Source organism: Mesoplodon densirostris, assembly GCF_025265405.1.
Source record: "Mesoplodon densirostris isolate mMesDen1 chromosome Y unlocalized genomic scaffold, mMesDen1 primary haplotype SUPER_Y_unloc_2, whole genome shotgun sequence".
Lineage (NCBI taxonomy): Eukaryota > Metazoa > Chordata > Mammalia > Artiodactyla > Ziphiidae > Mesoplodon > Mesoplodon densirostris.
Genome location: NW_026778237.1, coordinates 52,775 through 196,953, shown reverse-complemented (window position 1 = coordinate 196,953; position 144,179 = coordinate 52,775). Strand labels below are relative to the sequence as shown.

At 41.0% G+C, this 144,179-nt stretch overlaps 1 protein-coding gene and 2 pseudogenes across 4 annotated transcripts; 2 read left to right on the top strand and 1 right to left on the bottom strand.

Moving 5' to 3' along the window:
* The first annotated feature begins 8,706 nt into the window (after positions 1-8,706).
* LOC132483003 (ras-related protein Rab-9A-like) lies at positions 8,707-9,312 on the top strand (annotated as a pseudogene).
* A 16,893-nt stretch (positions 9,313-26,205) lies between these two features.
* LOC132483002 (centriole and centriolar satellite protein OFD1-like) lies at positions 26,206-89,728 on the top strand. 4 transcript variants are annotated; one of them, XM_060088268.1, is made up of 22 exons: positions 26,206-26,438; positions 26,776-26,874; positions 31,139-31,339; positions 33,057-33,125; positions 33,213-33,243; positions 41,569-41,676; positions 43,532-43,668; positions 44,008-44,181; positions 46,637-46,743; positions 48,387-48,506; positions 50,610-50,683; positions 52,223-52,314; positions 53,350-53,539; positions 71,820-71,950; positions 72,489-72,600; positions 81,615-82,220; positions 82,706-82,826; positions 84,167-84,267; positions 87,578-87,735; positions 88,532-88,690; positions 89,227-89,297; positions 89,591-89,728. In XM_060088268.1, exons 2-22 carry the CDS (start codon positions 26,782-26,784, stop codon positions 89,634-89,636), a joined length of 2,901 nt encoding a protein of 966 aa, XP_059944251.1. In that variant the 5' UTR covers positions 26,206-26,438; positions 26,776-26,781; the 3' UTR covers positions 89,637-89,728. The 4 variants fall into 4 exon arrangements, with proteins under 4 accessions (XP_059944251.1, XP_059944249.1, XP_059944253.1 ...); XM_060088266.1 differs by having other exon boundaries at positions 26,206-26,619; XM_060088270.1 differs by lacking the exon at positions 44,008-44,181 and having other exon boundaries at positions 26,206-26,619.
* Positions 89,729-97,485: 7,757 nt separating this feature from the next.
* Positions 97,486-104,142, bottom strand: LOC132483032 (neuronal membrane glycoprotein M6-b-like; annotated as a pseudogene).
* Positions 104,143-144,179: the final 40,037 nt, after the last annotated feature.

Sequence of the window (144,179 nt, the reverse complement as noted above, 5' to 3'; positions counted from 1 at the left end):
TGGGGTCTTCCCGGACCAGGGCACGAACCCACGCACCCCGCATCGGCAGGTGGACTCTCAACCACTGCACCACCAGGGAAACCTGAAACGAGTTCTTTAAGTAGAGTGAGCTGCTCTGACATCGTGGTAGCTTGGTTTGATTTACACAGCGTTTTCTTTGTCTAGCTGTTGCTGAGGTAATGCTCAGTGGTCACCTAGATAATTTATTTCATCTGGCAAGTTGTGCCTCCAGTTTGGTCTGTTCTTGTAGTAGTTTGCTTAATTTTTCTTTTTGTTTTGCTTCACTTCTTGCTGTAAGAGATCACGCCCATTATTACACTTAGTGACTTCCTTGACTTGCCTCTCGTTCATCTGTTTCAGCAAAGATGACTGGGAAGACTGGAAGTAAAGAGTGGAGCTAATAGGCTGTTAAGCTTAACACACACCTGTATTAAGATATAAGGAAACAAATACAGCTCAGGTGAAAATAGAAATAATGTAGGGATTATCCGTGCTTTTGTTGCCTTGGTTAGCTTCTTCAAGCCTTGGTTTCTCAAGCTATGAAATGAAATGTAGTGGCATGCCTCGCACTAGGGTGTTCAGAGTGAGTGCACAAGGAATGTGTGATTTTGGAGGGAAAAAAATGTTCCTAAATTTAAACCAGGAGTGATTAATTCACTTTAAGTTTTTGGAAGTGAGAGTTAATCAAGGGGTTTCAGATTTCAAAATCTGAAATTTTGAGGAAGCAGTTTAACAAACCCAGCGTACTCTCCTTTTGGTTGCGTGTTATAGGAATGTCATTTTTCATCGTTTCCTGTTGCATTCACTACTTATTTTAAAGTGGTTTCCTCATGTGACTATCTCACCACTATCTAATTCCAGAGTATTTTTGTCATACCCCCCCCCACCCCCCCCAAAAAAAGAAAGAAACCCCATAGGCATTAGCAGTTACTCCTGATTCCCTGGAACCACCAATCTACTTTCTGTCTCTATGGATTTGCCTGTTCTGAACATTTCATATAAATGGGGTAATATAATATATGGCCTTTTGTGTGTGGCTTCTTTAGATTATAATGTTTCTGAGGTTCATCCACGTTGTTGTGTGCATCAGTACTTCATTCCTTTCTATGGCTGATTAATCTTCCATTTATGGATAGGCTACATTTTATTATCTATTCATCAGTTGATGGACATTGGATTGTTTCCATTTTTTTAGCTATGGTAAATAATGCTACTTTGAATATTCATGTACAGGTTTTTGTGTGGATGTGTTTTCATTTCTCTGAAGTATATGCCTAAGAGAGGAATTGCTGGGTCATACAGTAACTCTGTGTTTATACCTTTCCAGGGAACCTCAGATTGTTTTCCATTATCGTTGCACTATTTTACCTTCCTGCCAACAGTGTATGAGACTTGTAGTTTTCCCACATCCTCAACAACACTTGTTATTGTCTGCCTTTTTGATTTTAGTCATCCTAGTGGGTGTGAAGTGGTGTCTCATGTGGTGTTTTGATTTGCATTTCACTACTGGCTAATGATGTTGACCATTTTTGCCCATTTTTAAGTTGTTTTTTGAAAAATTATTATTGATTAATTTTAAGAGTTCTGGATACAGGTCCTTTACCAGATATAAGATTTGCAAACATTTTCCCTCATCCTGTGGGTTGTCTTTTCACTTTCTTGGCAGTGTCCTTTGAAGCACAAAAGTTTAAAATTTTGATGAAGTTCAGTTTACCTATTTTTTCTTATGTTGCTTGTGGTTTTGGCTTCATCTTGAGTTATTTTTAATATAATCTGAGTTACAAAAAATTTAAGAAGCAGTTGTCCTTAAGGTCTGGTGGATATCAGTGTTTGATGAAACTTAAAAAAAATCATTTCTATTTCATTTCAATTATGGCATTCAGTCAAACTAGGCTTTAAGTGAAAATGAAGCTTTAAAAAATACTTTTGAGTCTGCCAACCCCTGTCCAAATTGCAGATTCAAGAGCAAAATAAATTATTGTGGTTGCTTAAAAAAATACACATTTGATATTAAAAAAAGGAGTATGAATTTGCAACCAATTCAGGACTTTGAAGACAGAACTCGGTATTGATTATTCGAGGTTTTCTTGCAGACTTTCATGTTAACCTGTGAGCTTTTACATGGTGTCATCATGACGTGCATGTTCTTCAGGTTTATCACTTAACAGTGTACTTCTGCAGACCCGTGTCTCCATGTATCCTCAAGGGCGGCAGACTATCCCCAATTATGCATTTAGGTCATTTTCATTTACCCACTAGGAAAGTCATTCCTTCCTTTCCCTCCCCCCTCCCTCCCTCCCTCCCTTCCTTCGTTTTAGAATGGTATGGGGATGTATTTTTTGGTAGAGTCTAAAAAATTGACAACTCAGGGAAAAGTCTGGGCATTTTTGTCATGGTATAATATATTTCTACTAACTGAATCTTTTTAGAGAGCTTGTTTCATTATAAAAATGAAATTGCCATGGGACTTCCCTGGTGGTGCAGTGGATAGGACTCTGTGGTCCCAATCTCTCGTCAGGGAACTAGATCCCACATGCATGCCACAACTAAGAGTTCACATGCCACAACTAAGGAGCCTGCGTGCCGCAACCAAGACCCCATGCATCCAAATAAATAAATATTTTAAAAAATGAAATTGCCATGATAGGCATGCTGATTTCAGTATTGTCTCTGCACATAGAGGTGCTAGGAACGCAGGGGAAGGGTTTCACGGGCAGACGAGGTCTAGCTGCATCTCCAAGGGTGAGCAGGAGTTCGCTGACCACCAGAGAGCAGGAGGGTTTGTAGTGAATATCCTACTGCAGTCTCAAGTACGAGGCCCAACCACTGCAGTTTTCAACCCCAGAGCTCGCTGATACCATTGGTATTGACAGTTGAGAGGAATCATAAGGGATCCCTTGCAGCTCTCTACCCAAGGCCTCCCTCCCGCCCTCACCACAGTCTGCTCTTGATCGCAGCCAGCTACCTTTCTGGACTCCGCATCTGTTCAGGTTGTGGGGCTGTGGAAGCCATTTCAGGGCTCCGTTCACTCCGAGGGTGTCAGCAGAAATTCTTCCGTGGCTGCTGAGGCCCTGCCCCTCCAGTCCCGTCGTCACAGCTCGCTCCGCTCTCCGCAGCTGCAGGTGCTCAGCCTACCCTGGGCTTTCCCAGGACGTGCCGGGTGCCTTGGCAGGGCCTTAGCACCACTGGTCCTGCTTCCTGGTTCTGGCCCCTCCCCCTTCTCACAGGTTCCTCCTCCTGCTGCTGAGCTTTGCCGGTGGTCAGACCAAATCCCTCAGCAGTGGACTCAGCCTTTGGGGAGGCTGGTCCTAAGGACAGCGTGCGCCTGACATGGTCATGGAGACACTGCTTTAGAACAGCCCACGCTGGAGACTGGTGCATAGTTTCGCGCTGACGCAGGTGAACACTGCCGGTGGTCCTCTGGCCTTGGAAGTTACTGCAGCTTCTTTCTTTAACTGAGCGGCAGGTGAAGTAGCTCTCTGTGTTACAGGGTCATGTTGGATGAAAATGTAATTCCCTTGATAGCTGGAATCCCGCAGCTCCGTGAGATGCTCACACCTGGGGCCTGGTCTGACCTAGGGAGCCGCAGGGGCAGAATCCCTGCAGTGTTTAAGCTGTTCTTTGGGTTTTGGTTGGGTGTTGTACTCTACAGCACGTACCTCTCATCTGTAAGACTTGCATCAGTTGTAACGCAAGAGGGTTTGTGCCCGGAATGTCAGCTCCCCCAACTACCAGCCCCACCTGCCAGGGCCTGGGTGTGGCCTGCATCCTGAGTGCCTGGCCCGGGGAGGCACACACTGAGGACTCCTGCAGAACTGCTTTCCTGCCTGCTCCACGCGCTTCTGGGAGGCGCCACAGGGTTCTGCAGATGTGTGATTGCAATTGCATTTAAAACATGTTCAAACTGTGGAAACTCTAATAGAACTCAGGTAGACTCAGATGTGCTTTATCTCTGTGCCAGTGGATTGAATACTAGTAGTTCTGTCAGGTTAACTTGTTTTTGTGCAGGTCTCGTAATAAAGCAAAAGCAGGTGGAAGACGCTTGCCATTGCTACCCCTTTTCATTATACGTACGACAGTAACAGGAGAACCGTCTGAAATAAATGCAAAGGCAGCTGAGACTGCCGCGCCTGTGGGTTAACTACTGCGCTTTGGAGTTGGTCGCATTCCCATCTCACTCCCCCCCCCCACTAGCTGTGTGACCTCGAGCAAGGACCGTAATGTCTCTGAGTCAGTCTTCATCCATAGGGTAGGGATAATGAGAGGCTTGTGAGGAGTGAACACAGTGAAGCAGAGTCAGTGGCTTGCAGGGCTCAGTCAGTGTTAGCGTGGTGATGGTGGTGGTGATTTTATCCTTAACCCCCAAATATCAAGATTCTGAAGGGTAGCATTTTTTTCATCGATTGAATTTATAAGTTGAAGGCTGCTTTACGTAAGTCCCACAAAAACGCCCTTTGCTTTTAAAAAAGGGAGGGACAGGGGTTTGGAACTGTGGGTTTAGACCGAAAGAGGCTAGTACTTTAGCACAGCTCTGCCTACTCGGCACAGGAAACCTTCACCCTGAATTTGGTCTGTAGGACTGGGATCCTTTGGCTTCCTAATGTCTGCCTGCATTGCCCTCTCGTTTGTTCTGCCCATGACTCTTCTGAAATTTGACTGAAGAAATGGCCATAAAAGAAATCTACCTAGTTTCTATAAAACTCCCAGTAAAGACTTCTTCATGTGTCCATTCCACAGAAACTCCCTGCACTCTTATAATGAGCCTGGCACAGTGGTGAACCGCTTTCCCTGTTGTCCGTGTCCAAGTGGATCTTCCCGACAGCCCTAGAGGTAGGTATTGCTGTCACCAGAGTCCCCAGAGCTGCAGGATGTCAAATAGCTTGTCCATGAGTCTGTGCTCTTGGCCTTTGGCACAGTGAACCAGTTCTCCTTTCTGACAGTGGGCCTCCATTCTCTCACAAAGTTTCCTGTCTGCCTTGGCTGCCCAGAAAGAAGCTTCACGAAATTCTGCACTGCCTTAGTCTTTGCCTGACTTTTCCTGTGTCACATTGGGTGCCTCTCCCTTGAGTGGTCCTTCTTTTTTCCTTCTTTGTGTTAGCTTTATTCTGTGGAATATGATTGTTCTAAACCACTCAAAATTTGGGCAGATTTTGAATAATTTATATTTTACATTTCATCTTAGCCAAGTTTTACAACTGTCTAAATGGGATACTTAGAAAGGTAGGGTGGGTGGGGGCAGGTGAAAAACTTGTTGGAAAAAAACAATGGTTAAAGTGTAGTGTTTGATTCTAGGGCTATTTTTAGGCTGAGAAAGGTCATGGGCAGCTTTCAGGTGTAGTTTTCCTTTTAAATTAAGAATCTAGCTACTAATGGAAGTCATTTTGCATTTTAATTCTTGTGTTTACTCTTAAAGTTATGAAAACAGATTGAATGTACATTGCTAAGGTGTGCTTTCTGATTTTTTCTTTGCAGATGATGATGTTTGAACTGAACAATTAAGGTAAGATTATGGCTTATGTGACTTATTCAGATTTCTTTATAGGGTTTAGCTGATTGCTAAAGTCATGTTTTAGCTTGGGTGAAGATTATTGCCTTTGGGCAGTCCTTCTAAACTGGAGTATAAAAGGCCTTCATATTACATTTTAAGGTAAGTTTTGAAAAGAGCGTACCAGGCTACCTTTATTCATTCAACTTATACTAAAGAAATTTAAAAGCATTTTACTGTTTTTAGAGAAGAAAAACGGAACATTTTTAATGTTCATAAACTCATTGTCTTATGTTAATGTAGAGATTGCATGAAGCTAGCTTTTCTTAGATGTCAGTGGGAAATAAGATAGTTTGTATAATTATCTATATCACCATGCATGTTTATATTCAATGCTACAGTTACACTCAGAGAGCTGTTTGTGTCTGCATTAGTTGTTTGAGTAAATGCCAACATACCCCCAAATAGGATACCTGGGAAGCCCCAAATTATAGTTGAGAAATGTAAAAAATTGTACCCTATTTCTTGGTATGTGGGTGTAGCATATCCCAAATTTGATCAGAATAAGGGCACAAACTAGGAAATCCCACATTATTATGAAAAAAGAAAATAACTATGAAAGTGTGCTGATAGAGTTATGAATTACAAATCTCAAGGAATTTCTAAGACTTAATTTGGTAGATGTATGTAACCATGCATCTGGGTGGAGGTTGTCAGATTGCACAGTCTGGTTTATAATTTGATGTACAGATCCTAACAAGTTGATGCTGTACAGTGAAACTTTGTGTCCAGTTAGAGAGTTATTAAAATCCTGAGATATATGATAGACTAGAATTCAGCACATCTGTTATACCCTTGTAACACAACGTGGAACGTCTGTGTTTATGTATCTTCAAAATCACGAGAAGGGAACAATCTTGGGATGGGGGGCTGCTGGGGGAGGTTCCCAGTGTGGGGGATGACTGTGCTGAGCGGTTCTGAGGGCCCAGCGGTTAGTTCATGAAGCGGGGCTGGGTTCGCCAGCAGAGGGAGCGGCACGTGCCGGGAGGAAGGCAAGGGCGAGTGGGAGGACTGAGCCCGTTGATCTGAGTTTCACTTCCCTGTGACAGTGCGTTTCTGAATGGCTGATGCCAAGAATGGGGAGCAGGGCCAGGTGTCTTGCCTTAGAAGTTGGACTTAGAACTGGATCTTTGGAGAAGCACTGAAGAATGTTAAGGAGGGAGCATTAGATGCTTTCCTTATGTCAGAATAGTTGGTGTGCTTTTTTGGTTTTGCTACTCTTTTTTTCTAAGCTGAAGTCGTGTAATCAAGATTCCAAAGAATTAAACAAAGGAACAGATTTAGTGCACTGTTACTATGTTAGGAAATTAAAGGGCTTGAGATAGTTTCAGTTTCCTCCCTAACATCAATTTAGCCTGGGCATTAGGCAGAGCCATCCACTGAAGTCGAAAAGTCTCCAAGTAATATGCACTTTAATTGCCTCACACTTTCGTTGGCCAATTTAAATTGTATTAATTATAGTAGTAATTACTGTAGTAATTTAAAAGTGCCAATAAGAGTTAGGGACAAGTTGCCACATATTTATAAGAATAGTGTGAAGCATGTAGTAGGAAATGCAGAATTCTTGCATGTTATGGGAAGTGTTCAGTTACATTATACTGGGTCATACTTGCATTTAACTAGGCGATTGCCAGATAATGTTTGTTTACTCCAGTGATTTTGCAAATTCATCCTAGTCAATACAACAATTATTGTTCATGCCTTTATTACCTTCCCATTGAGGGATTCACAATATCTACTTTCATGTTAAAGTTAATTACCAATTTTGCTCTAGGGCTGTGCTGTCCAATACAGCTGTTGGCTCTTTAAACGTGACTATTCAAATTAGTGAAAATTATATAAAATTTAAAATTCATTTCCTTCCTCCCACTAGCCACTTGTGGGTAGTGGCTGACATATCAGACAGTCCAGATGGAGGACATCTCTATCGTTGCAGAAAATTCTGTTATTGCTACTCTAAAGGTTGTCTTCTTTTACAAATTTTAATGTCTTAAAAGCCATTTAATATTGAAACATTTACAGATTAAATGATATAATTTGATTCAAAATAATTGGGCAGAAAGGAGAATGGGACACTATGGAGGAAACAGGATTTGCTGTAAGTTGATAAATGGTGAAGCTAGGTTTAGGGTCTGTGAGGTGTCATAATATTATTCTCATTATTCAGAAGTTGTGTATGTTTGAAATTTTTCATAATAAAGAATTAAAACAGAAGCCTTAAATAGGAACAGTGCTCCCACCAACCTACAAAAGGGCATCTGAATCTCCATACTAGCCCCCCCACTACCCTGGGGGACTGGTGGCGGGGAGGGAGTTAGTCCTGCCCCAGGGCTTCTCCTAAAGGGTACGCATAGTACCACATTTTTGTTTAATATTCATTTCGTTCCCCCTCGAAACACATAGGTAACAGCCCAGGCTCGCATTTGTTCAGAAGAGTTGGAGCTGCCCAAATGAATCTCATGGGTAGAATGTGCTAGGTTATGATACTATATCAAAAATTCGAGTGGTGCTGACATTAATGTTAGCCAACTCAAAATAGTGTTCCTAATGAAAAGAATAGAGTCCTTTACTCGGTGGTTGGCTTCAGTCTGTTCACAGCCAGATCAGTCAGTTCTGTCTCTGGTTTCCTGCTTACCAGCTCTGATGGTGATGGTGCTGGGAGAGAGAAAGAGGGGGTTGTCTAGAAACCCCCTGGCCTGAGAGGAAAGCCATCAGTGAACACTGTCACCGTGCCACCAGAGGGCTGTTTGCAGTTGCTACAGAAACGTGCCCACTTCGGTCTCCTACTGCATCTCTAACAAATGGTGGCAGGGCTTATTGTGAGCCAAGAGGAACGGTTGAGAGGACAGTCTTTGGCGTCAGACTTGGCCTTGAGTGCTAGCCTCAGTCAACTGTGACCCGAGGAAGGGGAAGAATGAGCCCTCAGCAGCTGTCAGAGAGAGTGATGGTCGGGTGGTGCCTGGCACGAGGTGAAGGGCTCAGTAGGTGACATCTCTTGCCACCCGGTATTCCCTGCGCAGAAAGGAATTGGGGCTCTGTGTTTTATTTCTCTTAGACACTGACATTCATAGAGGCATGTAGAACCATGTACAGGTCTAAAGGAATGTAATGGTACCGTTTTATTTTTCAGGGTTCCGAAATCAGAGATCTTGAGATTAAAAATGGCAGGAAAATCATTGCTTTTTAAAGCAATTCTCCTTGGAGATGGTGGAGTTGGGAAGAGTTCTCTAATGAACAGATATGTGACTAGTAAGTTTGATGCCCAACTGTTCCATACAATAGGTGTGGAATTTTTAAGTAAATATTTGTAGGTGGATGGACATTTTGTTACCATGCAGATTTGGGACACGGCTGGTCAAGAGTGGTTCAGAAGCCTGAGGACGCCATTTTACAGAGGTTCTGACTGTTGCCTGCTTACTTTTAGCATCGATGATTCTCAAAGCTTCCAGAATTTGAGTAACTGGAAGAAAGAATTCATATATTATGCGGATGTGAAAGAGCCCGAAAGCTTTCCTTTTGTGATTTTGGGTAACAAGGTTGACATCAGCGAGCGGCACGTGTCTGCAGAAGAAGCTCAAGCCTGGTTCAGGGAAAATGGCAACTATCCTTACTTTGAAACAAGTGCAAAAGATGCCACGAATGTCGCAGCGGCCTTTGAGGAAGCAGTTCGAAGAGTGCTTGCTACCGAGGATAGGTCAGATCACTTGGTTCAGACAGACACAGTCAGTCTGCACTGAAAGCCCAAGCCCAGCTCATCTTGCTGTTGAAGTTCGAGAGGTTGCCCGTGCGATCTAATCAGCTCACACACATGCACAGGTAAGCACAGGGTGGAGACAAGAATTCGTGTTTGCAGCAATGGATCATGTACTCATAAAATTAAACTAACCATTGCTGCCTTGTTACTGGGTGGGAGAAGGGACACATCCACTCACAGGAGAATCTCTTTACTCAGTAATGGCACCTTACCTTTATAAGTTGTAACGGTTGTCTAATAATGTTTAGTTTAAATATGTATGTCACAGAGCTAATAGATGACCAAGACTTTATAATTAAAACAGAACACTTGAGTATTCTAGAAGTAACTGTTTTCTCCCCGGGAAAATGGAGAACTACTTTTTATGTGTTTTTTATTATTATTATTTTTTTGCGGTATGCGAGTCTCACTGTTGTGGCCTCACCCGTTGTGGAGCACAGGCTCCGGATGCGCAGGCTCAGCGGCCATGGCTCAAGGGCCCAGTTGCTCCGCGGCATGTGGGACCTTCCTGGACCGGGGCACGAACCTGTGTCCCCTGCATCGGCAGGCGGACTCTCAACCACTGCACCACCAGGGAAGCCCTATGTGTATATTTTTCTGTAATTAGCACTCTGTTCCTGGTTCAGGGAAAACATGTCCTAAAGCAATAATGTTAGATATTAAAGATTAAAATCCAGTGTATTTGCCATGTAGTCATGTGATTTGAGGACGTGTTCATTCGGTTTAGAAATTATGTGCATGTTCGCTTTTTCATTCTACGTATCAGGATTGATCTCACTCGTAATCACTTGTCGTTTGTGTGCCCTTCCCTACCTCCAACAGAAGCTGGCTTTATCACTCTTGGAGGAGGTACTGCTTCTGGATTGTACTGTGTGTGTGGGTAAATGAAGACATCTTTATTTGGTCATGTATTTATTCAGTGTCTTCTACATCACTGAGCTTTGTTTAGTGATTTTGTCTCAAGGAGATTTTTCGTCATCCTGCTGCAATGAGCAGCCTTATTGATAGAGCAAGTTGTGGTCTTTCGTGGGTAAAGTTCACGCACTGCGCTATTCATGCCGATCCCATCCTGCAGAGGCACACCAATGCCAGGCGCACGTGTTAGAGAGGACAGGACCCTTGGCTGTGGAGCGGTGGGTTATCAAGTGACATGCTTTTGGGGGGATGTTCTGTGCGGGGGAGTACATTTCGGAACAGCTAGGTTGAGAGATTTCTCTCCCTGGCCCCACTCCTTGGAACCACTTGACACAGAACCCCAATACAGTAAGCTCAGCTTTTGAAAATCTAATTTCCTAACACAACAGATTTGGCTCAAACAAGACAATTTCTCATTTTAAATTTGGGGAAATTAAATCTCTTTATAGTCTCAGGTTAGAGAGAGCTGTTGTTTTTATTATTTATAATCAGTTCCGCCCCCGCCCCACCAAACTGTAATTCTCCATTCAGAAAACAAAATAGGAATCCACCATTAACAAATGAGTGTATATTATATATTCCCTTTGTTTTATTCTCTAGGGGACTTGCTTTGTTATTTTAAATCAGTGTACCCATTGTTTAGTGACTTGCCCTTTTCTCTTAATCTGTCTGGATATATTTCCATTATATAGTAGACCTACTTCATTTATTTGCTGCATGGATATCTAACAGTTTATTCAAACTGTTCTCTGCTGATAGATAGCTAGCAGTAGTATGTTAAGTTTCCCACACCTTGCTCACCAGTGGATATTAGGAGTACATTTTTTGTTGTTTATTATTTGAATAGATGATAGAGTCACACGGTTGAACATTATAAGGCACAAGGGACAAATATCTACCCTTGTCACCGAGTTCCTGCGCATGGAAGCAGCCATGAGTCAGTTTCTTGGGCATCCATCTAGATTTTTAGTACGTAAAGAAAGCATATTGTCTTAGTTCTCTAGTGCTGCCATAATATGCAGGCTAAGCAGTTTAAACAATGAGGATTTCTTTTCTCACAGTTCAGGAGTCTAGAAGTCCAAGATCAAGGTGTTGATAGGTTTAGTTTTCCTCTGCATACAACACTCCCCCCCACCCCGACCCCGGTGTCCAGATTTCCTCCTCTTGTAAGAACACCAGTGAGATTGGATTAAGGGACCACCCTAATGGGCTCAGTTCAACTCATATTAACTCCTTAGAGGGCCTTTCTCCAAATATAGTTACGTTCTGAGGGACTGGGGGCTAGGCCTGTTGATTATGAATTTTGGGTGGGGGGGACACAGTTCAGCCCATTTTACATCTGTGTGTGTAGGTATTTACAAAATGTATAATTTTGATACTTGTATAGATTTAACTAATACCTTAGTGGTTTTTCTAAACTTCTAAGCATCTTTTCAGTAACCTCTTTTTCAGCTAAATATTCAGGGATTAGATTAGTTGGCATTCCAGAGGTCTAGAGCTGGGCAGCACAAAAGGATCAAAGGACCGAATCCTCGCGTGTGTAGACAGGCTGACGGAAGGGAGAGTAATGCAGCTTCACAGCGTGACTTAAAGGGACCCAGTGAACAGAGGCTGACCAAACCCAGTACTGAAATGGGAGGAGAGGAGGAGGAACAGGACCTGACTGACTAGCTTCCGCCTTCACAGCAAGGACAACTTGCTGACCTGACGGAGGAGCTCTTCAGACAGCAGCAGAAGGTAGCTGAAAATCTGAATCTTCTAAGAAAGTAACACGGGCTTTGCCTGGCTGGTGTTACTTACACAAAGATGAGAACTAGGGGAAAAGTGAGAGCTGGGGAGCAAAGCAGGCGACTGCGGTGGCGGCAAGAGGGGCGGAGCAGCTGCAGCTGCGGAGCCCGAGGGAGCAGGCGGGAGGGAAGGACTGCGGAGCGCGCTGTCCCGTTCAGGGCCGGGCCCCAGTGTTAGGAGCTGGCGGCTGCCGCTGTGATGACAGGTGCTTTGGTGCTGTCTGCGCATGTAAAGCCTTGGAGACAGAGTTCAGGGTTAAGAAAAAGGCAAACTACTGAACTTGGGAGGATGGACAGATGTACACTTGCCAATCGATGTAGCAATTACAATGTGCAGCGTGGAAAGATGGAAAAGTGCACGTACTTCCATGAATTACTGCTTTTGTCACCTTTTTCCCCCTTGGGGAAAACTCCCTAGTTGAAGTTAAAACATCCTAGGTGGTCCTCATGTTAAAACCTGGCGTTTTACATTTCTATAAAACCTTGTGTAAGCTTTCACTTCAGTAGCATGAGCCTGTGACGCCAGTTCCATCCACAGTGCCAGCGGCTTGTGGGGCAAAGGAAGCGTTAGGTAGCAAAGAGGATCTGTGTAGTCAGTGGATTCTGAGAAGCTACCACCGTGGACTGTCAACCAGGAAGCGCTGTCGTGACCATAAAGTGAAAGGACACGGGTGTACCAGGGTGGAGGAGAGACCAAAGGTCTCTACATACGTGGAGAATGTGGGCACCACCGAAGCATCCTGGGCAATGAAAGAGGACCGAACCCGATTTGTGCATTCTATTTGGATCACTTCGGGAGTGCTAACGTAGATTACATGTTTAATGCTGACTTGCGTGTGCTCAGTGGAGCCCGATGCCCTGGGTGCTACTGATGTCCCCCAATTGGTCTTGTGTTCCAGAGCTTTAAGTGACGGTCACCTACTACCAGATCTGACCAGATCTGAGTTTTGCCGGCTCTTTTGCCGTGTGTTTTTTTTTTTTTTTTGGTTTCTTTTGCTTTCTTAATGGTCAGCGCCTGGTTGTCCCCTTGTACTGGCCCTGGTTCCATCCTTTCAGCTGTCCTATCCGTGTACCCACAGGCTTTCCCAGCACGGCCCACCTTTGAGGTCCTACCCACTCCTACGCTCATCACTGAATCTGCCTTCATGCTCCATCGGAGGCAGTCATATGTGAAGTCTGACACCTAACTACAGTCATCTACTCCCACGGGGCCTGTGTTATTCGTTCCCATCTCACCGTCACAAGCTTGGCGACAAGGCTGTTTGCAGGGCACCGCTGTTGTGTGGCTGAGCTGGGATCCAAACCATCTCCACCCTACAGCCTCCTGCTGAAGCACCACACCGCTGCTCCTCACTGGAGCTTTGCCTGCCTCTGCGCTACACGCTCACTGAGGGCAGGCAAACTGTATACAATAAGTACACGTGTGGGTCTCTCCAATGAGCATGGCAGACATTACTCCTGGATTTCTAGCTGAGTATCTTTTTTCTGCTCTCAAAGCTCTGGCACCTAAGTTTGAGGCGATTTGAATCCTGTAAAATGAGTTGCGATATATATTAATATGCAGACTTTCATTAGGGGAAACAGGACTAAAATGGTAGTAGTAGTGGTGGGGTGAGCAGCACTTTAAAAATTCAATATTGGGACTCCCCTGGCGGTCCAGTGGTTAGGGCTCGGCGCTTTCGCTGCCCGGGCCCGTCTTTGATCCCTGGTCGGGGAACTAAGATCCCACGACCCGCGCAGGGTGGCCAAAAAAAAAAAAGAATTTAAAAAATCGATATTAAACTTCCACAATCTTGGACAAACATCTTTATTCAGGAAATCAAATAAATATGGTAAAAAATTATGCTAGCAACTTCACACAAAGATACAGGACCAAACTTAGAATTACTTGCTCAGGTTATTCAGAATGGAACAAAATTCTTCAAGTGCTCACAATTAGCACAGAAAATACGTGGTTATGTTACTTGCTTTTCATTGGACATTTACTGGTTTACTGTAAGATCCAGGCTGTTACAGTAGAAAAAAGAGGCCACTCCTGCCCCCTCCGGTATACAGCCTAAGTGGCCAAGATGGCCAAGAGCGCAAGTGTTAATGTGATGCAAGCTTTTCTTTGTTTACAATTCTAAAGCTGCCTTACAACTTTTTACTAGTACAGCTATCAGCGGGTTCACTTAATCTTTAGTTTACTGTCTAAGGGAAAGGCAACATAAGAACATAACCTGTCACTTTGGTCCTAGCCTCCCACTTTACAAACATGGATCCAGGATTCTAGGATTACAGGAGGATCACTGTTCCTAGTCTCCGACAGGGGCAGGCCCGTGGCATTTGGCACTGCAAACCTGTCTGCTCTGGCTTCTTGGCTTCTTAGTGTACATATACTACTTCTATGTATACTACCTATACATTTTCATAACATTTCTAGATGTATAGATAAGCCCATGTATGTGCTATCAACTTCATTCCCTACTGCAGAAACTTTTGGTTTTAAATCTGCCTACCAAATCTTCACCATGACATTTGGTTCTGGATTGTTACAACAAGATCAAGCTATCTGAATGAGGAAAGTCAAAAGCTTAGTCTCAATTTTTAAAATAAAAATATTTCAAGATTACCGATAAAGAACTCTTCATAAATAACACAGTTTACAAGCAAATATCAATCTGTTGATAATCATAAGAAACTGGATGTACTATTTTTAAATATAAAAGCAATTTCATTAGTTTTAGATAGATTGAGACTACAACTAAAACTTTTCCATGCCGTTTAATCAAGTTACTTACAACGTACACCTTCCTGAGTATATCCCATTGTAGTGACACTGTTTACGTCCGAATTTTTTGCATTCAGCTTAAAAGGTGTTTCTTCCCAAGAAACTGAACTTTTTTGTCAAATGTGCTTGATGGAATAGAATTGTGTTCATAAAATGTATTCATTACAAACTAGAAGGGAAGAAAGTATTAAGGTGAACTTGTCAAATAAAAAGGCTGACATCATAAGTCTAAAAGGAAAATCTTTTAAAGTTTTAAATTAAGTCATTAAAGACATTCAAAGCAAAAGTCTGAATAGCACATTTTTAAGTTTCAATGAAGATGTTCCACTGTTAAATATTAATGGCCCCTTAAGGAAATTTCTATCTTGGTGTTTAAGGGAAGTACCTGTGGCAAAACCCATGGTGGCACGTATGGTAAGTGCTGCCTGCGTGAGCAAAACCAACTCCCGGGATCCATCATGTGTGTGAAATACAGCTACACTCAACGTTCATTATCAAGATGTGGATTCATCCGGTAGGCCCTTTGGTTATATAAAACACACTAAAAATTTGATACGCTCAGAGTGAAGGAAAAGTTATACCACACTGCTTTTAAAAGTTACTCTTGTGCAGTCGTTTTTAACAATCAGGTTTTTAATACTCTCCTTTAACACAAGGTGAGTGATCAGTTTCTCAGACAATGTAATGAGTACATCATAATATGTGTGAGGGAAAATTAGTACTGGATGGAATGACAAATGAGGAAAGGAGTTACCAACTTTTATACTTTAATCACTTGATGTCCATCTTTATGAGGGCTAAATATGCTTATTTGCTAGTTCTGACTAGGAATATTGATTGTTAACTGTGCTGATATGCAAAAAATCTTGTTCAAATACAGAATGTTTAAATTATTAAGAATATACTGTTAGCACTGCAGTTTAACCACTCATAGCTTATTACTATTTCATTTTTTCCAAATGAGTATCAAGAAATGTTCATGGCCCCTTTCTCCTTTAGTGACTTTGATGATACATGAATCACTTCCTGTTTATGATCTACATTCATTGCACTGTAACTTACTTGTTAAGTAGATGGAAAACATTTTACATTAAAATTATGAAGCAACTTCCTTTATACAGACTGCTTCCGTCTCTTGCTTTAGGGGGTTCCCTCATAAAATCAACTGTATGTACCGAAAGGGGGAGAATGAAACCGATTTAAAAATAACTACAAGTTGTTGTCCTGCATATGTGTTAAGCTGGTAGAGACTTGCCTAGTCAGGGAGCTGCCAGGACCAGTCCTGCTGGGGGAGAGCTCTGCTGAGAGGAAAACTGCGGTCCAAGGTGGTCCAGTCTCTTTTATAATCAGATTTTACAAGGTACAGGACATTCCATATCTTTATATATAAATCATAGACATCAGTAAAGAAGTTCTTTATCCCATCTTCTTGCCTGATGTAATGCAGCATAATAAATCTCATGTGAAATAATTAAGGTATAATCTTTAGAAATGAAAACTGAAAAGCAATCAATTGATAACAGTAATCTTCAGATGAGTCACATGCAGTGTATTTGGCAATGGAAAAGGTGAATCCCTAAACTGGGTTCAAAGTTAGGTTAGTTTTATCTTGAAGAGAATATAATCTTTTTAAGTTAGAAAATAACTACAAAATAAAATCACCATTGATATGGTTCAGATAAACCTTAACTATATATATGAGACTTGGTTTTAAAATTACCTGTTAAACAAAAGGTGAGTGTTTTTTCCCCCTAAAAAAATAAAAGCCACGTAAGTGGCAATGTTTACCTAATATTTTGCAGTCCACAGACTCAGTACCTGACATCTAGGTCCCACGTTGGTCTATTCTGTTACCCCAACCCTTTGTTAGAGCTCTTTATTAAACAGGTAAGGATATGACCCGCAGTGATGAATGCTGAAACAAAACACTCATTGAACTTGTCCACCGTCTTCAAGTATATGTTGTTTGACAGCCACATGTTCTCATCTACGAGGTTGAGAGCCGCGTGAGCTATGAACTGGTTCAGATGGCGGTGATCGTCCTAGGTGGCAGTGAGCAGCACCAGATTAACATTTCCTTACAGCCTCAAGACAGCCACACTTCAGTCTGCAAACTCTAGACACAGCTTTCTGGGGTGCGGTGGGGGAAGCTTTCTGCTTTTACTTCGGTTATTGTCATGAGACTTACAGTGCTTTCACATTATTTTCTATTTTCTAATCTGGTATCGAAAATTCAATAAATAGAAACAGCCAATTACTTAGTAAATGAAATGTGTCCAAGAAACTATATTTTTAAAATTTTGCAAGAAGGAAGTTACCAAGTTCTGTAACCATTTAAGCATGTGAAAAAAGGATACATAAAAAAAAAAGTAGATCCTGCTTTTTTGTTTGTTTTTCTCCCCCTCCCCATTTCTCCCCTCCCCTCAGCTCAGATCCTGCTTTCAAGAAGCTCACATCTTTTTAGAGGAGGAAGACAGAAAAAAACAAGGTAGGCTGGGGCTAAACAGGTGGTGAGTACAGGCCTTGGGTGGGGCCGGGGGTAGGAGGCAGGGCTTCATGTGCGGTGACACCCGGTGAGCAGTGGAGACAGCCTGGCACAGGCCGTCTTGAGGTACAGGGAGCTCACATGGCAGGGGACCTGGGAGTGGCAGGCGGCCAGGCTCAGCCCCAGCTGCGTACAGTCCCCTGTGCCGACAGCGCCAGGTGGTCCTGTCAAAGCCGGGGGTGTCCTTTTCATGGACTGTAAAGGCCTAACTGAAGAAGGTGGGACTGTCCCAGCAGAATGTGCAGAAGGAATTCATAACCTGGAATGCAGTCTCCTGTGGAATTCTTGCTTTCAAAGTGCATTTTTCAAAGAACACCTCTGTTATAGGTTGAGTTTGTGCCCCCTCCCCCAATCCCTATGTTGCAGTCCTAACCCTAAGTACCTTAGAACGTGGCCGTATTTGGAAAGAGGGTCATTGCAGATGTAATTAGTTACCATGAGGTCATGCTACAGTTGAATGGGTCCCTAATCCAATGACTGATGTATTTAGAAAAGCGGGAAATCTGGAGACAGTCGCGCACCCAGGGAGATTGGCATGTGAGGACTGCAGTTCTGCTGCCACAAGCCGAGAACCGCCAGAAGCTGGGAGAAGGGCCTGGAACAGACCTTCCCTAGCGCCTCTGGATGGGCACGGCCCTGCTGACAGCTTGATCTCAGACTTCAGGCCTCCCCAACTGTGAGACAAGACATTTCTGTTCTAAGGCACGCCGTTTCTGGTACTCTGTGACACTGGCCCTAGGAAACGAACATAACTTCCTTGCTGAGGAGGCTGTTCCCATGACTGGGCAGCCAAGTTGCCCTGGAATCCCTCGCGTAGGTAAAGCGTGTTTATACTCCACTCACGGCACCGTGACGAAGCTAACTTAATCCTCAGGGAAATGGATGTGTTTTGTCTGGCTCACAGTAGTGTTTTCCTTTACACTGATGATCAATCTTGAGACATTAGAAGAAAATTGTAGAAATGGTTTATGAAGGTGAGCGGTAGCAGGAGAAAGATCAAGTCATGCGACGCTATTTTTACATGCACTGCTTTGCCTACTGCGAGGCTGCTGGAGTGAGAGAAACTGTCAGTAGCCGTATACCACACAAAGCAACTACTGCTGCAGGGATGCCTCACATCCAAGTTTTAATGAGCAGTGTGCTCATGTGAATGTGGGAAAATAATGTAGCAACACCTGCTAGGATAAAACCTTGGATTTCTATCATATCTTAGTGGCAAGATCTGAATAGTTGAAAAGCGTCTTACACTGGACATTACACGTCACAACTAATTTCAAACATCAGTTCCTGTCTTAAGGCACATTCAAGCCTATTTTTGGAGGTTGGGAGAAACAGCATAACCTGTTGTTAATTTATTTGGAATATGCACTTGTACCAGAGATGGAAGGGACCAGCTATGCTCATGCCAAGACTCTGTGGCTCTGTTTACTCTCAGTGGCAACATGTTCTTGAAGCTTTTCGGGAACCACTCTTGACAGCAAGAAGGTTTGGTGGCGTCACGGGAGAGGAGAGCACAAGGGCACCATGTGGCCAGTGGGTGCCATGTGGGGGTCGCTGAAAAAGGCCGCCGTCTCAGGGGCAGTAGGAAGACCTGTAAGTCGGGGTCTCTTTTGACCCTCCCGGGTTAAGTGGATCTAGCACGTATGTCCTGCTGAAAAAGGTGATTCACAGGGACAGAAGGGACTTCCCTGGCATTTCAGGGCAGCACCACCTGCTCCTGCAGAGCTACTGCAGGTGCGCTATATTCTATGTGCTCAAGGAGCTGCTTCACAGCGGGTGACACAGGGAACTGATGAGCAGGGAGAGGTGACCCAGGGCATCTGCCAGTGCATGCTAAGTGTGTGCTGAATTAGAGCACGAACAAACAATTCAGAGGATGCTCCTGGCTGGCTTCTATCAACCTGTGGGACTGCAGAGCGAGCCTCATTTATTTGTGCTGGGCTCATAGTTACCTCATCTGTCCAGATCTCTTGCAGTTCTAAAATCACATCACACCATTATCGTTAAAACAACAGAACAGTTATGGAATTTTTTAAGGTCCCATATGCACTTTGGATTCAGCTTTTCCAGCTGGCAAAAACTCTATTTCAAGAACTGGATTATCCTGGTGATAAACCATGGCAAAGTAGAGGCTTCCAGACACTGTCTTCAATATATAGCTCCTAATTAAATGAAAATAACACATTTTTAGTACTCAATAGTGAAAATCAAAAACCAGGAAGTGATGACCTCCATTTTTTAACTTAAACCTGAATTGTAGAATAGGTGACCCCTAAGCTCGGCATGCTTTCCAGTATGCCACCATAGATACATGGCTTTTGGATGATTCAAATTCTTTATCTGTGATATGTTCTGGAGAATCCACTACTACCTTTTTATAAGGAAACTGGAAGACCTCTAATATGAAATCATAAAAACAACATTCTCATGATCCGAAAGTGTGGAACATTTAGGGTAAGCTGGCTTAAACTTGGACTAGATCAGTCAGCATTGGCGCTAACACCTGGATGCTGATAAGGAAATGACTGACTTGCCTTGGAAATTTTCAGGAAGGCTGCTTCCAAGGAAGCTAAGGACCACTCTAGCATGTGTCCTTTACAGAAAGGAGAGCTCCTAGAGCGGTCAGCTACGGACTGTGTGGTACTTGTATTCCCACCTGAAGGGTGTATACTATGAATGTAACTCTGCACATAAAAAAGCCTGTTATATTCATTTTCAAATACCATTTATGAGAGATGAAGAAACAGTTTTGTACTCTAGAAGAGATGGAAGAAGTCATAATCCAAAAAGAAGACATTCTGAGTCATTAAGAGGTCTTGGAATGAGGGTTAATAAGTTTGCTACAGGAATAAAACAGAGAAAGTGGGGGGTAGGGGAGAAATCAGTGATTCTGGGGCATTTAGCACAATCAAAATCTGGATGGATGGACGGACAGACGGGCAGATGCATTTATGTATACATTTTTCATATGAGGTGTTTAGAATTAGACAATGCTAGGTTCACGTCTAGCTCTAGCGACATGAGCACAGGCACGTGGAGACATGGGGCCTAGGAAGGCCCCGTCATGGGGTGGGGATCTGCTTCACTGGGAGCATACAGTAAGGCGTGTCCGAACCCAGGGCCCATTGAGCTTCACTGGGACTTCCACGTGACGGCATCTTAAGACCTCGGAAATGTATTTCCTGATGAGTACAACATTTTGTAGAGGAAATCAGGGCACAGCTGGCCCCTTTCACTGTGGAATTGGAAGGCTGTGACAGGAAGAAAGGGAAGATAGGAGACCTGTGGCATGATGAAGTGAGTCAGATTTAAAAGGTTATTTGGGGCAGCGGTTGGCACACTACAGCCTGCGGGCCCTATCTGGCCTGGTCCTCTCATTACAGTCTAAGGCTGCTCTTGCCCTACGATGGCAGCGTGGGGTGGTCGCCACAGAGACCATCATGGCCCTTTACAGAAAAAGGGGAAAGATGAGAAAAAGATCTATACCTGCTCAATTTTTCCATCACCTAAAATAGGGGCCCTTCAGGTGTCTCCAAGGGCTCGAGGTTATGCAGGTGGTCACACAGAGCTTGGTAATGGATTAAACTGGGGAGCTGCGGGAAGAATCGAGCATGTTTCCAAAATGTCTGGCTGAGGTGATCAAGCAGAATATCAAGATGATGAACCTATTCACTGAGAACGGAAATAAGAAAGGGAAGGAAGAGGGATGAAAATGAACAGGTCAGTTTTGAACGTGTGGTGGTAGCCTGGACAGCTCCCCCAAGCCCCACCAAGATGTCCATATTCCTAATCTCGGGAACCTGTGAATGCTAATGTATTCAATACATGGCAATGGGCATTAAGGCTGCATATGGAACTAAGGCTACTCATCAGCTGATCTTCAGATAGGACGAGAATCCTAGGCTACTCAGGTGGGCCCAATGTAATTACAAGCGTCTTTAAAAGTGGAAGAGGGCAGCCCCACAGGAAAGTCAGAGGGAAGCGTGGCTGTGGAAGGATCACCACAGAGATACAACATTGCTGGCTTTGAAGATGGAGGAAGGCGTCATGCACCAAGGAATGCGGGCAGCCTCTAGAAGCTGGAAAGGACAAAGAAACAGATTTTTTATTTTTATTTTTTTGCGGTACGCGGGCCTTTCACTGTTGTGGTCTCTCCCGTTGCAGAGCACAGGCTAAGGATGCACAGGCTCAGCGGCCATGGCTCACGGGCCCAGCAGCTCTGCGGCATGTGGGATCCTCCCGGACCGGGGCACAAGCCCGTGTCCCCTGCATCGGCAGGCGGACTCTCAACCACTGCGTCACCGAGGAAGCCCAAGAAACAGATTATTCCCGAGAGCCTTCAGAGGGGATTTCAGCCCAGTGAGACCCGTGTTGGACGTGTATGCTACAGAACTGTAAGATGATAAATTTGTGTCGTTTTAAGCCAGTAAATTTGTGGTAATGTGTTATGGGCAAAGTAGGAAACTAACACATGTCAAAGCTGAAAAAAACTGGAGGTATAAGAAGAAAGGAAATACTCCAGGAAGTGTCAGCAATAAAGGTAGAAGGTGCATTCTATAGAGACTGGGGACAAAATGAGTTTATTTTCCATGGGATGCGGATTTCAGAGCCCTGTGGCAAGCGTGGGGAGGGTGGGCCATGGTGCGTCGAGGTGAAGCCCCTGGGAGCAGTAGGGGGATAAGAATATGGAAGAGAACAGTGGCTGGGGCTGCGTTTTTCCAGCAAGTATCCCCTACGGCTAACACAGGCCTTCCGCCTCCCTTGACGAAAGGACCTGTGAGGAGGGGGCTGTCGTTTGGGCAGTGTGTGTGTGGGGCGCGGGGGACGGTGCTGGAATATAGGAGAGGGAATGAAGGAAAGAGAGGCGTTGTGGGGATTAACTCTCCTCAACAAGGACGAGAACCTTCTGAAAGTTCCAGTGCCGAGGCCCTCGGGGCCTCAGGGGCCTGATTGATGAATGCTGTGTCTGGATGATGAACAGCACGTTTGTGAGAAGTTGCCATAGTTGTTAAAGTACCAATGAAGAAATCCTCCCTTATAAAGGCAGGACTTGTTGGCTGAAGGGAGGGGAGCCAGGACTCCCATCTGTGGTGAAAACAGCTGTCTGTGGTGGCTAGAGTGTCTTGAGCTGCTTTTGAGAGAGGTAACTAAAGAAATGAACAAGGAGCTCTGGATTTCCCTGAAAAGACCATGTACAGGATGTAAGAAGGAGGGCACAAACTAGTAATGAACGTAAAAATGGGACCAGAAACCTGTGAGGCTAGCATCAGAAGGGCAAAAGCCCAAAACAAACTGAAATGTGTGGAAGGCTTTCAGGCTACCACAGGGAAAAGCAAGGGAGAAAGGTCAATTAGTTGAGGCACCTGGTACATAAATAACACGGGACACAGGTGTGCTGAACTTGGGTTTTCTCAAAGAATGATTTTCACATGGCAAGTGTGGAAGCAGTTAGGTTAGGCAGGCTGTGAACCCCAAGACAGGTATGTTAAAGAAACAGTTGGGTTGACAACTGACGGTGTAACTACTGGTCAGTGACGTTTGAGAAATCACAGGAACAGAAAAGAGCCAGTAACTGTCATTCCAACTCTGAGAAACAAAGAGGCTTGCCTTCCAGTCTGAGTACTTCCGAAGAGATTAAAACACCAACAGAAATAGGTATTAAACGTCTGTCTTCAGTCAGACACCATGCTGGGGGCTTTTATGACAAACTAAGTCATTTAATGTGAATCCCTAGACAAAAAGAGGGGGTTACGACTCACTTGTTCTAGGAGAACAAGTTATGTCAGACCTACACTCGCTGTTGAGGAAGGGAAATACGGAGACGGTGAGTCACTTTCTGAAGTCCTGTGGTTCTCTACCTAAGAACCCAGGGGAGACCTGTAGCCTGCATGACAGCCTGTGGTACCCCCAGACCCACAGCAGTGCCGGGGTGCTCGTTCTCTGCAGAAGGAGGGACGGTACAGGGCTGACTGGAATGTTAAAGTGCTCCATGTCAGTCGACAGCATGGGGTCTCTAGGGAGCCTTTGAGGTTGACCTTAACCTAGTCCAGCCCAAGGTTTGCATCAGTAACTGAGATGAAGCCAATTTACCACACTCAAAGATAACATGCTAAGGGCACCTAATTTATTAGAAGGCTAAAGTTAGGATTCAAAAGATCTCCACGGCTAGGAGAAATAGGTGACATGAACAGGATAGAATGTTAAAGGGTTTGAAATAAAGTCCTGTACTTGGGCTTCAATCAACCACACAACAGGATGCAGGAAACCTAGTGTAAGAGCATCTCATCTATGAGAACCGGTTTTCATTTATTGCCAGCTAAATCGGAGGCGGCAGTCTGATACAGTGGCCGAAAAAGCGAATGCAATTCTAGGCTGCATTAAGAGAAGATGATGTCCTCATCACTAATAATACCATCTCTGGGGGACATGCTCAGTTCTGGGAATCACATTTTAAAATCATTAACTCTGAACTGTGTGTGCTGGGAGGAGGGAGGCATCTAGGCTAGGGAATGCTCTGGAAACAAAAGACAAAAGCTACTGAAGGAACTGAGGATGTTTAAACCGGGGGCGGGGGAGACTTTTTTTGCGGGGGCGGTGGGCTATGGTGCGGTCTTTAAATACGATGCTGTCTAATGGGAAGGGATTTGACTAGGGATGGCAAATGGGTTTTTTCCCATGAGCCCATTCTAATCAACTAGCAGTGAAGGCCAGGAACTGGTGCTGAGAAAGCTTCTGAGACTAAGGGTGGACAGGGGGAAAGACTGCTGTGACCAGTTACCTGCATCTGCTATGGGTTTGGGAGAGGGCAGTGCCTATGGGAGCACCAAGTATTTGCTAGCTCTGAGCTAGACAAACTTAATCCAAACTGTTCCAGAGGCCAAGTCTAGGGCTGCTCCTTTGAGATTACATGGAAAGACATTGGGTCAATATAATTAAGAACTTTGTAACAATTAAAGAAATATCAGGGTGCCTTGTGAAGTGACAACCCCCCGATCACTAGAAGTGTGATAAGGGGAGGCTGGAAGACCACTAGTAGTGCCAGAGTGGGAGGATGAACCCAATGAACTTAGAAGGCCCCTCCGAGACAACTCATGGATGCCAGTTCCAAAACCACCCATTTTTACAGCAGACCTCTTTACAGCCTCTATAGAGAAACTTCTGGAAAACTTCCCTGTGTTCCCCACAGCAGTGGCTTCAGTTGTTCTCCAGACCTGGGGCTGGAAGACTAACCTAGTGTGGCACAAGACATGTCCACTGCAATAAGCAGGATGAATCCTGCTGATAGTCCTCTAATAGGATATTTTTCCTATTAATATTAAAAGCAATTCCTCTACCTCACCATAAGTGAGGTTATGCTGGCTTTTGGACATTTCATCTAAATCTTCAATTTGGGCACCAAAGATTGGGGGTAAGAGGGTCTTAAGGCACAGATGTGTTTTTATTTAACAGTACTTGCAACATATAAACATCGTCGTAGAACATTTTTCATCATCTCACTATTCTGCTCAAAAGCCTTAATGTTTCTCATCTACAGGGATCAAGTACCAGTATCAAAAATGTAGTCCCATGTTGCTCTGTACAGCTTTTCTCCACCTCATTGCTCTACCCTGGCTACAGTGGACTGGTATACTTTTCTTTTCCCCAACTGATTGGGTCCACTCCAGATTTATTTCTCTCTTCATGCCTGGAATACTCTCCCTGATGCCATGTGTAAACCTCACCCATCTTTCAAAGCCCACCCAAATTCCTCCTTCTCCAGGTATTTTCCAACACCAACCTACATGCTCTCTACCTCTTACGGAAGCCCTGTCACTCTTGATGCCTCTTAAATTCTCTAAGCCTTTCACCGTCAGGGGTGAAAATTCATTGTACTCATCAGTGCTGTTCAGAAAACCATCACTGGCCCAATTTTGTCCTCATGGGGCTTAGATACCTTATACCCACAGCATGGGGCTCCGGAGCCAGGCCAGATGCCTCACTGCTCTTGAAAGGGTACTGATTTTTTTTTTTTATTATTCCTTTCAGAATGTTCCCCCTTCCTCCCATGCTTTTTGCCCATCCTCCAAATTCAACCCACCAAGGCCCTGATGAAGTCACACTTTTCAGGGATGTGCCCATTCATGTCCATCTCCAACTACTTTTTCTAAAATCTTTACCCAGTCTACAGTGCATCTTAGTTCTTAGTCAATTCTCTGGCTGTAATGTTTTCATTATTGCTTCTCGAGAGACTGGTTCCTTTTCTTTCTAATTAGATTTAAGTATCTGGGGGGCCCGGCTCACCTATCGTCACAGCACGTACAACGATGGGTACTCAAAGTTTAGCTCACTGGTTTTCAACCACGGGTAATTTTGCCTCCCAGAGGACACGTGGCAATGTCCGGAGACATTCACGGTTCTCAGAACCGGGGGAGGGGGAGAGCAGGTGCTACTGGCATCTATTGGGTAGAAACCAGGGATGCTTGCTCAACATCCTGCAGTACATAGGACAGCCCCACAATGGAGCATTTTCCGGCTCCAAACGGCAATAATGCCGCGGTTAAGAAACCCGGGATGAGCTGAACGACCCAGTGAAAGGTACAAGAAGCAAAGCCCCCGAGCAGGTGGACGTTTGCAGGTTGAATCGCGGTGTGGGTTGTGAAGAGCTCAGCCGGCCCCGGGGCAGAGGGGAGAGACAGGGCCAACACTCGGGTCCCGTGGGGCCGGGGACATCCCCCGAGTCCCGGAGCGCCAGCCGCCCACTCGCTCCATTCCCTGCCTGCGGCGAGACGCCGGGAACGGAAACACCCAGTCACTTCCCGCGGCCGAGACCCGCGTTCCGCAGCTTCCGTAGGGACTCCTCAAGCAGCCCTCGCGAGACTGTGCCGTTGCGCTCTCGCGATAGTGGGCGGAGCTTCCAGCCGCAGTGCGGCAGCGGAGCTCCGGGCTTTCGCTGTAATGCCCCAGACTAGGGCGGTTGGGCTCGGAGGATCTCGGGGAGGCGTGGAATCAGGTGTGAGCCGTTCGAATTCCGGCTTGCCGCACCTTCTCTGGCCTTCTGTCTCCGGTCTCAGCCCTCCAGCCGCCAGTGAGAGTCCCGCGTGGGCCACAACCACGCCCACCTATCAGAACCGCGGAAAAAGGAAGTGCGTGTCTCTGCCTGAGTTCTTAGTTTGGAGTTCAGCTTGTTCCTCCCGTTTTTCTGGGACAGCGGCGGGGCTCTCTGGCCAGGAATTCCCTTAGGCTTGGGCTTGCACCCCGGTCTCGGGCTCCAACTCCGGGCACGGTGTGGAGGGCTCGGGAGGAACCTGACACCTGATACCTCAGGTAGATACATCTGCCCCCTCCTCGGGGCGGGCGGAAGTGGAGCCTTTGTTTGTTTCCGTTAAACCGCCTTTGGCTTCCTTGGAGGCCACCGATCCGTCTTCAGAGATTCACGTCTCTTGTGCCCGCCAGGTAACCCGTAACCGTTTTCTCTTCTAGTGCACCATGCTCCCCAAATCTGATGTGTTGAGTCAAGATGAACTGCGCAAAAAGCTGTACCAGACGTTTAAGGATCGGGGTATACTGGATTCACTGAAGGTATCACTTTAAGGATCGGGGTATACTGGATTCACTGAAGGTATCACTTTTAGGCATATCTCTTACATAAATTTTACAAGTGTAACCTGTAACAGGTAGTCCACATGTAAAGACATCTATGTCTTGGGTTTTAAAAATAGCATGATACAGAGATTGTATTGGTGAATTACACTGCTCTGTTCCTGTGTAACTCTTAAATCGTAAAACACACATTTTAGTAAGGTTAGGTTTGTTTTCAAGATTTGGCGTACAGGTTCCTGAGTTAATAAGTGGTTTTGTAACAGAGGATATTGTCACCATGTAGAAAACATTAAGGGACTGCTTACTGTAGAAAAGTTGGGGGAATGAGGAATTTCTTCTTTAAAATATATTGAAATGTATAAATACTTGAGCAGCAAATATTTCCTAGTACACTTTAAGGTATGAATAACAGCAAGGAGTAGGATTAGCTGAAATGTGTTTTCATTACTATATACATTTCAAAAGACCATTTTACACTTAAAATGGGAAATTAAGGACAGCTTTTTCTTGTCTCCTCCATTGTTTTTGTAACTTAAAAATACTTCACATTCATCTGAAACATACTTCAAACTCATCTGAAATATAGAAAAGTATACAAAAGAAGTCATCTCTAATACAAGTACTAATTGGCATAATGTTGCGTGTATTTGTGTATCCTCTTTACTGTTACATGGTGAGCATTTTCCTGTGTCCTTAAATGTGTCTTGAAATCCTCATTTTCATTGGCACCGGGCTCATCTTTTGGATCTTTGGACATATGGGTAATTTATGCAGCATTCTCCTGTTATTGAATATTTAGGTTATACCCAGGTTTACACTTTCCTTCAATTGCATCTCTCACTTTTTGCCTAGAATAGATGAAGTGGTGTTAATGAATCAAAGGGCGTGAACATTTGTAAGGTTCTTGGTGTACATGTCTTGTTTCAGAAAGGTAGTAATACAACTGACCCTTGAACAACACGGGTTTGAACTGCTCAGGTCCACTTATATGTGGACTTTTTTCAATAAATACCTACTACAATACTACACTGTCTCTGGTTGGTTGAATCTGCTGATGCAAAACTGGGGATATGGAGGGGACTCCTAACCCCCAGTGGTTCGAGGGTCAACTTCAGTTTATATTCCACCAGCAGTTTGAGAATGCACGTCTCTCTCCAATAGTATGATCATGACATGTTTTAAAGCAATCTAAGACTGAGAAACTCTATTTTAACATTCTTTTGTTTATCAGTGAGGTGGCATATATTTTCTGGCCATTTGTATGTTTTCCATGGATTGGTGCTTCATGTTCCCCTTGCCCGTTTTTTTTCCCTAGGGTGCTAGTGTTTTCTTATTGATACGAGTCTTTTTAATGGAAACTTAATCTTTTTTTCCTTTTTTGTGACAATACTATCTGTCTTCAATTTTAATTTGGCTCTAAATATACTGAAGTTACATTTTTATGTGGTCAAGTCTATTGTTTACTTTTTTTGTGCTGATTATTCTCAGTCATTTTCCACTGAGAATGAATATTCACTTCTTTTAAGTTTTTAAAAAGGCTGTTTTTTTTTTTTTACAGTTAATTCCTTAACCCACCTGAAATTAGTTGTAGTATATCACACATTAGTCCAGTTTCTTAGGAGGAATGGTTTTTGCGTCTGGGCATGGTGTTTGTTCTCTTACTGTCCTTTGGGTTTGGTTTGGTAGGGTTTTACTTCATGTCTATAGTCTAGTTGATAATGACCTATCATTATCCATTTTGAGCTCTCCTTGTTAGGCTTTGGTATCAGGATTATGCTAGCCGTGTTCACTTTACAGCTGCAGCCTATCCTAAGGAGAAATACTGTTTCTTGTTTGCAGCTGGCCATTCAGTTTGTTATTCTAGCGTGATCAATGGCAGGGGGGAATTTGGCAAGGGAGATTTTTACTTTCTCAGTCTGAGCTAATTTACTTTCTCAGTTTAATGTCCTGAGTGAGTTCTAATGTTTACAATTGAAGCTTTGAGTGGCTTAATTCACTTTCTCTTTGGGTATTTGGAAAGAATTTGTATTTATGATTAAGTACAGAGTCATATGGGTATCTGGTAAATGAAGTTTATGAAAAATCTTCTTTTTCCTTATTTCGAGTCTACTCTGTCAGTTGCTGAGAGATGTGCTGAGGGTTCCGGGTCACTAAGTCTTGTCTCTCCTACTTCCCCTCCCCCCACAATAATTGGCCTTCTTTCTTTCTTTTTCTTTTCTTTCTTTTTTTTTTTTTTTTTTTTTTTTGAGCAGAGAAAGGTTTATTGCAGGGCCAAGCAAGGAAAACAGGTGGTTCATGCTCAAACCCGAACTCCCCTATGGGTTTTTGGGGAGAAGTTTTCATAGGCACAATTTGGGGTGAGGGCTCTGTCCTTACTTTTGTCTTAGGGACGTTGCAAGCTTTAATTCTGAATAGATTTCCCTCTTGGCACTGGCTGCTGGAAAGCCCCCCCGGCCAGTTTTTGGATTCCTTCCAGCAAGTGCTAGATGTCATGCTTTTTGGGTGTGTCAAGATGGAAATTCATCTGTAATGTCATTCCACTGTTTGCTACTCTTCCTTTTACCCTGCTTAAATCCCTCATTTAATTCTTAGCCATTTCAGTACTTGTTTGCAGGACACCCTAAATCCTTTTGTTAATTAAGCTGAATCTAAGTATATTTCTTCATTACTATGTTACAAATTGAATTAAACCACTAAATTTTACTGGTGGAGGAGGCTTTAATTTTCTCTTTCCAGTTACTTAACTGTATCAGATGAGGCAAAGCATATATATTTTGTTTAGTGTAAATGTGTTTTTTACTATAGGATTTTATTTTATTTTTGAATTTTTGAATCTTAGTTTTTTATACAGCAGGTTCTTATTAGTCACCTATTTTATACATATTAGTGTATCCATGTCAATCCCAATCTCCCAATTCATTCCACCACCACCCCACCCCCTGGCCACTTTCCCACTTTGGTGTCCATATGTTCTTTCTCTACACCTGTGTCTATTTCTGCCTTGCAAACCAGTTCATCTGTATCATTTTTCTAGGTTCCACATATATGCGTTAATATACTATATTTGTTTTTCTCTTTCTGACTTGCTTCACGCTGTATGACAGTCTCTGGATACATCCACATCTCTACAAATGACCCAATTTCGTTCCTTTTTATGGCTGAGTAATATTCCATTGTATATATGTGCCACATCTTCTTTATCCATTCATCTGTTGATGGGCATTTAGGTTGCTTCCATGACCTGGCTGTTGTAAATAGTGCTGCAGTGAACATTGGGGTGCATGTGTCTTTTTTGAATTATGGTTTTCTGTGGTTATATGCCCAGTACTATAGGATTTTAGATACACATAAGTTTTGTTCTATACTACTAATATAGAATTATATATAGAACTAATATATTCTCTTTAGCTAAAGGATAGAAGAAAGAGATGTAACAAGAACTTCATTTGTTTCTTGTTTGTATTCTATTAATAACAATTCCTTAGGTGTTATTTACTGCTGAACCCCATGAATCTAGGCAGTGTACTCTTAAGCTCCGCTCAATTGTATATTTCAGATTATGTGCAAAATAAATTAGAACAAATATCCAGCAGTCTGATTAGGGGATTTTTTTAAAACCAAAATGAATAATAACAGTGGTATTATAACTTTGAGAAAATTAGCCACCTTGAGCCTAAATTTCCTCATTTATAAAATAGGGGAAAATTATTATATTTCATAACGTCTAGAATTGTAAATAGTCCATGTGAAAGTGAATCTTAATAAGCCTTTTTTGTGTTTACTGATTTTTCTCTTGTGTATACTATTTCCCTTTTGGGAACCTAATTTTATTTTGATCAATATACTTGAATATATTGAACCCAGTATTATTTTCGTATCCTCCAACAATTTGCAGAGAGGTGAGGAAGTAGCAGAGTTTTCTCCTGTATTTGGTGCCCCAATGAAAAGTTGCTGAACTGGGCTCGTAGGGAAGCGAAGTTAGTCTCACCATGTTCTGGCTCACCACCAGCTCACTTGGAAGCTGGTGAAAGCAAGCTACTCTTTCTAGAACCCACTGGGCTGCTTGTCTCACAGGGTAAGACAGAGTGTCCAGGGGAAGGTTCCTAACTTGTGGCCATGGATTTAGAACCATTCTGGAAACAAAAGGAAGGATTCTAATTCATGTGACAAGTCTGTTCCGCCAGTGGAAAAAATCCTGCTGAAATTTTTTTCCCCCTCTTGTTTCATTTTGTATTTGATCTAGACGCAACTCCGAAACCAGCTTATTCACGAACTGACGCACCCTGTGCTGAGTGGCGAAGTGCAGTCCCTGTCCATCTCCGTGGAAGGGAGCTCCCTGTTAATAGGAGCTTCCAACTGTCTAGTGGCAGATCACTTACAGAGATGTGGCTATGAATGTTCACTTTCTGTCTTCTTTCCGGAAAGTGGTTTGGCAAAAGAAAAGGTAACATCTTTGCTTTTCTGTCTCTGAATTTTCTGTTAACAGCTTCTCCCTCAGATAATAGCTAAGTGCTCCTTGGCTAGCTGGGTCCCTTTCTTGTTTATCTTTGAAATTACATCATGTATTTGTTATAATGTGACAAAGGAGTATGAAATCTAACATTGTTACCGATTCCTTGGTATCTTAATTCGTCTTTATAAAATTGTGATGTTTTGGAGCTAGAAGTGCTCTGACACTCCATGTAGTCTGAGGACACGAAACTGCCGTTTATGTTGAATGTCTGTTGTGAGGCTGGCCCTGCTGGTCACTCTGCAGGTGGTACTTGGATTACAGATGAGGATCCAGACACTGGAGAGGTGGGGTGATTTGCTCACGGTCACATGATTTGTAAGTGGCGATGCAGGGCAGTAAATCTAGATCTACAGTTTGCTGTCTTCAGTATGCTACAGTCTCTTCAGATATTTGTCATCTTTGTGAGGACATAAGAGAAGTGAGGGAAAAGTAACCTTTGAAAACCTGTGGAGTTCTTAAATATTAGAACACCTTTTACCACTTGCCTAATTATTGTAACTATCTTTCCACCAACCACTGAACATACTAGTCACACTTGGTTATCTTAAAGGCAGATATAGCAAACTTTCCCTATTTTTTTTTTAATGGACGTAATTTTTTAGAGCAGTTTAGGTTCACAGCGAAAATGCGCAGAAAGGGAGATTGCCCATCTGTTCCCTAACCCCACACGTTCAGGCCTCCCCTGCTATCAACATTTTTTACTCTGTACATTTTTACGTTCAGTGAACCTACATTTGCACATCATTATCACCTGAAGTCCATAGTTTACATTAGGGTTGAGTCTTGGGGTTATCCGTATGTTTTTACTCTTTATCTTGGCCATAATTGTCCAGAAATGTGGTATTCAGTGGTTTCAAGAGAACAACAGTGTTATTATTGGGAAAACTTAAAATTTAAATTTAAAAATTTAAATAATATTTATTCATTAACACTCAGATTTTACCAGCATTAGGGATTCTTTGTTGATCCTTCTATCTAACTTTCTAATTACATTTCACAGTTTTGCTTCTAGAATGAATAATGTGTCAATTATATGGTTATAGCAGTGATTATGTAGTTCACACACTTAAAGGTTTCTATACTCTAAAATACTGTGCAGAATATTCTTTAATGGAAAACTAATTGTAGATGGTATCAGTGTTCTCAGGGTAGACACAGCATGTATTTCTATAGTATGTATTGTTTACTAAGAATACTCAAACTCTTTGACCACATGTATATGTAAAATAGTTTTAAACATTTTGTAGTTGTAAAGATAGTACAAACTTAGTTTATTTACATTTTGAAGCAATAGTAATTTAAAAATGTCATTGCAATTGAAAGACCCTGGAATGCACTCATATATTCATTGGTGCCTCAGATGTTTGAGTGTTTCTTATCTGTAAGACTTTAACCATTCCTTTTATTTCTGTTAGGCACATCATTGTTGATGTGAATTATTTGGAGGTTAATTATGTGATCAGGAGAAAAATTTTATCCTTTTGACTGCATTGTTTATTGTAACTTAATATAAGAAAGCTTACATGTTACACTATTAGCATAGTTATAATCTTTAGTCTGAACCATGATTTTTAGTCTTAAATTGGGATGTTTCTGAATATGTCACTTACAGATTGATGTTAAAATCTGTGTACTTTTTTTTTTTAAGGTATTTACTATGCAGGATCTATTACAACTCATTAAAATCAACCCTGAATCCAGTCTCTATAAATCACTGGTAGGATTGTTTCGTTTTTATAACTTGCTTTGGTTTGTTAATAATAACTGAATAGTTGAATAAAGGTAAAATATTTTCTTTTCACAGGTTTCGGGATTTGATAAAGAAAACCAAAAAGGTAGGAGCCTTCATCTTTGTAGAGAATAGGAACATTTTTGTTATGTATTGTTTTGTATAAAAGTATGAAACTAATAATTTTCAGGTGGAAGAATAGGGAATTTGAATGAATCATTTGACTTTTTTCCTTGCTGACAGTACCTTTTTAGATAGAACGATTCATCTGTTTTACAAATGTGGATCCTTTCCCCTAAATTTTAACCTTTTAAAATCGCTGTTACTCAAATGAGAACACTAGAGGCAGCATCAAGAGCCCTACAAACGGACTGAAAGCTGGTCTTTGTGGAGATACCCACCGTTTGGAACATTTCCAAAACAAAAACAAACAACGTTTAGGCCACTACCTTTGTATCCTAGATAGGCCCCTAAGTACAGTATATAGAGTATTGTATTAATATTGGCTTAAAGAGTGAAATATCTGTTCAGGAATGTGCTATTTTTTATTGTTTATATAGGCCTGATAAATTGCTTTAATTTTGGCCTTGATAATAACCTTCAAAGAGTCCATAACTACTCTGAGCTAATAGAAAATGTATATATTGGTCTCTGCCCCCAGTTCCTGGCACACAGCTCCCAAAACCCTTGTAATCTCCTGGGTGATAGGAGTCTCTTGTGTTCGAATGAGCCAACACTATGTGGGTCCCTGGATGGCTCCTGGATGAGGGCTGGAAAGACCAAGCCATGATTAGAAGCTTGAGGTTTTCAGCTTTGCTCCCCATTCTGTTGAAGGGAGGAGGACTGAAAATGAATAATCGATCATTTTTGTGAATAATCGATCATGAATGTGTAATGAAGCCTCCATAAATCCCAAAAGTATGGGGTACGGAGAGCTTCCAGGTTGGTGAACACATGGAGGTACTAGGAGATTGGCATACCTGGAGAGGGCATAGAAGCTCCGGGCTCCCTCCCACATGTACCCCGCCCTGTGTATCTCTTCTATTTAGCCGTTCAACTGTATCCTTTATCATATCCCTTTTTTTATATATAAGTTTATTTATTTTATTTATTTTTGGCTGCGTTGGGTCTTCCCTGCTGCGCGTGGGCTTTCTCTAGTTGCGGTGATCGGGGGCTACTCTTTGTTGCAGTGTACGGGCTTCTCGTTGTGATGGCTTCTCATTGCGGAGCACGGACTCTAGGCACACGGGCTTCAAGTTGTGGCACACGGACTCAGTAGTTGTGGCTCATGGGCTCTAGAGCACAGGCTCAGTAGTTGTGGCACACAGGCTTAGTTGCTCCACGGCATGTGGGATCTTCCTGGACCAGGGCTTGAACCCATGTCCCCTGCATTGGCAGACGGATTCTCAACCACAGTGCCACCAGGGAAGCCCCCTATCATATCCTTTAATAAACTAGTAAACATAAGAAAGTGTTTCCCTGAGTTTTGTGAGCTATTCTGATACGTTAATGAAGCCCAAGGAGGAGGTTGTGGGAACCTCCTATGTATAGCCAGTTGCTCAGAAGCACAGGTGACAACCTGGGCATGTGACGCACCTGAAGAATGTATAGGTATGGTGGCAGGGGGTGGTCAGTGTGGGACCGAAGCCCTTAACCCATGGGATCGGATGCTGCCTTCAGGTGGACAGTGTCAGAATTGAGTTCAAGTGTAGGCCACCCATCTGGTGTCGCAGAGAATGGCTTGGTGTGAGGAAAAGCCCCACACACTGGGTGACCAGGAGAGTCGGAAGTAAGTGTTGTGAAGTGTTCTGTGTAAAAGTCAAGGGGCTTACAGGGAGGGGAGAGATGGGAGGGAAGAGGTGGGTTTCTCCCTGCACAGAAGGAGGGAAGCTGAGGGTTTTTTCCTTTACAACTGCTGTGGGTGACAGGCCACAGGCTGGACTTGATGATGGCCTTGGTAGTATGAACATATGCATTACAGGCAAGTTACCAGCTTAGTTGTTACTTAAATCTTTTCCAAAAAATCCATAACACCATGTAATGGCCTTTTTGTGTTAGTGTGCTCCTTGATTTTGTCTGTTGCCAGCATTGCTACCATCCCTGCTTTGACATTAATTCAGGACTTGCCATTTGGCAGACACTTGAGTACCTACTTTCTGCCAGTCATTATTCTGTGACTTAACTGCCTGGTCTCCCGGGAGTAATGTTAGCAGAGGATAAGTAAATTGGATCAAAAGTCATTCTGTTTTTATTTTACTGTATTATTGAAGTATAGTTGACCTACAATGTTGTTAATTTCTGCAGTACAGCTAAGTGATTCCGTTATACATACATATACATTCTTTTTCATATTCTTTTCCGTTATGGTTTATCACAGGATATTGGATATAGTTCCCTGTGCTCTATAGTAGGACCTTATTGTTGATCCATCCTATGTATAATATTTGGATCACAAGACATTCTAGATCACCTGCAAAGTAGGTCATCCTTACTGAAGTTGAGGATGGTAGGTGATCCTAGGTTGTAGATTCTATGGCCGTGCTGTTTAGTGTAACTCTGAGATGGGAATGTCTGTATGTGTGTTGCCTGATATGGTAGCCATTAGCCACATGGGGCTATTGAGCTTTCGAAATGTGGCTAGTGTGACTGAGGAACTGAGATTTTAATTTAAGTAGCTACACGTGACTAGTGGCTGTCACGTTGGACAGCACAGTTCTAAGTAAATAGCTGCTGTCTGTAGTGTAACTATTTCAGAAAGAAATTTAGGGCTTGAAGGTATATTAAGAAATAATCCATTTATTTATAGGTATTTATACTATTAAAAATAGCTTTTCACCTTTAAGCACTCTTTAAATCTTTCTAGTTCAGAAAGACATCTGGCTAACATTTCTTACCAGCTTTACCCAGCATCCTAGTAAAATTTCTGAAACTCAGAAAAACTGAGTTGCAGACATGTCATGCATCCTAATGACATAATTTGGATAGAATTCTTGGCTAACAGTGAAGCAGCTACTTTTAAAATGAAATGATTTAAAAATTGGTGGCTCCCCATTAAGAGACTGAGACCATCAGAAAACATGTAAGAAGATATTTTATACCTAACTTTTGTGTATTCCCTGACAGAGATCTTTGGTCTTACCTTACTGTGTCTGTACTTTGAGGGTGCTGATCTGTTACATGGTTACAGTACTTTTCCACTAGATTCCACTCAAACATCCTTCCTACCCCTAATTTTTCCTTTCAAAGATTATAATTCCCAGAAAATAGCTGGCCAGAGAATTTGGACACTGGCTCTTTTCTTTCGGGAAGTTAAAATCCTTTCCTGTGATTGGCAAAAGAATAGATAGATAGATAGATAAATACGTAGATAGATACATAGATAGGTAGATATGGATAGATCAGTGGGACAGAATAGAGAGCCCAGAAATAGGTCTACACAAACATAGTCAACTAGCCTTTAACACAGGCAATTCAATGGAGGAAATACAGTCTTTTCAGCAAGTGGTGCTGGAACAGTTGGACATTCATATGCACAGATATGAACCTGGATGCAGACCTTACACAAAAATTAACTGAAAATGAATCATATATCTAAACGTAAAACACAAAACTATAAAACTTCTGGAAGAAAACATAGAAAATCTTTGTGACCTGCTGTTTGGCGATGAGATATAATACCAAAAGCATGATACATGAAAGAAAAAATAGACCCGTTAGACTTTATTAAAATTTAAAAATGTCTGCTCTATGAAAGAGTGAAAAGACAAATTACAGACTGGGAGAGGGTATTGGCAAAAGACATCCAATAAAGGACTTGCATCAAAAATACACAAAGAACTCTGAAAACTCAACACTAAAGAGACAAGTCAGTTAAAAAATGGGCAAAGGATCTGAACAGATAGCCCTCCAAAGAAGATACACAGGTGGCAAATAAGCATATGAAAAGATGCTGCACTTTATTTGTTAGAGACATGCAAATTAAAACAAAAATGAGATAACATGGCCAAAATCCAGAACACCTTCAGCACTAAATGCTGGTAAGGATGTGAAGCAATAGGAACTGTCACTCATTGCTGGTGGGAATACAAAATGGTACAGCCACATGGGGAGCTAGCTTGGTGGTTTCTTTTTTTTTAAATTTATTTATTTTTGGCTGCACTGGGTCTTCGTTGCTGTTCACGGGCTTTCTCTAGTTGTGGCGAGCGGGGGCCACTCTTCGTTGAGGTGCACGGGCTTCTCACTTCAGTGGCTTCTCTTGTTGCGGAGCACGGGCTCTAGGCGCGCAGGCTTCAGCAGTTGCGACATGGAGGCTCAGTAGTTGTGGCTTGCGGGCTTAGTTGCTCCACGGCATGTGGGATCCTCCCAGACCAGGGCTCGAACCCATGTCCCCTGCATTGGCGGGCAGATTCTTAACCACTACGCCACCAGGGACACCCAGTTTGGTGGTTTCTTACAAAACTAAACATAGTCTTATCCTACAATCCAGTAGTCATTGTCTTAGGTATTTACCCAAGTGACTTGACAACTTAAGTCCACAGAGACACCTGCACGTGAATGTTTGTAGCAACTTAATTCATAATTGCCAGAAATTGGGAACAACCAAGATGTTATTTGGTAGCTGAATGGATAAACAAGCTGTGGTACTTCCAGACAGGGAAATACTATTCAGCTAAGAGGAATGAGCTACCAAGCCATGCAAAGAGATAAATGAATCACAAATGTGTATTGTTAATGTAAGAAGCCTGTCTGAAAAGGCTACGTGCTATATGATTCCATTTATGCGACATTCTGGAAGAGGCAAAGCTATAGTGATAGTAAACACATCAGTGGCTGCTAGGGATTTGGAGGGAAGTGGTAGGAGGTTGAAGAGGTGAAGCACAGGATTTTTTTTGGGGTGGTGAAAGTATTCTTACGATACCTGTAATGGTATGATACATGGCATTAGACATTTGCCTAAAACCTGTAGAACTTTACAAAGAACAAGCCTTCATGTATGCAAATTTAGGAGGTCAGGTGATCTCAGGATGGAATGCGGACTGTGACAAAACAATCTAACTGTAGTAACCTCACTGAAGGGGGTGGGGAAAAATATGCTGAGCTATCTAACTTTGGAAAGGAATGAAGACTAAGACGAAAGACAGAAGCAACTGTACATAGGCTGTGTATTCAAGGTGAGAGTTATTTGTCATGGGAGTGCTGGTTAACAATTCTGAAACCATGATACACGTATGCTGGAATTGAACAAGTTAGTGGATAGAAGATGGCGGGAGCCAGGTGTTCACTGCTGGAGTGGGACTTTACAGATAAACAAGGGGAGGAGGCTAGGATGATCCATATGGTAATGACTTAGTTGGAGACATTAGCATGAACTCATGTTTAGCTTAATATAGATACAGATGATACATAGAGATATTTATAGGTATGTTTGTGTACACAGGTTAGTGTATGTTCGTATTTCCTTGCTGTCTAGGCTGAGGGGCTGGAAGCAGTGGCACCCCAGTTGCAGTGAGCACACCTCGAGCCCAGTTTGCAGTACTAAGATTCGGTTTCTAATACCATTCCATAATAATAGGAACCAGGGCTCCTTGGAGCAGCGGTTGATTGCAGGAGTGGAACAGAGACTATACAAGATGAGCCTGGAGCCCCTTACAGTGCTAGAACCTAAGGAAGTGCTTAAGACAAAAACCCACGATGAAAGTGCTCCCAGAGGCCAAAGCTGGAATAATTGGAGCAACAAAATAAAAGAGTGGGTTTTATCAGTGAGTAGTAGAATTACATGTGAATTATAATTACCAAGGTATAAAACAGGAGTCCATACTGATATAAATAAATGACTGGATAAAGGAGGAGACTAGACGTATCCTTCTTGGGTGGGGGTGTGGAAGAGAGAAAGGGGAAGTGGAACTAATTAGGGGCCTGTGGAAAGCACTACAGAACTGGGAAAAGGCACCAGCGTTAGAAATGCTTGAGGTGGAAGAGCTCACTGCCAAATATGACCTCCTGCAGGATCTTGAAGATTTCTGCCAAATGTTGACCTTTGTCCTTAGAGGGAGCTGAGATCTGGCCTCAGCATGACAGCAGGAAGGGGTGAGGTGAGAACAGGCTGATAGGAAATGGTCAGAAGAAGAGGGTGGATAAGACAGAAGAGTTGCAAGGCAATGAATATGAAAGAACAGAGTTTATATCTACAGTAGGGGAAGTAAAAGAGAGTATATTGTATGATATCACTTATAGGTTCATTTGTGTCATATTTTAGATTCCACATATCTATGAAACAGACTCAGACATAGGGAACAGACTTGTGGTGGCCAAGGGGGAGAGGGGATGGGAGAGGGATGGAGTGGGAGGCTGGGGTGAGCAGATGTGAGCTATTATATATGGAGTGGATAAATAACAAGGCCCTACTGTACAGCACAGGGAACTATATTCAGTATCCTATGATAAACCATAATGGAAAAGAATATGAAAAAAGTGTATATATGTATAACTGAATCACTTTGTTGTACAGCAGAAATTAACACAACATTATCAATCAACTATACTTCAATTTAAGAAAACAGTATATTGTAGTATCTTCAGTAGAAAATAAAAATAAGCCCTTAACTTGGCTGATGCAGAAGTCCATTCATCTGTTCCAAGAAAGTGAAAACTTCTAAAATTTATACTCATGACTTAAAAAAGTTTCAGTGAATTCCCTGGCGGTCCAGTGGTTAGGACTCTGTGCTTCCACTCCCAGGGGCCTGGGTTTGATCCCTGGTCGGGGAACTGAGATCTCACAAGCTGCACGGCATGGCCAAAAAGAAAAAAAAAATTTTTTGAACTATTCAGAAGTGTATGAAGTGAAAGAAGAGTAAGAATTTCTGTTCATATTCTCTAATTTCACTTTCTGCTGATAACTAGAACGAAGAGTGTCTTGTTTATCCTACCAGAACTTAGTTCACAGGTGTCAAAGTCTATATGTAATCAAAACATATACTCATACATGGGATCATATCATAGATACTGTTGTGCAATTTGCCTTCTTTATCCACCAGTATATCTTTCTCTAGCCATGTACTTGGACTAATTATTTTTTAGAATGTATTTAATTAACCCTCTGTTGATAGAGATTTTATTGTTTCATTGCTTGGTTTTTGCCACTAGAACCATGCGGCGTGCGGTGCTACACCCTTTTGGGAAAGAATAGCTGTGTAAATTCAGAGAGGTGGAATAACTAGGTGAAAGGACACTTGCATTTTGAATATCACGGGCAAATTTCCCTCCCAAGTGAAAAGAGCACGCCTGCTTCCCTGCTCCCTTGCTGACACTTAGAGTGCTAAGATTAAAACTTCGGTAATATGCTTATCGGGAAAATACAGTCTTTCTGTTGTAGTGTTAATTTGCATTTATTTATAATTTTGTTCATGTTTATTCAACATTGAAAATTTTTTCTGTGAACTTTGTCCATGTCTTGCCATATTTTTCTGTTTTCTTACTGATTTGTAAAAACTCTTTGATGTTTATGAAGATTAGATCTCCTTCTCTGTATTATGCCAAATAGCTGTTTCCAGTGTATCATTTGTCTTTTTTTTTTTTTTTTTTTAATTTTATTTATTTATTTATTTATTTATTTATTTATGGCTGTGTTGGGTCTTCATTTCTATGCGAGGGCTTTCTCTAGTTGTGTCAAGTGGGGGCCACTCTTCATTGCAGTGTGCGGGGCCTCTCACTATAACGGCCTCTCTTGTCGCAGAGCACAGGCTCCAGACGCGCAGGCTCAGTAATTGTGGCTCACGGGCCTAGTTGCTCCGCGGCATGTGGGATCTTCCCAGACCAGGGCTCGAACCCATGTCCCCTGCATTGGCAGGCAGATTCTCAACCACTGCGCCACCAGGGAAGCCCTCATTTGTCTTTTGACTTTGCTGTTTCACGCCACATATAAGTTCTTAATTTATACGTTTGATGAATATTTCTCCTTATTGCTTGTAGGTTTCTGTATCATGCTTGGAAACGCCTTTCCTCAGAAATTATTCTTAAAAGATACATGATGTAAAAAAGATAATGTGGGGCTTCCCTGGTGGCGCAGTGGTTGAGAGTCTGCCTGCCGATGCAGGGGACACGGGTTTGTGCCCTGGTCCAGGAAGATCTCACATGCTGTGGCGCAGTGGTTGAGAGTCTGCCTGCCGATGCAGGGGACACGGGTTTGTGCCCTGGTCCAGGAAGATCTCACATGCCGTGGAGCTGCTGGGCCCGTGAGCCATGGCCGCTGAGCCTGCGCGTCTGGAGCCTGTGCTCTGCAACGGGAGAGGCCACAACAGTGAGAGGCCCGTGTACCGCAAAAAAAAAAAAAAAAAAGATAATGTTATAAAACCAAGATTGCATAAACAGTGGTTGAGCAACCGTTGAATGAAAGAAAGTTGTGAAATGAAACTATACACATTGTGTCTTTTAGGTTTTCTCATGCAGTTTCTGAAAGAATTGGCAGAATGTCATCAGGCTAAAGAGAGTTGCAGTATGGGAACTCAGACAAGTTCAACATTTCCCGTCAAAGACTCCCTTGGTAATTTTGGTCTTCCATAATTTCACTTCTTCCGTTTTCTCTTTTGAATGAAGGAGATGACCTGATGTACCGTATTATGTATTTGTTGCTTGACTGGGAGGGATGCAGGCTGCTGGCGGTAGGGGCGCTTATTTTTTTCTGGGATCACTGCTGGGAGGGACCAGGAACTGCTCTCCAGGGCTGCTTCTCCCTTCATGGCCGCCAAGGCTATGCTTTCCAAATCTCGTGGGGATCCAGAGGCCCACTTCCTTGCCTGTTGGGTTGAACCTCTCTTGACTGGGAGGTTCTTCCCTGTGTCTCATCTAACTTTATAGCCACTAAAGTGAGAAGATCTTAGATTATTTGCATTGCAGAGAACTAGAGAAGTGAGTGGGCCATCCCTTCATTTTATAAGTTGAGAAAACTCAGGTCACCAGAGGAAGAGCAACTTGGCAATGCCGAGTCTGGATCAGAACTGATATGAGTCCAAGTTTTGTGGTCAGTAATCCAGAGCCTTTTCTGCTCTGCAGGCTTTCTGTAATACCATCCTGCCCTTGAGTTGTGTGCTCAGGAGAGAGGGGAAACAGCTGGCTGATAGGATGTGGTTAATCGGTTTCTTGGCCCTTCCTTACTCTTAAACTGCATTAGTACCTTTAACTTGTAGAAAGATAAGTTCATAACTTGTAAAGACCGTATAGTATGACTGTGCCTTTCATTTATTTAGGTGTAGATTTTATTCCATTAGAAACATAGAACATGCTTATTCTACAGTGGTTCTGTTCAATAATATGAGCCACATGTGTAATAAAAATTTTCTAGTAACCAAAGTAGAAAAGGTAAGAAGAAACAGGTGAAATTTGTTTTGGTAATATATTTTATATAACTTACTATGTCTAAAATATTATTCCATCATGAAATCAATATGAAAAATATTAAGGAGGTATTTTATGTTTATTTTTTTGTACTCAGTCCTTGATATCTGGTGTGTCTTTTTACACTTTGAGTACATCTCATTTTGAACTGGTCACGTTCCAAGTACTCAGTATGGCCAAATGTGGCTAGCGGCCTGCATTCGACAGTCCAGAGCATTTGGAAAATCCAGAAAAGTAGATGGAAAGTTTTGCCGACCAGAGACATACCTGCCAATATTTTAATCTGCTTTTGCCAGCCTTTTCTTCCTGTGCCTGCTTTTTGGTGGTATTGGTGTTACACATGATTGAGTTTGTAAGCGAGGGTCAGGTTTGCAGTGTGCTACGTGGTTGGTTTCAAATCCACAGTTGGTTTGAGGGCTGCAGGTCTGCTGGAAAGAGTGCTGGAATGCGAGGCAATCATAGACCTGGCTTTAGCCCCACTGTTGCCGCTATAGAGTTGCTTAGCCCTCTGGACGTCACTTCAACTGTGTGGGCATCTGTTTCCTCTTCTGTGGAGAGGAGGAGTTCCAACACATGATCTTTGATTCATCTTAAGGTCAGTGTTTTGAAAGTGAGTCAGCTTTAACCAAAGTCCAATGAAGAGCTCTCTCCCATGGCATTTAGACACTAGAAAGAGATGCCAGTGTTTTCTGACTTGAACTGTACTTTTTGTTTTCTTTTCCCCTGATATTTTATGATGAGGATTCTCAGACATTCAGAAAAGTTGACACAGTTTTACAGCACACACTTGTATACCTCAAGTCTGCCATGAAATTTGCATTATACTTGCTTGATCACTTACCTGTCCATCCATTAAGCTCTCTCACTTTTCTGATGCATTACCAAGTAAATTGCAGACATCCTTACACTTTCACTTAAGTACACTCTTTGTGTTTGATCAGAGCTCTGGCCTCTTGCTCACCTGCCCATGTTTCTCTAACCTTTCCTGTGTTGTTTTTTGATAGCTGAGAAGCTTCAGCTTATTGACGATGAATTTGCAGGTGCTTACCTTCAGCATCCAAAGTTAGAATCTTTAGAAATCAAGTTAAATGAATATAAGAGAGAAATTGAACAGCAGTTATGGGCAGAAATGAGTCAAAAGGTAAGATTGATCTTGTTATTACCAAGAGTGATGTTTTCACTTGTCTTTTAATGTCTTCATCTTAGGTATGTGGGGAAATAACTAGAATCTTTACTAATGAATGTGATACTGTACTGTTGTGCATGTTATTTCTCTTTCCAGATGATGTCATTTCTTTATGACTTTTGAACGCACCCTATAAGTACAGTGAATGAGATGAAACATAAACACGAATTAAAACTGAATATATTTAGACAGTATTTAGACAGCATTAACGTTAAACATAACAGTGAAGAGAGAATGTTACTGTTTCTTTAGTATAGTTATTGGCATTTACAATTATTTGTCATCAATTGGCAGTTGAAGTATTTTAAATATATTGAAATAGCGAAAATTAAAATGGAAGAGAAAAGAAAGTGTGAGAAGGAATTAGCTGAGTTGCGGAATGAATTTGAGAGAGCTTGTCAAGCAAAATCTGAAGCCCTGATTTCTCGGGAAAAGATGACCCTTAAGAGAATTCAAAAGCACCAGGAGGTAATATTCTAAAATCATTTACTGGGTGGCTATTTCCAGGCCGTTTCCCAAGTAGGGACTGGGGTCAAGAACACAAGTAGAAGCATTAGGTTTGGAAAGGATGTGCAGACACCCTTCCTCTGAGATGGCTGGAGGGAAAGGACCGGGGACGGGACCATCCATGCTGGGAGTGGGAGAAACTCGTACCAAAGAGGCAGCAGATTTGAGGCTTCGGTAGCAGCTTGGGGGAGAGGATCAGAGGTGTGGAATGGCTGCTTGCAGTAAAGGAAGAGCAGCCCAGGGAAGCAGACGGGGCTGCCTGAGCTATGTTGAGACCGCAGCTGAGGTGGGCAGCCTGGAATGGCAGTAGACCAAATCCAGTGCTTACAGGCGATGGCTCTGGCGCAGCTCTCGGGACGACGTGTAGTGTCGGTGAGGGCGGAAGGATAGAGGTGCTCGGGGAGAGGAGCTTGAGAGCACCGAATTTCTTTGGCTTTGGAAAGGCAGCCCATTTCGTGGAAGACATTGGGGTTGGGTGGGGTGAGGAAGGCAGCCCAAGAGGAGGCTAATATAGGGCAGCAGGGAGGGTGACGGGGCCGTCTGGAAGACATCGAGAAGCAGGTCTGGGGATTCTGACAGGTGGAAGAAAAAGGACGGGCCAAGAGGACAGAGTTGCAGGTGGATGTTTCAGGTCAAGACTGGAAATAAAGTGCAGCGTGCTGCCATGGGGGCAGAGGTGAGGTCCCTGGAGTGGAGGCATCCAGGACTGCCGGGGTCATCCATGTGGCCGTTTGATCTTGTCCTCCAGGAAGGTGGCTGGACGGGAGGTGGAGAGGTTGCCAACTGGCGGGAGGGCATGTCGGGAGGGATTGGATCCATTGCTTTGGGAAAAACAGGTTCCTTTGCAAAGGGCATGTCTTAGACCAGGCTGGATCTGAGGTCTTGTTTCCTATGGACAGTGGGAGCTTCTATCAGGAAGTTCTGTTAAAAGTAGAAGGCTTCCTCCCAGCGTCCACCCTTGCTTAGAGCTTCTCAATAAGACCCAGTTATTTAATGGTAGTTGTACGCCCTCTACAAGTTTTATATAGCAGTTCTGGGAATTGGGCTTGCTTAGCTATAAAATAAATGTTGGAGGCACAGGTGTTTGAGAAGCTTGGATTATGTTTATACTAACAGTGTCATCTTCAAGATAGGTGATTGACTAAGTCAGAAAGAAAGACAAATAGCATATGATATCACTCATATGAGGAATCTAAAATATGACACACATGAACCTATCTATGAAACAGAAACAAAATCAGGGACGTAGAGAATAGATTGGTGGTCCCCGAGGGGGAGGGGGGAGGGGGGATGGATTGGGAGTTTGGGATTAGCAGAAGCAAACTGTTACATACAGAATGGATAAACAACAGGGTCCTGCTCTAGAGCACAGGGAACTATATTCATTATCCCTGTGATAAACCATAATGGAAAAGAATATGAAAAAGAATATGTATTTGTATGACTGAGTAACTTTGCTGTACAGCAGAAATTACAGCATTGTAAATGGACTATACATCAATAAAATTAAAAGATAGATGACTGACTAGATCAGATCAACCAGTTAACAGACTCGAACCCTCGTTTAGTCACCTGATTCTCTGAAGGCACTAGAGAGGGTTGCTATCCTTGTGAAGAGCACCGTGCCTTTATTCCACCACCTGGAATGCCCCTCCCCTTCTCTGCCTGATAAAACCATCCAGTCCTTCAAAATCCAGCCAGAATGTCACGTCCTCGTGACGCCTCTCCTGACCCCCACTGATGGAGTCCTTTGGGCTTGGTTCGTGCTGTCGAGGCTTGATGTACTTTGGTTGTGAAATCATCACACCGTAGTGTGACTGTTGGTTTGTCTCTCTCTCCCTGACTAAACTGTGAGTCTTTTAAAGGTGGGGACTGTCCTATATCTGTCAATCGTGTATCCAGCTCCCAGTGTGCCCTTGGACATGTGACAGGTGTTCAGGAAACCCTTGCTCAGGGAACACTTAGATGGAAGTGTGGCCATTCATTTGGGACATCAGGCGAGCTTGCTGACTGAGCCAGAATGACCTCTGAATTGAAACTTTCAGACAGCGATGGAACTATGGGGATTCTTTTAAGTTTTATTGCTGAATGCACATTTTGTTTCATTTTGTCTTGTTGAAGAACTTAGTGAAATTTTGTAAGTGTCTGAGAGATGTTATTTAAGTCATAAAATAACAAGACAAGGGATGTTAGGAATATAGGGTAACGTGGCTTAACAGTCATTGGCGGAGGAGGGAGTAAATTTTTGTGGAAGAAAAGGCAAAGCATATACCTCGCATTAGAACCTCTTGAAAGTGAAATTGTTCCCTCTAAGTATCCGTACTTTGCTTTCTGGAATTTAGGAAGCAGGGTATTAGTTCAGATCTCTTTTGTTTTCTTTAGCTTGCTTGCTAAAAATTAATACTTTCCTCTACAGAATGAAACAAAAGAAATGTATACTCAAAGGCAACTTCTCCTAAAAGATATAGATGTGCTGAGAGACAGAGAAGCTGAGCTGAAGCAAAGAATTGAAGCTTTTGAATTGTAAGTAATGTGTATTCATTTGTGACATTCAGAATGAATGAGATGCAAAAAAGAACTACTAGAAATGTCTACATAGTCTAATATTAGCTGCAAAATAGAGTTCTTGGTTGTAAAGGTGATAGCACCTAACTTTCAGAAGGCACAAGTTAAGAGAAACAGGGACGAGGGTTTCACTTTTGAAATATTAGACACTGGGATGAAAGCAGGAGGAGACACCATCGTAAGGCTTCAGTGAGACCAGACAGATGATTTGCAGAAGCAAATAACGCTTTAACAGATCATACGTTTCACATTTATGTTCAGCCATTCAAATCTCAGTTTCATGTGCGTGTAGTAACTGAATTCCGGAGAGTCAGACCTGCCACACTCACCTGCTCTGCTGGCGAAAAAGGGAAGTGCGGTGGCTCTGAGTTGACTTTTACTGGGTGAAAGTATTTCTTGTGATACGTGTGTGTTGGCTTTTTCCGAGTGCTCACCAACGTTTCATTCTTCACTTCTTACCTGGGATTCATAGCAAGCTCAGCAGTTTTATGGTTTATGGAATAAGCCTTCTTTCCCATTTGGTATGTGCCATTAATTGGCACTCACAGATCCAGGAACCTTCTTTCATTAAAGGATTTGTCTTCATCTTCACTGATGTTGTTTTCTCATTCATATAGGCTCAGTTTGTTTGGTTTTTTCTCTCTGCCAACCTTACTCTCTTTCTGGCAATACCGAAAAGGTAAATTGATCATAAGAGGGAGAAGGAACACAATTTGGGTAGAGATAGTTAATGATTATGTAATCACTTATTTACCTCCTCTTCCCCTCCTCCCTCCCTCCTCCCTCCTCCCTTCTAAGCATAATATGTAAGCTAAATAAACGTACTAGTTTACCACACTTTGTGTACAGATTAACCAGCAGAGGGTGCTAACACACAGAGCTTTTATCCTTTGCTTGGAATAGTCTGGGTTCTCTAGCACTTCTCATTATGGCTTGATCTAAGTCCCTATGAACCCAGTTCCCCGGCTCTGGAATTGATCTTGTGCTTGATTTAAGGTCTCACCAGGAAGACCATTCCTTTCTTCCGTGTTGGGACTGTCTGATTGATCCATCGATCTTTTTGTCTCTTTTCAGTATTTACTTTTCCGTATTGAATTAGTAGACTATGAAATGCCAGAACGAATCTTCTGTCTTTAATAGCTATGGGCTAATCAATTAAATCTTATAGTTAGAAACACTGTTATAGAAGAAACAAGTACTTAAGGGCACTAGCTGAAGTTTGGTTTGTAGCTTTGTAACAAAAAACATCATTCTTTCACCCCTGAATTGATAATGGCTACTTTCCACTTATGATCTTTTTTTTTTTTTTTAAGTGCGAACCATCTCCTGTGAGAAACCACTTTGGTTTTGGCACTTTCCCACTCCCGCCAACCAGATGCCACTGTAGAGCTCCATTTGCTAGTTCAGATCCATCGTCACTAGGTCAGCTCATAAAGAGGTGGGAGACTTCTGGCTCTTCGCATTTACTCGCCTCAGCTGTGACAGGCACATAACAGTTTGAGTCTGTGGAGCTGAAAACACATGGTATCTTTTCCCCCTAAATTCTTTACTTCAAGTATTATAGTTTTCTAATTTGCCTTATCTCTTTTTGCTAATTTCAGGGCCCAGAGGCTACAAGAAGAAAAAAACAAAAGCATGACTGACAGGCTTAGGAGGTGGGAGCTGAATATAAAGCGTATTGAGGAGGCCTATGACCAAAAGCTCAAGAAGGAACTTCTAAAGTAATTGTTTGGCGTCTTTAAAAAAAGTATCATGGTTGAATTAAGTTGATGGAAACACAGCAACACTAATGAAGTAGATAAGACTAGTATTTTATGGCAAAATCCAGTATTTAAAAAAAATACGTGTTTTCATTGACAGTCAAGCCTTTCCCATGAGTATTTGAGTTAAGATGGTTTTAAAAAGATACAGTACAGGGCCTCCCTGGTGGCGCAGTGGTTGAGAGTCCGCCTGCCGATGCAGGGGACACGGGTTCGTGCCCCGATCCCGGAGGATCCCACATGCCGCGGAGCGGCTGGGCCCGCGAGCCATGGCCGCGGGGCCTGTGTGTCCGGAGCCTGTGCTCCGCAACGGGAGAGGCCACAGTGAGAGGCCCGCGTACAGCAAAAAAAAAAAAAAAAAAAAAAGATACAGTACAGAGAATAGCATCCTCTGTTCACTCTTGTCTCTCCTCTAGTATTTATTGAGGGCCTGTGATTTGCTTGAATTTCTTAGGGCACCTTGTAACTTGCTGAAAAGCTATAAAATGGGAATTATAGTCACTTTTATCTTTTCCTGTACCCCACTCATACTGCCATTAAGATGGGGATGTCTAATGATTGAATTATTCTGCTTATTGGTTAAAGTATTTGTCGGTCTGTATTCCTTCAAGATTCTGCAAAGCCGGAATCAAAAGAAAGAAACTATAATTAACTATATAAAGCAAAAAATGATATAGGAAAAGGAAAATATGGACAACTCTACTATGGCTTTGCTCTAGTCTGAGTTTTGCTGTGTTCTGGTGAATAGTATCTTAGTGCAGAGCCATTAAGCCCATATATGGTAACTTTTCTCGCCAGTGCTCAGTGTAACGTCTGGCACAAAATAAGTGTTCAGTTAATTGTTTATTGAGTCAGTGAATTCATAGCAGAGAGATGACTCAACTCAGCAGCTCTGGGTATTTCTTAATCATTGGCCTCTCTACTGCTTTGTCCATAATTTGGCATTGATAGTCCATTACGTAGTACCTTCAAAGGTTTTTTGAGGTTATTCTTTAAAATAATTCTAATAAAAAATATAGTTGGGCCTCCCTGGTGGCGCAGTGGTTGAGAGTCCGCCTGCCGATGCAGGGGATACGGGTTCGTGCCCCGATCTGGGAGGATCCCATATGCCGCGGAGCGGCTGGGCCCGTGAGCCATGGCCGCTGGGCCTGCGCGTCCGGAGCCTGTGCTCCACAGCGGGAGAGGCCACAACAGTGAGAGGCCCGCATACCGCAAAAAGAAAAAAATAAATAAATAAAATAAAAATATAGCACTTTCCTGTGTATCAGGCTTGACATGATATAGATTTTATCCTCATATTTTATGTCCGCTCCTCTAATACAGCAGTAAACTCTGAAGAATCTGTAGTTGTTAAACTTCTAGGAGTAAATGAATAAAAGTGTGTATGTTAGCTTGACACAGCCATGGAGTAGGGAACTGTTATGTATTGATGTCTTTGTTTGGCCATGGGTGTCCTCAGTATGACTTTGGCAATTGTTGGGTTTCGGAGGATATTTACCACAGGAGTGCTGCTTTCCTTTCTCTCATCTCTGAACCAGAAAGTCAGCTGGTAATAGCTGGTGGAGATAGTAAAATTCCATGAAAACGTGCCTTTCGGTATCGCCAATACGTGTATAATTCTGTTGCCAGTGGCTCTCAGTACTGTGCTCAGTTCTTGAGGGGGAAAGTTCTTATCCTGCTTGGGGGTGGGGAGGCAGGATAGGTGGATTGGAAGCGACTGACTTGTTATCTTTTGGGATTTAGAGTCTGTTGTGTACAGTGTAAAAGTAACTGAATTTACTTTCTTGCATCAGCGGACACCAACTGAGAACCAGTGCCCTCTGTAACCTCGATAACACGACCCTTCATTTTGTGCTTGAGTTTACAGGATTGCAGCAGGATCTTACTGGACCTTTTATAGCCAGGATTCGGATCCCTGGCCTTAGTACTGAGTGACCTTGAAGTTCATGCATTGTCCTGTTCAGTGCCCTTTGGTGCCCTGGTGCCATAGATAAGCTCAGGCACTGATAACAGTCTGTTTAGGAAGGTGACCAGGAACTAATTTTCCATCCTTCTGGTTCTCAGGTATCAACTTGAACTGGAGGAGGACTGTGTCGCTAGAACTAATAGATTGATTGAAGATAAGAGGAAGAATAAAGGTGACCCTTGGGGGAAAAAAAGCTGTACTTCTCAGTTTCGATGCAGGTTATCAGCTTCCTAAGTTGGGTCTGTTCTGTAATCCAAAAAATATGTACTTTCCACTTCATTGTTACTATAAACTGACACATTTTTTGTCGTTTTAATTTTACAAAATGAAAAAAGTAATCACCGTCTTTCACTGTGTTTTTGCAAACCTTCATGTTTAACCTTTTGTATATTCTCAAAGATCAGTAATTTATCGGTAGAATTTTATTCAATTTCATTTCAGTATATTTTGATGAATAAGTCTGTGATGGCAGGAAGGCGGCAGCAACTTATTGCCATCGGTTGGTAATTACTCTAAGCCACGAGAGATTTCATTTTTTACTTAGGGGAAATTTTAACTTCTCTGTCCTCTGTGACCTGGTTTCTTATTTCTCTTACTTCTAATATATATTTATGCTTCATGATATTTAAACTTGAGATATAACCTCCTAAACTCTTACATGTATTACCCCAAGACTAGGAAAGTTGGGTAATTTTTCGGTCTTTCAGACATTTTACATTTCAGGATATTTCTAGGAACCAACCTGTGACAAGGACTTTTGGTGGGCATTTCAAATGGATTCTTGGGATTGAACCAGGGCTGGGTGCTTGATACCCATCAGAAGGTCGCCCAGTGTGTATGGCTGCTCCTTTGCCACTATCTTGCTGAGACTAATACCTCTTGACGAATTAGTACCGTCCTGTAGTCAGCATGTGATTTTTTTTTTTTTTTTTGCGGAACGCGGGCCTCTCACTGTTGTGGCCTCTCCCATTGCAGAGCACAGGCTCCGGATGCGCAGGCTCAGCGGCCATGGCTCACGGGCCCAGCCGCTCCGCGGCATGTGGGATCCTCCGGGATCGGGGCACGAACCCGTGTCCCCTGCATCGGCAGGCGGACTCTCAACCACTGCGCCACCAGGGAAGCCCAGCATGTGATTTTTTTGATGATATATCTATAGAGACTTGTGTTAGATGAAGTGAAAATGACAAAATAATAACTACAAATAACTACAGTCTTACAGAGAAGTCTTTGTCTTTTAAGGAAGTTCAGAGTCGTTGGCACAAGGGCTCCGCACTCTGTGCAGATGGTGTAACTCTGGTGACTTGTGTAGCAGGAAGTTCACCACACGTATGACCATTACAGCCAACTTCCCATCACCTATTGAGTAATGGGGCTTATTTACTCGCTCACTGATTTTTTCTTTTTTTTTTGACCCAAATACCTGCTATTTTACACACACACACACACGTGTGTGTGTGTGTGTGTGTGTGTGTGTGTTTTACCGTGCCACACAGCTTGCAGGATCTTAGTTCCCCAACCAAGGATCAAACCCGCACCCTCGGCAGTAAAAATGTGGAATCCTGACCTCTGGGCTGCCAAGGGATTCCCTCTGCTATTTTAGATGATGAAATAATGGTCCTTAGATCTGACATACTGGCTATAAATGATTAAATGATTTTTGTATTCACTGGGAAAACTTGATGATGTTTAGTTGGTTGGCTCTGTCTTTCAGAAAAAGCTATACATTTCCAAGAGAAATTTGCGACTCTTAAGTTTAAAAAGGAAGAACTGGATCGTTCTGTAAATCGTGTGAAAGAACTTGAGGTAATTGTTAAGCCTATTGGTTTTTTTGAAATAGTTGTTAGACAACACAGGAAATTTTAGCTTCAGTCATACATAATTTATCTCGAGTTATCCTCTTGGTATGTTTGGACTGTTTATTATATGACTCAGAGGGTGACGGCTGAACTTAATTCAGTAGTTCTTATTTCAATCTTAGTCTCCTAGAGAAGCATAGAAAGAGCATGTCGTTTGGGGCCCAGAGTCGTCCTTGAATCCTTTGTGTCTCCCTCACTGCTTGTGTGCCTCTGGGCAAGATCTGTGACCTCAGATCCTTTCTCCGAAAACTCTGGGATATTGCCCACATCCCATGGTTGTTGAGGGACTTCAATGAGCTGGTTTACTGTGCCTGGCCCATAGCAGGTGGCTGGTGTATACTATTATCTACTCAGCCTCTTCTCCCTTCGCCTCAGCAGCACGTAAAAATTCTTATCACTACATCAGGCTCTCACAGATTAAAGCAAAATGAGAGGCATTTTTCACATGATACTGTTACTTTTTTTCTGTCCATTTGTGTGCTTGCTATCCAAAAGACAGGACTGGAACTTTAGGAACTTAAAATATGTTCTGTATATAAAATTTGTTTTTGCAACTGTGATGACTTGTTTGAGAACTTTATGGGCTCCTGTCTCCAAACATGAGATATATTAGACTAAGAAAAGGAAAGCACCTCACAGCATGTTATTGGTATCTATCTTACCTTTTCATATTAAAAAATAGACATATTACTAACTCTGTGATGGCTTTTGGGTCCTTAGTTGCATCTGGAAAATTGGGTGATAATCTGAAGGACTTGCTTTGTAGGACAGGGTTCTGCATAAATCGAGTTGGATAAACTTGCTCCATCCCCAGCTCCAGGGCAGAAGTTGTAGTTAGGGTTGTCTTGTTGCAGAGAACCACACTTCAGTCAAGTGACCGTAATTAAATTATGCTGCCCAGCTGAGAGCAGCCCACCAGCATTTACCTATGCAGTCCTGTAAAGTCACTGTTCAAGTACAAGTTATCCGTTTCCAATTCCAGCTTCAGTTGGAGTCTGTCAAAGCTCAGTGTTTGGCATTAACAAAGCAAAACCATGTGCTGAGCAAGAAGGTTAAAGAGATGAGCAACTATTCACTACTGAAAGAAGGGAAACTGGAGCTTGAGGTGCAAAATAAATTACTTAAACAACAACTGGAAGACATGAAAAGTGAAAACTTGAATCTCCTAAACCGTAAGTCTTTTTTTTTTTTTTTCTGATTTGCCTGATTTTGTAATTCATGTTAGGTTCATATTAGGAAACTCCTCTAAGGGAGGCTTCAATTGGGAAGATTTTATAAAGTTAAGATTCTCAGATTGAAATTCCTTTCTTTTTGCTTGCTAGTCCATAATTCGTAGTGTAAGAAGAGACATTTTTTTAATTTAATTTTTATTTTATATTAGAATATAGTTGATTTACAGTGTTGTGTTAGTTTCACGTATACAGCAAAGGGATTCAGTTATATGTATACACATACCCATTCTTTTTCAGATTTTTTTTCCATATAGGTTATTATAGATCATTGAGTAGAGGTCCCTATGCTATACAGTGTGTCCTTGTTGATTGTCTATTTTACATATGGTAGTGTGCGTATGTTAATCCCAAACTCCTAATTTTATCCCTCCCCCCGCCTTTCCCCTTTCATAAGTTTATTTTCGAACTCTGTGAGTCTGTTTCTGTTTTGTGAATAAGTTCATTTGTATCCTTTTTAGATTCCACATATAAGTGACATCATAAGATATTTGTCTTTTTCTGTCTGACTTATTTCACTTAGTTATGATATTCCCTAGTTGCATCCATGTTGTTGCAAATGACATTATTTTGTTCCTTTTTATGGCTGAGTAATATTCCATTGTATATATGTAACACATCTTCTTTATCCATTCGTCTGTTGATGGACATTTCAGTCACCTCCATGTCCTGGCTATTGTAAATAGTGCTGCAATGAACACTGAGGTGCATATATCTTTTCAAATTATGGTTTTCTCTGGATATATGCCCAGGAGTGTGGTTGCTGGATCATATGGTAGTTCTATTTTTGTTTTTTTAAGGAACCTCCACACTGTTCTCCATAGTGGTTGAACTAATTTACATTCCCACCAACAGTGTAGGATGGTTCCCTTTTCTCCACACACTCTCTAGCATTTATTGTTTATAGACAGGTTTTTTTTAAAGGAATTTTTTTCTTTTTTTATTTTTAACTTATTATTTATTGTATTTTTGGCTGACTTGGGTCTTTCTTGCTGCACGTGGGCTTTCTCTAGTTGCAGAGAGTGGGGGCTACTCTTCATTGTGGTGCACAGGCTTCTCATTGCAGTGGCTTCTCTTGTTGCGGATCATGGCCTCTAGGTGTGCGGGCTTCAGTAGTTGTGGCTTGCGGGTTCTAGAGCACAGGCTCAGCAGTTGTGGCGCACGGGCTTAGTTGCTCCGCAGCATGTGGGATCTTCCCAGACCAGGGCTCAAACCCGCAACCCCTGCATTGGCAGGTGGATTCTTAACCACTGCACCACCAGGGAAGCCCTGTATATAGACATTTTGATGATGGCCATTCTGACTGGTGTGAGGTGATATCTCATTGTAGTTTTGATTTGCATTTCCCTAAAAACTAGCAAAGTTGAGCATCTTTTCATGTGCCTGTTGGCCATCTGTATGTCTTTGGAGAAGTGTCTATTTAAATATTTTTCCCATTTTTTGATTGGGTTGTTTGAGCTGCACGAGCTGTTTGTATATTTTGGAGATTAATCCCTTGTTGGTTGCTTCATTCGCAAACGTTTTCTCCCATTCTGTGGGTTGTCTTTTCATTTTGTTTATGGTTTCCTTTGCTGTGCAAAAGGTTTTAAGTTTAATTAGGTCCCATTTGTTTTTTTTTAACTTTTTAAATTTTCATTACTGTAGGAGGTGGATCCAAAAAAGATACTACTGCAATTTATGTCAGTGTTCTGCCCATGTTTTTCTCTAAGAGTTTTATAAAATCTAGCCTTATATTTAGGTCTTTAATCCATTTTGAGTTTATTTTTGTGTACGGTGTTAGAGAATGTTTTAATCTCATTCGTTTACATGTAACTGTCCACTTTTCCCAGCACCACTTGGTGAAGAGACTGTCTTTTCTCCATTGTATATTCTTGCTCCTTTGTTGTAGATTAATTGACCATAGGGTCATGGGTTTATTTCTGGGCTTTCCTGTTCGTTGAACTATATTTCTGTTTTTGTGCCAGTAACATACTGTTATTTGTTTTTTTTTTTTTTTTTTTTTTTTGCGGTACGTGGGCCTCTCACTGCTGCGGCCTCTCCCCGCTGCGGAGCACAGGCTCCGGACGTGCAGGCTCAACAGCCATGGCTCACGGGCCCAGCCGCTCCGCGGCATGTGAGATCCTCCCAGACCGGGGCACGAAGCCGTGTCCCCTGCACCGGCAGGTGGACTCTCAACCACTGCGCCACCAAGGAAGCCCAACATACTGTTTTGATTATTGTAGCTTTGTAGTATAGTCTGAAGTCGGAGTCTGACGGCTCCAGTTCCGTTTTTCTTTTTCTTTCTTTTTAAAAAAATTTTTTTTTTCTTTCTTTTTTTTTTTATTAGTTTCTGCTTTATAACAAAGTGAATCAGTCATACATATACATCTGTTCCCACATCCCTTCCCTCATGCATCTCCCTCCCTCCCACCCTCCCCATCCCACCCCTCCAGGTGGTCACAAAGCACCGAGCTGATCTCCCTGTGCTCTGCGGCTGCTTCCCACTATCTATCTACCTTACGTTTGGTAGTGTATATATGTCCATGCCTCTCTTTCGCTTTGTCACAGCTTACCCTTCCCCCTCCCCATATCCTCAAGTCCATTCTCAAGTAGGTCTGTGTCTTTATTCCCGTTTTACCCCTAGGTTCTTCATGACATTTTTTTTTTAATTCCGTATGTATGTGTTAACATATGGTATTTGTCTTTCTCTTTCTGACTTATTTCACTCTGTATGACAGACTCTAGGTCTATCCACCTCATTACAAATAGCTCAGTTTCGTTTCTTTTTATGGCTGAGTAATATTCCATTGTATATATGTGCCACATCTTCTTTATCCATTCATCCGATGATGGACACTTAGGTTGTTTCCAGCTCCGGGCTATTGTGAATAGACCTGCAATGAACATTTTGGTACATGTCTCTTTTTGAATTATGGTTTTCTCAGGGTATATGCCTAGTAGTGGGATTACTGGGTCATATGCTAGTTCTATTTTTAGTTTTTTAAGGAACCTCCATACTGTTCTCCATAGTGGCTGTACCAATTCACATTCCCACCAGCAGTGCAAGAGTGTTCCCTTTTCTCCACACCCTCTCCAGCATTTATTCTTTTTGATTTCTTGATGATGGCCATTCTGACTGGTGTGAGATGATATCTCATTGTAGTTTTGATTTGCATTTCTCTAATGATTAATGATGTTGAGCATTCTTTCATGTGTTTGTTGGCAGTCTGTATATCCTCTTTGGAGAAATGCCTATTTAAGTCTTCTGCCCATTTTTGGATTGGGTTGTTTGTTTTTTTGCTATTGAGCTGCATGAGCTGTTTATGAATTTTGGAGATTAATCCTTTGTCAGTTGCTTCATTTGCAAATATTTTCTCCCATTCTGAGGGTTGTCTTTTGGTCTTGTTTATGGTTTCCTTTGCGGTGCAAAAGCTTTGAAGTTTCATTAGGTCCCATTTGTTTATCTTTGTTTTTATTTCCATTTCTCTAGGAGGTGGGTCCAAAAGGATCTTGCTGTGATTTATGTCATAGAGTGTTCTACCTATGTTTTCCTCTAAGAGTTTGATAGTTTCTGGCCTTACATTTAAGTCTTTAATCCATTTTGAGCTTATTTTTGTGTATGGTGTTAGGGAATGATCTAATCTCAAACTTTTACATGTCCCTGTCCATTTTTCCCAGCACCACTTATTGAAGAGGCTGTCCTTTCTCCACTGTACATTCCTGCCTCCTTTATCAAAGATAAGTTGGCCATATGTGCGTGGGTTTATCTCTGGGCTTTCTATCCTGATCCACTGATCTATCTTTCTGTTTTTGTGCCAGTACCACACTGTCTTAATTACTGTAGCTTTGTAGTATAGTCTGAAGTCAGGGAGCCTGATTCCTCCAGCTCCTTTTTTCGTTCTCAAGATTGCTTTGGCTATTTGGGGTCTTTTTTTTTTTTTTTTCCAAACAAATTGTGAAATATTTTGTTCTAGTTCTGTGAAAAATGCCAGTGGTGGGCCTCCCTGGTGGTGCAGTGGTTGAGAGTCCGCCTGCCGATGCAGGGGATACGGGTTCGTGCCCCGGTCTGGGAGGATCCCATATGCCGTGGAGCGGCTGGGCCCGTGAGGCATGGCCGCTGGGCCTGCGCGTCCGGAGCCTGTGCTCCGCAACGGGAGAGGCCACAACAGTGAGAGGCCCGCATACCGCAAAAAAAAAAAAAAAAAAAAAATGCCAGTGGTAGCTTGATAGGGATTGCATTGAATCTGTAGATTGCTTTGGGTAGTAGAGTCATTTTCACACTATTGATTCTTCCAATCCAGGAGCATGGTATATCTCTCCATCTATTTGTATCATCTTTAATTTCTTTCATCAGTGTCTTATAATTTTCTGCATACAGGTCTTTTGTCTCCTTAGGTAGGTTTATTCCTAGATATTTTATTCTTTTTGTTGCAATGGTAAATGGGAGTGTTTTCTTGATTACATTTTCAGATTTTTCATCATTAGTGTACAGGAATGCCAGAGATTTCTGTGTATTAATTTTGTATCCTGCTACTTTACCAAATTCATTGATTAACTCTAGTAGTTTTTTGGTAGCATCTTTAGGATTCTCTATGTATAGTATCATGTCATCTGCACACAGTGACAGCTTTACTTCTTCTTTTCCAATTTGGATTCCTTTTATTTCCTTTTCTTCTCTGATTGCTGTGGCTAAAACTTCCAAAACTATGTTGAATAAGAGTGGTGAGAGTGGGCAGCCTTGTCTTGTTCCTGATCTTAGTGGAAATGGTTTCAGTTTTTCACCGTTGAGGACAATGTTGGCTGTGGGTTTGTCATAGATGGCCTTTATTATGTTGAGGAAAGTTCCCTCTATGCCTACTTTCTGCAGGGTTTTTATCATAAATGCGTGTTGAATTTTGTCGAAAGCTTTCTCTCCATCTATTGAGATGATCATATGGTTTTTCTCCTTCAACTTGTTAATATGGTGTATCACATTGATTGATTTGCGTATGTTGAAGAATCCTTGCATCCCTGGAATAAACCCCACTTGATCATGGTGTATGATCCTTTTAATGTGCTGTTGGATTCTGTTTGCTAGTATTTTGTTGAGGATTTTTGCATCTATGTTCATCAGTGATATTGGCCTGTAGTTTTCTTTCTTTGTGACATCCTTGCCTTGTTTTGGTATCAAGGTGATGGTGGCCTCGTAGAATGAGTTTGGGAGTGTTCCTTCCTCTGATATTGTTTGGAAGAGTTTGAGAAGGATGGGTGTTAGCTCTTCTCTAAATGTTTGATAGAATTCGCCTGTGAAGCCATCTGGTCCTGGGCTTTTGTTTGATGGAAGATTTTTAATCACAGTTTCAATTTCAGTGCTTGTGATTGGTCTATTCATATTTTCTATTTCTTCCTGAGTCTGTCTTAGCAGGTTGTGCATTTCTAAGAATTTGTCCATTTCTTCCAGGTTGTCCATTTTATTGGCATAGAGTTGCTTATAGTAATCTCTCATGATCTTTTGTATTTCTGCAGTGTCAGTTGTTACTTCTCCTTTTTCATCTCTATTTCTATTGATTTGAGTCTTCTCCCTTCTTTTCTTGATGAGTCTAGCTAATGGTTTGTCAATTTTGTTTATCTTCTCAAAGAACCAGCTTTTAGTGTGGTTGATCTTTGCTATCATTTCCTTCATTTCTTTTTCATTTATTTCTCATCTGATCTTTATGATTTCTTTCCTTCTGCTGACTTTGGGGGTTTTTGGTTCTTCTTTCTCTAATTGCTTTAGGTGCAGGGTCAGGTTGTTTACTTGAAATGTTTCCTGTTTCTTAAGGTGGGATTGTATTGCTATAAACTTCCCCCTTAGAACTGCTTTTGCTGTGTCCCATAGGTTTTGGGTCGTCGTGTCTCCATTGTCATTTGTTTCTATGTATTTTTTAATTTCCTCTTTGATTTCTTCAGTGATCACTTTGTTATTGAGTAGTGTATTGTTTAGCCTCCATGTGTTTGTATTTTTTACAGATCTTTTCCTGTAATTGATGTCTAGTCTCATAGCATTGTGGTCGGAAAAGATACTTGATACAATTTCAATTTTCTTAAATTTACCAAGGCTTGATTTGTGACCCAAGATATGATCTATCCTGGAGAATGTTCCATGAGCACTTGAGAAAAATGTGTATTCTGTTGTTTTTGGAGAGAATGTCCTATAAATATCAATTAAGTCCATCTTGTTTAATGTATCATTTAAAGCTTGTGCTTCCTTATTAATTTTCATTTTGGATGATGTGTTCATTGGTGAAAGTGGTGTGTTAAAGTCCCCTACTATGATTGTGTTACTGTCGATTTCCCCTTTTATGGCTGTTAGTATTTGCCTTATGTATTGAGGTGCTCCTATGTTGGGTGCATAAATATTTACAATTGTTATATCTTCTTCTTGGATTGATCCCTTTATCGTTATGTAGTGTCCTTCTTTGTCTCTTCTAATAGTCTTTATTTTAAAGTGCATTTTGTCTGATATAAGAATTGCTACTCCAGCTTTCTTTTGATTTCCATTTGCATGGAATATCTTTTTCCATCCCCTTACTTTCAATCTGTGTGTGTCTCTAGGTCTGAAGTGGGTCTCTTGTAGACAGCATATATATGGGTCTTGTTTTTGTATCCATTCAGCCACTCTGTGTCTTTTGGTGGGAGCATTTAGTCCATTTACATTTAAGGTAATTATTGATATGTATGTTCCTATTCCCATTTCCTTAATTGCTTTGGGTTCATTATTGTAGGTATATTCCTTCTGTTGTGTTTCTTGCCTAGAGAAGTTCCATTAGCATTTGTTGTAAAGCTGGTTTGGTGGTGCTGAACTCTCTCAGCTTTTGCTTGTCTGTAAAGGTTTTAATTTCTCCATCAAATCTGAATGAGATCCTTGCTGGGTAGAGTAATCTTGGTTGTAGGTTGTTCTCCTTCATCAGTCTAAATATGTCCTGCCACTCCCTTCTGGCTTGCAGAGTTTCTGCTGAAAGATCAGCTGTTAACCTTATGGGGATTCCCTTGTGTGTTATTTGTTGTTTTTCCCTTGCTGCTTTTAACATGTTTTCTTTGCATTTAATTTTTGACAGTTTGATTAATATGTGTCTTGGCGTATTTCTCCTTGGATTTATTCTGTATGGGACTCTCTGTGCCTCCTGGACTTGATTAACTATTTCCTTTCCCATATTAGGGAAGTTTTCAACTATAATCTCTTCAAATATTTTCTCAGTCCCTTTCTTTTTCTCTTCTTCTTCTGCAACCCCTATAATTCGAATGTTGGTGCGTTTAATGTTGTCCCAGAGGTCTCTGAGACTGTCCTCTGTTCTTTTCATTCTTTTTTCTTTATTTTGCTCTGCATCAGTTATTTCCACTATTTTATCTTCCACCTCACTTATCCGTTCTTCTGCCTCAGTTATTCTGCTATTGATCCCATCTAGAGTATTTTTCATTTCATTTATTGTCATTTTAATCGATGCTTGATTCATCTTTAGTTCTTCTAGGTCCTTGTTAACTGTTTCTTGCATTTTGCCTATTCTATTTTCAAGATTATGGATCTTGGAAATAGAATCTTGGATCAGCTTTACTATCATTATTCTGAATTCTTTTTCAGGTAGACTGCCTATTACCTCTTCATTTGTTAGGTCTGGTAGGTTTTTATCTTGCTCCTTCACCTGCTCTGTGTTTTTCTCTCTTCTCATTTTGCTTATGTTACTGTGTTTGGGGTCTCCTTTTTGCAGGCTGCAGATTCGTCGTTCCAGTTGTTTTTGGTGTCTGTCCCAAGTGCCTAAGGTTGTTTCAGTAGGTTGTGTAGGCTTCCTGGTGGGGGGGGGGACTAATGCCTGTGTTCTGGTGGTTGAGGCTCGATCTTGTCTTTCTGGTGGACAGGTCCACATCTGGTGGTGTGTTTTGGGGTGCCTATGGCCTTATTATGTTTTTAGGTAGCCTCTCTGCTAATGGGTGGGGTTGTGTTCCTGCCTTGCTAGTTGCTTGGCATAGCGTGACCAGCACTGTAGCTTGCTGGTCGTTGACTGAAGCTGGGTGCTGTTGTTGAGATGGAGATCTCTGGGAGATTTTCGCTGCTTGATATTATATGGAGCTGGGAGGTCTCTTGTGGACCCGTGTCCTGAAGTTGGCTCTCCCACTTCAGAGGCACAGCACTGACTCCTGGCTGCAGCACCAAGAGCCTTTCATCCACCCAGCTCAGAATAACAGGGAGAAAAAGTAGAAAGAAAGAATTAGTAGAAGAAAGAAAGAGAGAGGGAAAGAAAGGAAGAAGGGAAGAAAGGAAGGAAGAAAGAAAGAAAGGGAGGGAGGGAGGAAGGATGGAAAGAAGGAAAGGAGGGAGGGAGGGAGGAATGAAAGCAAAAGGAAGCGTGAATGGAAGAAGGCAGGGAGGGAGGAAGGAAAGAAAGAAAAGACAGGAGGGAGGGAGGAAGGAAAGAAAAAGTAGGAAGAAGAAGGGTGGGAGGGAGGGAGGAAAGAGAAAGAAGGAAAGGAGCGGAGGGAGGGAGGGAGGAAGGGAAGGTAGGAAAAAAAGAAAGAGCAGGTAAAGTAAAATAGAATAAAGTATGAAATATAGTAGCGTTATTAAAATTAAAAAGTAATTATTGAAAAAAAAACGGACCGATAGAACCCTGGGACATATGGTGGAAGCAAAGCTATACAGAGAGAATCTTACACAGAAGATGACACATACACATTCACAAAAAGAGAGCGGGGGGAAAATCAAAAATCTTGCTCTCCAAATCCACCTCCTAAATTTGGGATAACTCGTTGTAAAAAAAAGAAAAGGGCGAGAAGTCTGAAATCTTGCTCTCTAAGTCCACCTCCTTAATTTGGGATAATTCGTTGTAAAAAGAGGAAAAGGGGGGAAAGTCTTAAATCTTGTCCTCAAAGTCCACTTCCTCAATTTGGGATGATTCGCTGTCCATTCATGCACTCCACAGACGCAGGGCACATCAAATGGACCGTGGAGCTTTAATCCGCTGCCTCCGAGGCTGCACAGAGAGAGTACCCTGTCTCTGCTCTCACAGCTCCCGGGTCTCAGCCTTGGACCTGGCCCCGCCTCTGCACGTAGGTTGCCAGAGGGCGTCCGTTCTTCGCTCAGACAGGATGGGTTTAAAGGAGCCGCTGATTCGGGGGCTCTGGCTCACTCAGGCAGAGGGGAGGGAGGGGCGAGCAATGTGGGGCGGGCCTGTGGCGGCAGAGGCCGGCGTGACGTTGCAGCAGCCCGTGGCGCTCCGTGCGCTTTCCCGGGAAAGCCGTCCCCGGGTTCCGGGACCCCGCCAGTGGCGGGGTGCACAGGCCCCCCGGAAGGCGGGGCGGACAGTGACCCGCGCTCGCACACAGGCCCCGCGGCGGCGGCGGCGGCAGCCCCAGCGTCCCACGCCCGTCTCCGAGGTCCGCACCTTACCTGCGGCTCGCGCCTGTCTCCGGCGCTTCCCCAAGCAGCCCTCTTAATGCCCTCTCCTCGCGCACCAGGAAACAAAAGGGAACAAAGTCTCTTGCCCCTTCGGCAGCTCCATACCCTTTCCCCGGACTCCCTCCGGGCTAGCTGTGGTGCACTAACCCCTTCAGGCTCTCTTCCTGCCGCCAACCCCAGTCCTCTCCCTGCGCTCCGACTGAAAGCCGATACCCGAGCCTCAGCTCCCAGCCCCGCCCGCCTCGGTGGCCGAGCAGACAAGCCTCTCGGGCTGGTGTGTGCCTGAGGGCACCCGTCCTCTGTGCCGGAATCTCTCTGCTTTGCCCTCCGCACCCCTGTTGCTGTGCTCTCCTCCGCTACTCCGAAGCTTTTCCCCTCCGCCACCTGCAGTCTCCGCCCGCGAAGGGGCTTGTAGTGTGTAGAAACCTTCCCTCCTTCACGGCTCCCTCCCACTGGTGCAGGTCCCGTCCCTATCCTATTGTCTCTGTTTATTCTTTTTTTCTTTTGCCCTACCCAGGTATGTGGGGAGTTTCTTGCCTTTTGGGGGGTCTGAGGTCTTCTGTAAGCGTTCAGTAGGTGTTCTGTAAGGGTTGTTCCACGTGTAGATGAATTTCTGATGTATCTGTGGGGAGGAAGGTGATCTCCACGTCTTACTCTTCCGCCATCTTTCTCCGGGCCCCCTAAAAATTTTTTTAATTAAATTTATTTATTTGGCTGTGTTGGGTCTTCGTTGCAGTGAGTGGTCTTTCTCTAATTGTGGCGAGTGGGGGCTACTCTTTGTTGTCGTGCATGAGCTTCTCATTACGGTGGCTTCTCTTGTTGCAGAGCAGGGACTCACGCAGGCTTCGGTAGTTGTGGCTCGTGGGCTCTAGAGTGCAGGCTCAGTAGTTGTGGCACATGGGCTTAGTTGCTCCGTGGCATGTGGGATTTTCCTGGAGCAGGTCTCGAACCTGTGTCCCCTGCATTGGCAGGCAGATTCTTAACCACTGCGCCACCAGGGAAGTCCCTTCAGTTGCGTTTTTCTTTCTCAGGTTTGCTTTGGCTATTCAGGGTCTTTTGTGTTTCTGTACAAATTAAAATTTTTTTCTTCTAGTTCTGTGAAAAATGCCATTGGTAATTTGATAGGGATTGCATTGAATCTGTAGATTTCCTTGGGTAGTATAGTCATTTTGACAATATTGATTCTTCCAATCCCAAAACATGGTATATCTTTCCATCTGTTTGTGTCACCTTCAGTTTCTTTTATCAGCATCTTAAAGTTTTCAGAGTACACGTCCTTTGCCTCCTTAGGTTGGTTTATTCCTAGGTATTTTCTTTTTGATGTAATGGTAAATGGGATTGTTTCCTTAATTTCTCTTTCTGATCTTTCATTGTTTGTGTATAGGAATGCAAGAGATTTCTGTGTATTAATTTTGTATCCTGCACCTTTACTGAATTCATGGATGAGCTCTAGTTCTGGAAGCTAATAAGGATTTTCTACGTATAGTATCATGTCATCTGCGAACAGTGACAGTTTTACTTCTTTTCCAGTTTGGATTCCTTTCATATCTTTCTCTTCTCTGATAGTTTTGGAAGTCCTGTCCACAGCAATGTTGTGTCAAAGTGGTGAGAGTGCACATCCTTGTCTTGTTCCTGATCTAAGAGGTAATGCTTTCAGCTTTTCACTGTTCAGTATGATGTTGTTAGCTGTGGGTTTGTCATAGATGGCCTTTATTATGTTGAGGTTGGTTCCCTCTATACCCAATTTCTGTAGAGTTTTTAACATAAATGTTGAATTTTGTCAAAAGCTTTTTCTACATTTGTTGAGATGATCATGTAGTGTTTGTTTGTCACTGATCAATTTGTGGATATTGAAAAATCCTTGCAACCCTGGGATAAATCCCACTTGATCATGGTGTATGGTCCATTTAATGTATTGTTGGATTGATTCAGTTTGCTAGTATTTTGTTAAGGATTTTTGCGTCTATGCTCATGAGTGATATTGGCCTGTACTTTTCTTGTGGTATCATCTTTGTCTGGTTTTGGTATGAGAGTGATCATGGCCTCATGGAATGAGTTTGCGAGTGTTCCTTCTTCTGAAGTTTTTTGGAATAATTTCAGAATGATAAGTGTTAACTCTTCTTTAAATGTTTCATAGAATTTACCTGTGAAGCCATCTAGTCCTGGATTTTGTTTGTTGATAGTTTTTGTGTGTGTGTGTGTGTCTTATTTTTTATTGAAGTATAGTTGAATTACAATGTTGCATTACTTACTTCTGTACAGCAAAGTGACTCAGTTATAGATATATATATATACGTTCTTTTTAGTATTCCTTTCCGTTATGGTTTATCACAGGATATTGAATATAGTTCCCTGTGCTATACAGTAGGATCTTGTTGTTCATCCATTCTATATATACCAGTTTGCATCTGCTAATCCCAAACTCCCACTCCTACCCTCTCCCACCCCCCCACCCCCTTGGCAACCACCAGTCTATTCTGTATGTCCCTGATTTTGTTTTTCTTTCATAGATAGGTGTCATATTTTATTTTATTTTTTACTTCTTTCAAGTCACTTAATCTTTTATTTTACTTTTTTAAAATTAATTTTTATTGGAGTATAGTTGCTTTACATGTCATATTTTAGATTGCACATATAAGTGATATCATATGGTATTTGCTTTTCTCTTTCCGACTTACTTCACTTAGTATGATAATCTCTAGTTGCATCTGTGTTGTTGCAAATGGCATTATTTCGTTCTTTTTCATGGCTGAGTAATATTCCATTGTATATGTGTACCACATCATCTTTTATCCATTCATCTCTTGATGGATATTTAGGTTGTTTCCATGTCTTGGCTATTGTGAATAGTGCTGCTGTGAACATAAGGCTGCATGTATCTTTTTAAATTAGAGTTTTCTCCAGATATATGCCCAGGAGTGGGATTGTTGTATCATATGGTAATTCTATTTTTAGTTTTCTGAGAAACCTCCATACTGTCTTCCACAGTGGCTGCACCAACTTACATTCCCACCAACAGTGTAGGAGGGTTCCCTTTTCTCCACATCCTCTCCAGCAGTTTGTCATTTGTAGACTTTTTAATAATGGCCATTCTGACCACTGTGTGATAGTACCTCATTGTAGTTTTGATTTGCCTTTCTCTAATAGTTAGCCATATTGAGCATCTTTTCATGTGCCTATTGTTCCCCTGTATTTATTTTTTTGAGAAATGTCTACTTCAGTCTTCTGCCAATATTTCGATTCCATTGTTTGTTCTTTTGTTGTCGAGCTGTGTGAGCTGTTTGTATATTTTGGAAATTAAGCCCTTGACAGTCGCATCATTTGCAAATATTTTCTCCCACTCTGTAGGTTGTCTTTTCGTTTCGTTTACAGTTTCCTTTGCTGTGCAGAAGCTTGTAAGTTTGACTAGGTCCCATTTGTTTATTTTTGCTTTTATTTCTGTTGCCTTGGGAGACTGACCTAAGAGAATGTTGGTATGATTTATGTCAGAATGTTTTGCCCCTGTTGTGTTCTAGACATTTTATGGTGTCATAGCCTATGTTTAAGTCTTTAAGCCATTTTGAGTTTATTTTTGTTTATGGTAAGAGGTCGTGTTGTAACTTCATTGATTTACATGCAGCTGTCCAACTTTCCCAACACCAGTTGCTGAAGAGTCTGTCTTTTTTCCGTTGTATATTCTTGCCTCCTCTGTCAAAGATTAATTGGCCATAAGTGTGTGGGTTTATTTTTGGGCTCTCTGTTCTGTTCCATTGATCCATGTCTGTTTTTGTGCCAATGCCATGTTGTTTTGATTACTGTAGCTTTGTAGTATTGTCTGAAGTTTGGGATGGTTATGCTCTTGGAAGTCTTTTAATCACAGTTTCAATTTCAATACTTGTGATTGGTCTGTTCTTATTTTCTATTTCTTCCTGGTTCAGTCTTGGAAGATTTCACCTTTCTAAGAATTTGTCCATTTCTTCTAGGTTGTCCATTTTATTGGTAGATAGTTGCTTGTAGTAGTCTCTTATGATCCTTTGTATTTCTGTGGTGTCAGTTGTAACTTCTTTTTTGTTTCTAATTTTATTGATTTGAGCTCTCCCTTTTTTTCTTGATGAGCCTGGCTAAAAGTTTATCAATTTTCTTATCTTTTCAAAGAACCGTCCTTTAGTTTCATTGATCTTTTCTGTTGTTTCCTTCAACTCTCTTTCATTTATTTCTGCTCTGATCTTTATGATTTCTTTCCTTCTACTAACTTTGGGTTTTGTTTATTCTTCTTTCTCTATTGGCTTTAGGTGTAACCTTATGTTGTTTGAGATTTTTCTTGTTTCTTGAGGTAAGGTTGTATTGCTATAAACTTCCCTCTTAGAACTCCTTTTGTTGCATCTCATAGGTTTTGGATTGCTGTGTTTTCATTTTCATTTGTTTCTAGGTATTTTTAAATTTCCTCTTTGATTTCTTCAGTGATCCATTGGTTGTTTACTAACATATTGTTTAGTCTCCATATGTTTGTGTTTTTTCGTTGTTTTGTTGTAGTTGATTTTTAATCTCATAGCGTTGTGTTAGGAGAAGATGCTTGATACGATTTCACTTTTCTTAAATTTACTGAGGCTTGCTTTGTGACGAAGCATGTGGTCTATCCTGGAGAATGTTCCATGTGCACTTGAGAAAAAAGTGTACTGTGCTGCTTTCATATGGAACGTTCTATAAATATCAATTAAATCCATCTGGTCTAATGTGTCACATAAGGCCTGTGTTTCCTTATTGATCTTCTGCCTGTATGATCCGTCCATTGATGAAAGTGAGGTATTAAAGTCCCCCACTCTTATTGTGTTACAGTCGAGTTCTTCTTTTATGGCTGTGAGCATTTGCCTTCTATATTGCTCATATGTTGGGTGCATAAGTACTTAAAATTGTTATATCTTCTTTTTGGATTGATCCCTTGATCGTTATGTACTGTCCCTTTTTGTCTCTTGTAATAATCTTTATTTTAAAGTCTATATTTTCTAATAGGATTATTGCTACTCCAGCTTTCTTTTGATTTCCATCTGCATGGAATACGTTTTGCCATCCCCTCACTTTCAGTCTGTATGTGTCCCTATATCTGAAGTGGGTTTCTTGTAGACAGCATATATACGGGTCTTGTGTTTGTATCCATTCAGCCAGTCTGTCTTTTGGTTGGAGCATTTAATCCGTTTACATTTAAGGTAATTACTGATATGTACTTACTGACGTTTTGTTAATTTACGTTTTGGCTTTGTTTTTGAAGGTCTTTTTTCTTCCCTTCCTCTTTTGTTCTCTTGTGACTTGATGTCTGTCTTTAGTGTTGTGGTTGGGTTGCTTTTTCTTTTTTGTGTGTGTATCTATTGTACATTTTTGATTTGTGGTTCCCATGAGGTTTTGATATAGCAGTCTGTATATGTACAAGATTGCTTTAAGTTGCTGGTCTCTTAATTTGAAGTGCATTTCCAATATCCTGCATTCGTACTCTCCTCTTCCCATGATTGCTGGTTTTGATATCATATTTGTGTGTGGGTGATTTCCTACCTTTGTTTTATGTTTGCCTTTACCGGTGAGCTTTCCCATTCATAATTTTCTTGATTCTATTTGTGGCCTTTTCTGCCTAGAGAAGTTCCTTTAGGATTTGTTGTAAAGCTGGTTTGGTGATGCTGAATTCTCTTAGCTTTTGCTTGTCTGTAAAGCTTTTGATTTCTCCACTGAATCTGAATGAGAGCCTTGCTGGGTAGGGTATTCTTGGTTGTAGGTTTTTCTCTTTCATCACTTTAAATATATCTTGCCATTCCCTTCTGGTCTGCAGAGTTTCTGCTGAAAAATCAGCTGATAACCTTATGGGGATTCCCTTGTGTGTTATTTGTTGCTTTTCTCTGTTGCTTTTAATATTTTCTCTTTGTCTTAATTTTTTGGTCAGTTTGATTAATATGTGTCTCGGTGTGTTCCTTCTTGGGTTTATCCTGTATGGCACTCTCTGTGCCTCCTGGACTTGAGTGAGTGTTTCCTTTCCCATGTTAGGGAAGTTTTCAGCTGTTAGCTCTTCAAATATTTTCTCAACCCCTTTCTCTCTCTCTTCTCCTTCTGGGACCCCTTTAATGCCAATGTTGTGGATTTAATGTTGTCCTAGAAGTCTCTTAGACTGGCCTCATTTCTTTTCATTGTTTGTCTTTATTCTGTTCCTCAGCAGTGATTTCCACCAGTTTGTTTTCCAGCTCACTTATTCGTTCTTCTGCCTCATTTATTCTGCTATTGATTCCTTCTAGTGTATTTTTCATTTCAGTTATTGTATTGTTCATCTCTGTTCATTAAAGCTTCTAACTGTTTATTAAATATTTCTTGTATCCTCTTGGTGTGTGTCTCCATTGTTTTTCCTCTTGGTCTTGGATCATCTTTACTATCATTACTCTGAATTATTTTTCAGGTAGGTTGCCTATCTTTGCTTCACTTAGTTGTTCTTCTGGGGTTTTATCTTGTTCCTTAGTCTGAAAGATATTTCTCCACTGTCTGGTATTGTCTCACTTGCTGTGTTTTTGTGGTCTCCATTCCTCAGGCTGTAGGATTGTAATTCTTCTTGGTTCTGATGTGTGTCCCCTGGTGGGTGAGCTTGGTCCAGAGGCTTGTGCAGGCTTTCTGGTGGGAGGAACAGGTGCCTGCACACCAGTGGGTGGAGCTGTGTCATGTCCCCCTGCTGGGCAGGGCCATGTCAAGGGGTGTGTTTATAGGTGGCTCTTGGCTCAGGACAACTTTAGACAGCCTGTCTCCTGATGGGTGGGGCTGTGTTCCCACCCTGTTCATTGTTTGGCCTGAGGTGTCCCAGGACTGGGCCTGCAGGCTGTTGGGTGGGGCTGATCATTGGTGCCAAAATGGAGACCTCCCCCCCCGCCCCCCCCCCCACCGGGAGAGCTCACTCCCAAGAGTTTTCCTTTGGGCCCCACAGTGAGCCACAGCCGACCCCCCACTCTCCCAGAGACCCTACAGTACCTGCAGGTAGGTCTGGCCCAGGCTCTTATGGAGTCACTGCTTTGCCCTGGGTCCCAGTGCACATGAAACCTTGTGTGTGGCCTCCAAGAGGGCCGTCTGTTTCCCTCAGTCCTGAGGAGCTCCTGCACTCAAGCCCCACTGGCCTTCAAAGCCAAATGCTCTGGGGGCTCCTCCTCCTGATGCCAGGCCCCCAGGCTGGGGCGCCTGAGGTGGGGCTCCAGACTCTCACTCATATGGGAGAACCTCTGTGATAGAATTATTTTCCAGTTTGTGGATCGCCCACCTGGAAGGTAGGGATTTGATTATAATGCAAAAGTGGACTTCCTACTGTCCCACTGTGGCTTCTTCTTTGTCTTTGGATGTAGAATATCTTTTTTGGAAGGTTCAAGTCTTTTTTGTCCGTGGTTGTTTAGCAGTTAGTTGTGATTTTGGTGTTTTCACGAGGGGAGGTGAGCTGAAGTCCTTTTACTCCACCATCTTGTCTCTCCCGCCAGTCCTGAAGAAACATTTTTAAACTGTCCAAATTTGCCCCTCCAGATGGTACCGGGCTTCCCTTGCCCTCTGACTGCTGGTCAGGTGTGCCGAGTGCACGCAAGCACTGGGAGGGAGGGAGGAGAGAGGTCAAGGTTGTTTGCCCTCCTGCCGCTTCCATGTACAGCGTCCCTGGGCTGGCCCTGCGCCTTTCAGCCATGCAAGATCTGAGTGCTTGTGGGATGGCCTGTCTAGCATTCTGCAGCAGCTCGCTCTCTCCACTTCTGGGAGTTCCTGCCTCCCCGGCCCTCTAGGCCCGAGGGCTACAAACAGCATGGCACCGCTAGTAGTGTAGGGAACTGTGCCATCCTTTGTGGCTACGGACCCAGCCTAAGTCAGTCTTTATTGAAGGGTTCTCCGATGACCTGAATTAGGCATTCCGTCTGTTTTCTGCCTGGACCCTGAGAGCTGCTGACAGATGCACAGATTGAATTGGACCTCAGGGCAGTCATTGACAGGTTTTGCTAGAGCACTCCTTATCTGCCTCTGTAGGGAGAAGAGGTGGGCTTTCAAGTTAATGTGAGGATTTGAAAGAATTGTATTACATGGAGAAGGACATGAGAAGAGTAAAATTTGCATTTATGTGCATTAAATTATTTTGTTTTGAAATTTGTGAGTCAGAATTGCTTGTGGTCCATTTGATAGAATTAATACAATATTGTATGCATACAAAAAAAGGAAGAACAATTTGAAACTTGTTTGGCTGCTTTTAAAAGTCAAGCAACAGAAATCAGAAAGAGAAAGACAAATATAATATGGCTGATGTGAAATCTAGAAAAATGGTACAGATGTGACCTTGTTTTCAAAGCAGAAATAGAGACACAGATGTAGAAAACAAACTTACGGTTACCAAGGGGGAAAGGGGGTGTGAGATGAATTGGGAGATTGGGATTGACATATATACACTACTATGTATAAAATAGGTAACTAATGAGAACTGACTGTATAGCACAGGGAACTCAGTGCTCTGTGGTGACCTAAATGGGAAGGAAATCTAAAAGAGTGGGTTATATGCATAACTGACTCACTTTGCTGTACAGCAGAAGCTAACACAACATTGTAAAGCAGCTGTACCCCAATTTAAAAAAAAATAGGTAAACAATAAGGACCTACTGTATACCACAGGAAAGAATACTCAATATCTTGTGATAACCTATAATGGAAAAGAATCTGAAAAAGAATATATATTATGTATATGTATAACTTAGGCACTTTGCTGTACACTTGGAACTAGCACAACATTGTAAATTAACTAAACTTCAATTAAAAAAAAAAAAGTCAAGTGAAATGAGAACACTTCCCGTTGGTAACGACCAGGCTCTTCTACCTTCTTAGGCATAGCTCAGTCATCTCCTAAACTGCTGATTTTTCAGAAAGAATTAAAGAAAGCAGAAAATGCTATCACCTTGGAGCATAAGGAGTTTGAAACCCAGAAACAAGCTCTGCAAAAACAGCTGCAAAGTGAAGTGAGTATTTCTCCTTGAGCACCCAGCGGTCAGGCCAGTCCACTGTGTAGACGTGTGAACTTGGCACACACCACACTGGTGTAAGTCGGATTTATTTTAACATCAGGTATCCCCTAAGGTGCTAAAGGGTGTCCTTTCTCATCTGAGAGAACTGTCCAGTGGTCATGTGACTTTATATTCATAATAGTCACAAAATCCAGAGGCAAGCAAACTCCCTTAAACACAAAATTTTCCAAGTCCTGATGGTGCCTACAGTGGAAGTGTCTCAATTCTCACCCTATGACTTGGAAATACTGCTGCCCTCTCTCTGGTGTCTTGCCATGTCCTGGAGTAGCTGCTCTGACGTGCGTGTAAGAAGAAATGGAAACTTGCGTTATCGGTCATCATTTTAAAGGGACCCTGTGGGTTACGGGTATAAAGCTGCTCAGAATTGGCAAAACAAGAAAAAGAGAATAAGCCCAATGAGCGAATTGTTCCCTTTGAAGTGAGCTGTGGTTTGTTTTATGTTGATTTCTTTTTCTTTTCTAATTCTCTGCAGATTGAGCACTCCGCCCAGCTGAAGGCCCAGATATTAGAATACGATGCTTCTGTCAAGAGGTTAACTATGCAGGTTACCGATTTAAAATTGCAACTGAAACAAACTCAGATAGGTTAGAGACATTTTTAACCTGTGTGTGTGTATGTGTGTGTGTGTAAAACTTCTGACATTTGTGCAAATGTAATAATTGTTACTCATTGAATTTTTAGTAATTCTCATAGTAGGGGTAAAGCCATAGAGCCAGGGGCCATCTTAGAAGTCAAACTCCCTGTCCGTTTCACGGATACCAGCCAGGTCGTCAGCTGAAATGACTTGCTTTCACAGGTGCCCCATGCTTGGGGAAGCATCATACCCCAGATAGGAAAGGTGTGGTAGTGATGCAGAGGCCCCCAAATCCATCCTGGACCTAGGCTTTCCTGTTTTATTTGCTACCCTGATAATAAGAGCGGTCTGCTCTTCAGTGGTTTTATATACTCCTTGACCAGGTGTATATACCTGTGGGAGAAGCAGAGTGCCCTGGCAAAAAAGAGCACTGCTGCTGGAATCAGAAAATGGGTTTTGTACCCCAATTTTGAAGTTAGTTGTTTGGCCTTGGACATGTTGCTTTTAACTTCCTTGGGCCTCAGTTGCCCCCTTTGTGATGAGGATAATAATACCTTCTGTGCCATGGAGGACGAAGGGGAAAGGTGACTGGCTCCAGTACAGTGCCTGGGGCATGTGAAACACTGGGGAGATGGCCACTGCTGCCATCTTATTACTACGTCTTCCTGTGGCTGCGTGACATCTGCCCCTCGTCCTTCATAACAAGTGTTCCGAGGCTTACACACTTCCTTCAGCTGCTTTCAAGCTCAGGGGAAGTTCCTGAGTGTTCGTGATTTTGAGCCTTCCTCAGTTCCTTCTTCCCACTCAGGCCCTTGGCCCCTTCTCCCCACGCCACTTTTATTGTGGTCTCTTCACTCATCTCCACTCTTTCCCGTTCCTTATTTTCTCTCCACAATTCTGCCTTTGCCAAACTGCCCACAGCTGAAACCTGTACCAAGCTCCTATCATTAGAAATAGTTTAATGAGGTTGGAAGGTTCTGGAACATGGGCATCACAAGCACCTGTCCCATGGCATCATCAAGGTGGCCTTGCAGGAGAGGAGTGGTCACATTTGCTGGCTTTGCATTAGGCCAGCGCAGTGGCTCAATGCCTCGCTAACTGGGGGATTCAGCTGCAGTCCCCCATCCGTGACGTGGGAGCCGTGAGAGTTCTGGGCCCACAGTGGTGGCCTGACCACATGTCTTCCTTATCTGAGACTCAGGCCATATGCGGTGGATTTTGCCGCAGCCCTGGGAGTTCAGGGGCAGCATCCTGTAGTGCGACGCGTTCATTATTTTGAAGTCAAATGTGTGAACATTCATGCTGGGTGAAATAATTAAAGATTATAAAAGGGTTTATATCAGCTCAGGTCAGGTTTTTCAACCACATGAGTTCAAGCCTGGTTAGGCTTTGTCCCCTAATACATTGTAAATACTTTTTCAGTTCTCAAAGCTTTTAGATTTCCAGGTCGTGCATAATGCATTGTGAAATAATAACATGCGTTACGAATGAAGGCATATGAAGCAGTAGCTGGTACACATGAGCTCTCAAGTAAATGTTAATAATTACCGTATGACCGTGCTTTCACAGACTTTTATTTTTTTATTTTTATTTATTGAAGTATAGTTGATTAACAATGTTAATTTCTGCTCTACAGCGGAGTGATTCAGTTACACATATATATATATTCTTTTTGATATTATTTTCCATTATGGTTTATCATAGGATACTGAATATAGTCCCTGTGCTATACAGTAGGACCTTGTTGTTTGTTGTTTATCCATTCTATATATAATAGCTTACATCTGCTAACCCCAACCTTGCATTCCATCCCTCCCCCAAACCCCTCCCTCTTGGCAACCGCAAGTCTGTTCTCTTTGTCCATGAGGCTGTTTCTCTTTCATAAATATGACATAGTTGAACACATCTTAGATTCCATATGTGTTATCACATGATATTTGTTTTCTCTTTCTGACTTACTTCACTTGGTAATGTATGATATTCTCTAGTTGCATCCATGTTGCTGCAAGTGGCGTTATTTTGTTTTGTTTTGTTTTTTACAGCTGAGTGATATTCCATTGTGACTGTGTGTGTATGTGTGTATATATACCACCTCTTCTTTATCCATCCGTTGATGGACATTTAGGTTTCCATGTCTTAGTTCTTGTAAATAGTGCTGCTATGAACATATGGGTGCATATATCTTTTTGGATTAGAGTTTTGTCTGTATACATGCCCAGGAGTGGGATTGCTGGATCATATGGTAATTCTATTTTTACTTTACTGAGGAACCTCCAGACTGTTTTCCATAATGGTTGTACCAACCTACATTCCCACCAACAGTGTAGGAGGGTTCCCTTTTCTCCACACCCTCTCCAGCTTTTTGTTGTTGTTGTTTTTTGCAGTACGTGGGCCTCTCACTGTTGTGGCCTCTCCCGTTGCGGAGCACAGGCTCCAGACGCGCAGGCTCAGCAGCCATGGCTCATGGGCCCAGCCGCTCTGCGGCATGTGGGATTTTCCCGGATCGGGGCACGAACCCATGTCCCCTGCCTCGGCAGGCGGACTCTCAACCACTGCACCACCAGGGAAGCCCCCAGCATTTTTTATTTGTAGACTTTTTAATGATGGCTATTCTGACTGGTGTGTGGTGGTACCTCATCGTAGGTTTTTTTTGTTTTGTTTTCTGCGGTACGCGGGCCTCTCACTGCTGTGGCCTCTCCCGTTGCGGAGCATAGGCTCCGGACGTGCAGGCCCAGTGGCCATGGCTCACGGGCCCAGCTGCTGTGCAGCATATGGGATCTTCCCTGACCGGGGCACGAACCCACGTCCCCTGCATTGGCAGGCAGATTCTTAACCATTGCGCCACCAGGGAAGCCCCTCTCATTGAGTTTTGATTTGCATTTCTCTAATGATTAGCGATGTTGAGTGTCTTTTCATGTGCCTATTGGCCATTTGTATTTCTTTTTCGGAGAACTGTCTACATAGGTCTTCTGCCAATTTTTCGATTGGCTTGTTTGTTTTTTTGTTGTTGAACTGTATGAGCTCTGTGTATATTTTGGAAATTAAGCCCTTGTTGGTTGCATGGATATCAAATATTTTCTCCCATTCTGTGGGTTGGCTTTTGTTTTATGGTTTCCTTTGCTGTGCAGAAGCTTGTAAGTTTGATTAGGTCCTGTTCGTTTATTTTTGCTTTTATTTCTATTGCCTTGGGAGACTGACCTAAGAAAACATTGGTACGATTTATGTCAGGGAATGTTTTGCCTGTGTTCTCTGCTAGACATTTTATGGTGTCATGTCTTATGTTTAAGTCTTTAAGCCATTTTGAGTTTATTTTTGTGCATGGTGAGAGGGTGTGTTCTGACTTTATTGATTTATATGCAGCTGTCCAACCTTCCCAACACTACTTGCTGAAGTGTCTGTCCTTTTTCCGTTGTATAAGTATATTCTTGCCTCTTTTGTCGAAGATTAATTGACCATAGGTGTGTGAGTTTATTTCTGGGCTCTTTATTCTATTCCATTGATCCATATGTCTGTTTTTGTCCCAATACCATGCCGTCTTGATTACTGTAGCTTTGTAGTATTGTCTGAAGTCTGGGAGGGTAATGCCTCCTGCTTTGTGTTTTTGCCTTAGGATTGCTTTGGCAATTCTGGGTCTTTTATGGTTCTATATAAATTTTAGGATTATTTGTTCTAGTTCTGTGAAAAATGTCATGGGTCATTTGATAGGGATTGCATTAAATCTGTAGATTACTTTGGGTAGTATGGCCATTTTAACAACATTCTTCGAATCCAAGAGCATGGGATATCTTTCCATTTCTTTGAGTCATCTTCAGTTTCCTTTATTAATGTTTTATAGTTCTCAGAGTATAAGTCTTTCACCTTCTTTGTCAGGTTCATTCCTAAGTATTTTATTTTTTGAGGTGTGATTTTGAAAGGTATTGTTTTTTTACATTCTCTTCTGATACTTCATCATTAGTGTAAAGAAATGCAACAGATTTCTGTATGTGAATCTTGTATCCTGCTACCTTGCTGAATTCGTTTATCAGTTCTGGTAGTTTTTGTGTGACGTCTTTAGGGTTTTCTGTATACAGTATCATGTCACCTGCATATAGTGACAATTTTACCTCTTCCCTTTCAATTTGGATACCTTTTATTTCTTTGTCTTGTCTGATTGCTGTGCCTAGAAGGGGTGAGAGTGGGCATCCTTGAGTTGTTCCAGATTTTATCAGGAAGGCTTTCAGCTTTTCACTGTTGAGTATTACATTGGCTGTGGGTTTGTCATAGATAGCTTTTATTATGTTGAGGCATGCTCCCTCTATACCCACTTTGGTGAGAGTTTTTGTTTGTTTGTTTGTTTTTGCGGTATGTGGACCTCTGACTGCTGTGGCCTCTCCTGTTGTGGAGCACAGACTCCGGACGCGCAGGCCCAGCAGCCATGGCCCACGGGCCCAGCCGCTCCGCAGCATGCGGGATCCTCCCGGACCGGGGCACGAACCCGTGTCCCCCGCATCGGCAGGCAGACCCCCAACCACTGCGCCACCAGGGAAGCCCTTGCTGAGAGTTTTTATCATAAATGGATGTTGAATTTTGTCAGTTGCTTTTTCTGCATCTATTGAGATGACCATGTGGTTTTTGTCTTTTGTTGATGTGGTATATCATATTGATTGATTTGCGTATGTTGAACCATCCTTGTGAAGTTGGGATGAATCCCACTTGGTCGTGGTGTATGATCTTTTTTATGTGGTGTTGGATTTGGTTTGCTAATAGTTTGTTGAGGATTTTTGCATCTATATTCATCAGAGATATTGGCCTGAAGTTTTCTTTTTTGGTGGTGTCTTTGTCTGGTTTTGGTATCAGGGTGATGGTGGCTTCATAGAATGTCTCTGGGAGTATTCCCTCCTCCTCAGATTTTTGGAAGAGTCTGAGAAGAATCAGTATAAGTTCTTTGTATGTTTGGTAGAATTTGCCTGTGAAGCCATCTGGTCCTGGACTTTTATTTGTAGGGAGTTAGTTGACTACAGATTCTGTTTCACTTCTAGTATCCGTCTGTTGAAATTATTTATTCTTGATTCCATTTTGGAAGGCTATATGTTTCTAGAAAGTTGTCCAGTTCTTCTAGGTTGTCAAATTTGTTAGCATATAATTGTTCATAGTATTCCCTTAGGGTTTTCTGTATTTCTGTGATATTGGTTGTTATATCTCCTTTTTCCTTTCTTTATTTTGTTTCTTTGGGTTCTCTGTCTTCTTAGCGAGCCTGGCCAGAGGTTTGTCAATCTTGTTTACCCTTTCATAGAACCAGTTCTTGGTTTTATTGGCTTTTTCTATTTTTTTAATCTCTATTTTATTTATTTTCTCTCTCATCTTTATTATTCCTTCCTTCTGGTGACTTCAGGTTTTGTTCTTCTTTTTCTGATTTTTTTAAGTGGTAAGGTTTTTTGACACTTTTCTCATTTTTTTTCTTTTTTTTCGATTTTTATTGAGGAAGACTTGTATCACTATGAACTTCCCTCTAAGAACTGCTTTTGCTATGTCCCATAGATTTTTTATGGTTCTGTTTTCATTGTCATTTGTCTTGAGGTATTTTTTAATTTCCTCTTTGATTTCATCATTGATCCATTGCTTTTTTAGTAGCATGTTGTTTAGTCTCCGTATAATCATTTTTTCTCATTTCTTTTTCTGTGGTTGATTTCTACTTTCATGCCATTGTAGTCAGAAAAGATGCTTGAGATAATCTCTGTACTCTTAAGTTCGTTGAGGCTTTTTTTGTGTGCCCTAGTATGTGGTCAATCCTAGAGAATGTTCCATGTGCCCTTGCGAAGAATGTGTATTCTGTTTTTCTTTCTGTTTTGTTTTGGATGTAGTGTTCTGAAACTATCAGTTAAATCTAACTGTTGTGTTGTTTAGTATCTCTGTTGCCTTACTGATTTTTTTTTTTTTTTGTCTACAAGATCCGTCCATTGATGTGAGTGGGATGTTAAAGTCTCCTACTATTACTATTGTCAGTTTCTCCCTTTATGTCTGTTAGTATTTTTTTTATGTATTTGGGTCCTCCTGTATTAGGTGCATATATGTTGATGTCTGTAAAATCTTCTTGTATTGATACTTTTTTCATTGTATAGTGTCCTCCTTTATCTTTCTTTATGGCCTTTGTTTTAAAGTTTATTTTGTCTGATGTGAGTATTGCAACCCCTACTTTCTTGTCATTTCCGTTTGAATGAAATACCTTTTTACATACCCTCACTTTCAATCTATGTGTGTCCTTTGCCCTAAAGTGGGTCTCTTGTAGTTAGCCTATTGTAGGCTCTTGTTTTCTTTTTAATCCAATCTGCCACTTTGTCTCTTTTGATTGGAGCAGTCTGCTTACACTTAAGATGATTATTGCTAGGTATATATTTATTGCAGTTTTAAGCCTTGTTTTCCCATTGATTTTATATTTGTCCATTTGTTTTTGTTTTTCCTTGTGTGGTTTGATGATTTTCTTTTCTATTTTGTTACGTTCTCTTGTTTTTGTTTTTTGTGAATCTCTTACATGTTTTTTATTTGTGGTTACCCTGTTTTCAAGTATGTTAACCCCATTCTGTATCTACTTGCCTTAGACTGGTAGCCATATAGGCTGAAATGCATTCTAGGAAATGAAAAAATAATCTACACTTTCTTAATCTCCTCCCCCACATTTTAAGATTTTGATGTGCTTTTTTACATCTTTATATTCATTCTTTTGCTGTTCATTGTGGTTATCGTCATTTCACAGAAATTTTTTGATGCTTTTTTAATCTGTGTACTGGCTTATTCAGTTGATTTGCTTTTTCCTCTTTTCTATTTAGAGAAGACCTTTCAATGTTTCCTTTCGGGTAGGTTTAGTGTTTCTGTATGCTTTTAGTTTTCACTTGTCTGAGAAATTCTTAATCTCTCCTTTTATTCTAAATGATAATTTTGCTGGGTAGAGTATCCTAGGTTGCAGATTTTTCCCTTTCAGGACTTTGAATCACTCCCTCGCCACTCCCTTCTGGCCTGCAGTGTTTGTGTAGAGAGTCAGCTGATAGCTTTATGGGGGTTCCCTTGTAATTAACTCCTTGTTTTTCTCTTGCTGCTGTTAGCATCTTCTCTTTAACTTTTACCATTTTTATTATAATATGTCTTGCTGTAGGTCTCTTTGGGTTTACGTTGTTTGGGACCCTCTGTGCCTCCTGCACCTAGTTATCTGTTTACTTCTTGAGGTTTGAGAAGTTTTCAGCCATAGTTTCTTGAAATACATTTTCGATCCCATTTTCTTTCTTCCACTTCTGGAATCCCTATTATGCATAGATTGGCACACTTTATATTGTCCCATAGTTCTCTTATATTGGTTTCATGTTTTTTTTTTCATTTTGCTTTCTGTCTGCTGTCCTGATGGGGTGATTTCCATTAGTCTATCTTCCAGATCACTTATTCATTCTTCTGCATTATTTGTTCTATTGTGGCTATGCTGCACAGCTTGCGGGATCTTAGTTTCCTGACCAGGGATTGAACCTGCACCCTTGGCAGTGAAAGCGCAGAGTCCTAACCACTGGACCACCAGGTAATTGCCTGTTCTTTTGCATTATTCATTCTACTATTCATTGCCTTTAGTTCAGTTTTCGCCTCGGCAAATGAGTTTTCTAATTTTTCTTGGTTACTCTTTATAGTTTCTAGTTCCTTTTTACAGTACTCTGCATTTTTGTCGATATCCTGTCTTAATTCCTTCAGTATTTTCCTTATCTCCTTTTTGAAATTGGTGTCTATTAAACTGAAGAGATCTGTTTCTTCTTTTAGGGGAATTTTCTTTTTCTTTTAACTGGGAGCGGTTCCTTTGCTTCTTCATTTTACTTATATTTCTCTTATTCTGTGAGTTTAGGAAAATCAGTTATCTACTGTGATCTTAGAGGGCTATTTATATGTAGCATCATCCTGTGTAGCGTCTGTGTATTTCATAGTTTTTTGGCATGAGAGCCATTTTTAGTATGGATGCCTGTCGCCTGTTTCCTCAATGTGTGCTGGTCATTATCCCCTTGATTGAGGGGGTGTGCAGATGCGGCAGCTGCTGCCCAGTCCTGGAGTTCTCGGCAGCAGTGGGGTTTCGTGCACCCCTGGAGCACACAGTGGGAGGAGGGGCAGCTTGCAACTGCTCCTGGGGCCTGGGAAGGCAGCTGTGGTGGCTTGGACCACTCCTGGAGTCTGGGAGGGCAGCGGTGGTGGCAGCTGGAGACTGCTCCTGTAGCTCGTGTAGGTGGTGTCCTGCTGCCTTAGAGCATGCACAGCAAAAAAGGCTGCAGTGGTGGGTCCCACCCCTCCCCTCTCTCGTGCCCCAAACAGTGGCACCTGGCTTCCTCTGCCTACACCCTCAGGGGTGGTTGCATCAGACTTCAGCTCTTTCAGGCTGTTTCCACGCAGCCCACCCCAGCCCTCTCCCTGGGTCTGATCTCCGAAGCGTGAGCTTCAGCACCCAGCCCCGGCCCACACTGGTGGACGCGCATCTCAGGCTGGGGAGTACAGGGCGGTGGCACAGACCTTTTGTGCAAGGTCTCTCTCCATCCTAGCTGCTGCAGACTGGTTGCTGCGTTCTCCTCCGAAGCTCTCTGTCTGTCCCGGCTGATCTCCACGCTGGCGAAGGGACTTCCTGGGGTGCAGGAACCTGGCCTCTTTCACAGCTCCCTCCCAGGGTACAGGTCCTGTCCCGATTCCTTTCTCACTTTCTTTTTGTTTTTTTTTTCTTTTTTCTCTTGTCCTACCTGGTTGCATGGAGATCTTCTTGCTCTTTCAGATGTCTGAGGTCTTCTGCTAGCGTTCCATAGATATTCTGTGAGAATCGTTACACATGTAGATATATTTTTTATGTATTTGTGGGAGGAGGTGAGCTCCATGTCCTGCTCTTCCACCATCTTGATTGCTCCCTCCACAAACTGTTTAATGTCCCAGTTTGCCCTTATTACTTTGATTTTTCAGAAAAGAAATTCTCAATATATTTTAATTTGATTCTCCACCTTTTCCCTTCCTGTCTCACACTGTCTGTCTGTTTGTAACCCGTAGCTCTGGAGAACGAAGTGTACCGCAACACGAAGCACTCTTTGTTAAATCACTCCATCAGTGGGTTAATGAGTGGCAAGGAGGGACCTCGTGATGACGACATAAGCGGGGATTTCTTGAAAAATCCTCTGAGACAAGAGGAACTGATGGCACGCCCAGTTATACCACAGATCCCCAGTTACCCAAATGCCAGCGCAGAGAGTAGTTCCCCCGATTCCGACCTTGAGTTTGTAGCCAATACCATGGCAAGGGTGAGAGAGCTGGAGCAAGAGGCCGAGCACTTGGAAAAAGCTTTCCAAAACTACCATCGAAGGGTCAGTCGCTGCCCCGCCAAGAGCCCATCGGCAACCAGGAGCCTGCCCGCCCTGAACCTGCTGAGAGCTCTCAAGAACATGCCTGCAGGTGCTCCTGAGAGGTGTGTTTTTGCAGAGGACAGAGTTGCCTCTCAGCAGCCTCTGTTGAATGCACATAGAGGGGACGAGAGTGAGGTATCTGAGGTGCCAGGCAGCACAGCCTCAAGGTCACACAAGGACATGGCCTCCAGACGCCTCTCCTCCACTTCGCTCCCCAAAGCAAGGAGAAGCCTTGATAGTGAGATGTACCTGGAAGGTAAGCTACTGCCACATGGGTTGCAGGATGCTCTGGATGTGGGTGGGTTGGTCCTCATCGGCCCAGGATGAGGACCGCAGGAGCGCAGCCAGCACAGCAGCAGGTCGTGGGAGCCGGGCCCAGGAGAGCCCTGCCTTTGAACCGCAGGCTCCTGGGGAACCACAGCATCTCCCCCGAGTCACAGTTGGTGTGGGAGGCCATGGGATAGAGCATCAAGTGCCAGTGTATTGCTTGGCACAGAAAGGTGTTCAGAGGATGACAGTGGCTTTTCCTTGGCTGCCGGTTAGTTTCATGTGTTTTCTTGTTACTGCTGCAGTTTCATTCAGGTGCCTGAATTGTCAGTTCTGTGGATCATTTACACATACTCCACTGTTTGCAAGGATGATAGAATTCATTTTCAAAGTAATAGAACTCTTTAGAAACCACACTGCTGTCTTCTCCACACAGTCTGTAACATGCTCACCCTGGTTCCTCCTGCCTTGTAGGTCTGGGCGAGTTCCCGGCCGCTGTCTCCTGTCCTGACAGAACGCTGCAGCCTTCACCTGCCGAGTCCAGGCACAGCCTTTCCGTGCACTCGCTCTCCAGCCCTGCGGAGCAGAAGGCCGGGTATGTACCACCTTTGCCCAGCCTCTGCCAAGGCTGGTTGCTGCCTATGATCTCGGTCATGGCATGTTTGGGTCTTTTAGGTGTTATTAAAGACTATGTGGCCGTATAGAACTTGCAGTCAGTTTGTGAGATGTGTGATCTTTGGGAATCATCTGAATTACCTGGGGGAAAAAGACTTCTTTTAGCAAATGAGTAATTTTTACTCGTTTGCTAAACTTGATGTATAGAATATGTACTATGGATGGGCTTCCCTGGTGACGCAGTGGTTGAGAGTCTGCCTGCCGATGCAGGGGACGTGGGTTCGTGCCCTGGTCCGGGAAGATCCCACATGCCGCGGAGCAGCTGGGCCCGTGAGCCATGGCCACTGAGCCTGCGCGTCCGGAGCCTGTGCTCCGCGACGGGAGGGGCCACAACAGTGAGAGGCCCGCGTACTGCAAAAAAAAAAGAATATGTACTATGGTATTAATAAGCATTTGCATAGTTCCATGAATAGACTTGGTTTATAAAGATAAAACAGATGTACAGACTCTGCAAAAGTAAATAAATTCAGTGTAAACTTAAAATAGTTTCATACATCATTAAAAAGTCACAAATATTTAGGTCTTTAAATATAAGCAAATAAGATTCCACTTTGTAAATCATTGAAATAAATTTGAAAGTGGTATTGGGTCCTAGGATATGATGGCTGAAGCAGGACACAGTGGGTGTGTTGAGATCTCAGCTCAGGGGAGGGAGGGGCAGGCTGGGATTTGAGTCACTTCGGGGCCTCTTGCGTGTCCCCAGTCCCCATGGCAGGAGATTCTGACTCCTTCATTCTGTGCTCAGGCCTAGGCATCTATGTGTTGATGCAGTTCTGTACAGAGTTGAAAACTGCCACATGTGCCTGTCCTGGTCCTAAAGTATGTAATATTTTTTATATCACTCCTTCTGTGCTAAAGCCAAGAGGAGAGGCAGGACACATATGGGCTGAGGTAGGGTACTGTGGTGTATTGCATCTTCAGGTGGCTCATGCTGAAGGTATGCAGAGCTTTTCAAAAACTTGTTTTCAAAAATTTTTTGTAGTTCTTTAAAAAAAAAAAATTCCTCCTAGGAACAGCCTTGTTATTCTCTGTTAACAGTCGTAGTACTTACCTCACATAATGAGGTGGTCTGGAGGAGTGACTCAGTTAAAGTGTATTAACTGTTTGGAATGATGCCTAGCTCTTATTCTCTATGAGTCCATGAAAAATTAATTTTCTAAAGCATTTTCTTGAGTCACAAAAGGCTTTTTCATCACCCTGTGCTCTTGTGTCTTACATTATTAAAGTTTCACATTCTTGAATTTTTTTCTTCCCATCCAGTCTTTATCAAAGACAGACAGAACTTCAAGACACAAGTGAATATTCAAATCTGGACAAGCTAGCTTTTAAGGATCATGAGGAATTTGAACCATCTTTTGAATGTAAGTTTAAATATTAATACTTGTTTTTGTGAGTTCAAAATGTAGAAAGTTAGTTTTGGCAAAACATACCCATTGTTATAAAAAACAAAGAAGTTACGAATTAAGACATTTTTATTTTGCGATAAAACCACACATACAGATATAGTGCCTCATTTTTGTATCAGAAAGATTTTCAGGTTATGAGTTCCATTTATTAAAAATTTCAGGATAACTAATTGCAAAGTTGGAGCTAAGCCCATAAATGAATCCTTAATTTATGAAGTTTAGGATTGCTTCAGATTTAAAATAAATGACTTCTTAATTTTGCTTTTTTTCCCTCTTTTATGGAATGTGAAAAAGTTATTTTTTTTTAAATTATACTGATTCCATCAATTGCCTCAGATTTAGAAAACCCTTTCTTAATTAGAGAGTGGAGGTAAAAGAGTATTAGCTTAAGAGTCTAGAAACTGGTATCCTGACTTTGTCCCTGCCTTATACTGAAGCAGGAGGCTCCGAGGTAAAAGAGTCTAAAATAAGGATGTAGAGTCATCCAGCTTTGAGGTTCTTTCTGGCTTCGCAAGTCTTTTTTTTTTTTGGTTTTAGAAGCTTTATTCATGATAGCCAGAAACTTGAAACAACCCAGGTATCCTTCAATTAGTGAATGGTTAAACAGATGATGGCAAATCTATACCATGAACTACCACTCAGCAATTATGTGAAACAGAGTATTGATACATGCAACAGTTTGCGTGGATCTCCACGGAATTAGCTTAGTGAGAAAAATCAATCCCAAGATTACATACTGTAATAGTTTATATAACATTCTTTTTTTATTGAAGTACAGTTGATGTACAATATTATATGTTACCACGTACAATATAGTGGTTCACAATATTTAGAGGTTATACTCCATTTACAGTTATTATGGAGTATTGGCTCTGTTCTCTCTGTTATGTTGGGAAGTCTTTTTTTTTTTCTTATTGGAGTATAGTTGATTTGCAGTGTGGTGCTAATTTCTGCTGTACAGCAAACTGACTCAAAAGTTATACGCCTATATACATTTTTTATATGCTTTTCCATTATGGTTTATCCCAGAAGATTGGATATAGTTCCCTGTGTGTATAGTAGGACCTTGTTGTTTATTCATTTTAAATGTAATAGTTTGCATCTACTAACCCCAAACTCCTAGTCCTTCCCTCTCTCTCCTCCCCTCTCCCTTGGCAACCACAAGTCTGTTCTCTATGTCTGTGAGTCTGTTTCCGTTTCATAGATAGGTTCATTTGTGCCATATTTTAGACTACATTCAAGTGATACCCTATGGAATTTGTCTTTCTCTTTCTGACGTACTTCAATTAGTTTCATAATCTCTAGGTCCATCTGTGTTGCTGCAAATGGCATTATTTTGTTCTTTTTTATGGCTGAGTAGTATTCCATTGTATATGTGCACCACATCTTTATCCATTCATCTGGCAGTGGACATTTAGGTTGTTTCCTTGTCTTGGTTATTGTGAATAGTGCTGCTATGAATGTAGGGGTGCATGTATCTTTCTGGATTCAAGTTTTGTCAGGGTATATGCCCAGGAGTGGGATTGATGGACCATATGGTTATTCTATTTTTAGCTTTCTAAGGAACTGCCATACTGTTTTCCATAGTGGCTGCAACAACTTACATTCCCACCAACAGTGTATGAGAGTTATTTGTTCTCCACACCCTCTCCAGCATTTATTATTTGGCCATCCTGAGTGGTGTGAGATGGTACCTCACTGTAGTTTTGATTTGCATTTCTCTGATAACTGTTAACTCTCTCCTATTAGGAAAGCTAGCTCAGTTCTGTTGGTGATGTAGAACAGGGCATGGCAAAGACGTTCAGAGTCCTCTGATGAATCTACGAGTTTGTCTGTTTCTCAGCATTGTTTAGTGGGGAAGAAATGAGGTTGTAGGCTGGAGCTGGCAGAGGTCAGCATAATCATCGGCGGGACTGGAATTTAATTAAACCTGTGAGGCGCGGGGACTTGTGCTGTGGGCTATAGGGAGGCGACAGATAATTAAAGCATGCGCCTCTCCTGGAAGGAATAGAAGGAGTAAAAAGATACACAGGGTTTTGGACAAGGCAGGCACGAAATACCGTGTGAACATGGCGCTGGAGAGGCTCCCTGTCCCTGTGGGGACACGTAGGTGCACTTGGGTTGGGGCTCGCGGGGTGGGTAGGGTTTTGTGGGAGGGGTGGCGGGGGAGAGAGCGCGTCAGGTCGGGCAGCCCGCGACGCGAGGGTGGCAGCAGGCAAGAGCAGCTGGAGCCGGGGATCAGTGAGTGTGCTGGCGCGGGTATAGGGTGTTTTCAGGTGCAGGAGCGGTGGTGATGGGGAGGAAGTTAGTGAAGAAAGAAAAAGGCAGGGTGTCGGGGCCTAGGCTGCTGTGGGTATGGACCCTGCTGGAGCAGAGACGGCGCACAGCAAATACTGACCTTCAGGGAGTGACTGGTGCTAACGAAGCGGGGGGGCTTGAAGGCCGAGCGACTGGTGTCGGGGAGAGCGTAGACTCCGGTATTGGAGCTGTGCAGGAGCTGGTGGTCAGGACCCTCACCGCAGCAGCGGGAGCCGGAGGCAGAAGCCTTAAGCCCTGGTGGCTTGGTGGGCAGAGCGTAGAAAGAGCACAGTGAAAGGGACAGGAATGCAGCTGGCAGGGAACTGCCCCGCTGAGAGCACGGATGTGAGACTTGGGAAGGAGATCGGGACAAGAGAGAACGTGTGGGGATGACGAGGACAGAGGTGCTAACCAAAACCCCAGGGAGGGATCAGCCTGGAGGAAGTGGGGTGACAGCAAAGTGACCCAAGTGGGGAAGCGGGGAGGGTGGTGGTGTTGTCGTGCTCCGGTCCCAGGAAGCTCGAGTGCCTCTGTGGGAGTGGGTGGTGGGTGGGGAGTGACAAAAGTGCTTTGGAAGTAAATGGGGACAAATGTATGTGCATCAGAATCCTAAGGATGGGGCGGGCCTGGAAACCAATGCAGAGGCAGAAATGCAGGGCTCGCCTGGTCAAGGATGGAGGAGGGAGGAGATGGGGGTGGAGGGGAGGACAGTGGATGTCGTGGTGCTAAGGATGACCTGGGCTCATCTCAGTGAGGTGAGAGGTGGGTGGGGCTTGCTGCCTGGAGTAGGTCTGGAGCCTTGAAGGCCGTGAGGGGGAACAGTTGCTCAAAGCAGATGCACAGAGGCGGCCGAGAATCATGCGGTCTCCCTGGGGCTTGGCAAGTCCCCTGCCAAAGCCGATCCCGCGTTTGTTTGAAAAATCTGCTGCTGGAAGCTGTTGATTCTTTTATCTTCTGTCCCATTTAGGTGTAGGTCAGAAACCACTTGGAGAACAGGAGAAAGAAGAAACAATACAGGAACAACAAGCAAAGGAACGAAATCAGGGAGAAGAGCAGAGGCAGAGCAGGTGGCAAGAAGCTCTGGAAAGGGAACGGCAAGAAGTGGAAAAGCTGTATCAGGAAAGGGTGAGGATGCGCAGTGAGTTCTCTGTCCTAGCCGCCTCGTGGCCCCCTGCAGCAAGTGCCCTGCTCTTGGGAGGGTGAGTCCTTCGTGTGTCCTGAAGTCCTAGGAGTGGCAGATAAGTGAACAAGCCACTGGTGGCATCCGACCCTCTTCTTTGCTGGAGAGCACTGAGGATGGCTGTAGGACGTGCAGGCTTCGTGCCTTTCCTGGTTCAGTGCAGCGTGGCCAGCCCCATTCGTGCCTTTCCCGGTTCAGGGCGGCACGGCCAGCCCGATTCACATGCATCCTCATCTGGTCCTGAAAACTGGCTCGTAAACGAGGAGGACCTTGTTTTGCTGTTGATCTTCTCGTTGTAAATGAGGTTGAAAGAAGAGACTCCCAGGGTTGGCTAGCTGGGACTCAAGGAACCCCGGGGAGTTGGCTTCCGGGGCACCCCTGCCCTCAGCCTTTGGTGCTCTTCTGGCCCTGATTCTGGTCCCAGATGGGTGACTTGGGCCACTTTGCCTGCCTGCTGAGGCTTACGTGAACTAATCTTCCGTGTGGAGGGTCCTTGACCTCCTGGTTAATCTGGTCTACAGCACGGGATAGTTGAGGCAGATTAATCCCTCCCTTCATTGAGATGACAAGTTTTTGTCCCCCTTTGATAGTAGCAGTGACTTCAGTTAAAAAAAGAAACAGTTCTCTGGCATGCAGGTTGTACTTAAAGGATCAGGATTATATTACTGTGCATTTTTCAACCCGTAGAAGTTTTAAAAGATGTCATTGAATATTTCTTATTTTGGTCCTCACCTATTTCAGAGGCCAACTGAAGAGTCGTTGAAGATGGAAATGGAAAAAGAATTAGAAATGAGCATTCAGGAAATGAAAGACAAATCTAAATCTGTCTGTAGTGAAAATCCTTTAGAGAAGTACATGAAGATCCTCCAACAGGGTCAAGACCAAGACACCACAGATAAGGTGCCGATGCTGTGGACGGGCATCTGTGGGTGTGGGTGCCGAGGGCTTCTGTGATTTACTTGAAACCTGGGGGATAAGGATCTGCCTTCTCCACTGGGGACAAAGGTAAAAGCATAGAAAGTCCAGAGTTCACATGGAGCCTCAGTACACTCCTGACAAAATGTCATCCCTTTTGCTTGTGTAAAAGATTGAAGAGGTTTTGATTTGTCAAAGTTTGTGAAAGTTGGAATGTCTCATTATTTTAAGAAGAAGAAATAAATATAATGAAAATCCCTATGAACGAATACTGAATGCATTAGTCCTAAGACAGTAATACTTTATGTAAGTCTAAAGTACTATGGGTGTTGAGAATGCCTTCCAGGTAGTTTATTCTGATATGCTTGCTAAATGTCATGTTTAAAAGTCACTGCTTTTTTAGACTCTTAAATTACACATATATTTCAAAAACAGTTCTTAGAGAAATCATAAAGTGTTTAATAAAATGAATCCACATCTAATTGCAAAATTCTTCTCCCCACCCTTTTGTGTCAAAAAAGGTGTTTTCAAAAAAGGTGGTCATGAAGGGCTCACCAGTGGACACACTGCCATCTAGTGACAAAGACGTAAGGTATGGCATCCCCTACGTTGTGTTCTTGTGCAAACCATTATCATATTGCTGCTTTTGTCAGCCAGGGAAAGGTTCAGATATTTGAGTCTGCCTTTAAGAAATGGAATCAATCAAAATGACTGACTTAAAAAAAAAATCGATTGCATTTTGTAACCTGTGAAATTGCTACTGATGCAGATCCTAAGCAAGGGCAAAAACCCCACGGGGAAGGAAAGAGAGCATGACAGAGATCCCTGAATAAACTTAACAAGAATTTAACAAATTTTTAAATTTTTTGTCTTTCCCTAATTTAGTTTGACAGGCTTTTCTCACGATGAACCAGATGATGACACTTGGTAACCGTGTTCTTGCTGTGCAGCTTCTTACTCAGATATTGTAACTAAAGGCCTATGATTTCTCTGTGATAAGACAAAATTCTCAATAAAAAATGTTGCGTGATCCAGTGTGATTTTTTTTTTCATAATTCTGTTTGGTACTGTAGTGTATAAATGAAAAATAAGCTAGTTAAGTGATATCTCTGTCGGGTGGGATGAATTGGGAGATTGGGATTGACATATATACACTAATATGTATAAAATAGATAACTAATAAGACCCTGCTGTATAAAAAATAAAATATAATTCAAAAAAAAAAAATGGGACACCTCTTCAGCGTGTCTCATTCTTAGGCCCTTCATCACACTGAAATGAGCTGCTATTTTTTTTTTCCATTTTTGTCTTAGGTTATGTCTACTTGAAAACTTACCTTATTGGTCAAGTTCTAGGCCTGCATTTTGGAAGTTTCAGCTGTGTTCCTTCCTCTCCAGAGTCGGGCTACCAGCTGTCAAACAAAAGACCGTCTTCCCTGACACTCTGTTTGTGATTTGTCCCTGAACATAGAGACACGGGTTTTTCTATTCTAGGCTCTAGAAATAGTATTATATCACCTCTGGTCTTTTACTTTTGACATCTTTTTCTTGAGAATCAACACAAACCCTTCTGAAATGGTGATAAAAGAGAAGGTGATATTTATCGAGCACTTGCTGTGTGCCAGGTATAGTTTTAAACCTTTATAGGTATTAACTCATTTAGTGCTCATGTCAACCATACAAAGTGTAGGTACTGTGAGTGTCCACGTTTTACAGATCAGGAAACACTAGGCACAGAGAGGCTAGTGACTTTGGCCAAGGTCTCATGGCCATCAGGTCACAGAGCCCGGATGTATACCCAGGTGTCGAGACCAGTACTACCTCTGACCTGGGCTGTTCTGGAGCTGGTCTGGTGGAAGACATCCCGGGACTTGCTGTGGGTCACCCATCAGATGTCCCTCTCCAGAATGACCTTTAGAAACTACACATCGCCCAAATCTAGGAAACTGCACTCAAATGCAGCACCAGCATAATTTCCACAAATGGAAGAGGGGACTCATTTGCTCGCTCTCCCTTTCATCTTTGTACCCGTGCAGCTCTCAGCCTAGCGTCTGCTTGCTTGGGAGCGTCTCGGAAAAGTTCTTTAATGACACTGCCGGTATAGTCACCAAAAAGTGCACACAGATCTCCTCTGAGGGTGCCTGGCCTTAGGGGTTTTCCAGGACGTGAGACTTCCAGTGCTAACCGGTGATCACCCAGCATCTAGCACAGGCAGCGCTGGTCTGGTCTGCCCAGTAAAACCCTAGAGGATTCCTTTCCCTTTACTTATACAGACTGGGCTTAATTGTTGCTGGCGAAGCTTGTTTACAGGCCGTTAAGTTCCATAACAAAGCGGGACGGAGATTTGGGGGTGTTTATTATTCCTTGGGCTTCTAAGGAATTTTTTCATTTAAGTATACCTTTGAAAATAATGTGAAGAAATAAGTTGTCCAGGCATTGTTCATTATTACACTTAGCCCATCATACACTGAGCCTCATCGCCACCAAGAACTTGGCATCTTCTCTTTCAACAGCACCTCAGATAACTTTCTTATTTCCTTCCAGCTTTGAGATATAATGGACGTATAACATTGTGTGGGTTTAAGCTATAGAACATGTTGATTAGATATACTTATATTGCAAACTGATAAACACCATAGCATTAACACCTGCACCATGCCACATAATTACCACTTGGTGACAACATTTAAGATCTACTGTCAGCAACTTTCAAGTATATAGTACAGTATGAACTATAATCACCCTGCTGTACATTGGATCCCCTGAACTGACTCATCTTCCAACTGCAAGTTTGTGCTCTTCCCCACCCCCAGCCCTTGGCAACCACCAGTTTTGTCTTTCTACAGAGTTCAGCTTTTTTAGATTCCACGTATAAGTGAGATCATACAGAACTTGTCGTTGTCTACCTTGTGTCACTTAACATAATGCCCTCAAGGTCCAGCCATGTGGGTAAAAATGGCAGAATTTCCTTTTTTCTCATGGCTGAATAATATTCCATTTTGGATATGTATACCACATTTTCTTTACTCATTCATCCTTTGATGGATGCTCAGGTCGTTTCCTATCTTGGCTGTTGTGAATAATGCTGCACTGAACATAGCAATGCAGATATCTCTTCAAGATCGTGTTTTCATTTCCTTTACCCAGAAGTGGAATTGCTAGATCCTATGGTAGTTCCATTTTTAATTTTTTGAGGAAACTCCGTAGTGTTTTCATAGTGGCTATACCAATTTACATTCCTACCAGCAGTGCACAAGGGTCCCCTTTTTTCCATCCTCAACACTTGTTATCGCTTATCTTTTTGATGATAGCTATTTAAATGTATAAGGTGACATCTTATTGTGGTTTGGATTTGCATTGCCCTGATGATTAGTTAAGCTGAGCACCTTTTCATGTACCTGTTAGCCACTCCTATGTTGTCTCTGGAGAAATTGTCCTTTTAGTTCCTCTGCCCATTTTTTAATTGAATGGCTTTTTTTTTTTTTGCTATTGAGTTGTATGAGTTCTTTATATATTTTGGATATTATCCCCTTGTCAGACACGTGGTTTGCAAATACTTTCTCCCATTCTGTAAATTACCTTTTCATTTTGTTGATTATTTGCTGTGCAGAAGCTTTTACTTAATGTAGTCTCATTTGTTTGGATACAAAAAGCAAAAATAAAATCATCAAGATAAAATCATCAAGACCAATGTTTATTTACCCCGTATGTTTTCTTCTAGGAGTTTTATGGTTTCGGGTCTTATGTTAAAATCTTTAATCCATTTGGAGTTGATTTTTGTGGGTGGTGTAAGATAGGGGTCAAGTTTAATTCTTTTGCACTCGCCTATACAGTTTTCCCAACACCACTTATTGATGAGGCTATTTTTTCCCTCATATAGTCTTGGCTCCTTTGTTAGAAATCAGTTGACCATATATAAATGGGTTTATTTCTGAGCTCTGTATTCTGTTCCATTGATCTATATATGGCTGTTTTTATGCCAATACCACACTGTTTTGATTACTATAGCTTTGTTGTATAGCTTGAGGTCAGGAAGAATGATGCTTCCAACTGTGATTTTCCTTAAAATTGCTTTACCTATATGGGGTTTTATTTTATTTTGTGGTGTAATTTACAATTACTATAGCATTGTTTTTTCTATTTCTGTGAATAATGCCTTTCAAATTTTCATAGGGATTGCATTGAATATGTAGATGGACACTTTAACAATATTCTTCCAATCCATGAGCATGGAATATCTTTCTATTTATTTGTATTTTCTTCAGTTTCTTTCATCAAGGTCTTATAGTTTTCAGTGTACAGATCTTTGATCTCCTTGGTTAAATTTATTTCTACGTTTTTTACTCTGTTTTTAAAATTTATGTATTATACAGCAGGTTCTTCTTAGGTATCTATTTTATACATATTAGTGTATACATGTCAATCCCAATCTCCCAATTCATCCCACCACCACGAACCCCCACCCCCACCCCCCAACACACACACTATACTCCCTTGGGTCCATACGTTCTCTACATCTGTGTTTCTATTTCTGCCTTGCAGACTGGTACATCTGTACCATTTTTTCTAGATTCCACGTATATGCGTTAATAAACGGAATTTGTTTTTCTTTTTCCGACTTACTTCACTGTGTATGACAGTCTCTAAGTCCATCCACGTCTCTACAAATGACCCAGTTTTGTTCCTTTTTATGGCTGAGTAATAGTCCATTGTATATATGTACCACATCTTCTTTATCCATTCGTCTTTTGATGGGCATTTATTGCTTCCATGGCCTGGGTATTTTAAATAGTGCTGCAGTGAACACTGGCGTGCATGTGTCTTTTTGAATTATGGTTTTCTCTGGGTATATGCCCAGTAGTGGGATTGCTGGGTCATATGGTAATTCTATTTTTAGTTTTTTAAGGAACCTCCATACTGTTCTCCATAGTGGTTCTATCAATTTACATTCCCATCAACAGTGCAAGAGGGTTCCCTTTTCTCCACACTTTCTCCAGCATTTGTTGTCTGTATATTTTCTGATGATACCCAATCTGACCAGTGTGAAGTGATCTCATTGTAGTTTTGATTTACATTTCTCTAATAATTAGTGATGTTGAGCATCTTTTCATGTGCCTCTTGGCCATGTGTTTGACTTCTTTGGAGAAATGTCTATTTAGGTCTTCTGCCCATTTTATGATTGGGTTGTTTATTTTTTTAATATTGAGCTGCATGAACTTGTTTTACTCTTTTTGATGAAATTCTAAGTGGTAGGTTTGCTTAATTTCTCTTTCTGATAGGTCATTGTTAATATTCATTGCCTAATTGCTCTGGCAAGGTCTTCAAGTACTATATTGAATAAAGTGGCGAGAGTACACATCCCTATCTTGTTCCTGATCTTGGACGAACAGCTTTCAGCTTCTCACTGTTGAGAAGGCTGGTACCTGTGGGCTTGTCTGTCATATGTAGCTTTTATTTTGTTGTGGCACATTCCCTCTATACTCAGTTTGTCGAGAATTTTTATCATGAAAATATGTGGAATTGTGTCATCTAATGCAACAGTCATGTTATTTTTATCCTTCATTTTGTTAAGGTAGTGTTTTGCATTGATCTGCCCATGTTGAACTGTCCTTGCATCCCTAGACTAAATCTCATTTGATCATGATGTGTGATCTTTTTAAGGTCCTGTTGAATTGTTTGCTAATGTTTTGTTGAGGAGTTTTGCATCTATGTTCATCAAGCATATTGACCTATAATTTTCCTATAGTGTCTTTGTCTGATCTGTGTATTGGGTTAATGCTAGACTTATAAATGGAGTTTTGAAGTGTTCCCTCTCATCTATTTTTTAGAAGAATTTGAGAAGAATTGGAGTTAACTCTTTAAATGTTTTTAGTAGAATTCACCAGTGAAATGGTCTGATCTTTTTTTGTTGGGAGATTTCTGATTACTGATTCAGTCTCCTTACTAGTAGTTGCTATCTCCAGGTTTTCTATTTCATCAGGATTCAGTCTTGGAAGATTGTATGTTTCTAGAAATTTATCCACTTCTGCTAGGTTGTCCAGTCTGTTGGCATGTAATTGTTCACTGCCATCTCTTATGGTCCTGTGAATTTCTGTGGTATCAGTTGTATGTCTCCTCTTTTATTTATAATTGAGTCCTCTCTTTTTTTCTTGGCTAATCTAACTAAAACCTTGTCAGTTTTGTTTTTAAAAAAACTAGTTCTTAGTTTATTGGTCTTTTCTATTGTGTTTTTAGTCTCTCTTTCATTTATTTGCACCCTGCTGTTGAGTAGACTTCTGTATCTTGGGTTTATAAAATGGCCAATGGTACATCGACCTTTATGGAGGTTCCCCATTGTTTCCACTTTCCCCAACTTAAAGTTTTGTGTTAATCCCATAAATAAGTATGAAGCTAGTCAGAAAAATTATATACTAAAGTGTTAGTATATAAAGTGATGTAAAATACAGCCCAGTGGGTCACTGTTTTTTCAAATTGCTCTTGCTTTAAAAGAGGTTTCCGTCAGAAATGAAACATGTAGCACTTAGAAACTTCATTTCCATACAAACGTGGAATCTTGATTATGCATAGTTTAAAAATGACACCATACCAAGGACAGAGAAGGACAGTGTTTATGTATGGTAAAAAGGCAAGTGAATGAAGCTATAATTTTTAATTTCATTTCTCTTAATACATCCACAGCTATTGTCACCTAAATAGATCTTTAAAATAAGCATACACAAGTACTGACTTTTATCTACAAATATTTATTGTAACACTTGAATTACAGGAAGCCCTTGGCACTGATAGAAAATATTGATTCACTGTTAGGTTACAAAAATTTATACATAAAATTTAATGCTCTTTACATAAATAATATTAAACTACTTAAACAAAACTTTCAAAAATTCCTGGTAATGGCCACCAGAATTAGAAAAGTAAAATTAGGCTTTAGACACTGCCTCTTCTAGAACACTGGACTCAAAACAGCACCTCCACTGCTAGAAAAAATACTTGTCATGCAACAGGAAAACAAAACAAGCTATTCTGGAACAACTTCTACACAGACAGAATGTCTCCCAATTAAAAAAAAAAAAAAAAAAAGTCAAGATCCAAATAGGCATTTTTTAGGCATTAACACCACCAACAAAAAGAATCCAAGTGAACTATTATACTTGCTGTTCAATTTTAATAGCATCTGATAAAGGTATGCTTCCTTTCATTTTAACACATTTCTGCACATGGATATGTTTTAAAATCCAGGAAACAGCCAAACCACAAGTTAATTCTTAACATGAATATACAAAGTTAACCCTATATTATGCAGCCCCGTTTAAAAAGCACTGATGCTCCCAACAGTTATATGTATCATTTCATAAAGAACAAGACAAAGTTTACCATCACTAATACTCGATACCTGTAGTCACTTAATGCTCTGAAACAATGATTTAGAAGGCAAGTTTCTTTCAAAGATGGCTTAAAACTCAAGCAGTTGGGTTTTTTTTGTTTTTGTGGGTTTTGTTTTGTTTTGCTGAACATTGAACTTTATTATTCCAGGAAACTAAGATTTAGATAAGAAAAAGTGAAATAACAACCCTAATTGAAATTACTTCAGTATTCAAGCCTGTAAAAGTAGGAGGTGTGCGGTCTGTTGGTAATTAGGTTTTAGATAGTTGGTATGAAATGTAAACTCACTATTCAGACCACATAAAAATGGTTTTGAGTGGTGGTCATTTTAATAAGGTAACACTTCTTCATTAAGAAAAACATTTGTGGGGCTTCCCTGGTGGCACAGTGGTTGAGAGTCCACCTGCCGATGCAGGGGACGTGGGTTCGTGCCCCGGTCAGGGAGGATCCCACATGCCGTGAAGCTGCTGGGCCTGTGGGCCATGGCTGCTGAGCCTGCGCGTCCAGAACCTGTGCTTCACAATGGGGGAGGCCACAGCAGGGGGAGGCCCGCGTACCGCAAAAAAAAAAAAAAAAAAAAAAAATTGGTGGAACAAAATTCTATGAAGGATTTGGGGTTGCCTGTTGCAACTTAAGTTCTTAGAAATTTAAAGCAAATACTCATTAAGGCAGAGCTGACATTTCTCAAGAAGAATGTGACAACTGGGTCACTTTATTAAAATGAAATCTATTATAAAATTGATTCTGGAAAGTTTGTCAGTTGAAATCCAGCTTCTTCCATGGTAGGTGTAGCAGAATTATTATAATGGACTCATTTTAATATTCTTGGAAAAGGTTTCTGATTGGATCAGGAAATTGATATGTCCTGTGGGCGGGGAGGTCAGCTATTTTTTTTAAAAGTTCTATTGTAAGAATCACTTTATCTTTGAGCCCCAGCTTCATAAATGTCAGCTGTCAGAAGTGGAACTTCACATCAATTCCACTTTATTTCCTATTTAGATACATTTATTTGAGAACGGTTGGCCTAAGTGAATCTATGGTCACACCCCCTGATGCTGGTGTGGCATGGTTGCTATCAAGATAGGGATGTGATGCATTCTCACAGCCTGTCTTGGTAGGATTGTGAACATGCCACAGATTTTCAAATGGATGAATACTCATTTTGTCAGTGTTGCCTTTTAAAATGGCTCCCATGAAACCTCCAATATCTGTTGTAAAGAAAAAGATTTACCTCCTGGAAGGTTTTCCTAGAAATACATCCCAGCAGCTTGAGACAGTGAAGTGTTTGTTTTGACTTCTACATGAGTTCGTTTGGTGGGGTACACATCTGTACTGCAGAGCAGCTGTCTGATGATTTGTCAGCTGTAAATTCATCAGCTGAGACCCTCTGGCAAACATTTATGTGTAAGAATTGAGTTGTTCTTTTGACTGAGACTGGATATCTTGCAGTTCCTGTTCTTCCTTTGCTTTGATATCCTGGTAAGCCTGCATTTTGCTTGCATCCTTTAAGTAAGCCCAGTTAGAAGACAGTATCATGAGGAAGTGGATCTGGAAAAGAAGGGTAAGCATGATGGCTAGTGAGCATGTGAGAAGGCAAAGGGAGCTGCGAGGTAGATTAGGTGCTCTGTACTGGAAAAAGTGAGAGGTGGTTATTCCGTATTAATACTCATTCTGCTATCAGAGGCATCAGAGACTGAGCACATGCTCTGCTGAGATGCTTCATAGTAAGCGGCTGAGGAAAAGTTAGTACACACACAAACATAAGGAACTTGGAAAAAATGGCCAAAGAAGTTACTGTTAAGAAAAAGCAAATGTGAAATATGACAGGGCACTTTTTACCATTTTGAGGGTAACTTTAAGGCAGAAATTCAGAAGCATGCTGTGTGGTTATTTTAGAATCAGTGTTGTGCAAAGATCTTGCTTTCCTATCTGTGGATAAAAATTCCCCCAAAGGCCTGAAAGTGTGAAAAATGTTTATTTTGAGTAAATAATATAAAACTACATATTTAACATGGAAAAATCAAGTGAATGTCAAAACCAAAATTAACTAAGCAAAGCATTCAGTCTGTGTTAACACATTTTTGGTAGTGCAACTACAGTTTTCGCTTTGGAACTGCCATGATTTCATTTCACAAAACGTCAGAATCTTTATTATCATTCTTTATAGTTGATGTGGCAAACACTTCTTTCCCGCTTATTTTCCTCATCTTTCCTGCAACACGTACATCTCAAGTTCCTTATATTTCCTTTTCGACATATTTGAGACTTTCCAATCCAAGCACAGGTACTCTCCCCATTAAAATCTTATGTGCAGTTTGAGAAGTGGCTATGAGGAATCAGTTACTACTCACCCAAACCCAACACTTTGAGGTTCTTAATTCTGTGGTCTCTGAAAGGACTGATGGATGGTGTGTAAAAATAAAACTACATATAAATCCTCTTTTTAGAGATAAAAAATGAGCTCTTTTTCTTCAAGTTTTCATCGGCTTATTTGAGGGGCATTTATTTTGTAGTGAGCCGTGTAATCATAAAAAAAATATATGTTGTAATCAAATTTAAAATAATGTTGTAATCAAATTTAGAATACATTTGTAGAATATTTTCCAGAGTCTGACAAGACCGAATCCAGATGAAAACAGTTCTCTTCCATTTCATCTTTAGCGCTTGTTTTCATCACTGAAATTAGTTATCAAACAAGGAAAAATAATGGAAAATGCAGGTATCCCAAAGTTTTCATACTTAGAGATACTACCACTCAAAGTTTAAGAAAATTTGTTTTTCAATGGATGCTCACCAATGTCAGTAAGTAACTGAATCCTTTCCAAAAGGTGGAAATAGCCAGATCTCATTATTTTGTAGTTCATGTACGGTAAGTCATTTCATTAATCTACTATGCACAATGAGTTGACTAAAGCGATTTACATATTACTATAACAAAACTGCAGAAACCTAGGCTCTGCTTTAGTCTGGGGGTCAGTGATACTTCATGCTACCGCGTATAGCTCTCTAAAGCTCCTTATTGGCCTTATGCAATTTAGAACTTAGTGCAGCAATCTCCCTGACTCTTAAACTTCAAAACCACATAGTTACATGTAGTAGCCATCATGCAGATCAGCTGGTGGAAGAGAAAAGAACAGGAGAGTAAGATACAGGCAATGAGGGCTGGCACCCTGACACTTCTAAACTCGGGTGGGGATGAGTGCCAGCTCAGAGCCTACGGTGTTTCTTTTTTCCCATTTATAATCAAAAGAGAAGATTTTCATATCTGGCATACACAAGTTCATATTTGGCATTTTACATATAAGTCCTCCGCTCTCCCATCAGTACGTTTATGAAAAAGACTGGATGTATTTAAAAAAATAACAGAGAGCTGGGTGAGCAGCATGAGAAAGAAAGATGAGGGTAAAAACCCTGTTTCCCCTCATTCTTCCCCATGCTGCCCACTCAGCAGCTGTTAGTCCTCTGCCTGCCTGTTGCTCAAGGAAGAGAACAGGTTACTCTTGTGATGTAGCGGATAGTTCTTTCTCTGACTGGAATGGGAAGCGTTGATGTCAAGGCTGGAAAAACTGGGAAGGACTCATTTCGGAGCACATGAGATTTCCCCTTCTCTCTGAGTCTTAGATTTCTCAACACCACAAACCAAGCCCTCCCAAATTATATATACACACACACAAACATTCACCTGTGTGCTTGCACCCTCCCTATGTGTGAATTTGCCTTCATGTTAAAATTTCTCTGCAACTCCCAGGTCAGGACTCATGGCACTGCCATGGCCATTTGGACGTGCAGAGTGGGGAAAAAGCTGAGGCAACCAAGGCAACACTGTGCCTTCTTGTGGCAACTCTTGGGTTGTAAACAAACATCCTCTTCATAATCTACTTAGTGCCATGTAGTTTGCATTTCTGTGATTTTGCTCTTTACACGTTCCCTCACCAGTGTGCTGAAGGGCTGTCTAGTGTCCCTAAGCACAGGAAGGTGGCGAGGGGCCTTACGGAGAAAACACGTGTGTTAAACTTTATTCAGGTTTGAGTTACAGTGCTGTTCATGAATCAGCGATATATACTGAATAAGATGTATTTAAACAGAAGCAAACTGATTCTTTCCACAGAATACAAATTTCTTCACCTACCATGGATGCCAAGACCACCACCTCATACTTCCTGCAATCTAGACATGGTGTAAGTTTACACAGGGGAAACTGAACTAAGGTCGAGTCCCAGGCTTGTTGGCTGGAAGCCTGGAAGGGAAATCTGTTATTACAGTGGGGATTTCACTAGGCTCATCCTGGGTCCTGTACTCACCAAGGCAATGACGGTGGCACCAGCTCCCACACAGGCCACGATGAACAGGTGATAGGACATGTAGAACTAGAAAAGAGTGGGGCACCAATGTTAGCATTTTATGTGGAAGGAAATGGCCTCCCCCAGTCTGGGCACAGCTCCCTCTTTCTCCTCTTGGGCTGTTTTCTGAAGGCTGGGCACATGCTGGAATCACCTGCAGGGCATTCCAAACTTCCTGCGGCCCAGGCTGTACCCCAGACCAGTTACATCGGAGTAGCTGGGGGCTGGTCCCCAGCGTCAGGATATGATACTGCTCTGGCGTGCCTGTAGCCTGATCCTGGATATACATGCAGAGCAGCCAGGTAGGCGGGCCCTGCTGATCTCAGTCACTCGCTGCTTCCAAAAGCACATCAGGATTCTCTTGAATATCTAAGCTTCCATGAGTGCATTTGAGAGTTTGCTTTTATAAACAGTTATAAACCACTACCTAAAGACTATTTTAGGGCAGAGAGATTTTAAACCGTAGATTGTCAGGATTTATTGCCAGTTAAGGATTAACAAGAAATAGCAACAAATCAGTCTGGAAACGTGAGACTAAGTGCCAATGTATAAAAATTTGCTTGTATACAAGTTCAGGGCAATCTTCTCTATGAAAATTTACCTTGGTTCTGTGACAAATGTCCTACTTTGAAACACTATCTGAAGGTGAAAGAGAAGAATCTACATGTATGTTCAGATTTACAGGACTGGGATCACTCTCAAATTATTGCCAAAAGAGAAAGCTCTCTGCTGGCGCAGGCCCCTCACTCAGTGGGCTGGACCATGGACCAGGGCCATTTTCTAGGCCAAAAAGGGAGGCAGAGAGCCCTCTCTTGCTCTTTGTCCTTAGGAGAACCCTTTCGCTCAGCCCCTTTTGCCCAGTGTTCATCTAGGAGCCTGCTGAGGGGGCGGGGTTTACCTCATTGGTGTTGCAGATGTTCTCCAGGGCTGAGCCACATATTCTTCCTGGGAAGGCATTCCAAGGAATGATACCTGAGAAGCGAATTCCAATAGAAGCTTAGTGATTAGTGGAAAGTCCTGAGCCCCTGCCCTCAGCGGGCCCCACCACTTTCACTGGCAGTTACAACACAATGACCAGCCAAGTTCTTCAACAACTGATGTAACTGCTCACTGTAGAACAAGCTTTTGGGAATAAAAAGTCCTATTTAGACAACAGGGCAAAAGCAAAGCCAACTAACTAGTCCATAAGATAATTAGACAACTCAAGTTTTTTTCCCTACAAATTCTGCTTTGGTTAGTTGAGCTGATAGTCCTGAACTCTAGTTCAACAGCTGCAGGACAACCCCCCTCATAGGCATTTCCTCGTCCTGAAGCCAAACACATCTCCCCCTGAATTTCATGGTCTGTGGACTCACCCCTCAAGCTCTATGTTAGCGGTCTGCCCCAACATCCATTCTGAAACTGGGAGGCTGTGCTCAGAAAGGTTCACAGCAATTTGACAGAGTAATTATGTTCTAGAATTTGGGTTTCCATTTTGTATGTCTTTGCTTTTCTATTCATTTTTGTGCTGTTTTACAAGTATCACGGAAATGCTTCTTGATTGAAGCTCCAATTGGAAACTTGGAAAACCACTGTCCTTCCCCACAGAGAGCATGGCCCTTGATGTCTCTCACTGTACCCAGCTCACCTCTGCAGGCACCTCGTCCATTCAGCAGCTGCTGCTCTTTCTGTCGGTAATGCCTAGATATATGCTTAATATGACATGGGTCAAGTTCTCCTTCTCCTAGGCGGTAAGGAAGGAGGATTTTAAAAAAATACTCCTTATTCTTTCCATCTTTGCTATGGACCAACAGAAAGTCTTTTTGATTCAGAGGAATGGGAAACGAAACCACTGGTTTCAAATACAGAAAATAAATTTTAAAAAAAGATTACTGATGACCAAACATTTGTAGTGAATATTTAAGAAGAGGGAAATGATATATGCATCTAGATAGTCACTTAGAAATCAACTTTAGGATGGATTGAAAACAGAGACTAAAGAACAGTGTGTGTGAGCCTTTGGCTCTATGAGAAGAGATTAGTCTGATGGGAAATTTTAGGTAAGTTTCTTATTACGGTTCAAGGTAAGATGCTGAGGATAAGCCAGATAGGAAAAATAAGAAGCAAAAATACTCTTCCAGTAAAGCTCTGAAAGAACAATGATATTCTCTTCAATTCTAATGAAAAGCTCTTCTTTTCCTCCTAGTTGTTTCTGCCAAAAACAGGATTTCCTGCCATCCTGGCCAGAAGCACTACTGAAACTGCCTTCTCTCACTCAACAGGGAAGTCGGGTCTTCAGTGATGGACAGAAGGTGCCCCGGCCCTTTCTGTGCCCTATCAAAATGAACCGACCTTAGCTGCTGAGGGTGAGGATCCCACTCATTAGAAAATATGGGTGAACAGGTTTTTTCCAATAGCTGGCTTTAATAGAGCACCTTCTGATGACTTCAAAATACACCTGGATTTTATGTTTTGCTTTTCAATATTAAAGCAGTTTTTCATTTAAAAAAGACCTGATTTAAGGAAGTGAATGTGCAGAGTAACTGGATTATACAGTGCATGCAATATTCTGGATGGAAAATTGGATGGCACAAAACCGAAATAAGTTGAAGGAAAAATATATACTTTTTTAAGAGTGGATATCCACAAGTCTTTTTTGATTGAACTGTAATATAAAAAGTTTCTTTTGCTATATACTGAACTTGCAAATATAACAATTTTGAATAACCCTTTTTAGGAACTAAGAGCCTAAATGTTGATTCCATCCAGAAAATAGAGCACATTGAGGGAAACAATATAATAAACTCTTCCAGTAGAATGGATGAAACCCATCTGGATGCTTAGACGCCCATGTAATAATTAAGGCCCAGACATATGCACAAGAGGAGATGAATCGAGGAGACGAAAAGGAAGTACCATATTGCCGGATGTCCACGCAGATCTGCTCCACCCCGGCTGTCCCATTGGTCTGTAGGGACTTGATGACTTCACAGGTTGATCGTATGTTGTAGAACATAAACATGGGCACCACAGGGAAACCAAACACGCCCAGCCAGGCCACTCCCAGCACAGGTGAGGAAGACGAACTAGGCCGAAAAGGAGAAGGAGAAAGAATCAGCACCAACCAGGGCAAAGCACAACCCCCGGGAGGAATGATGAAGCATTTCCCGGCCGATACCGAACCTGTGAGATGCAGTCAGAGCACCACCTGGACCACGGCAGTGACAAAGGAAGTCTTGGAACTTTGTGGGTCCCTCTTTTAGCAAGGACGTAAGTGGCCAAGGGAGGATCTCCCTTGTCCAAAGGGAGATCTCTTGCTCACCTCTCCTCCCTCCCTCCAGTCACTCCCCCAGGACCCTGCAGACCTCACTCTGCCCTGTGCATGGCCCTGTCACAGCCTGCCTGTCTTTCAAGTTCATTCCAAGCCCAGCACCCAAGGCCTTTACTGATCTGGCCCTGGTCTGCTCTCCATAGCAGCATCCTTTTGCTCCTCTGGGCTGCAGCCCTCCTTTCCATCCAGGCAACAGCGCCTCTTCTCTGGGCTGCTCTGCTCAGGCTGGGTCCTCCTCCTCCACACCAGGTACTGCAGGGCCCCAGTGATTTTGCCCTCTGGCCCTGTGCACACAGCTCTACTGCCACTTGTGGGAATGGAGGGCCGGACAGAGAAGCAGCAGGGGCGGCACAGAGCAGCAGCTGGCCTAGTGCCTCCCAGGATGAGCAGCTGCCAAGGACACATCCACCCGGGGAATGAGCGCACCTACCTTAACATCAAAGCACACAGTGTCCCAGCCCCTTCATACCACGGGCTCCCATCTGGTTACAAAGAGGTAACTACACTCTCTGTGCTTCCTTTAAGGAGGATTTTATGAACACTGGGCTTTCTGTGTCTTTCAAGACAGGCTCTGAGTCCTTACCTCGTGACAGCAGAGAGCTCATTCTGTGCCCCCCAGGAGCCGTGGCCCCACAGTGAGGGTGTGTATCCTCCTCCTTCCTTCCTTCTTCCTTCCTTCCTTCCTTCCTTCCTTCCTTCCTTCCTTCCTTCCTTCCTTCCATGCCTTCCTCAGCCAGCCTGCACTGTCTGCCTCCATGTGAGCACGTCTCTTGCAACTCCCCAACTGTTTTCATCATATCTGACCACTTTCTCAAACGCCAGCCAGCTGCTTGCCTGGCTGAAGGAGAAGAAAAAGGATGCAATACAAGAAGAAAAAGGATGCAATTCCATAGCTGACACACTGCATCAGTTGTATTCTAGGAAAAGAAGAAGGTCCCAAGTGGTTAACAGATGTTTTTGGCCTCCAAGGGAGGCCTTGAGGGTGACATCACTTGAATGGCTGATGGCTTCTGTGGGCTCATGGAACATTGCAGGCAGACATCCCTGACCAGTCCACCACAGCCTGAGCCTTTCTTTCAAGATGAGCAAACTTTCCAGACAAGGGAGAAGTTTCCTTTGTGCAGGGGTCCAGTTGGAATATTTTAATACTTATTAGATTACTTATAAATGCAGACGTTGATGAGTTAATGTCATCCAACGATACAAACACAGCCAGCATTTAAACGCTGGTCCAGTGGATGACATGTTCCTTTCACCATATCAAAATGCCTCCCAACCAGGCCTTGTGCTTAATGTTATTCTGATAAAACCCCTAAGTAAGCACTGAGGGCTGCTTTAAGGAGTAACGTGGGCAAACGCTTTCTGCACAGACGTTCTCATTACATAAATGATAATATATCAAGTAGATACAAAAAGTTAAGATACAAAAAGTTAATTCACATCTAATTTTGTCTTATGAAAGCCAAGAGCAATGCAGATGACAACCTTTGGCTGCCCACTGGAACCACCTGGTGAGCTTTACAGACAATAGATAACTGCACCCTGTCCCCAGAGATCATGACTTAATTAGTCTGGGGTGAAACATGGACATGGGGATTTTTTTTAAAAGATTGCTGGAAGTTTGAGAGCCACTCATCAAGATCACAAGCTAATTAAACTAACACACCTTTCCCAGGTTCAGTCATTGTGACTATGTTTTGGTCTTTTTGTACATATTTGGCACTCAGTGAGTCCATTGTCCTGCTTGGTCCTCCTTATAGCCTCCCCCACTGCTACTCATTTCTTTGGAATCATTTCCTGAACAGATAAAGAATAAACTTCCCTAAGGACTCTTCCAATAGGATCCCGTTATTGTTCCATAAAAATTCACTCGTGCCTTTTTCAAAAGTCTGGTAGAAAAGTTTTGTTCCAATCACAAGATACCTAAAGACTGTCAAACTCTGGTAGTCAGGAAGGAAAAAGAAAACACTGAAGGGCAAGGGGAAAATATACGAAGGAAATAAATTCATTGCTGCTGAGCATGCACGGTTAGAGAATCCATGCATGGGAGTCGTTGCGACTCCACTGAGAATGATTCCAGAACTGGAAGGCTGAGTCTGAACCCCTAAAACTTCCCGTTTTCTGAACTGGAGGATACCTGGGGATTTTTCTGCTGCTTGAAGAATGAATGTCCAAGTCCTATTCCTGTAGACTTAGAGTTGGGCTAAGTCTTTGACAGGGTTCCTATCATTCCAAGAATGGCCATTTTCTGTGACAATACTGGAGGGAAACTGTTACTTAGGAACCATGGTAACTCTCCTGGTGGGAGGATTGGCAATATTGCCACCGTGCCCCTCGGCCACTGTGTGCATTTTCCTATGTGTGCACCCTGGTGAGATCCCACCCCAGGTCCCAAACACCCACTGCACTCTTGGCCCTTTCTTTTTCCTTCTCTCCTGGACTTTTTCCTATCTTCCTCCAGGGAGCATGAAGGAAAAGTATCTATTTTCTCCCAGGTGAGCACACTGCAGTCTTTCTGAAACCCTCCTGGGTTGGTGGCACTTCAAATACATCTTCAAAGGAAGCAGGTACTTACACCTTGCTCAGCAGGGCATGGTCACTGGTGTTGGTGGAGAAGTGTTGCTCAAGGATCGCCATGGTGCCTGCGAGAGCCACGTGCCCACAGCCACAGAACAAGGTGACCCCAGATTAACAAAGGAAGGTGGTCACCAGGAAGGCGTAGGGGACTCCTCCCAGACACTTGATGCAGCATTCGAAGAAGCCTGGACACAGAGGAGAGAAAACGCACCTGTTAAGGGCAAAACGCCTTCCAACTTTGTGAAGGCCACACATTAAGAGAGAAGGCTCGACTCGTCCATCTTCCCACGCATGTGAGACCAGAGGGGGAGCTGTTGTCATCTCACTTTCTGTGGGTGAGGACTCGGGGGCTCCAAGAGGGAATGTGTAGCTTAATTTGCTCGGGGTGAGTGGCAGAGCAGCCAACTGACAAATAGTTATGGAGTAAGGCACAATTCTACAAGTTCTTGTTTGACCCGGGGTTGGGTGAGGGGCCCCCTGCTCAAGTGGCAGCGAGCAGCAGTCATCCCACTCACAATGTCAAAAGAACTGCAGTGAGTCTGCGGTTCTATGAAGAAAAGCGACCGTCAAGTTCCCCCCAACCTCAGCCTTCTGGTGTTTCGGGTACCTATTTCTCTCTTTCTGCAGCAGCCAATGGCTTTCCCCGAACTTTTGATCTCCTGGGCAACCAGAAGAGTCAAATACAGTAATTACACTATTGCTGTAGTCAGAAAAATATCAAGGGAATCATTTTGGAAAGGTGGTGGTCATGTTGTTCCCTAGAAGTACCAAGTCACCCAGATCCGTTCAAGCGAGTCCACTCAAGTTTCATGTCAACATCAGAAATTAGATCAACTTTTAAATAAAAATGTTCCCCTCGGCCAGGAAGCACAAGCAATTTAATCACAGTCCTCCCCCCAACCCCCTCCTCAGCTTCCACCTGTTTCCCTCTAACACAAATGTTCAGAGTAAGAAAGAACACCAAACTGGCGGGTGACATTTAAATACTTGAAGAGGAAAAAGGAACAGAGTAGGGGTGGGGGGGGAGACAAAATGAGCATCCATGAAGTGAACTGAAAGAGGGAGCCACAGTTCATGCTTCATTCTTGAGAGGAATAAGACTTTCATTCATTTTTAAAATCAACTTTTGACTTGAGATGTCCTTAAAGACGTCCCCAGGGGCAGTCAGGTGACATTTTCAGTTCAGAGACATTTACGTCCCAGTAGAGCAATGCTGGCCTCGGGATAATGTCAGTACCTCTCCTGACCTCCCATCTCTGTTTATATTATGCAGACCCTTAAGTAAAAGGCTTGTCAGGGCAATTGAACTCTGAATGCACTACGACGTTTAACAGCAATAAAGAGCATTTCATGACTTCAGGGCAAGCACGTTAAGGTGGCTAAATTTCTTTCCACCAAACGGTCTTTACAGTAGACAGGGAATGACTACACAGAGAGAAACACTGGAGTGAGGGCTTTCCATTTTGATGAGCAACCCATTCTAAACTGGCATTTGTTCAAACCTACCCCAAGAGGTGACTATAAACTCACTACCCAATCTCTCTTCAATTCACTGGAAAATAAAAATATCAGACCCTCATAAGAAAGTGCTTTCTTTCAGTTCAAAAGATGACCAGCTGTTTTCATGATGACCAACCTCCCCGAAATGGACTGATGAATCTGCCTAAAATGGGACCCAGTACACAATACAGTTCAAGTTCACTAGCAAGTTAGTATATTAAGAGCTTCAGACACTTGAGATTTGTGAATGAGGATGATGGAGGTCAAACTTACTTTGTCCTATGACCTTCTGGGGGCTGAGGTGAGGTGAGAGGAATGCAACTAAAAGTCTGAATTCTCTCCAGGCTCCCAAACCAAGAGAAATTAAAATCCCTGGCCTTGATGTATTCCATTACATTAGAGAGAAAATAGACCTCTTTTCTCTTGTGTTGTATCATTCCCCACCTCCCCCATTCTCAGCGTCAGATGAAGTTAGACACAAGATGAACACCTGCTTCCCTGGTTTAAATGTCACATCTGGTCCTTACTGGATAGAGATGTATGGCCTTGAGACAGTGCTGTCCAATATGGTGTCCACTAGGCACGTGTGGCTATTTAAATTTACATTATTTAAAATAAAATAATATCTAAAATGCAGTTCCTTAGTCTCACCACGTTTCTCATCCTCAATAGCCAGATAATATTCTAGCTCTGAAGAACATTGCTTTGGAAGTCACATTTTGACTTACAATAAATTTGATTTTCTGTAAGGTATATTGAGTGCTAAATAGGTAAATCCTTTGAATTTTATTAATTCATTACTTTTTTGAAGATCTAATGGGGATATAGTATGAAATAAGGTGTCTTTGCCTTCAAGGAGATCAGTCACATTGAAGGCAGACAAGTAACATAATTATTATAGTACACTGTGATGAGACCCATAATACAGACCACAGGAGAGCCAATAGATACCAGGTGGAAGGAATGGGGAAAGGGGAGATAATTTACACTGAAGAGGAGTTAGAAAAGGCTTTCTACAGAAAGATGTAGGAGGCCATTAAGAGGTACAAATTTCCAGTTACAAAATGAATGAGTCACAGGTATGAAATGTACATGTCACAGGTATGAAAAGTAGTCAGTAATAATGTAGTATGTTTGTATGGTGACAGATGGTAACTGACTTATCATGGTGATCATTTTGTAATGTATAAAAATAAATAAATAAAGCTGCTCTTTATTAAAAAAAAAAAAGACATAGGATGCAGAATACATAAAGACCTGACATAGTGACGTTAATGCATAACCTTAAAACTCTCATCAATTTTTGAATATTTTTTCATGTATTTTTTAGTAAACCCCACATTCTTTCTGATTATTGGCAGTTAGAGTTAGGTGTTATAATGTAGTACACTTGCCAGTTAACAATAGAACTCATCCTTCCAAATCCACAGTTACCACTTCAAGACTATTTCATCCAGACAGTTATAATATTCTGCTTCTTTCAAAGGGAATATCACAGCTTTTCCCTCGCTCAAAAAGATAAGTGACATTAGAAGAATGATGCTGTTCAGTTCCAAATTTACAACTAGATCAAGGCTAAAATTTCCCTCCAATTTATCTCTCAAGGACCCCATATCCATGTTGTGGGTCTAGTTTTAGAACAACAGGGAAAACAAGGGACTCAATAATTTTGGGAACCACTTCTAAGATTCATACTCTCTCAGCTGATGCAAAGTACTACCAATGTTCTTACATCTTCAGCAGATAATTTTATAGGAACTGTAGGAACTGTGACTTTTGTAGAACAAAGACCACCATATTGGTCATCTTATTCTTACAGATCCTGAGCCAGTGTGACTAAAACTTGTCATACAAGAATGGAAAAAATTATAGGAAATACTTCAGCTATGTGTAGAGCTTATTTTGATTTGGTTGATCAGCTATCTGCAGGTTTAAATTGCATGTGTGGTGGATATACAAGCATTTATAACTCTGCCTTTAACTTGTTTGTGACTCTAGATTCTATCTCTATCTGTGATCTTTGAACACAGGGTGATCTTGTCATATGCTACACCTTCATGTCCAAGAAACCAGAACTGTTGAACAAGTTAACAAAAAGCTAAATAATTGTCTAAAATCTTGTATCAATACTGTTATAGCATTTGTGACTAGAAATAGGTATTTATGTACATAGATTTGTACATGGCAGAGGTAGTGGTGGAGGCCATGATGATAGTGTGAGTTCATGCTGCTCTTATGGGCAAGTGACCTATGCAGTCACACAGTGCCATCTGCTTAGTTTAATGTTCTGCTAACAACATCTAAAATATTTAATAATTTAAAAAAAGTGTCTGAATTCTTATTTTGTATTAGGCCTGCAAATTATATACCACTTCCTAAGTGTATTTGTATGGGAGGGGGAAGCAGAACTTCTTACACTATATGTCCACAATAGCATTTTATTTTACTTTTAGAAATACAGCCTAGAAAGGCAAACATAGGCTTGTCTACCATGTCATCCTGAGTACAGTGACCATCAAATTCTATATCGAGAGATGAACCATGTGCTAGAATTAATGACTTCTCCTTCACTCTGAAAGGCATAGGAATTTCCCTCCATTATAGTATCCCTCCATCACAGAGCCAATGCTCAAAGATCTCCTAAACCATGTGTCAGAAGACTATATTCCTGAAAATAAAGTTTTATTGGAACACACATATGCCCATTTACCTACAAATTGTCTGTGCCTGTTTTCATGCTACACTGGAGTAGTTTTGACAGAGAGTACATGACTTACAAAGCCTAAAATATTTACTATATAGCTCTTTACAAAAAAAGTTTGCAGATCCATATCTGGAAGTGATAGTGGTCAGAGTGTGGACCCCAGATCAGCAGCAATGACATCACCTAAGAACACCTAACTTTGAGAACCACTGTCCTAAAGAATCATGCACTTCCTCCAGCTTCCTTTTATTATCTTCCATTTACTCCACTATAATAAAAAGTGTAGTGAGGCAAAACATTTCCTAGTTTCTAGCCAAAATGAAGTAACAGGGACCAAATTTATCCTCCTGCTTATCACTGAATAAAATATATGAAATAATGCTCTTAAAGATATTACACATTAGGCTATGAAGAACCATCCATGGCTAACGAGTTAATAATTAAACAAGTATTCAACAGAGCCAAAGAAAGTTAGAAGACTGTAACTCATTCAGAAATAGCACAAGTTCATCTGAAGACACAGCTCAACCAACACTTGAACAAGAGAAACTCTTCCCCATAACCTTGCTGTTATCATCATCTCAGGTATTGGGGTCTCTTAAACACCTGATTAAATTGGAGCTGTCAGTTAAGCAGGGTAACAGATGTGGGTAAGGATGACTACACTGGGAGGGAGGGAATAGCTGTCCATTCATTTATACCATTTTGTTCAATTAGTGAACATTCAATGCTCAGTAAGCATCTTTGATGTCCCAAGGAATGGCTGGGTGCTGGGGAGTCAGTGGTGGTGTCCACTCTAATTGAGTTTATAGTCTATGGGGGAAACAGATATTAACCAAATGATTTTGAGTTCAGGAGTGCTAGGAAAGCAAAGAATGTATTTTAATTGGGTTTCTGTAGGATGGGCAGAGACGGCTTAGATATGAAGGATGGATTGGAGTTGATTAGGTAAAAGGAGAGAGGGCTGGGTTACAGAGGGTGTTCTGGGAAACAGGAACAGTGTGAACAAAAGCTCCATGGTGTAAAAGAGCTGGGTGATTTCCCAGGCATGGAAGATGCCAGAACAGATGGAATACATGGTGAGGGTGGGGCAAGGAAGGCAGCAGAGGGTCTATTGGAGCTAGAAGCACTGAGGGTTTTCCAGGCCTCCTGAAGGATTCTGAACTTATCCACAGTATCATGTGAAGCCACTGAGCATTTTTAATCCCAGGGAACAGAGTGGGGTTGTAGAAGATCCCCCTGGCAGATTTGATGGGAACAAAGTGGCTGTGGAGATGAATAGGAGCTTGCTGTGATGGTTCAGGCAAAAGAGGACAGGTACTTGGACCAGGGCAAAAGCAGCAGCCATAGAAGAAAGGGATGGGTCTGAGAGAGGTTTGAGATGTCATGTGGACAAAACTTGGTGTGCACTCAAAGGAGGGGTTGGAGATGGCTAGGGAGTACCAAGGATGACTCCTCCATTACTGCACATGGAACCCGATGGATGTTGTGTTGTATCCTGAGCTGGAGTTGACCCAGGATGTCTAGGCTTTCAGGAAAAAGATGTTGAGTTCAGTTTTAGACATGCTGTGTTTTAGGTGACCGGATGTCATCTTAAAGGAGGGCTTCTGGTAGGCGATCAGATACATGGGTCTGTAGATCAGAAGAGCTGATGCTGGATTTTGTCAGCTTCTGGACCACAGTGAACAGTTTCAAATGTCAAGGAAAAACATCAGGGGGCCACTGAGCCGTTCAAAGTGCTTTAGACCATTTCCTTTGCAAAGTATGGTATTTGGACAAGTAGCAAGAGCTTCAGAAGGGAGCTTGTAGGAATTGCAGAATCTTGGGCCCCACCCCAGACCAGCCCAATCATAATCTGCATCTGAATATCCCCCTCCCCAGGTGATACGTGTGCACATGAAAATTTGAGATAGTCCCATCTTCCCAGTCCCAGGTGTGGCGTCCTGAATCTCTTCTAAGTGCCTGCTTTTGTGTTCAACTGTGTTTGGTGTTTTCTCCCAAAAAGGTGACCTGATAGGCTTGGCCCTAACTCCAGCCACTTACAAATCAAATGGCAATTTCCAAGGGCTGCAGTGAAGAAAAACACAATGTTCCAAACTGTTCAGCCATCTTGAAGAGTGCAACTAGAGTGCTTTTTCTGAGCCAAGCAAGTACTATTAATCTTAGAATTTTTCACATCAAGGATGCTTTAGTGCCATACCATAGACAGGGTCTGAGAACACAGATGTTTCACACACACCCCCACCCAACCCAGACTGTCAACTACAAATTGGCACTTGCCATCCTCTACAAGTGTTAAATCATGTGCTGTAGGAGCTACTGATTTTCAACACCCCCTGAAAGGAGTTCAGGGTGAAGATCAGGAATGAGGCACTCTGTGCTCTGGGAGAAATTGGCAGAACAAGTCTTCAGATAGTTAGATATTTTCAAGAGCCGATTTTATGAGCCCAATTCTTGTATCTCCTCATATCTAGAAAAGAACTGAATCCTTCCTGGTGACCTCTGCTCCTCATGACTAGCAGTAACCTTCATGAGACTAGCAGAAAACTTCTGCAGAAATATGTGCTTGATTGCATGTACTGCCCCTTCATCAAAATCACATGTATACTGAGCTTCCCCCTACCTCTTTGGAGCAGTTTCTCAGAGCTATCTGAAATGCTGTCTCCTGGGCTATAGTCCCCATTTTGTCCCAAATAAAACTTAACTCACAACTCTCACATGCATATATTTTAAGTCGACAAGACAAGGGACTGGGATCTGTGCTTTGGGATGTCCCCAGCATCAGAAGTCACAGGCCAGGCTGATGTTTTTAAAGAGGGAGGTGGTGTCAAGTATCAGCAGAGTGACACGACATGAAACGTTGATGCCAGCTAAGGAAGATAAATGCTTTTTTTTGGATATTCCCATAAATCCAGAGGTTGAGTTTTACCAAGTTTCAAACCAGCAGTGAAACTTTTCCCAAGCTTCTGGTTAATGTAAACTAGAAAAGGCAAGGAAAGCATTTTTTGATGACTATATTCTTCTCACAATAAAGAAAACATATGGCAGTCTTTTATTACATTATTCTAGTAATTCTCAGTACCTCTCACCAAACCTTAAAAACATCTGTTGGGCCAATAATATCTAAAGCCTTCATTTAGCTAGTTTCTGGCTAAAGAGAAGTTTTGGTTTTGATTCACACAAAAATTCCAATGTGCATTAGCCTAAGATAGTTTAAATGTAAAGCACATAGTAAAGGGAAAAAGTACACATCAGTACCTCTCCTTCTCAATGGCCATTTTGTCTCTGACATCACTAGAACCTTTTGTGTAAAAAAAGAGGACAGGTCTTCCTTGGTGGCACAGTGGTTGAGAGTCCGCCTGCCGATACAGAGGACACAGGTTCATGCCCCAGTCCGGGAAGATCCCACATGCCGCAGAGCGGCTGGGCCCGTGAGCCATGGCCGCTGAGCCTATGCGTCCGGAGCCTGTGCTCCACAATGGGAGAGGCCACAACAGTGAGAGGCCGGCGTACCATCCCCCTGCCCAAAAAAAAAAAAAAAAAAAAAAAAACAGGACAAAACACATTTGTCCTCTGGCTTGCAGATGGCTGTTGCCAAGACTGTGAGGTCATAACGGCCCAGTGATTTGCCCCAAGTTGTCTGTCATCTCGCTGCAGCTTTAATGCTGGCTCAGAAGTAGGGCTGGCAGGAACAGCACTCAGATTATTCCCCAGGGAATGAATCACACACACACACACACACACACACACACACACACACACACACACACCCCTCTACACATGACCTTCCTTGATATTTTAATGTTTCCTAATGAACCACAAAATTACAAAGAAAAGGAAGACTGAACTTTACAACGTTCAAACAAGCCACAGCAAGAAAAAAGAGATGGACAAAATCCTACTTAAGTGAAATAAAAGTGGATGTCAGGCAACCGAGGTCAACCTGAATGTCAATAGTGCCCAGGGTAAGAATTGTTGCTCTAAGTTTATAATATATAATCCTTGTCTGAGACCCTTGACAATACTGCCAAATTCCAAATTAAAACAAACAAACAAACAAACTTACAACAAAATTAATTTCATTTTATCTAATATAAATAAATATATATATATATATATACACACATATGCAGAAGTTCTCAAACTTTACAGCATATTAAAATAATCTGGAGAGCATATGACAATTGTAATGGCCAGACTTCATCCCAGACCAACTACAACAGAAGTTTTGGGAGTAGGACTCAGGAGTTAGTTTGATTTTTAAAGCACCTCAGGTAATTTCAATGAACTGACTCATGGAAAACTGACTCATGGTGCAAATCCAGCTCTGCCAAGAATGGGTTTGGTATTTCCAAATTGTTGGGGGACAAAAAAGAAAGAAAACTTCTAAAGAATAACATTTCATGAAACATGGAATGTATACAAAATTCAAATTTCCTTGTCCAAAATAAAGTTTTATTGGCCATAGCACACTCGCACACTCACTTTCATATTGTCAGTGGTTTCTTCCCAGACAAAAAGGCTGAGCTGATAGTTACCACCAAAATTTACCATCTGGCCCTTTGAAAGAAAACTTTGCAAACCTTTTCAAACAGCAGTGATTGGAAAACCCTAGTGTGCATATAAATCCCTTGAGAATCTCATTAAAAAGTGGTATCTGTTTTTGCAGGTATACATTGTTTACACTCTCCCAGGTGATCTATCTACCCATGCCACCAGCCACAGTCTGAGCCACAGAAAAAAAAGAGAGGTTACCAAAGTAGGGTCTGTACAGCTCTGCGAGACCCCAAGACCCTTTCTGAAAGTCTGTGAGGTCAAAACTCTTTTTATAGAGCACTATGTTGACTGAAACAAAATGCATAATGTGAGAGCTGTGAGTTAAGTTTATCAGGGGCAAAATGAGGACTATAGCCTGGGATGCAGCATCTCAGAAAGCTCTGAGAAACCACTCTGGAGAGGTAAGGGAGGAGCCAACATACAGGTGATTTTAGTGAAGTGAGGTATGTGCAACCAAGCACACATATCAGTGGAAGATTGCTGCTAGTCACAAGGAGCAGTTGTCCCTGTTAATAATTTTAGTGCCTTTCTAGACGTGAGGAGATGTAAGTTCTGGCCTTATAAAGTCTTCTCCTGAAAACATCTAACTATCTGAAGACCTGCTCTGCCAGTTTTTTCCCACAGCACAGAGGACCTCATTCCTGATCTACACGCTGAACTCCTTTCAAGGGTGTTGAAGGTCAGAGACTGAAGTGGACATTGACTTAATCTTTGCAGAAACAGATGACTAAAATATTATTGATTTTTTTTCATTGTATGAATTTTTCATAGTAAAACTGGTTTTACCTTATGAATCAGACAGTGGTACTAAAGTGTACTAATCAGCAGTACCTTTTTTTCCCACAAGGTACTCTTAGTTAAAATGAAATGAAAATCCTGCTTCAATTAAGAATGTCTTTGATAGTGCAATAAAAATCTTAACTTTATTAAATCTCAATCACTGATTACATGTCTTTTTCGTGTTCTTTTCCCTCGACTTTATTAAGGTATAAGTGATAAGTAGAAATTGTATACCTTTAGGTGTATATCACAATGTTTTGAAATATACAAGTATGTGTATATATACATCCAATTTCATTCTTTTGCACAGAATTGTCCAGTTTTTCCAACACCATTTACTGAAGAGATAACAATTTTCCATGAGTATTCTTGACACTGTGTTAGGAATTAATTAACCATATATACCTGGGTTTATTTCTGGGCTCCCTCTCTCATTCCTGTTTTTATGCCAACACCATACTGTTTTGATTACTTATATTTGCATACAGTATCAAATCAGGGAGTGTGATGCCTCTACCTTTGTTTTTCTTCCTCAAGATTGCTCTAGTTATTTGTGGTCTTTTGTGGTTTCATATAAATTTTGGATTATTTGTTCTATTTCTGTGGGAAAAGGTTTCTAGAATTTTGATAGGGATTACACTGAGTCTGTAGATTGTTTTGGGTAATAGGGACATTTTAACAATATTAATTCTTTGAACACATAAATATTTTTTCCTTTATTTATTTTCTTCAATTATTTCATCAATGTCTTATAGTTTTCAGGGTACAAATCTTTCATCTCCTTGGTTAAATTTATTCCAAAGTATATTATTCTTTTAGATGCTGTGGTAAAAATGAACAACCTTATACCTCAAGGGAACTAGGAAAAGAAAAACTAATCCCAAATTTAGCAGATGGAAAGATAAAAAATGATCTGAGCAGCAATAAATGAAGAAGAAACCAGAGAAACAATAGAAATATCAATAAACTAAGAGTGGATTAAAAAAAAACAACAACACAAATTTGAGAAAACTTTAACAAAAAGAAAAGGAAAAACGATGCAAATAAAATCAAATGAAAGAAGACACATTACAACTGATACAGCAGAAATCATAAGAGACTACTTTGAACAATTATACAACAACAAATTGGATAATCTAGAAGAAACAGATAAATTCTTGGAACACATAACTTATCAAGACTGAATCATGAAGAAAGAAAACAAAACAAAACAAAAAGTATTTATCCAACTAATAGCCAGTAAATGATTGATTCAGTAATGAAAAATCTTGTAATAAACAAAAGCCCAGCACCAGATGATTTCACATGTGAATTCTACCAAACATTTAAAGAATTAACACTAATCTTTCTCAAACTCTTCTGAAAAATTAAAATACAGAGCAATTCCAAATTCATATAACAATGCCAGCATTACCATGATGTCAAAGCCAGGGAAGAATACTATGAGGGTCAAAAATTATAGATTTCCTGAGCATAGATGCAAAAATATTTAACCAAATATTAGCAAACATAGTTCAATAGCACATGAAAAGAGTCATACCTCATGATCAACTGGGATTTATCACAGGAAGAGAAACATGGTTCAACATGCACAAATCAATAAATATCACATTAACAAAATGAGGTATAAAACCCATAAAATCATCTCAGTAGATGCAAAAAAAGCATCTGACAAAATTCGACATACTTTCATGATAAAAACTCTCAGCAAAGTGGATAAGAGAAAACATACCCCAACATGATAAAGTCAGTATATAACAAACCTAAAAGAAATATTATACTCAAAAGTAAAAAGCTAAAAACATTTCCTCTAAGATCAGGAACAAGACAAGAATGAAAACTTTCCCCAGTTATTTCAACATGGTACTGGAAGATTTTGTCACAGAAAAAAATAAATAATAAATAAATAAATAAATAAATAAATAAATAAATAAATAAATAAAAGGCAGACAATTTGGAAAGGAAGAAGCTGCCCCTATTTGTAGACAACAACGAGTACCATACATAGAAAACCCTAAAGACTCCATCAAAATAAACTGTTAGAACTAATACATGAATTCAATAAAGTTGCAGGACACAAAAAATATATGCACAATCTGTTGCATTTCTATATACTATTAATACATTATAAGAAAGAAAACTCAAGAAAACATTTACATTTACAATCACATAAAAACGATTAAAACACTTAGGAATAAATTTAATGAACAAGGTGAAAGACCTGTACACTGAAAACTACAAGACATTGATGAAAGTAATTGAAGAAGGCACAAGTAAATGGAAAGATATTTGGGATTCATGGAATGAAGGCATTATCATCATTAATATGTCCATATGAACCAAAGTAATGTACAGATTCAATGCAATCCCTATCAAAATTCCAGTGGCATTTTCATAGAACTAAAACAAATAATTCTAAAACTTGTTTGGAACCACAATAGACACCAAATAGCAAAAAAAATAGTTTTTTTTTTGAAAAGGAAGAATGAAACCAGAGATATCATGCTTCCTGACTTTGAACTATACTGCAAAGCTATACTGATCAAAACAGTATGGTATTGGCATAAAAACAGATATACAGACAAATGAAATAGAATAGAGAGCCCAGAAATAAACCCATGCATATATGGTCTATTAATCTACAACAAAGAAGGAAAGAATGTACAATGGGGGAAAAGTATCTTCAACTGAGTTGGGAGAGAAGGACAGCTCCATGCAAAAGAATAAAACTGGATCAGTATCTTACACCATACACAAAAATTAACTCAAAATGGATCAAAGTCTTGAAAGCAAAACTCAAAGCTGTAAAACTCCTAGAAGAAAACAGGTAGTAAACGCCTTGACATTGGTCTCAACAATATTGTTTGAATCTGACTCCAAAGGCAAGGGAAACAAACAAACAAACAAAAACTTATGAACAAATGGAACTACATTAAACTAAAAAGCTTCTGCCCAGCAAAGGAACCCATCAACAAAACAAAAAGGTAAGCTACTGAACGGAAAAAATACTTGCAAACCATCTACCTGACAAGGGGTTAATATCCAAAACAAATAATAAATACCTCAGACAACTCAATAACAAAAGCAATCTGGTTTAAAAAGGACAGAGTTTTCTGAAAAAAGACACAGATGGCCAACAGGTACATGAAAAGATGCTCAATATCACTAATCATCAGAGAAATGCAAATCAAAACCACAATGAGATATCACCTCACATCTGTTAGAATTATCAAAGCAGAGGAAAAAACAGATGTTGGGATGATATGTAGAACGGGAACCCTCCTACACTGTTGGTGGGACTATAAACGTGTGCAGCCACTATGGAGAACAATATGGAGGTTTCTTAAAAAAAATAAAAACAGATCTACCCTCTGACCCAGCAACTGCATTACTGTGTATCTCTCTAAAGAAAATGAAGACAATAATTTGAAAATATATATGTATCCCTATATTAACTACAGCATCATTTACCATAGCCAAGATATGAAAACAATGTAAGTGTCCATCAATGGATGAACGGAAAAACAAATGTGATAAGTATGTTCAATGGAATACTACTCGGCATAAAAAAAGCATGAAATCTTGCTATTTGCAACAACATGGATGGACCTTGAGGGCATAATGCTAAGTGAAATAAATTAGAAAGACCAGTAGTGCACAATTTCATTTACATGTGGACTATAAAAAACAAACAAACAAACAAAATAAACCCAGACTCACAGAAGGAGTATAGATTGGTGACTGCTGAAGGGGAGGAGGGTTGGAGGGTGAAATGGGTGAAGGGAATTGAGAAATACTTACTTCCAGTTATAAAATAGATAAGTCATGAGGATGCAAAATACAGCGAGGAGAATATAGTCAATAACATTGTATTCACTTTGTATAGTGACAGATGGTAACTAGACTTACTGTGGTGATCACCTTGCAATGTATTCAGATTTGAAACACTATGTTGTACACCTGAAACTAATATGATACTGTATGTCAATTATACCTCAATTTAAAAAATAAGAATTTATGCTAAACTCTACCCACAATTATTAATTATTGGTTTTATGACTTTGTAATTCAATTCATATCTTAAATTGTACCTCAAGATTGCTCTGTGTAGAATTTTAGGTGCTATCCTGTAGTTTCTATTTTTTTTCTGAAAAAGTAAGCAACCGTCTGGGTGAAATGACACTATGAGTTAATACAAAATCAAAGCAATACTTTAAGGCTGTTGTGTTTATTTGACATGTCACCATCCTTTATATATACATTTTAAGTAACTTAAATTAGAGTTCTACATTGGCAAAACTCATTGAATTATAGCTAACTGAGTATTAAGATGTGTGTAGTCTTTGGGTATGTGGGAAAGTGGATGTTCATATTGTTCAACATTCACCCTCTTCTACATCCCCAAATCAACTATTATGTATTTCACCCAAATGAAGCACTAAGAAGTTCAGAGAGAGGAGTTTTCCTCTTAAGCAAGGAAACTATAAACTGGAATGGGCCTACCTGATGTAATCAAGTGTACAGTTTTCAATCCTAATTCAGATGGGCTTCAGTTATTCCTTTTCAAAAGCAAGTATCTAGTGATGTTAAAACAGAGTAGTACAAAAGAGCTAAACCTTGAAGATATTTGGGGATGATCATGGTACTCTCAAAGCTAAGGGTCCTCAGCCCAGTTCTTGGACTTTATGTTGGACATTTGTGGATCCCCTTCCTCATTATGAGGAATCACACATACTGTAGTTAACCCAAAGGCATATCTTATTGTATACTGCTCTCTTAAATAGATGAGGGTAAGAAGAGGGGAAGAAAGGAGAAGGAGACAATAGATGAGGTGGAATGGGAAAGGGAAGAGAAAAGATGATTAAAGAAATTTAAAGGGCCTATTCTACCCAAACACATGTGGATAAATTAATGCATCAAGCAAAACATGAAATATCACCAAACAGAATATGAGATCACAATATTGAAGATAACAGTCAACTTGTTATTAGAATTCATCTCAAGGCTGTATTTACCTGGCCTGCTGAAGGGACTAGTCCTGTCCCCCTGGGGTTGGCACAAGATGGTACTGCTAGTTCTTTCAGACCAAGTATACCCAGCAATACCTGCCAATTCCCATTTCAACTCTGCTGTCCACTGCCAGCTTCAGGTAGCAAAGTGTTAGTGTCTGTATCTCCAGGAAAGATTCTATATCCATATTTTTATATATTCTTTTGCCATATGCTTACAAATATATATGCAACTAGAATGCAACCCTTCATATCAGCTTATCAACTCATCATGATAATATGAAAATTGAGTCTCTTACTCCATTTTTAAATTTGTTTACTTAAATCACCAGAATTTTCCTCTCTTCCCTTATTCTATTTATTTAATTATTGAAGTACAGTTGATTTACAATATTATTAGCTGATTGGCTTCAGGTGTACAAAATAGCAATTAATATTTATAGATTATAATCCATTTAAATTTATTGTAAAATATTGTATATATTCCCTGTGCTTTCATGCCCTTACCCCTTTCATGTCCCTCTCTCTTTCCCTGTCCCCACTGGGAACCACTAGTTTGTTCCCTATATCTGTGAGTCTGTGTCTGTTTTGCTGTATTCACTCATTTATTTTTCAGAATCCCCAGATAAGTGATATTACATAATAGTTGTCTTTCTCTTGTCTGACTTACTTCACTTAGTATGATAATCTCTAGGTCCATCCATGCTGCTGCAAATGGTATTATTTCATTCTTTTTATGGATGAGTAATATTCCATTGTATATATGTACCACATGTTCTTTATCCATTCCTCTGTTGCTGGACATTTAAGTTGTTTCCATGTCTTGGCTATTGTAAATAGTGCTTCAGTGAATGTTGGGGGTGCATCTATCTTTTCAAATTATAGCTTTCCTTTTCTGTGGATATATACTTGGAAGTGAATTTCCTGGATCATATGGTAGTTTTATCTTTTTAAATAATTTTTTATTGGAGTACAGTTGTTTACATTGTTGTCTTAGTTTCTGCTGTACAGTGAAGTGAATCTGCTATATGTATACCAAGGTCCCTCCTTCTTGGACCTCCCTTCTCCTCTTCTAGCCCATCTAGGTAGTCACAGAGCACTGAGTTGAGATTCCTGGGCTTTATAGCATGTTCCCACTAGCTATCTGTTTTAAACATGGTGGTGTATATATATCCCAATTCACCCCACCCTTCCCTTCCTCCTGTGTCCACAAGTCCGTTCTTTATGTCTACATCTCTATTCCTGCCCATCAAATAGGTTCATCTGTACCAAGTTTGTAGATTCCACATACATGTGTTAATATACGATATTTGCTTTTCTCTTTCTGGCTTACTTCACTCTGTATGACAGACTCTAAGTCCATCCACATCTCTACAAATGACCCAATTTCATTCCCTTTTATGGCTGAGTAATATTCTATTGTATATGTGTGCCACATCTTCTTTATCCTTTCACCTGTTGATAGACAGTTAGGTTTTTTTCCATGTCCTGTCCATTGTAAATAGTGCTGCAGTGAATATTGTGGTACATGTGTCCTTTAGAATTACTGTTTTCTCAGGATATATGCTCAGGAATGGGATTGCTGGGCCATATGGTAGTTCTATTTTTATTTTTTTAAGGAACATCCATACTATACTACATAGTGGCTATACGAATTTACACTCCCACCAACACTGCAGGAGAGTTCCCTTTTCTCCACCTTTCTCCAATATTTATTGTTTGTAGATCTATGATGATGGCCATTCTGACTGGTGAGAGGTGATATCTCATTGTAGTTTTGATCTACATTTCTCTAATAATAAGTGATGATCAGTATCCTTTTATGTGCCCCTTGGCCATCTGTATGTCCTCCTGAGAGAGATGTCTATTTAGGTCTTCTGTCCATTTTTTGATAGGCTTGATTGTTTCTGTGATATTGAGCTGCATGAGCTGCTTGCATATTTTGCAGATTAATCCTTCATCAGTTTCTTCATTGGCAAATATTTTCTCCCCTTCTGAGGTTTGTCTTTTCATCTTGTTTATGGTTTCCTTTGCTGTGCAAAAGCTTTGAAGTTTCATTAGGTCCCATTTGTTTATTTTTGCTTTTATTTCCATTTCTCTAGGAGGTGGGTCAAAAAGGATCTTGCTGTGATTTATATCATAGAGTGTTCTGCCTATGTTTTCCTCTAAGAATTTTATAGTGTCTGGTCTTACATTTAGGTCTTTAATCCATTTTGAGTTTATTTTTGTGTATGGTATTAGGGAGTGTTCTAATTTCATTCTTTTACATGTAGCTGTCCAGTTTTCCCAGAACCACTTATTGAAGAGGCTGTCTTTTCTCCATGGTATGTTCTTGTCTCCTTTATCAAAAATAAGGTGACCATATGTTCATGAGTTTATCTCTGGGCTTTCTATCCTGTACCACTGATCTACATTTCTGTTTTTGTGCCAGTACCATACTGTCTTGACTACTGTAGTTTTGTAGTATAGTTTGAAGTTGGGGAGCATGATTCCTCCAGATCCATTTTTCATTCTCAAGACGGCTTTGACTATTCAGGGTCTTCTGTGTTTCCATACAAATTGTAAAATATTTTCTTCTAGTTCTTTGAAAAACGCCCTTGGTAAATTGATAGGAATTTCATTGAATCTGTAGATTGCTTTGGGTAGTATAGTCCTTTTCACAGTACTGATTCTTCCAATCCAAGAACATGGTATATTTCTCCATCTACTTATGTCACCTTTGATTTTTTCCTCAGTGTTTTATAGTTTTCTGAGTACAGGTCTTTTGCCTCCTTAGGTAGGTTTATTGCTAGGTATTTTATTCTTTTTGTTGCAGTGGTAACTGAGATTTTTTCCTTAATTTATCTTTCTGATATTTCGTGATTAGTGTATAGGAATTCAAGATATTTCTGTGCATTAATTTTGTATCCTAAAACTCTACCAAATTCATTGATTAGTTCTAGTAGTTTTCTGGTGTCATCTTTAGGATGTTCTATGTATAACATTATGTCATCTGCAAATAGTGGCAGTTTTACTTTTCTTTTACAATTTAGATTCATTTTACTTATTTTTTCTTCTCTGATTGCCATGGCTAGGACTTCCAAAACTATGTTGAATAAGAGTGGGGAGAGTGGGCATCCTTGTCTTATTCCAGATCTTAGTGGAAATACTTTCAGTTTTCCACCATTGAGAATGACGTTTGCTATGGGTTTGTCATATATGACTATTATGATTCGGAGGGAGACACACTGTATGCCCATTTTCTGTAGAGTTTTTGTCATAAATGAGTGTTGAATTTTATCAAAAGCTTTTTCTGCATCTATTGAGATGTTCATATGTATTTTTCTCCTTAATTTGTTAATATGCTGTATCACATTGATTGATTTGCCTATACTAAAGAATCCTTGCATTCCTGGTACAAATCCCACTTGATCATGGTGTATGACACATTTTTTTTCTTGTGGTATGCGGGTCTCTCACTGTTGTGGCCTCTCCCGTTGTGGAGCACAGGCTCCAGACACGCAGGCTCAGCGGCCATGGCTCACGGGCCCAGCCGCTCCGTGGCATGAGGGATCTTCCCGGACTGGGGCACAAACCCGTGTCCCCTGCATCAGCAGGCGGACTCTCAACCACTGCACCACCAGGGAAGCCCTGTATGATATTTTTAATGTGTTGTTGGATTCTGCTTGCTAGTATTTTGTTGACGATTTTTGCATCTATATTCATCAGTGATATTGGTCTGTAATTTTCTTTTTTTGTGACGTCTTTGTCTGGTTTTGGTATCAGGATAATGTGGACTCGTAAAACAATACTGGGAGTGTTCCTCCCTTTCAAGTTTTTGTAAGAGTTTGAGAAGTATAGGTGTTAACTCTTCTCTAAATGTTTGAATGAATTCGCCTGTGAAGCTATCTGGTTCTGGACTTTTATTTGTTGGAAGATTTTAAATTACAGTTTCAATTTTGTTACTTGTGGTTTGTGTGTTTATATTTTCCAATTCTTCCTGGTTTAATCATGGAAAACTGTACCTTTCCAAGAACTTGTCCATTTCTTTGATGCTGTCCAGTTTTTTGACATACAGTTGCTTGTAGTAGTTTCTTATGATCCTTTGTATTTCCGCAGTGTCAGTTGTAATTACTACTTTTTCATTTCTAACTTTATTGATTTGAATCTTCTCCATTTTTTTCTTGATGAGTCTGATAAATGTTTAACAACTTTATCTTCTCAAAGAAGCAGCTTTTAGTTTTATTGATCTTTGCTCTTGTTTTCTTCATTTCTGTTTCATTTATTTCTGCTCTGATCTTTGATTTCTTTCCTTCTACTGACTTTGGTTTTTGTTTGTTCTTCTTTCTCTAGTTGCTTTAGACATAAGGTTAGGTTGTTTATCTGAGATTTCTCTTGTTCTTTAAGGTAGGATTGTACTGCTACAAGCTTCCCTCTTAGAACTGCTTTTTCTGCATCTCATAGGTTTTGGGTCATCATGTTTTTACTGTCATTTGTTTCTAGGTATTTTTCATTTCATCAGTGATCTCTTTGTTATTTCATATCATACTATTTAACTTCCATGTATTTGTGTTTTTTACAGTTTTTTCCTGTAATTGATTTCTAATCTCAAGCATCTCAGAAAAGATGCTTGATAAAATTTCCATTTTCTTAAATTTTCTGAGGCTTGATTGCTGACCCATGATGTGATCTATCCTGGAGAATGTTCTGTGTGCACTTGAGAAGAAAGTGTATCCTGTTGTTTTTGGAGGGAATGTCCTATAAATATCAATGAAGTCCATCTGGTCTATTGTTTCATTTAAAGTTTGTTTATCCTTATTAATTTTCTGTCTGGATGATCTGTCCATTTAACAAGTGAGGTGTTAAAGTCCCCCACTATTATTGTGTTACTGTTGGTTTCCCCTTTTATGGCTGTTAGCATTTGCCTTATGTGTTGAGGTGCTCTTATGTTGGGTGCATATATATTTACTACTGTTATGTCTTCTTGGATTGATCTCTTGTTTGTTATGTAGTGTCCTTCCTTATCTCTTGTAACAATCTTTATTTTAAAGTCTATTTTAGCTGATATGAGTATTGCTATTCCAGCTTTCTTTTGATTTCCATTTCCATGGAATATCTTTTTCCATCCCTTCACTTTTGGTCTGTAAGTTTCCATAGGTCTCTAGTGAGTCTCTTATAGACAGCATATATATTGGTCTTGTTTTTTTTATCCATTCAGCCAGTGTGTGTCTTTTGTTTGGGGCATTTAATCTTTTTACATTTAAGGCAATTATCAATATGTATGTTTCTATTACCATTTTCTTAATTATTTTATGTTTGCTTTTGTAGGTCTTTTCCTTCTCTTGTGTTTTCTGCCTAAAGAAGTTCCTTTACCATTTGTTGTAAAGCTGGTTTGGTGGTGCTGAATTCTATTACCTTTTGCTTGCCTGTAAAGTTCTTGATTTCCCTGTCAAATCTGAATGAGATCCTTGCTGGGTAGAGTACTCTTGGTTGTAAGTTTTTCTCTTTCATCAGTTTATGTATATCCTGCCACTCCCTTCTGGCCTGCAGAATTTCTGCTGAAAATCAGCTGATAAGCTTATTGGGATTCCCTTGTATGTTATTTGTTGCTTTTCCCTTGCTGCTTTTAATATTTTTCTTTGAATTTCATTTTTTTAGTTTGATTAATATGTATCTCAGAATGTTTCTCCTTGGGTTTATCCTGAATGGGACTCTCAGTGTTTCCTGGACTTGGGTGACTATTTTCTGTCCCATGTTAGGGTAGTTTTCAACTATAACTGCTTCAAATATTTTGTCAGACTCTTTCTCTTCTTCTTCTGGGATCCCTATTATTAAAATTTTGGGGTGCTTAATGTTATCCCAGAGGTCTCTGAGACTGTCCTCAATTCTTTTCATTCTTTTTTCTTTATTCTGCTCCTTGGCAGTTAATTTACCACTCTGTTTTCCAGTTCACTTATTATTTATTCTGCTTCAGTTATTCTGCTATTGATTCCACCTAGTGTATTTTTAATTTCAGTTATTGTGTTGTTCATCTCTGTTTGTTTGTTCTTTAGTTCTTCTAAGTCCTTCTTAAACATTTCTTGTATCTTTTCTATCAGTGCCTCCATTTTATTTCCGAGATTTTGGATCATCTTTACTATCATTACTCTGAGTTGTTTTCAGGTAGGTTGCCTATTTCTTCTTCATTTATTTGGTCTGGTAGGTTTTTACCTTGTTCCTTCATCTGTAATATATCTTTTTGTCATCTATCTCTCTCTCTTGTGCTCTTTTTTTTTTTATTTTTATGTGTGGGACTGTGTTCCTGTCTTACTGGTTATTTGGCTTGAGGTTTCCAGCACTGGATTTTGTATGCTGGTCACTCAGGTGTTCCTCCCATCCTCTTGGGTGTCGAGTTCCACCACCAGCATCAAGTAGGTTCTCTAGCTGTGGGAAAATGCAACTCCACGTCCTCCTACTCCACCATATTTACTCTTCCAGATCTCTGGATGTATTTTTTTCAGCAGTTCTATTATTTTCATCATCTTAAAATGGTAGTTTTGAACAGATACTCTTCTATGGTAAAAATTTGACTTCTCACAGCATTTTCTTTCTGCCTATCATTTTCAAACCAAAGGGGCATACTATGGCCACCTGCTTTTGTAAATAAAGTCATATTGAAACACATCCACACCCATTTGTTTCTATACTATGTAACTTTGGTTTCACCTTGTAACAAAAATTTGGGTAGTTTTAACAGAAACTACATGGCCCACAAAGTTTAAAATATTTAATATTTTGCTCTTTACCTCCCTAAATGTACTGATTTCAGCTTAAAATTATAGTGTAGGAATGTTGGATTATATAAAGTGGTTGCTGCAATCACTAAAAGCAGCCTATCTAAAATGGGAAATTGTTTATTTTTTCTCACTACATATTATTTGAAGATAAATATCATTGAGTTAACTATGAATGAAAAATTTCCCTGGCGTTATAGTCTGATATTTAATCTGCCACCAACCAGCAAACTTATGGTTAAAACCAAGATTATCCTTTTCATAATGGTTTATAAGATAAGTTAGTACCATCTACTTCTATAATGGGAGCTGAGAAAACAAAGGAAGCATGTTTCAAATGAGAATATTACTTTTTAAAATGAATAAAAAAATAAGTAAAATCAATTCTTAAACTGGAATTATTGCCTCAATTTCTTAAAACCCACTATTCTTCATCTTTGTCCTCTTTCTCATGCCATCCTTACTTCTGAAAAATAATATCACATAGATGCATTTGTTCAGATAAAAAGGAACGAAAGTCTTTGGAACAATCCATTCAGTCACCAGTATCAGTATGGGAAGTTTATGTCATAGTAATACTGGCTGTATCACATGTTTACAGATACAGCAAGATTAGTAGGTCAGTGTATAAATTTACTATCCAAATACTACAGAAATTGGGTTTTTAAACTATTGTCAATTTAGTGTTTACATAAATTTCAATGAAAACAAATGTTAATTTTCAGGAATGACCCAAATTTCATTTTCTAATTGTAATCAATGAAGTAATAAGGTCAGCACAGAAAAGCATGTAATGGAAAAAATAATACTAATGTAGGGGTTGTATTATATAGCTCATTGAAGTATTTTCCACATTTAAATGTTCTCAAAAAACCCCAAATAATATTATAACTATTTTATACCTCTAGCACCACCTGACTGGCCACAGTTCTCCCTACAAGCCTATTCCCCAGATACCCTCTCTTCAGATGTTCTTCGTGGAATATTCTTACACAGTCAGTATCCATACACAGCTGCCACATTGTGATTTAATTTAAAGCTTCCAATTAAAAAACTTTCATTTGTAATATTATGGGATCTATCTGAGAAAACTTGCATGCTTTCCTTAAAAACCTCTAATCATCTACTAAACACTACTTACAAATTTTGGTCACCTAGCAGTGTTCTGTGATAAATACAAACTGTTTCAAACACATTCTCTCATCTTAAGTACTTGAAATAAAGAGGAGGATTCAAGATGGTGGAATAGGAGTATGTGGACTTCACCTCTCCTCACAAGTACATCAAGAATACTTCTACAAATTAAACAATTCTCATGGAACAACTGCTGGACACTGGCGGAAGACCTCAGACACCTAAAAGAACAAGAAAAATCCCCACTCAACCAGGTAGGAGGAAAGAAAGAAAAAGAGGAAATAGGAAGGGGCCAGCACCCCTAACAGGGAACTGAAGGTGAGGAGAGGTTCCCACACTCAGAAAAGTCTATTTATGGAAAGGAAATAGTTGGGGCAGAAAAGGACCTTCAGGTGATCAGAGAGGAATGCAGCAACTGGTCTGTGACAGGCAGGACAAAGTAATAACTGCATCAATGGTCCATGCTGAAGCTCTACGCACCCTACCAAGTCATGTGTTGCCAGATGCAGAAGGGGGCTGGGGACTGGAAAGTGGGGTTTGGAGGATGGACCCAGGGAGGGGAAAGCTGCTGACTGTGAAGAGACAGCCTGAAGGGACAGGAGTAAGGAGACCCACAACCAGGAAAGTTTTCAGAGGAAGCCCAGACACTATAGAAGAAAGACACCATTGTTGAGTGGAGTGAAAATGGTGGGGCTGCCATTGCACCCCCCTTTCTCCACCTGCTGGCTTCTGCCTCCATGAGCACTGGGGGGTGCACCCATCTGAGCAGGATTGTCTGCCTCTCAAGCCAAGGACTCCTCCACCTGCACAGGTTCCAGGGTCCTGAGCAACACAACTGCCAATGCCTCCTCAAGAATCAGCCCTAGGTGCTCCAGCCTGAGATGGAAGCTGCCAGTGTTGGTGAGGGTGAGTGCTAAAGTGTGGGGCTAGGAGAGAAAATCCAGGGAGAGGATTGGTGTTGGCTGTGTAGAGACAACTGGAGGGGATGGGAGTGAGGGTCTCTGTGGCTGGTTATGTTTCTAGAGGAAACATAGTTTGCCTTGGAAATGAGGTACCATTGTTGAGTGATACACAAGGGGAGGGGCTTCCATTTCAAGTACCCTCCCCAACTGCTGGCCCCTGCCTCCTTGGGCTCTGGAAGAGACTACCGCCAGTTGAGTGCATCCCAGCCTGATGCAACCTCCTACTGGTTTCTCCTGCTCCAGGCACTCCTTACACACCCCAGCTATGTCTGTTTTATCCCTCCTCAGCCTGAGGGAGTAAGTGTGCCCTATCAGCCTGAATGCCCCAATCAGCTTTTACCCCCTCTCTCCTGGGTGGGAAACACATGCCTGAGGCTGACCCACACAGAGACATGGGGCCAAAAGTAAAGCAGAGCTCCAGGAGTGGTGTGACTATGGAAGAAGAAAAGAAATCTCTCTATGCAGTGGCACCATCTGCAGATTAAATCCCCATGATCTTCTGGGTAAACCCTGCATCTTTGGAATATCTGAACGGACAATAAGTGCTCCTATGACTAAGTCCAATCCAGGTCTAGCAGCTGTGGACTCTGGGGACAAGTACATGTGGGTGTCGGGCCAGATTGAAGCTTGACCTGCCCCCACAGTGCACAGAACAAGTCCAGAGACCTACTTAGAAGTATTGGAGGGCCTCCTGGGGAGGCGGAGGTTTGCTGTGTCTCACTGAAAGGGAAGGCACTAGGAAAATATTATTACTAGTATTATTTTTTTGTTTTCTTTTGTATTTTGTTCTGTTCTGTTATTTTTGTTGTTTTATGTTTTTTTATTTTTTCTTTAAAAATTTTTAAACATATTTTTTATTTTTCTATTTTTAATTTACTTTTTTGCTGTTTTGCATTTTTTCTTGTTTTTTCACTGTTTTCTTTTTTTAATTGTTTTGTGTGTTTGTATTGTTTTCTTTGTTTTTTAAAGAAATTTGTTTTCTACTATTGTTTGTTTTTTTGTTCTTATTAATTTTGTTTTTATTATTTCTTTTTGTTTTGGGGGTCTTCTCTTTGGTTAGTCTCCTTTTTTAAAAATACATTTATTTATGTATTCATTTTTGGCTGTGTTGGGTCTTTGTTGCTGTGTGCGGGCTTTCTCTAGTTGCTGTGAGAGGGTGCTACTCTTTGTTACAGTGCACAAACTTCTCATTGTGGTGGCTTCTCCTGTTGCAGAGCATGGGCTCTAGGTGTGCGGGCTTCAGTAGCTGTGACAGGCAGATCAGGAGTTGTGGCTCACGGCTCTAGAGCACAGGCTCAGTTGTTGTGGTGAACAGGATTAGTTGCTCCATGGCATGTGGGATCTTCACGGACCAGGCCTTGTACCCATGTCCCCCAAATTGACAGGCGGATTCTTAACTACCACATCACCAAAGAAGCCCTGTTCTCTTGTTTTTTTGTTTTCTGTGTTTTTTTTTTCTTTTTTGTTTATTGGCTTGGTTGGTTTTGCTTTTATCATTTGACTTGGGTTTTGTTCTTTTCTTTTCTTTTCTTTTCTTCTTTCCTTCTTTTTCTTTTTGGCCATGCTATGCAGCTTGGGGGGTCTTGGTTCCCTGGCTAGTGGTCAGACCTGAGCCCCTGAGGCTAAAAACATTGAGTCCAAGATGCCAGACCACCAGAAAATCCGAGCCCCGGGGAATATTAATCGCTGTGAGCTCTCCTGAAGATCTCCATTTTTACACTAAGACCCAACTCCACCAAACCACCTACAGGCTCCATGGCTGGAAGCCTCATGCCAAGCAACTAGCAAGACAGACTGCCTAAAGTCATTCTAAGCTCACAGATAACTCAAAACACACCACCTCATGCGGCCCTGCCCATCATAGGGAAATGACTCAGCTCCACTCACCAGAGTGCAGGCACCAGTCTCTCCCACAAGGAAGCTTACACAAGCACTTAGACCAAACTGACTGACCATGGGTCAGACACCAGAAGCAAGAGGAACTACAACCCTGAATTCTGAAGAAAGGAGAACAGATACACAGTAAGTCACACAAAATGAGATGACAGAAAAATATGTTGCAGATGAAGGAGCAAGGTAAAAATTCCACAAGACTAAATAAATGAAGAGAAAATAGGCAGTCTACCTGAAAAAATATTCAGAGTAATAACAGTAAAGATGATCCAAGATCTTAGAAAGAAAAAGGAGGCATGGTTAGAAAAGATAAGGGAAATGTTTAAAAAGGACCTAGAAAAAATAATTAAATAAAATAAAAAGGACCTAGAAGAACAAGAGAACAAATATTGATGAACAACACAATAATTGATATTAAAAATTCTCTAGAAAGAACCAATAACCGAATAACTGAGGAAGAAGAATGGATAAGTGGGATGGAAAACAGAATGTTGGAAATAACTGCTGCAGAGCAGAATGAAGAAAAAAATGAAAAGAAATAAGGATTCTCAGAGACCACTGGGACAACATTAAATGCACCAACATTCAAATTATAGGGGTTCCAGAAGAAGAAGAGAAAGAGAAAGGGTCTGAGAAAATATTTGAAGCAGTTATAGTTGAAAATTTCCCTCATATGGGAAAGGAAATTTTCACCCAAATGCAGGGAGTGCAGAAAGTCCCATACAGGATAAACCCAAGTAGAAACACAGCAAGACACTTATTAATCAAACTAATAAAGGTTAAACACAAACTAAAAATATTAAAAGAAACAAAAAAACCCAACAACTAACATACAAAGGGATCCCTGTAAGTTTATCAGCTGATTTTTCAGCAGAAACTGTGCAGCCAAGAAGAGACTGGCAAGATATATTTAAAGTGATGAAAGAGGAATATCTACAACCAAGAATATTCTACCCAGCAGGGTTCTCATTCAGACTTGATGGAGAAATCAAAAGCTTCACAAACAAGTAAAAGCTAAGATAATTCATCATAATCAAACTAGCTTTACAACAAATGCTAACGTAACTTCTCTAGGCAGGAAACACAAGAGAAGGAAAAGACCTACAAAAACAAACCCAAAACAACTAAGAAAGTGGTAATAGGAACATACATATCAATAATTACCTAAAATATAAATGGATGAAATGCTCCAACTGAAAGACACAGACTGACCGAATGGATTAAAAAAAAAAAGAACCATATATAGGCTGTCTACAAGAACCCACTTCAGACCTAGGGAAACTTACAGACAGAAAGTGAGGGAATGGAGAAAGATATTTCATGCAAATAAAATCCAAAAGAAAGCCGAAGTAGCAATACTCATATCAGAAAAAAATAGACTTTAAAATAAAGACTGTTACAAGAGAAAAACAAGGACACTACCTAATGATTAAGGGATCAGTTCAAGAAGATATAATAGAGAATGAGAAAAGAGGGAAAAATATACATGAAAAATTGTGTGAAGTGATATACTATATAGGACTAAATTTAGTAAGTAAAATTTCTTGCTGAAAGGCTTTGAAAAGTGAAGAAAGATTCAACAGTTCAAGAATTACAGAGAAAAGACCCTCACCAGGGGCATAACTCTTATGCCCATGGCCGCTGGTTTCCCTGCACATTTGGTGCCACTGGGGCTCCCATGATCCAATCAGTCATACTGCCTCTGAGCCTTGTCCTCACTGGGGCAGAATCAAGAGCTCCAAATCAGCCTCAGGACCAGACTCCAGTGGGTGGACCACATGCGGAGGTGGGGATAAAAACCAAAGCTGAACCCCAGGGATGGGGTGACTAAGGAAGAAGATGGAATATCTTTCCATCAGCTGTACAAGCTACAGATTAAATCCCCACCATCATCTAGGTACCTGCATCTATGCAATACCTGAGTAGATAATGAGTGTTCCCGCAAATGAAAACCATTTAGTTCTGGCAGCTGCAGACTTTGGGGGCAGCACACACAGGAATGGGGCCAGATCAGAGTCTGAGTGGTCCTCACAGGGCTCACAGCAGGTCCAGAATCCAGCCCAGAGGCAGAGGAGAGTCGGGGAGGCAGAGATGGGCTGTGGTTCATGGTGTATGCAAGGACATTTACAGCAGAGACCCCAGGGAAACATAATTATTACTATTAATTTTATTATTTTTAAAATTTTATTTTATTTACAGTTTATACAGTAGGTTCTTATTAGTCACCAATTTTATTTTATTTTATATTTTTTTATGTTGGGGGTAGGAGTTTATTTATTTATTTATTTTTGCTGTCTTGGGTCTTCATTTCTGTGCAAGGGCTTTCTCTAGTAGTGGCAAGTGGGGGCCACTCTTCATCATGGTGTGTGGGCCTCTCACTATCGTGGCCTCTCTTGTTTCAGAGCACAGGCTCCAGACGTGCAGGCTCAGTAGTTGTGGCTCACAGGCCTAGTTGCTCCACGGCATGTGGGGTCCTCCCAGACCAGGGCTCAAACCCGTGTCCCCTGCATTAGCAGGCAGATTCTCAACCACTGCGCCACCAGGGAAGCCCAGTCACCAATTTTAAACACACCAGTGTATACATGTTAATACCAATTACCCAATTCATCATACCACAATCCTCAACTCCAGTGGCTTTCTCCCCTTGGTGTCCATATATGTGTTCTCTGCATCTGTGTCTCAACTTCTGCCCTGCAAACTGGTTCATCTATACCATATTTCTAGGTTCCACATACATGTGTTAATATACGATATTTGTTTTTCCCTTTCTGACATACTTCACTCTGTATGACAGTCTCTAGATCCCTCCACGTCTCAACAAATGACCCAGTTTCGCTCCCTTTTATGGCTGAGTAATAGTCCATTGTATATATGTACCACATCTTTTTTATCCATTTGTCTTTCGATGGGCATTTGTTGCTTCCATGACCTGGCTATTGTAAATAGTGCTGCAATGAACACTGGCGTACATGTGTCTTTTAGAATTATGCCTTTCTCTGGGTATATGTCATGTAGTGGGATTGCTGGATGATATGGTAATTCTATTTTTAGTTCTTTAAGGAACCTCCATACAGTTCTCAATTGTGGCTGTATCAATTTACATTTCCACCAACAGTGCAAGTGGGTTCTCTTTTCTCCACACCCTCTCCAGCATTTATTGTTTGTAGATTTTCTGATGATGCCTATTCTAACTGGTGTGAGCTGATACCTCATCGTGGATTTGATTTGCATTTTTCTAATAATTAGTCATGTTGAGCAGCTTTTTATGTGCTTTTTGGACAATTGTATGTCTTCTTTGGAGAAATGTCTATTTAGGTCTTCTGCCCATTTTTGGATTGGGTTGTCTGTTTCTTTAATATTGAGCTGCAGGAGCTGTTTATATATTTTGGAGATTAATCCTTTGTCCATAGATTCATTTGCAAATATTTTCTCCCATTCTGAGGGTTGTATTTTTGTCTTCTTTATGGTTCTCTTTGCTGTGTAAAAGCTTTGAAGTTTCATTATGTCCCAATTGTTTATTTTTGTTTTTACTTCCATTACTCTAGGAGGTGGATCAAAAAAGATCTTGCTGTGATTTTTGTGAAAGTGTGTTCTTTTTTTTCTTCTTTTTTCCCTATTACATCTTTATTGGAGTATAATTGATTTACAATGGTGTGTTGCTTTCTGCTTTGTAACAAAGTGAATCATTTATACATATACATATTTTCCCATATCTCTTCTAGTGTGTGGAAACCTTTCCTCCTTCACAGCTCCCGCCCACTGGTGCAGGTTCAGTCCCTATTCTTTGTTTCTGTTTTTTCTTTTTCCTTTGCCTTACCCAGGTAAGTGGGGAGTCTCTTGACTTTTGGGAGGTCTGAGGTTTTCTGAGTGTTCAGTAGGTGTTCTGTAAGAGTTGTTCCACGTGTAGATGTGTTTCTGGTGTATCTGTGGGGAGGAAGGTTGTCTCCACATCTTACTCCTCTGCCATCTTCCCCCAAGGACACAGTTTTCTGCAAAGTAGAGAAAAGAGTGCTTCCCAGAGTGTGTTTTTCTTATGTTTTCCTCTAAGAGTTTTACAGTGTCTGGTCTTACATTTAGATCTCTAGTCCATTTTGAGTTTATTTTTGTGTTTGGTGTTAGGGAGTATTCTAGTTTCATTCTTTTACATGTAGCTGTCCAGATTTCCCAGCCAGTTATTGAAGAGACTGTCTTTTCTCCATTGGATATCCTTGCTCCTTTGTCATAGATTAGTTGACCATAGGTGTGTGGGTTTATCTCCAGGCTTTCTATTTGTTCCATTGATCTATGTTTTTGTTTTTGTGCCAGTACCATATTGTCTTCATTACTGTAGCTTTATACTATAGTCTGAAGTCTGGGAGCCTGATTCCTCCAGCTCCGTTTTTTTCCCTCAATACTGCTTTGGCTATTCGGACTCTTTTGTGTCTCCATACAAATTTTAAGAGTTTTTGTTTTAGTTCCATAAAGAATACCATTGGAAATTTGATAGAGATTGCATGGAATCTGTAGATTGCTTTGGGTAGTATAGTCATTTTCACAATATTGATTCTTCCAATTCAAGAAGGTGGTATATCTCTCTATCTGTTAGTATCATCTTTAATTTCTTTTGTCAGTGTCTTATAGTTGCCTGCATACAGGTCTTTTGTCTTCCTAGGAAGGTTCATTCCTAGGTATTATTGTTGCAATGGTAAATGGGAGTGTTTCCTCAATTTCTCTTTCAGATTTTTTATCATTAGTGTATAGGAATGCAAGAGACTCCTGTGCATTAATTTTGTATCCTGCAACTTTACCAAATTCATTGCTTAGCTCTAGTAGTTTTCTGGTGGCATTTTTTAGGATTCTCTATGTATAGTATCATGTCATCTGCAAAGAGTGACAGTTTTACTTCTTCTCTTCCAATTTGTATTTATTTATTTATTTTTCTTCTCTGATGGCCGTGGCTAGGACTTCCAAAACTATGTTGAATAATACTGGTGAGAGTGGACATCCTTGTCTTATTCTTGATGTTAGAGGAAACACTTTCAGTTTTTCACCATTGAGAATGATGTTTGCCGTGATTTTGTCTTATATGGCCTTTATTATGTTGAGGTAGTTTCCCTCTATACCCACTTTCTGGAGAGTTTTTATCATAAATTGGTGTTGAAATTTGTCAAAAGTTTTTCTGCATCTATTGAGATGATCATATGGTTTTTATTCTTCAATTTGTTAATATGGTGTATAACATTGATTGATTTACATATATTGAAGAATCCTTGCATCCCTCGGATAAATCCCATTTGATCACGGAGTATGATCCTTTTAATGTGTTGTTGGATTCTCGTTGCTATTTTTTTTTTTTGCATATTCTTCAGTGATATTGGTCTGTAATTTTCTTTTTTTGTAGTATCTTTGTCTGGTTTTTGTCTCAGGGTGATAGTGACATCATAGAATGAGTTTGCGAGTGTTCCTTCCTCTGCAGTTTTTTGGAAGAGTTTGAGAAGGATGCGTGCTAGATTTTCTCTAAGTGTTTGATAGAATTCACCTGTGAAGCAACCTGGTCCTGGATTTTTGTTTGATGGACGATTTCTAATCACTGTTTCAATTTCATTACGTGTGGTGGGTCTGATCATATTTTCTATTTCTTTCTGGTTCAGTCTTGGAAGGTTATACCGTTCTAAGAATTTGTCCATTTATTCCAGGTTGTCCATTTTATTGGCATAGAGATGCTTGTAGTAGTCTCTTAGGATACTTTGTATTTCTGCTGTGTCTGTTGTAACTTTCCCTTTTTCATTTCTAATTTTATTGATTTGAGTCCTCTCCCTCTTTTTCTTGATGAATCTGGCTGAAGGTTTACCAATTTTGTTTATCTTCTCAAAGAACGAGCTTTTAGTTTTACTGATCTTTGCTATTGTTTTCTTTGTTTCTATTTCATTTATTTCTGATCTTATCTTTATTATTTCTTTCCTTCCACTAACTTTGGGTTTTCTTTGTTCTTCTTTCTCTAGTTCCTTTAAGTGTAAAGTTAGATTGTTTATTTGAGACTTTTCTTGTTTCTTGAGGTAGGCTTGTATAGCTATAATCTTTTCTCTCAGAATTGCTTTTGCTGCATCCCATAGGTTTTGGATCATCATGTTTTCATTGTCATTTGTCTCTAGGTATTTTTTGATTTCCTCCTTGACTTCTTCAGTGATCTCTTGGTTATTTAAGAACATATTGTTTAGCCTCCACGTACTTTTGTTTTTACATTTTTCCCCCTGTAATTAATTTTTAATCTCATAGTGTTTTGGTGAGAAAAGATGCTTCTATGATTTCAATTTTCTTAAATTTAGTGAGGCTTGATTTGTGACCGAAAAAGTGATCTAACCTGGAGAATGTTCTATGTGTACTTGAGAAGAATGTGTAATCTGCTGTTTTTGGATGGAATGTCCTATAAATATCAGTTACATCTATCTGGTCTATTGTGTCATTTACAGCTTCTATTTCCTTATTTATTTTCATTTTGGATGATCTGTCCAATGGTGTAAGTGAGGTGTTAAAGTCCCTCACTATTATTGTGTTACTGCTGATTTCCTCTTTTATAGCTGTTAGCAGTTGCCTTATGTATTAAGGTGCTCCTATAGTGGTTGCATATATATTTATAATGTTATATCTTTTTCTTGTATTGATCCCTTGATCATTATGTAGTGTCCTTCCTTGTATCTTTTAACATTCTTTATTTTAAAATCTATTTTATCTGATATGAGTATAACTACTCCAGCTTTCTTTTGATTTCCATTTGCATGGAATATCTTTTTCCATCCCATCACTTTCAGTCTGTATGTGTCCCTAGGTCTGTAGTGGTTCTCTAGTAGACAGTGTATATATGGGTCTTGATTTTGTATCCATTCAGCAAGACTGTGTCTTTTGGTTAAAGCATTTACTCCTTTCTTGTTGAAGGTAATTATTGATATGTATGTGCCTCTTACGATTTTCTTAATTGTTTTGGGTTTGTTTTGTAGGTCCTTTTCTTCTCTTGTGTTTCCCACTTAGAGTAGTTCCTTTAACATTTGTTGTAGAGCTGGTTTGGTGGTGCTAAATCCTCTGAGCTTTTGCTTGTGTGTAAAGCTTTTGATTTCTCCATTGAATCTGAATGTGATCCTTGTCATGTAGAGTAATCATGGTTTAGGTTCTTCCCTTTCAACACTTTAAATATATCATGCCACTCTCTTCTGGCTTGAAGAGTTTCTACTGAGAAATCAGCTGTTATACTTATGGAAGTTCCATTGTATGTTATTTGTCATATTTTCCTTGCTGCTTTCAATAACTTTTCTTTGTCTTTAATTTTTGCCAATTTGATTACTATCTGTCTTGGTGTTTCTCCTTGTGTTTATCGGGACTCTCTGTGCATCCTGGACTTGGGTGGCTATTTCTTTTCCCATGTTAGGGAAGTTTTTGACTCTAATCTCTTCAAATATTTTCTCTGGTCCTTTCTCTCTCTCTTCCTCTTCTGGGACCCCTATAATGTGAATGTTGTTGCATTTAATGTTGTCTCAGAGGTCTTTTAGGCTGTCTTCATTTCTTTTCATTCTTTTTTCTTTATTCTCTTCTGCAGCAGTGAATTCCACCATTCTGTCTTCCAGGTCACTTATCCATTTGTCTGTCTCAGTTATTCTGGTATTGGCTCCTTCTAGTGTAGTTTTCATTTCAGCTTTTGTATTGTTCATCTCTGATTATTTGTTCTTTAATTCTTATAGGTCTTTGTTAAACATTTCTCACATCTTCCTGATCTTTGCCTCCATTCTTTTTCCAAGGTCATGGATCATATTCACTATCATTATTCTGAATTCTTTTTCTGGGAAGTTGCCTATCTCCACTTCATTTAGTTGTTTTTCTGGGGTTTTATCTTGTTTCTTCATCTAGTACATAGCCCTCTGCCTTTTCATCTTGTCTGTATTTCTCTGAATGTGGTTTTTGTTCCACAAGCTGCAGGATTGTAGCTCTCCTTGCTTCTGCTGTCTGTCATCTGGTGAATGAGGCTATCTAAGAAGCTTGTGTAAGTTTTCAATTTTATTATGTTTTGATTCATTCAGTTGTTCATTCTGGCTATGTTTTGTTTTTATTTCTTTTGTTCATTGTTTTATATTTTTTTAATTTAGTCTTTTGGGATCTTCGTGTTTTATAACATTTTTTATGTTTCTTTTTAATATATTTCTATTTTTACTTTACTTTTCTGTTGTTCTGTGTTCATTTCTCTTTCTCTCTTTTTCTTTAATATATTTTTCTTCTTTTACTATTTCAATTTCTACTTTGTTTTTCTGTTGTCCTGTGTTTTTTCCCATTTTATTTTATTTTATTAACATTTAAAAAATCATTTTTATCACTTTGTTATGTTTCCTTGCTTTATTATGCAGTTGGCACACTGCTTTGCTTTTGGTTTTAGCTCATGTGTTTTTGTTAGATTTAATCCCAATGTTTTTATTTCATTTTTCAGTTCTTCTATTTCTCTTGTTTTTCGCTTGCTATTTGTTTTATTTGGCTCTGTTTTTTCTTTTTTTTTATATGTGTGTGTGTTTCCCTGTTACTGTTTTTGTTTGCTTTCATTTTTACAATTCCTCTGGAGTTTTGTTTGTCTTTTTTATTTCTTTAATACATTTTCTATTTTATCTTTTTATATTTTTATTTCTATGTTGCTATTCTGTTGCTGTGTCTTCTTTCCCCTTTCTGGTTTTCTTTTCTTCTTTTTTTAAAAATAATTTTTGTCAGTTTGTTTTGTTTCTTTGTTTCATTCTTCAGTTGGCACTTGGCTTTGGTTTTGTTCTTTGGTTTTGTGTTTTTATAAGTTTTCCTTTTAATTGTTTGATTTTGTACTTGGGTCTTTTTTATCTGGTTGTTCTCTTCTTTTTCTATTTATTAGGTTCTATTTTTGTTTCTTTTGTGTGTGTGTTTCCTTGTTTCTGTTGCTGTTTGATTTTATTTTTACCATTTGTCTGGGGTTTTGTTAGTCTTTTATTTGTTTGTTTGATTTTGAATCCCCTTTATTGCCAGGAAGAGCGACTTACGGGGTATTGGTCCCTCGACCAAAAGTTGGGCCTGAGGTTCTGGGGTGGGAGTACAGAGTCCAGGACACTGGACCACTAAATTATCCCAAGCCCAGATAGAGCTCTCACTGAGGCCTCAATCTGAATCCAGGACCCAGCTCCATCCAACTGCCAGCAGCTCCCAACGCGAGACACCTAACACCAATTAAACATGACAGGAGCACAAATGCACCAACTGGCAAACAGACTACCTAAAGTCATATTAAGCTCACAGACAACCCAAAACACACCACCTGACATGGTCCTGATCATCAGAGGGAAAAGACTCAGATCCACCCACCAGAATGCAGGCAACAATCTCTCCCATCAGTAAGCCTGCACAACCCACTGAACCATACTCATACCAGGGGCAGACAACAGAAGGAAGAGGAACTACCCAGCAGCCTAGGGAAAGGAGACCTCAACTATTTTAAAATAGAATAAACAAGAAGACAGAGAAGTATCTTGCAGGCAAAGGAGCAAGATAAAAACCTGCATGATCAAAATAAATGAAGAGGAAATAGGCAAACTATCTGGAAAGGAATTCAGAGTTATGATAGTAAAGATGATACACAATCTCAGAAATAGAATAGAGAAAATACAAGAAAAGTTTAGCACGGACCTATTAGAACTAAAGAGCAAACAAACAGTAATGAGCAACAAAATAATTGAAATTAAAAATACTCTAAAAGGAATCAATAGTAGAATAACTGAGGCAGAAAAACAGATAAGTGAGCTGGAAGACAGAATGGTGGAAATAATGGCTACAGAGCAGAATAAAGAAAAAAGAATGGAAAGAATTGAGGATAGTCCCAGAGACCTCTGGGACAACATTAAGCCCACAAACATTCGAAATATAAGCAATCCAGAAGAAAACAAAGGGTATTTGAAAATATTTGAAGAGATTACAGTCAAAAACTTTCCCAACATGGTAAAGGAAATAGTCAATCAAGTCCAGGAAGCTCAAAGAGACCCATACAGGATAAACCCAAGGAGAAACATGCTGAGACAGATATCAATCAAACTAACAAAAACGAAACATAAAGAAAAATGTTAAAAGCTGCAAGAGAAAAGCAAAAAATAGCATACAAGGGAATCTCAATTAGGTTAACAGCTGATCTTTCAGCAGAAACTCTGAAGACCAGAAGGGAGTGGAAAGATATATTTAAAGTGATGAAAGGAAAAAACTTACAGCCAAGTTTACACTACCCAGGAAGGATCTCATTCAGCTTTGATGGAGAAATCAAAACTTTACAGACAAACAAAAGCTAAGAGAATTCAGCACCACCATACCACCTTTACAACAAATGAAAAAGGGACTACTCTAGGCAGGAAACACAAGGAAAATATGTATAAAAAATAACCCAAATCAATTAAGAAAATGGTAAGAGGAACATACAAATCTATAATTACCTTAAATATAAATGGATTAAATGCTCAAACCAAAAGACACAGACTGGCTGAATGGATACAAAAATAAGACCCATATATATTCTGTCTACAAGAGACCCACTTCAGACCCAGGGACACATACAGACTGAAATTGAGGTGATGGAAAAAGATATTCCATGCAAATGCAAATCAAAAGAAAGCTGGAGTAGCAATACTCATATCAGATAAAATAGACTTAAAAATAAAGTCTGTTAACAAGGCATAAGGAAAGACAGTACATAATAAACAAGGGATCAATCCAAGAAGAAGATATAACAATTGTAAATATATATGCACCCCACATAGGAACACCTCAACATATAAGGCAAATGCTAACAGCCATAATAATAATAAGCAAATTTAACACCCCACATACACCAATGGACAGATCATCCAAACAGAAAATAAATAAGGAAACACAAGCTTTAAATGAAACAATAGACCAGATGGACTTGATTGATATTTATAGAACATTCCTTCCAAAAACAGCAGAATATACTTATCAAGTGCACACAGAACATTCTCCAGGATAGATCACATCATGGGTCAGAAATGAAGCCTCAGAAAATTTAAGAAGATTGAAATTGTACCAAATACATTTTCCAACAAGAATGCTGTGAGACTAGATATCAATTACTGGGGGAAAAAACTGTAAAAAATACAAACACATGAAGACTACACAATATGGTACTACACAGCCAAGAGAACACTGAAGAATCAAAGAGGAAATAAAAAAATACCTAGAAAAAATTACAATGAAAGCATGACATCCCAAAACCTATGGGATGCAGCAAAAGCCATTCTAAGAGGGAAGTTTACAGCAATACAATCCAACCTCAAGGGATAAGGAAAATCTCAAATCAACAACCTAACCTTACACTTAGAATGATTAGAGAAAGAATAAAAAATTCCCAAAGTTAATAGAAGGAAAGACATCATAAAGAACAGATCAGAAATAAATGAAATAGAAACAAAGAAAACAATAGCAAAGATCAATAAAACTAAAAGCTGGTTCTCTGAGAAGATAAACAAAATTGTTAAACTTTTAACCAGATTCATCAAGAAAAGTAGGGAGAAAACTCAAATCAATACAATTAGAAATGAAAAAGGAGAAGTTACAACAGACACTGCAGAAATACAAAGCATTATAAGAGACTACTGCAAGCAACTCTATGCCAATAAATTGGACAATGTGGAAGAAATGGACAAAGTCTTAGAAAGGTGTAAACTTCCAAGACAGAAAGAGGAAGAAACAGAAAACATGAACAGACAAACCACAAGTAATGAAATTGAAACTGTGATTAAAATACTTCCAACAAACAAAAATCCAGGATCAGATGGCCTCACAGATGAATTCCACCAAAGATTTACAGAAGAACTAACACATTCTTCTCAGACACTTCCAGAAAACTGCAGAGGAAGGAACACTCCCAAACTCATTCTACGAGGCTGCCATCACCCTGATACAAAAATCAGACAAAGATACTACAAAAAAAGATAATTAGAGACCAAAATCACTGATGAATATAGATGCAAAAATCCTCAACAAAATACTAACAAACAGAATCCAGCCACACATTAAAAGGATCATACTCCATGATCAGGTGGGATTTATCACAGATATACAAGGATTCTTCAGTATATGCAAATCAATCAATGTGATAAACCATATTAACAAACTGAAGAATAAAACCATGTGATCATCTTGATAGATGCAGAAAAAGCTTTTGACAAAATTTAATACCTGTTTTTGATAAATTCTCTCCAGGAAGCAGACATAGAGGAACCTACCTCAACATAATAAAGGCCATATATGACAAACTCATGGCAAACATCATTCTCAATGGTGGAAAAATTGAAAGCATTTCCACTAGGATCAGGAACAAGACAAGGATGTCCATTCTCGCCACTATTATTCAACATAGATTTGGGAGTCCTACCCATGATAATCAGAGAAGAAAAAGAATTAAAAGGAATAAAAATTGGAAGAGAAGTAAAACTGTCACTGTTTGCAGATGACATGATACTACACACAGGAAATCCTAAAGATGCCACCAGAAAACTACTAGAGCTAATCAATGAATTTGGTAAAGTAGCAGGATACAAAATTA

Coding starts and splice junctions, on each gene's coding strand:
- LOC132483002 (XM_060088268.1), top strand. CDS start 26,782: ATGCTCCCCAAATCTGATGTGTTGAGTCAAGATGAACTGCGCAAAAAG. Junction 33,244..41,568: donor TGATAAAGAAAACCAAAAAG/GTAGGAGCCTTC, acceptor TGTGTCTTTTAG/GTTTTCTCATGCAGTTTCTG. Junction 89,298..89,590: donor TCTAGTGACAAAGACGTAAG/GTATGGCATCCC, acceptor TCCCTAATTTAG/TTTGACAGGCTTTTCTCACG.